This window comes from Pygocentrus nattereri, chromosome 17 (genome assembly GCF_015220715.1).
Source record: "Pygocentrus nattereri isolate fPygNat1 chromosome 17, fPygNat1.pri, whole genome shotgun sequence".
Taxonomy (NCBI): Eukaryota; Metazoa; Chordata; class Actinopteri; order Characiformes; family Serrasalmidae; genus Pygocentrus; species Pygocentrus nattereri.
This window is the reverse complement of record NC_051227.1, coordinates 3,129,673-3,273,851: the sequence shown is the minus strand read 5'-3', so window position 1 is coordinate 3,273,851 and position 144,179 is coordinate 3,129,673. Positions and strand designations below refer to the sequence as shown.

At 41.5% G+C, this 144,179-nt stretch overlaps 5 protein-coding genes across 8 annotated transcripts in view; 4 read left to right on the top strand and 1 right to left on the bottom strand.

The window, feature by feature from the left end:
- LOC108411480 (NADPH oxidase 4) overlaps nucleotides 1-4,801 on the top strand; it is a 23,584-nt gene extending 18,783 nt beyond the window's left edge. For both annotated transcript variants that reach the window (XM_037546438.1, XM_017683060.2), the window contains exons 13-18: nucleotides 217-295; nucleotides 1,485-1,604; nucleotides 2,571-2,679; nucleotides 3,296-3,364; nucleotides 3,629-3,729; nucleotides 4,070-4,801. In XM_037546438.1, coding sequence (XP_037402335.1) covers nucleotides 217-295; nucleotides 1,485-1,604; nucleotides 2,571-2,679; nucleotides 3,296-3,364; nucleotides 3,629-3,729; nucleotides 4,070-4,190 — 599 coding nt within the window. In that variant the 3' untranslated portion in view covers nucleotides 4,191-4,801. The remainder of the gene's footprint in view (nucleotides 1-216; nucleotides 296-1,484; nucleotides 1,605-2,570; nucleotides 2,680-3,295; nucleotides 3,365-3,628; nucleotides 3,730-4,069) is intronic.
- Nucleotides 4,802-7,017: 2,216 nt separating this feature from the next.
- tyr (tyrosinase) lies at nucleotides 7,018-20,652 on the bottom strand. The gene is made up of 5 exons (XM_017683061.2): nucleotides 19,782-20,652; nucleotides 13,885-14,101; nucleotides 13,064-13,211; nucleotides 7,826-8,007; nucleotides 7,018-7,656 (listed from the first exon to the last, which is right to left on the bottom strand). The coding sequence occupies exons 1-5, from the start codon at nucleotides 20,613-20,615 to the stop codon at nucleotides 7,418-7,420; spliced, it is 1,620 nt and encodes a 539-aa protein (XP_017538550.1). The 5' UTR covers nucleotides 20,616-20,652; the 3' UTR covers nucleotides 7,018-7,417.
- Nucleotides 20,653-35,034: 14,382 nt separating this feature from the next.
- Nucleotides 35,035-118,800, top strand: grm5b (glutamate receptor, metabotropic 5b). 3 transcript variants are annotated; one of them, XM_017683056.2, is made up of 10 exons: nucleotides 35,035-35,149; nucleotides 51,544-51,714; nucleotides 52,820-53,526; nucleotides 64,620-64,869; nucleotides 92,523-92,758; nucleotides 106,661-106,907; nucleotides 107,573-107,741; nucleotides 108,785-108,911; nucleotides 109,080-110,022; nucleotides 114,885-118,800. In XM_017683056.2, exons 3-10 carry the CDS (start codon nucleotides 52,851-52,853, stop codon nucleotides 115,876-115,878), a joined length of 3,642 nt encoding a protein of 1,213 aa, XP_017538545.1. In that variant the 5' UTR covers nucleotides 35,035-35,149; nucleotides 51,544-51,714; nucleotides 52,820-52,850; the 3' UTR covers nucleotides 115,879-118,800. The 3 variants fall into 3 exon arrangements, with proteins under 3 accessions (XP_017538545.1, XP_017538546.1, XP_017538543.1); XM_017683057.2 differs by lacking the exon at nucleotides 35,035-35,149 and adding an exon at nucleotides 35,509-35,527; XM_017683054.2 differs by lacking the exon at nucleotides 35,035-35,149 and adding an exon at nucleotides 37,914-38,048.
- A 2,536-nt stretch (nucleotides 118,801-121,336) lies between these two features.
- On the top strand, nucleotides 121,337-126,398 carry ctsc (cathepsin C). The gene is made up of 7 exons (XM_017683059.2): nucleotides 121,337-121,645; nucleotides 122,572-122,717; nucleotides 123,240-123,403; nucleotides 123,485-123,637; nucleotides 123,728-123,846; nucleotides 124,655-124,786; nucleotides 124,953-126,398. Exons 1-7 carry the CDS (start codon nucleotides 121,486-121,488, stop codon nucleotides 125,450-125,452), a joined length of 1,374 nt encoding a protein of 457 aa, XP_017538548.1. The 5' UTR covers nucleotides 121,337-121,485; the 3' UTR covers nucleotides 125,453-126,398.
- Nucleotides 126,399-127,925: 1,527 nt separating this feature from the next.
- On the top strand, nucleotides 127,926-135,406 carry rab38a (RAB38a, member RAS oncogene family). The gene is made up of 3 exons (XM_017683053.2): nucleotides 127,926-128,508; nucleotides 134,282-134,562; nucleotides 135,186-135,406. The coding sequence occupies exons 1-3, from the start codon at nucleotides 128,286-128,288 to the stop codon at nucleotides 135,336-135,338; spliced, it is 657 nt and encodes a 218-aa protein (XP_017538542.1). The 5' UTR covers nucleotides 127,926-128,285; the 3' UTR covers nucleotides 135,339-135,406.
- Nucleotides 135,407-144,179: the final 8,773 nt, after the last annotated feature.

Below are 144,179 nucleotides of genomic sequence, written 5' to 3'. Positions count from 1 at the left end.
TGTGCACTGTGTGTGTTTTTATGTTGCAGTTTTCCTTTTTCTTACTTTTTATCTTTTCTCTAGTATGCAGATCCTAAAATGTGACATTTTGGTTAGGGTTGTGGTCTTTTGATTGTCTCAATAAAAGTGTTTTCAAATTCTCTCTCTCTCTCTCTCTCTCTCTCTCTCTCTCTCTCTCTCTCTCTCTCTCTCATTCTCTCTCTCTCTCTCTCCTAGAGTGTTTTTCCCATCTGCTGTTTCCTGAGTTGGAACATTCAGAGATTCTTCCCATGATGCATCAGCGTAGATACCCCAAGTATGTCCCTCTGTGTGTGTGTGGTTGACATTATGGTTTGTGACAGTGTGGATTTACAGAGAGGTGAAAGGTCATGACGTGATGACCTCTACTACCCCCTGAGATCAGAATATGAGAACTGTGTGTGTGTGTGATTGCATGTATGTGTGTGAGTATGTGTGCGTGTATGTGTGTGTGTGTGTGTGTGTGTGTGTGTGTGTGTGTGTGTGAGCGCGTGTGTGTGTGAGTATGTGTGCGTGTATGTGTATGTGTGTGGGAGTGTGTGGGCATGTGTGTGTGTGTGTGTGTGTGGAGTGTGTGTGTGTGTCTGTGTGTATCAGTGTGTGTGTGCATGTGTGAGTGTGTGTGTGTGTGTGTGTGTATGCGTGTGTGTGTGTGTGTCAGTGTGTGTGTGGAGTGTGTGTGTGTGTGTTCTTCCTATTCTTTTGTTGTTTTTTTAAGTTTTTTTTTTCGTTAGAGCATCCTGAGAGGAGATTAAAATGATGTCACATCCTGTTAGAGGAGATTGTTAAGATGATGTCACTGTGGAGTCCTGTGGTGTCTGTTCCTCTGCTGGTTGGCTGTAGTGTGATTTGTTTGCTGAGTGCTGATACTGGAAGTAATATAACACATTAATAATGTAACATAATATAATAATACACACTATATGAGTGTATGTGTGTGTTGGGGGGCTGAATCAGCTGGTATCCCCACCCAGCAGCCATAGGGTAAAGCAGATTCTGAGCTACAGCGGTGAAATTCCTCAATAAAACACAGAGTGATGGGCTGCTTTGGGAATTCTCCGGCTTTGTCTTGGTGTTTGTTAATTGGGCAGTTACTGTGTATTGCTAGTTGTTAGGCTGTTGGCAAGTGGTTGCTATGGCATCTTGGGAGGTTGCTAAGTAGTTGATATGGTGTTCCAGGTGGTTGCTAGGGTGTTGCTAGGCAGTTGCTATGTTATCTTAGGCGGTTACTAAAGGACTGCTAATAAGAGATTTATAAAAAATGATTCCGTTTCATGATGGTGAGCATTCTGCCATTCATTACTATGGGAAAAAATATTTAACATTGGTTGGCTGATTGGCTGTTAACTGCTGTCTTCTGATTGGCTGTTATCTGCTGTGTGCTGCTTGGTTGTATAATTCTGTGTTCTGAGTGGCTGTTATATGCTGTGTGCTGATTAGTCCTGTCTCGTGTTGTCCCGCCCCAGACTGTATGTGGACGGTCCGTTCGGAACTCCGTCAGAGGAAGTGTTTAATTACGAAGTCAGTGTGTGTGTGGCCGGAGGAATTGGAGTTACACCTTTCGCCAGCATCCTGCACGCTCTGCTGTGAGTATTACAACACACCTGATTATTTACCTGTACATGCAAGGTGCTAAATACAGGGGGTATTTATTAAGCTCTCAAACTCCTCTCAAAATCAAAATTCTGGGGTGTCCCTGAGGAGATGAGTAAGATTTCAGTTACTGTGAGGAAGAGCACCTTACCAAACTAGAACAGAGCATTCCCAGAAGAACAGCTGATAAAACAAACATTTTACTGTCATTGAAGCATCCACGCCACTATGGTGAGTGAGTTAGCAGCCAGACAACACGGAACCCCCATTACCAGGGGGAATTTCATACACTGTATACAGGTATATATTTACCTGTTTCTTTATAGCGTTAGTTTACCTCTGTGGGTTTGCTTGTATTTTTTATCTTTTAGTTTGCCTCTGTGCATGTAACTGTGTTTCTTTACATGTGCTACTTTGCCTGTGCTAGTTTAATTCTGTGAATTTACCTGTGCTAGATTCCTTCTGTTTCTTTACCTGTGTGTGCTTGCCTTTGTTAGATTCCTTCTGTTTCTTTACCTGTGTTAGATTCCTTGTGTTTCTTTACCTGTGTTTGCCTGTGTTATATCACCTGTTTCTTTACCTGTGTGTTTACCTGTGTTAGATCACCTCTTTTTCTTTACCTGTGTGTGTTTGCCTTTGTTATATTCCTTCTGTTTCTTTGCCTGTGTATGTCTGTCTGTGTTAGATTGCCTGTTTCTTTGTCTGTGTGTTTACCTGTGTTAGATTTCTCCTGTTTCTTTACCCATATGTGTTTACCTGTGTTACACCACCAGTGTGTGTTTACCTCTGTTTCTTTACCTGTATGTTTTTGCCTGGGTTAGATCATCTGTTTCTTTACCTGTCTGTTTGTCTGTGTTAGATCAGCTGTTTCTTTACCTGTGTGTTTGCCTGTGTTAGATTACCTGTTTCATAACCTGTGCATTTTGCCTGTGACAGTTCTCTGTGTGTGTCTCCTGTAGCGATGGCTGCAGTCAGTATAAGCTGCGGAGGCTGTATTTTGTGTGGGTGTGCAGAGACCTACAGTGTTTTTACTGGTTTGCTGAACTGCTGTGTGGCCTCCATCACAAGGTAACACACACACAGATATACAACACTTAAAGTGTTAGTGATTAAATATGCTGCTATTTTACATTCTTCATACAAACTTAATTTCTTTTTGAAGTTTTAATAATCTGAGTGAAAAGCAGAATTTTTGAAACTGTATTATGAATATTTTAGTTTTACTCCTCACTGTGTACGTTGTGAGTGTAGAGCAGAGAGATGAGTGCACTTTCTCAATGTTGGACATACTACATTGCCCCTGGGTGTGAGTGTGTGAGTGACTGTCTGTCTGTGTCTGTCTGTCTGCCCTGTGATGGACTGACGATCTGTCCGGGGTGTATCCTGCCTTCCGCCCAATGACCGCTGGGATAGGCTCCAGCACTCCCCCATGACCCTGACGGAGAAGCGGCTTAGAAAATGTGTGTGTGTGTGTGTGTGTGTGTGTGTGTGTGTGTGTGTGTGTGTGTGTGTGTGTGAATGTGTCTGCGTTGGCCGACAGTGCCCTCTGCTGATTGGCTTAATAATGCAGCTGTACATATACAGCACACAGTGAATTATTTCTACTATATCTCTCCTTCTCTCTATCCCTCTCTGAGTTTCTCTCTCTCTCTCTCTCTCTCTCTCTCTCTCTCTCTCTTTGTAGCTGTGGGAGGAAAATCGTCCCGATTACCTGAATATTCGTCTCTTCCTAACCAACACACAGCAACTACAGGTAAACACACACACACAAGCAACCAAAACACAACACACACACACACACACACACGCACACACACACACACACACACACACACACACTGCTTGGGGTATAAAAAACTTTTTTCTTTAAATTCTGCCTGAACTGCCAGTGAAGTGAACACACAGCTGAATTTGATTAAATTGATCAGTATAATTAAATCGATCAGTTTGATTAAAGCCAAATTTGATGTCCTGAAAATCTGATTTTCCCATAAAGGAACTCTCTTTTTCTCTGCAGGGCCTGACAGAGGAAAAGTACCGCCCCCTCAGCTCTCGCCTCGTGATTGGTCGACCCAGGTGGAATCTCCTTTTTCAGGAGATAGGAAGATCCAATCAGCAGTGAGTGCTCGGAATGATCTACCAACTGAGGGAGTTCAGCTGTTGCCAGATTGGGCTCGATCCCCCAGATTAGCGTTTTATGCTATTTACTGTTGTTCAGATTGATGGAGAGTCATTGTAAATGTCTAACCTATTTGAAAATGGTTCTATAACAGCACCAAAAAGAATCTGCTGTCAAGCTTGAACCCTATCATATGATCCATATTCAAACATGCTTTGAACAGAACCATAGAGCCATTTAAGGACGCACATGGTTCTATATAGAATCACTGTCTTTATTAAAGAACCCTTAAAGAACCATCTTTTCCAAACGCTGATGGCGTTTGTGTTTGTTTTGCAGTAAGAAGGTGGGCGTGTTCTGCTGCGGTCCGAAAGGCATTTCCAGAGAGTTACACAAACTCTGCAACTCGTTCTCCACATCAGGAACCGTGTTTGAGTACAACAAAGAGTCGTTTAGCTGAGACGGACAAACTGACAGCAAATAAAACCAGCTTCACCTCCATCAGCAGGAAGAGAAAGGAGAGAAAGAAAGAAAGAAGAAAGAAAACAAACACAGAAAGAAAGACAACAAACTTTTACAGAATGTGACTGATCCAAAGAACAAAAACAGAAAGAATGGACAGAAGAATGAAAGAATGGACAGATGGATGGACAGTGAGTTTGTTTGTATTGACATAGTTGCAAGGTGATCTAGAGGATTACGGTGGATCACCAGACACTTATTTAAGGACGTGATTTATTTAAGAACTCAGTCATTTTTACTTTTTCTTTTGTCATCTCATCAGTACAATACGATACGAGATGCTCTGCTGTTTACACCATCATCTCTCAAACAGTTTACACCAAAGTGGACGCTCTGAACTTCAGGTGGAAATACAAATTAACACTGATGGACAGTTGGACAGATATGGACATAAGATAGTTTTGAATCTGAAATCTTAAATTGGACAGAACCGCTGAATACCGACTGGGAGATTCCTACTGCACTGATTTCACATTTATCTCATAGAAGCTGAAGATTTGAGCCTTATTTATCAGAACAATCCAATAAAAAGTTGGAGTTATGATTTGATAGCTGTGTGTCTGTGCATGAGAACAGGATATGACAGTGCTCAAGATAAAGTTACACAAGTCTCTGCCATATTTATGAGGTGTGAAAAACAGGTGGGCATGGAGTGTCTGAACCCCCTAAATTTCTCAAAATTTCAATCAAAAAATCTAAATCCTAGGGGTCCCTGAATATCAGAGGGGTTCCAGACACTGCATACATCCAAGACATACCAAACACCAGAAGATCCCAACTAGTAGCAAATTAAAGCTGAACTTCTTCATGAAAAATCTTTCAATTTCAGAAAACGTCCTACATTTAGTGCAGCCATGACTAAATTCATGTAATATTTCAACATGGGCTTGGCTGGCTCATGTCAGAGTTCTTCTTAAAATGAATATTGGAGGAGGTGAACCATCATGTTATATTTTAGAAATTTTATTATTATAAATGAAATTTTTGAATGTATTATTAAGTGTCCTGTAGGTCTCTACATACATTACAGGAGCAGGACATCAGTGAGTATATATAGAGTATCTCACAAAATTCAGTGCACCCCTCACATTTCTGCAAATATTTTATTATATCTTTTCATGGGACAACACTATAGAAATGAAACTTGGATATAACTTAAAGTAGTCAGTGCGCAGCTTGTATAGCAGTGCAGGTTTACTGTCCTCTGAAAAGAACTCAACACACAGCCATTATCTATTGTCCATTGTCACAGTCTAAATAGCTGGTAACACAAGTGAGTACACCTTACAGTGAACATGTCCAAATTATGCCAAATTGTGATAAATGAAGATAAACTTGTGTCCAGCATGTGTGGCGGTGCCCTGGTGAGGAGTACCAAGATAATTGTCTTGCCTACGGTCAAGCATCATGGTCTGGAGCTGCATGAGTGCTGCCAGCACTGGGGAGCTGTGGTTCATTGAGGGAATCATACATTCCAGCATGTATTGTGACATTCTGAAGCAGAGCACTCACTACAGTAAAAAATAACACTCAGGTACTCTCTTACAAATAAAATTATCTCCCTACAGTTCTCTTATTTAGAGCTTTGCCATAGCTACAGTTACATTCACCCCAGTTTCATATTTTCACTATTTCTGTTTTGCAACCCCTTTTCCAAAAAATTTGGGATGATGTGCAGAATGTAAATAAAAATAGAATGCAATGATATGCAAATCATGTAAACCATATTTAAAGGAAAATACTAAAAATACAACATGTCAAATGTTGAAACTGAGAAATTTTGTTTTTTGAAAAATATGTGCACATTTTGACTTTGATGCCAACAACACATTCCAAAAATGTTTGGACGGTGGCATATTTATCGCTGTTCTATCTACTTCTCCTCAGTCCATTTTAAATGAGCTCAGGCCCAGAGAAGACCTTGATCCTGTTTCTGTACAGTTTCTTCTTTGCATTTTAGAGCTTTAACTTGCATTTGTGGATGCAGCGACAAACTTGTTGCCAATTTCCACAGGTGTTTTTTAGCACTGTTACTTTACCAGCCTTTTGTTGCCCTCATCCCAAGCATCGAATTCAAAATGGGCATAACAATAAAATTTCTCAGTTTCAACATTTGATATGTTGTCTTTGTACTATGTTCAATCAAATACAGGTTTTAAATGATTTGCACACCATTGCATTTTGTTTATATTTACATTCTGCACAGCATCCCACAGTATTTATATTTCTCATTCTGTATGTTTAGCAAAGTGAGCACAGCAGTGGTAATTTTATTATATGGTGGATGGTTATCCTCTGGGTTCCACAAGCTCACCCACGCACCAAATTCTCTGTTTCTTTATCTGTTTCTGTATCTTTGTGATGATCAAGCATAGAAATCCAGTTCAAACATTTCCATCATATCACAAGATCATACGAGACTCACATCCGGAGTTATGAGCCTATGAAGAGGGGTGGAGATACACGTCATCTGCCTCTCACCATGTGGAACTGGTGGATTTGTGTGTTCGCCTACATTCTGTGTGAAACTGACCAATGGACACTATGGAAGTCACTAAGGATTGACCATCACACTGGAAACCCTTCATTCTTTGCTCAGTCCACATCAGAGACTCGTGTGAAATGGTATGCAACTGCTGAAGCTGCTGCAGTGCTTTCGGAAAGTAGTGATGAAGATAACTGAGCATTTTGATGTGAAACATATGATCATGTTTTATGAATAGCTTTTAAAAGAGAGTTAAAGAAGACATGAACAAATCCAGAGAGAATGACCTCAGAGGGCCAAACAACCATGTTCTGTTTTGGAATAATCTGTTTTCTGATGCTTTTTAATGTGTTTATCTTCTGTTTAAATAAAGACTTACATATACACACATATACATTTAATCAAGATATATTAATATGATTTAATTCATTTTATAAACGTCCATTTAACTCCAGAACAGAATAAATGAGATTGATGTACAGTACAGCGATCAATGCAATGAAAGCACCAGTCTTTTGCTCTTGTTGGCTGCATGGAGTTTGGGGGATTCAGGTGGGTGGGCTCTCTGCTCTTTTTTGGCCTACAGGAGGTGTTGTAACCTCTTCTGGACAGGCTGGTGGAGAGCAGCTTGGCGTCCTGCAGCTCTGACTGACCTCCCTGATATACACCTGTGTGTGTGTTCACAGTGTAGTCTGGTATGACGCTGTAGCCTCCTCGTCACTGCTGTGCAGTAGTGGCTGTCTCTCTCCATAGGGTGATCGTTTCTGGTTCTTCGCTCCTCTGTAGCAGGTGAAGATGATGAGGGTGGTGATGATGGCTGCGAGGACAGCCCCCAGCACGCCGGCCCCCACCAACCATGGCCAGATCTGCTGCACATGCTGCAGGTATGGAGTCAGAAACTCCTGCATGAACCGCTGACCTGCAGAGGAAAACGTGAGAGAGTGTAGACTCCACAAAAACTCCAGAATGACTGCACAGCAGATACAGCAGACCAAGAAGCACTTTATTAGCATCATAAGGCAACAGATTATTAATTATTCTACTTAAGCTCAGGTGTGTGTGTGTGTGTGTGTGTGCGTGTTACTCACTGGGGTCCAGTAGGTAGGCGTATTCATATCCCAAAACTTTTGTTCCCAGGAAGTAGTCGCCATTCCTGTAGAGGGGAATGAAAGGCACCATGTAGTATCCGTCGTTGTGTCCAATGGGAGCTTTGCTTTCTGGATAGAGAGTGCGGGGGGGTTGATGCTTCCTCAGCCAGCGCTCAAATATACTACATACATACACAAACATACACAGTGTAAGTATTTTATGTTGATTCTTATTCCTGTGTTGGTATAATGGTGTGCTTAATGGTTTCTCATTAACATTCACAGTTTGTGTTGTGACCTATATGTTGCACTCTGTGATTATGATAATAATAATTACAAGGAAAAAAAACTTTCACTGCTGGCCCAGTTTTTCAAAGGTTCACTGAGAACCAGTAAAGACACTTTACCCCACAATAGTAGTTTTAGCAGGCTGCAAACTGGTACATTTTACACTGCAATAGTGAAAAATAGTGAAAACTGGACTGCAAATTGAGACACGTTACACTGCAGTAGTTTCACTGGGCTGCAAACCGGGACAATTTATGTTGCAGTAGTAGAGTTTGACTGGCTGCAAACCAGGACAACTTACACTGCACTAGTAATTTGACTGGACTGCAAACTGGGACAATTTACACTGCAGTGTTAAAGTTTGACTGTGCTGCAAACCGGGACAATTTACACTGCAGTAGTATAGTTTGACAAGGCTGCAAAATGGGACACTTTACACTGCAGTTGTAGAGTTTGATCAGGTTGCAAACCAGGACAATTTACACTGCAGTAGAAGAGTTTGACCAGGGTGCAAACCGGTACACTTTACACTGCAATAATAGAGTTTCACTGGACTGCAAATTGAGACGTTACACTGCAGTAGTAGAGGTTGACTGGGCTGCAAACCAGGACACTTTACACTGCAGGAGTAGAGTCTGGCCAGGTTGCAAACTAGGACACTTTATACTGCAGTAATAGAGGTTGACCGGGCTTCAAACTGGGACACTTCACACTGCAGTCATAGAATTTGGCCAGGTTGTGTTATGCTACCTGATGCAGACTGATGGTAAGTGGAAAAGAAGCAGACTACACATCTTGTAGGTTGACTCGGAGCTTTACGGAAGCGTGTCCGGACCTCCATACAAGTGAACATCCTCCTTCCCTTCTCTAACCTCCAGGGGGCAGTAACAACTATACTATCGGTTACTTCCTAACACAACATCCCCCTTTTTAAGTTCTGAAATTAACATGTCTCTTTGTATTGTAAAGTTGTCTATATGAACTGTCCATTAGCAAATTTTAACTACTGTAACTGTTCAAAAGAATACTTCCCATGAGTAGTACAATCATGCTGTTTCTAATAAAATCATCCCTGTCTGTGTTTACGGGTAACTCAGGCTTCTCAGTAACAATAACACATAGAAGTTGTTTAACACTATAACATGAACACTTTAACATGAATTGACAATCACATCACATTTCTTCTTCTTTTTTTTTTTAAGAAGGTGGGGTAGACTGCCCAATCCTTCAGCTGAGTGAGGGGTGTATTCTGCCCCTTGTGCCACTCAGACAGCCAAGGAGTACCTGCTAACTAGTAACAAAGTCCTTCAGGTACTCTGGCACTGTTCTCTCTCTTGCTGGGTATCTTCTTGGCTCAGGACAGCTAGGCCGCCCAGTGATAGGTCCCTCGGACCTGGGAACTGCATCCGGGCCAGGTGGGGTCTCAGTTGAGTTTCCTGATGCATCTGGAGCCACAGGTGTATTTGTGAGATGGTATCAATTTTGACGGAGCACCCCACTAGGGGTTTCAATCAGGTAAGATCTTGGTGCGTTAGCTGGTTTCAACACTGTTCCTCTCTCTTTTGTGTCTGACTCCCAGACATGATCTCCTGCGTGGATGTGAGGCAGAGGGTAAGTATTGTGCCGTCTGTTGTAGCTCAGTTGTTGTTTTCTTCTGTTTTCTTTCTCTTCCCGTCTCAGTCGCCCCAGGTCAGTCCACTCTGGTTGAAGTGAGGATGGGATGGTAGGGAGTGTTGTTCGGATGCGTCTTCCCATGAGTAGTTCAGCTGGGCTGTGCCCATTGGAGAGGGGGGTCGCACGATAGGCCATAAGGGCCAAGTATGGGTCTGGCTCTTTCTGTAGCAGTCTTTTGACTGTTCTGACTGCGCGCTCAGCTTCTCCGTTGCTTTGGGGAAACCTTGGGCTTGATGTTATATGTTCAAATGTCCATTCTTTTGCAAACTGGCTGAAAAGATCAGAGGAAAATTGCGGTCCGTTGTCACTCCTTACAGTAGAAGGGATCCCATGATGGGAGAAAATTGATATGAGGTGGTTAATGATTGCTGCTGATGTTGTATTGGACAGTTTAGCCACTTCCACATAACGGGAAAAGTAGTCAACCACAAAGAGGTACTGATGGTTATTCCACTCGAACAAATCTGTTCCTAGGACCTCCCATGGTCTCTCTGGGAAGTCAGAGGGAATCAGTGGCTCTTTGTGGTGGCTTCTCTCTCGTGCACAGGTGTCACACGACTCCACAAAGTTCTTGAGCTGAGTGCTTAGTCCTGGCCACCAGACTGCTTGTTTAGCTCTCTCGCGACACTTCACGATGCCGAGATGGCCCACATGCAGTTTCTCCAGTATCTCATGTTGCAGTGTTTTGGGTATGACCAGTCTTTTATTTCTGAGTTGCAGGCCTTTTTCCACAGTTAACTCTCCAGCGAAGGGTGCTGCTGGCATCTCCCATCCAGTGCAAACTTGTCAGGCCAAACTTGGTGACAATATTTCTTTACCTGTCTCAGTATTTCGTCTCTGTCTTGATGTTCTTTTATTTCCTGCAGCCTTTTCTCTGTGGCAGGCAAGCTATCCATCACCATGCTGACGTACAAGTTCAACTCTGTCTTTGGTGTCTTTCGTATCTTTCTGAGGTGCTCTCGACAGGACGTCTGCCGTGGCCATGTTTTTCCTAGGTACATGAGAGATTGTGTATCTGTATCGCATCTGCCTCATGCGTAGTCTTTGTATTCTTGGAGGTAGTTTGTTTAAGTCTTTTGACCCTAACAGGGGAACAAGTGGTTTGTGATCGGTTTCAATATGGAAGTCTATGCCTACCAGGAAGTCGGAGAAGCGTTCGCATGCCCATGTTGTAGCTAGTGCCTCCTTTTCGATCTGGGCATATCTTCTTTCTGTGTCGCTTATGGTGCTTGAAGCGTACGCCACTGGTTTTAGTGTGTCATCCTCCTGCTGCTGTAGTAGGACTGCTCCCAGTGCATAGGAGGATGAATCTGCAGACCCACAGGCGTTCATCATGGCATTCCTGTGTCTCTCCATACACAAGAACATCATCCATCTGTATACCACACCCTCCAAGGCTTCAAGTATGTGGGACATCCTGCGCTGATAGTGTTCTGGTGCAGATGAAATGCGAAAACACAGACGGTTATAACAGTACCGCCCGAATGGTGTAAGGAATGTGGTCAGCAGCCTGGAGCCTTCGGGGAGGGGGATCTTCTTTGAAAAGTCCTTGGCTCCCTCTAACTGACCTAAGGTGTGTTCTACCGAGGGTAGCGTGTGTTTTTCTCTCTGCACGGACTGGTTCAGCTTCGTCAGGTCTGCACATATGCGGACCTCATTGTTCGCCTTCGGGACTGGAACCATACCTGCACACCAGTCAGTAGGTTTTTCGACTCTGGAAATGATGCCTAGGTCTTCCATGCGCTTCAACTCTTTTTTGACTTTAGACATGAGTGGTAGTGGTATGCGTCTTGGTGTTGAGAGGGTGTATGGCTTTGCGTCCGGTTTGAGCTCAATTTTGTATTCCCCCTCCATTCTTCCTAGACTGCTGAACAACTGTGGGAACTGTTCAGTAACAGTTTTTGGGCAGAAAGTGGCATCAATTCTGGCTACAAGTTGCAGTGCGGCCAAATAATCCTGACTTGAATTGTGCAATTGTTCTGGCGGCCCTCTGTAACGGTGGAAAGGTTTTGTGTGCGGTATACTCTGCTTCTGGAATGACTGTGATATCTGCTCCCGTGTCTATTTTCAGCTGTGTGCTATGATCATTGATCTTTACTTCCGTAATCCATTCATTTTCAGAGTTATCTGAGTTGACTAAGCCCAAATATGCTGTGTCCTCTTCGTAAGTTGCATCGTCAGGCACTCTATTTCACTCACCGCCCTGCTCTTGCACACCCTTGCGAAGTGCCCTCTTTTGTGACAATTGTTGCAATTTTCTTCACGGGCTGGGCATTGTTGTTTGCCATGGGCAGGTACTCTGCCGCATCGGTAGCACGCATTATTCTCCATTGCAAGCAGTTGCTTTGGAGGAATGTTTTTGTTTTTAAACTGCATGCGCGGTCTGTCCTGGTTTTTCAGGTATGATTTCTGGTAGAACTGGACACTGTCTATGTTTGCACCATTTTCAGCTTTGAAGTTCGATTTCATGAGCTCCTACTGTTTTTTGACCTGTTCGCTTTGCTGAGCACGCGTCATTGCTCTTTCTTGGTGTCTTTGGTTGAACTTTGCACGTTCGAATATCACAGTCCTTCTCACTACGAAGTGTCGTTCAAGATTAATTAATTACCACATCATAACCTTCCTGCTCTTCCTCTGTTAAAGCCAGGGACGTTATGACGTCCTCGATGTCCTTTCCCATAGTGTAAATCAAGGTATTTACCTGGTTCTCCTCCGGCTGTTCATCGAGCCGTGATGCTATCCTGTATCTTTCGAACCTTTTCTTCCACTTTGGCCATTCCTCTGGCTTCATGACATTTTTTTTTGTTTAGAGTCGCCCGAATTGTCACTGTCCATCTCTAACACACTTCTGACACCATGTTATGCTACCTGATGCAGACTGATGGTAAGTGGAACAGAAGCAGACTACACATTAAGTAGGTTGACTCGGAGCTTAACTGAAGCGTGTCCGGACCTCCATACAAGTGAACATCCTCCTTCCCTTCTCTAAACTCCAGGGGGCAGTAACAACTATCCTATCGGTTACTTCCTAACACAACAGGTTGCAAACTAGGACACTTTACACTGCAGTAGTAGAGATTGACCAGGTTGCAAACCAGGACAATTTACACTGCAGTAGTAGAGTTTGACCAGGTTGCAAACCAGGACAATTTACAATTTGTATATGTTTTGTTTGCTGCTGATTTGTAGTTTCATTTCAATTATAACATACCATTAGGTTTGAGAGAGTATCCACAAAAAGCAAACTTTTATAATTATTTATTTTATTTTTATTACCTGTCTATGAAAGCATGGTGCAGGAGGAATATGGGGTCGTTAGCTGATCCCTGTACTGAAGACATGGAGCCATTCATAAACACATGCAGGGCGTTGTGCATTGTGCTCTGACCTGGCACTGCCATCCCTGTCTCTGGGCTCGCAAAACCTACACACACACACACACACACACACACACACACACAAACACTTATTAGTACTGGTGACAATTATGGAATCACTTTTAATATTTTTCTTATATACACTAATATATAATAGTAACTCACACAACTCAAATTCTCTCAAAACTGATAGATGTTTGATTTAAAACAATGAATGGATAATATACTGCATTTATTTATTCACAGGACTTTTTATCAAGTCATGTGCCTCTAGATTGCCACGATTAAAATATACAGCATTTTAATTTGATTTAAGCATATGAAGAATATGAATATGTCTTCATGCAGTCACTTTAGAGTGACACTCAAGTGACTCTCCATAATTTTGGACACATTTACAACATCTTATTTGTAACAGCTTCCCACGTATTATTTGTCCACACTTGTGAAATTGTGCATGACTATCATAGGGGAATTATTTCATACATTTATCTGCATTTTTGTATTGTTGAAAACATTGACATTGAAACATTCTGTTCAAAAAGTTAACATTGCTAAAATAATTGAAAACAATCATTTAGCGCACTGCAAATTATGTTCTAGTAATTGAAGTCTTTTTTGTCACTTTTATCCACATTAGCATACTTGGCCAAGCTATTCTTTTTGTTGTTTTTATTCTTATGTTAAGTAATTGATTAATTTGTTGTTGCTGTTTCTTACCCTCCAGTGTGTTCCTGAAGCTCATGTTAGCGCGCCGGTCCAATGACCCAGTCTCATAATCGGTCAGACCCAGAACAAACTCCACGTCAGCAGAGGTTGGCAGGCGACGGACCCGGTTTGGGTCATGGTTGCCTGGGTTACGGAGCAGCGGACCCTCACCTGCTCCATCACACACAGTCTCCCGAGCATTGTAGATCTCAGGCAGAGTACAGATCACCTGTTGGGGTGGCGATGTGTTAATATGTATGCGCACCGTCACAGAGGAAGAGCGAACAGTAAGATCTGAGATCTGTTCGTTGCTGATGGGCGACGCCCCACCAATTGCTGATTGAGTTCAGGCTGATTATTTTATAAAAACAAATCCAGTTTCCACTTTTTCCCTTAAACTGCATGGACTGCTGACCTACAGGCACAACGGACAGTCCAACTGTGGCACAGCCTTCGCTGTGTGAAAATGATTAAACATTTCTTACTTTCTTGCTAAACAAAGATTTCCTATTCTTCACAGATGTTGGCACAGCGTTTCCAGAACTCTGAGTCTGTTTTGAAAAGGTGTGCTGAGACATGGAGACATTAATACAGTGTACGTATTTTATTCAGTTAGTTAAGAGTTGTATTTCTGTCAGTCTGAGAAAGAGAAGAGCAGCTGCTTGTGAGCTTTAGTCAAGTCAGGCTAGGCACTTTGAAAGTTTTATAATTTGTTTATTTTTTTGAAGGACTAATACATTTTCCCTACCCTGGTCTGAGTGTGTGAGTGTTAATCAGTCATGCGTTATCCAGGATATTAAAAGCTTACACTCTGAATAAAACAGTCTCACGCTGAGCGACTGAGCGTAACTGGCATCAGTTTCCTTTCAGAACTCCAGAACCGCTCCCACTCACACTCCTGAAAACGTGAGACCTTCAACTAATAAGCAATTACTGCCAAATACGATTAAACTCACCTGTACCTCAAACTCACTGAGAGAATGAATCAGTCAGAGTAAAACAGAGGGAAACATTCCTAATGCAAATAAATGTTCTGTAAACAATAACACAAAACTGCTAAATTTTAAATTGTGTAAAATGATAAAATGGTAAAAAGTGATAGCAAGAAAGAAACAGAATTAATACATAAAATAGCGATTGGTAATAAATATAAGTAAAAAAGTAAAATACACAGAAAGAGAAAATGAAAACGTGTCTATAATTAGGATTAATGCAAAATATTGCTTACATTTTGCACTCTTTCATTTACAGTATTTATCTAAATTTGAAAAAAAAAGGAACCTGGTTGCCTTCAAATTTTGAGTTAACTGAACTTGACTTTGTAAGGTAACAGGATGTTAAACCAAGATTATTGTTCTGTTGACTTGAAAAGTTCAGTGAACTCAAATATTTAAGGTGACTTACTTACTTTTTAGGTTACAGCAATCTTTTTTACAGAAGTGAAAATAATTGGTACTACATGATGTACAACAATAAAAATCCATTAAATTCTACTTCTCCCTAACACTGAACATCCATCCATCCATTTTCCAAGCCGCTTCTCCGTCAGGGTCGCGGGGGGGTGCTGGAGCCTATCCCAGCAGTCTTCGGGCAGAAGGCAGGATACACCCTGGACAGGTCGCCAGTACATCACAGGGCAGACAGACAGAGACAGTCACTCACACCTAGGGGCAATGTAATATGTCCAATTGGCCTGACTGCATGTCTTTGGACTGTGGGAGGAAACCGGAGAACCCAGAGGAAACCCACGCAGACACGGGGAGAACATGCAAACTCCACACAGAGAGGACCCTGGTCGCCCGGCCGGGGAATCGAACCCAGGCCCTCCTTGCTGTGAGGCGACAGCGCTACCCACCACGCCACCGTGCCACCCAACACTGAACATTAAATACCTCATTTTAACCATAACTCTAAATTCAACCTATTGTCCAGGGTATATTCTGGTTTGAACATCTGAATTTACATGACCAAATCATAAGGCAAATTATTCAGTGACTGCATGAAATAAATGCACATTTCTATTTTATTTATTTATTTATTTTTGGAAAAGCTCCCATCAAATTAACAGAGAATGTGTTTTATGATCACACATATTACTCTATGCTTACAATTTACTGCTGAAAGCCAAAAAAATCTCAGACGCTTTGTATTATTTTATAAAAGTAATTTTTACAGAGCAGATCACTGTTTACATGCCATCTGTTTATAGTTTATAGCCCAGATTTGGGGAAAAACAGGTCGACTTTCAGTAGAAAAAAAAAATGAGTTCAGCTTCTTTTCTTACAAGGATTTAAAATGACATCACCCATCGATTTGACTGGAAAGAAGACAGAGTTATAGCCTTATATGACACCCACCTTTTGAATGTAGCTTATGAAATATGAAAGTTATTAATAATATGACTAAGTGCATTTTGGAACCAGCGGTGGTCTCAAGGAGTTGAAAAGGTTAATATTTCAATAAATTATATTATATATTTTTTTTTACATGAAAAATATATCAAAGTCTACTTAACTTTTAAACTAAAAAGAGGTAGTTCAACTTGAAATTTGAGAGCAACTTTCTTCACTGAGTTGTCCGGGTAATAGAACAAGGGTAAATACCTCGTTCCTTGAGTTAACCGGGAAAAAAGTTATGAAGTTCCCTTTAAGTCCCTGTAAGTGAACCCAGTAAAACTCAATAAATATATGACTCTCATACTCTATTTATCTATTTTTTAATGTTTTTTTAGGGGGATGGGGTGGAAAAGAACAAAAATCTATGTTTTATAAAATTATGAAAAGTTTTTTGAAACACTGGACAATAAAGAGAAGAACAATAATGAGCTGGTGTACAGCTCACACTAACTTTAAATAGAATAATAATTTTGTGATTTACATGTACTGAATTGTACTGAGCGGTGAATTCTGGTTGGGTTTGGGTTGGGGGGGTCATGGTTCTGGACATTTGTACTGTGGTTTTGGTCTTAGTTTCTGAATCTTTACTACTGTACACACATTTAAAAAATTCAGCTGAACCTTTTCTGTTAAATAAGTATTAAGCCAGCATAGTTCCTCAAACCCCCCACTGTGAGAATACGGTACATTTGGGTCCAGTAAAGTACAAACAATGTACTACACCACACTGACTGTCCCAAGAGAAAGATAACACACTTAGACTGTTTCATCATTTTAAAATAAAAGGTCCTGGGTCAGGACGAGGTGCATGGAACAAACTTAACCGATATCATTTCAGTGGAACAGGGAAAAAGTTCCCTAACAGAAGACTCTAGAGGCGTTCTCTTCAGGGTTCCTCCCCAGTGAGGGTTCAGAACTATTTTTCAGAGACTGGAGCTGTAAATATTTACTGAAATCAAGCCAAACTTTTCTCCAGCCCCTTTGCCAGATATTCTGTTAACAGTGTGAACTATTGTAGATATGAGGAACCACCAGAAGAGACCAGAACCTCTTTGTTGCTCTGGTTCTTTCCTCTGTACAGAGTCACATTTCTGATCAGGCACCCGTGGGACGAGAGCAAGGCTGAAATGTGTTTCAAGTTCGCAGTTAAGCTTCTTTAGCTAATTCCCCGAGGCTCCTCATGCGTGCATGCGCGTGTACGTGACCAGTGATCTGTAGGCCACTAGGCCGCGTGATGAACCTGAATGGTGACCTCAGTCACATGCGAGTATGTGAGAGCTGGCCTGAGGCCCCTCCTCACAATCCGCACTCTGTAACTGCCTGGATCTGGCAACCCAAGGGTTGCATCACAAGGGGAGCTTCTGCCTGGGGCTTTACAATATGGAGAGTGGAGGAATGTGTGATGTCAGAGCAGCTGAGGGGAAGGAGGGGTGGGAAAGTGGCTCCTGTGGGGGTCCATTGTGGGGGTGGGGTGGTATATTAGGTTGCCAGTCCCTGTTATACATTGGTTAGGTATATACACTTACTGGCTACTTACTTACTACACTTACTTAAGTGGATATACACTTAATGTACACCTTGCTAGTAAAAGGTTGGACCCCCTTTTGCCTTCAGAACTGCCTTACTTCTTCGTGGCAGACTTTCAACAAGGTGTTGGAAACATTCCTCAAAGATTTTGGTTGGTTATTTGAGTTCCTGTTGCCTTTCTATCATCTCCAACCAGTCTGCCCATTCTCCTCTGTCCTCTCACATCAACAAGGCATTTTCGTCCACACAACTGCCGCTCACTGAATATTTCCTCTTTTTCGCACCGTTCTCTGTAAACCCTAGAGATGGTTGCGCATGAAAATCCCAGTAGATCAGCAGTTTCTGAAATACTCAGACCAGCCCGTCTGGCACCAACAACCATGCCACGCTCAAAGTCACTTAAATCCCCTTTCTTCCCCATTTTAATGCTCGGTCTGCACTTCAGCAAGTTGTCTTGACCACCTCTACATGCCTAAATGCATTGAGTTGTGGCTGTGTGATTGGCTGATTAGCTATTTGTGTTAACAAGCAACTGAACCTAATAAAGTGGGGGGTGAGTGTATGTAGTCGATAAGCCAACACATGTTTGGTGTCTGAAATTTGCTTCTTTAGCTTTAGCCCTGGAGCTACAAGGCTAATGTACCTAACAGGCAATGGAAGCCTGTGCCCCACCAATTAGCATGGTGCTAACTGCATGTCTAAATCATAATGCGCTTGCCTCAAATGTGTTAATGAAGTTGGCTTTGTATTTGCCAGCTCCTTATTCAAATCTGAGGTTCCAGAAAGTAACAACTGCACCATTTAAGGTGGAATGGAAATAAGAAGCCAGTGAATATGAAGCCAGCTTCACCTTCATGTCTCAAACTGAGTTATTAAGCAATTTTTAATAGACTTAATTATGCGGTTTATATTTCTAAACATGAAGCAAAAGTCAGGCCTCAGTTGGAAAAAAACAAATAAATAAAACAACAATTAAGATCGGGTTCCATCCTCAAAAGATGATGCTTTGGAGAATTTTAGTGTGTGGTATCACCTGTAGAGCAGTCAGGATTAATTGATTAAACCTGAATTAGTAGTGACTTGTCAGTTTCCATGATAATATTGCATATATTAAATTTCTCTGCTGATCTCTCCTACAGTAAGAAACTTGACATAGATGATGTAGATGCTCACCTTGTACTTAATTTCTACTGCAGATTGCAAAGATATGCAATAATGGGTTAAAATCAATATAATGTTCACCCCCCCCCCCCCACCAAAACTAACACTCAGTCTAACCTAAACCTTTTAGCCAAAACCGAAATCTAATTCTAACCCTAAAACTAACAGCATTACTTTGTAACAGCACCGATTGTTTTTATGGGATAATCCAAATAAAACATGATGTTAATGTGCTGATTAAAAACCCAGACAGGACCAGTTAATTATATTAATTCATAATTAGGTCCACACAGGCAGATTTTGGTGGACACTACAGTTGGCAATCTTTGTGAACAGAATCTCCTGTAGTGGTGATATTTCAAGCTGCAATCAAAAGCCATTTCCATTTTGCTCCCATAAAAATGAAAAAGCCTTTACTTTTTTCTAGCTGTGGTTGAAAAAGGCTGTCCTGGTGAAGGCAGGCAAGGGATCTGCTTTCCTTCAGAGTTTAGTTGCTACATCTACCATGCTCACCTAACCTTAATGCATGAACCTCTGAAGAGTTGGAGCAGGTGTAGTAGATCATGGTTGGAACAAAATTCTGCAATTCTCTAAGATCTGCAGCATCAGGCCTGGAGACCACCATTCTGCAAGGTTCAGACATGGAGGGTTCCAGAACCTCTGCACTGAAGACTTTTTCATGTTTACAAGAGTTCATTAGAAATTTAGTTCTGTTCATTTTGAACCCCTTTCCTACACCTTCTTTGGACACTATGGCCCCCTCTGGTAGCTACTGTGTAGTTTGAAGGTTTTTTTTTTAGGTTTAATGTTTTTTTTTATCTTTACCTTCCATGAAGAGAAGACAGAGGCTGGGCTGATGAGGTTTGGGTCTAGCGGGCTTTGTGCCCCCATCAGCTCATCTGTACACACCTGGCAGTCTGTGGCATCGCGCCAGTCCCAGTAAGGGATTGTGAAGTTGAAATCTCCGGTCAGCTTGCGTATCTCATGCTCCCAAAAGAGCAGGAAGACTCGGTGCCAGGGCAGGAAGGCGGCTGCTTCATGGGCAAAATCGACGTCCTGCCAAATGTTTCCTGGCCCACCTAGCAGCGTGTCCCTGGACACATAGTAGTGCATCCACACGAAGAGGTCATAAACGCTGACATTTGAGAACATGGGAGTAACGGTACCATTAGCGCCGTCCATTTGGGCTCTTGTTGCTGTTGCAATTACGTAATCTGAGCTGATGGTGTTCTTTGCCAAATTCAGGTAAGAAATGAACCGCTGCCTTTCTGTAACTGATAAGCTGAAGATGTTCCTGCGCACCGATTCCCGCCTTTCAGCGCAGGTCGGACCGAAGTAGCCAAACTTACACTCACTGCAGTCATAGCCCATGAAGTTCCCAGCACACTGGCAGGTCCAATTGTAAAACGCCAGCGGCCAGCGCTCCCGGTCGTCCATTCCAGAGTGAGGGTACTGAGGACCATCCGGAAGGTCAGAAACCGTGACTTGTTGGCAGAAGCCACGGCCGGAGCGGGCACCACAGGCGGAGCCATCACCCGGCCACTGTGGGCAGCAGAGCCGAGATGTCAGAGCCTCTGGAGTGGTGCAGGGACGCGGGAACTGCTGGACGGAGAGATGGACGGAGAGGAGGAGAAGGAGGGAGTGAGGGAGAGAGAGCATGGCTTTAGATGAGTGGGACGCTAAGAGGGAATGAGGTAGCGGTAGAGGTTCCTTAGAACTGACTCTATACAACACAGCCCCCCCCCCCCCCCCCCCCCCGCCCCAATGCACCCTGCCTCCCTCGTCCCTCCTCTCTCACTCCACCTCTACACACACACACACACACACACACATACACACACACACACACACTCATATACTGCTCAAACATCCGGGATCATATCTCAGATTAACAATTACTGTTTCATTCAATAATAACTGATACAGTCACTGAAAGAAGACCTCAGTTTTAAGTAGTATTTTAACTTTGTAGAGGACAGTGAGCAGTTTCATAAATGAGACATCAGCATACTACTAGTGATTTATAGGCTAACACTTCTATCCCTCTATCTCAACAAAAATTGGGACACCCGACCCCTAGATGTGAACGCCCAAAACATAGGGCTAAGGGCTCTAGGTAGGGTCGAGGGGTGAAATGGGATTGGGCCTTGGTGTTTTCATGATTCCAATCACCATCATGTTTTAAATATGTATACTCATCTCAGTATTTATTTAGATATAGCATTTAAAATCAGTACTCAACCCTGGATCCCACCATTGTTAAGCATTTGAAGATTTAAATGTCAAGCATTTGTTATTTAAATGTTACATAACATACTGTAATTATATATTTATAACATCAATATCATATCAAAATGTCAAATTATCTGCAACAAGATTAGAGTTCGACTTTTCACTTAATCTGGACTAATAATTTCCATCACTCTGGACACGCCTAACACTTTCTCATTGTTTATTTACAGCTTCATACTGATTATATAAAGTCTGTGGAGTTTTTGAAGACAGATATTTTATTAAAATGATTATGTACAAATATCTGGTTTGTTATAATTGAAAATGAAGATGTAACTTTTGAGCAGCTTTTCTTAACAACATTTTTATTTGTACAGTATTTGTAAACTTTAGAAGAGGATAAACTTTTGAAACATTTAACAGCAATTTTTGGAACAGAAATAACTTTTTACGAGAAATGAAAATTAAACATTTAAATAAACATTTATTCTCTCTTCAATAATACCTCTAAACTGTTATTTACTAGTGCTCTCTCTCTCCCTCTCTCTTTCTCTCACACACACACACACACACACACACACTCAGTGTCACATGTTTTGGGATAAAGCCCTGAACTCCAGACTCCGCCTGTGTAACCCCCTCTTGCCCCTCCCCTGTGCTCCCCAAGGGCCCAGTCTGTGGAATGTGTGTGCGTGTGTGTGTGTGTGTGAGTGAGTGTGTGTGTGATGTGTCTAGGAATTTGACAAAATCAACCACATTACTCTCTCACACACACACACACACACACACACACACACACACACACACACATTCCTAAATCATATACACAATTTGGAAAAACAAGAGATGAGGAAGGTTCTATATCAGATTGAGGGGGGTTCTGGATAGAAATGTAGCAGGAGAAGTTCTAGGTCAGAGATGACATAGTTCTGGATCAGACTGAGGATTTTCTGGATCAGAATGAAGATGTTCTGGAACATTATCAGGGATGAGGATGTTCTGGATCACAATAAGGATGGCCTGGAACAGTATGAGGGATAAAGGAGGTTGTGGATCAGAATGAGGGATGAGGAAGTTATGGATCAGTATGAGGGATGAAGGAAGATCTGGATCAGTATGAGAGATGAGGTTTAATCTTGATTATTATGAGGGATGAGGTGGTTGTGGATCACTATGAGGGATGACAATATTCTGGATCAGTATGAGGGATGAGGAGGTTCTGGATTAGTATGAGAAATGAGAGTTTTTTTGGATCAGTATAAAGGAGGTTTGGAATCAGTTTGATGAATGAGGATGCTCTGGATCAGTATTAGGGATGAGGGAAGTTTTGGATCAGAATAAGGAAAAAGGATGTTTTGGATCAGTATGAGGAATGAGGAGGTTCTGGATCAGTATGATGGATGAGGATTATCTGGGTCACTGTGATGGATCAGTATGAGGCATATGGATGTTCTGGATCAGTATGAGGAATAAGAATTTTCTGGATTAGTATGAGGAATGAGGAGGTTCTGGATCAGTATGATGAATGAGGAGGTTCTGGATCAGTATGATGGATGAGAAGGTCTGGATCAGTACGAGGAAAAAGGCTTTTCTGGATTATTATGAAGGATAAGGACATTCTGGATCTGTACGAGGAATAAGGATGTTCTGGATCAGTATGAGGAATAAGGAGGTTCTGGATCAGTATGATGGATGAGGATGTCCTGGATCAGTATGAGGAACGAGGAGTTTCTGGATCAGTACAAGGAATAAGAATTTTCTGGATCAGTATGAGACATGAGGATGTTCCGGATCAGTATGATGGATGATGATGTTCTGGGCCAGTATGATGGATGAGGAGGTCTGGATCAGTATGAGGATCATTATGAGGGATAAGGATATTCTGATCGACTGTTTCACTGTGAAATGTGAAAAAGGAACCAGCGTTTATTTATTTCACCACTAAAACACAATTTAAATAGCTGTCTACTCAATCCTCCTCTCACTCAATGTACATATAACGCATAAAAGACATTGTTATTACAGCTACTAACCTATATTCAGTATAATGTATATGAATCATATGTAACTTTATTATTATTGTATGTGGATACTTTATATGTAGCATAAAATATTATAAATTAAACACATTATAAATATATGTAGGTGCTTATATATATATATAGAACATATGACTCCATTCTCTCTGTGTGTGTATCATGCGCTCTCTCTCTCTCTCTCGCCATCATGAGTGTGTCACATGTTTCCTGCAGCAGCACGAGCTCCAGCTTATCCTCCGACCCAGTGACGAGAACCGTGAACACAGAGAGCTCAGAGAACCCACATCACAGGATTACCATAACACATTCTCTCTCTCTCTCATACTCCCCCTCTCCCTCGCCTTTTTCTTTCACTCTCCCCCATTCTATTCTTATACTCTCCCTCTCTTTCTCTCCCTTGCCTTATTCTTATACTCTCCCATACTCTATTCTCTCTCTCTCTCTCGCTCACTCTCCCACTGTAATAATAATGATAATAATAATAATGGATGTGTACAGTCATACTTTGTTTCAGTTTCAGTTGCAAATAAAATATTAAGAAATAACAAAAACAAAATGTAACATTCTCACTAGCGTGTATAAATGTGGCTGTCAGGACTGTAAAGACAGTGGTGGTCTCCAGCTCTGGTTCTGTGTAGTTGTGTGTAGTGAGTATAGTTCCAGCCACACTGCTGCACCTGCTCCAGACCATTAACTTCCTTAGAAGCTCCTGATTGGCTGGATCAAATATACCAGTGTGAGGTCAGCAAGTTAGATGCAGGCTGTATCTAAACTGAGCAGATCTCCAGGAGGAGGACGGTCACATTAATCACTGCACATGCGACAGTCAGAGGAACAAACGGCTTCAACAAGGCTGATTTTGTGTGAAGTTTGCACAGAGGATAATGCATAATGCATTTTACAACATTAAAGAACGGTTAAAAAGAGAAGATTCAACCTGTTAAGATTGGAACACTGGACCACTGGAACAGTGTATAACTGTATCACTGGATCCATCAAACTGGAACACTGTGACACGGGAACACTGGAACATCGGATCTCTGGAACACTGGATCACTGAGAAACTGAAACACTGGATCACTGGAACTGGAAGAAGAGTAAAATAAAGCCTGGAAACTCTGTGTCAACATTACTGCTGCAGGGAACTTCTACAACAGTTATACAGAATGTGGGGATTGCATAACCATTTTATTATTATTATTATTATTATTATTATTATTGTGGCAAGGTGTATGTTCATGAGCAGGTTTCAGTAGAAGGAATGATATCCCTATGAGCTGCCACTAGAGAGCAGTGTGGGCAGAACTGTGACTATTTATTTATTTATTTATTTATTTACTGTAAAGTCATTCTAAACTGTACTCAGATGAATAATGTTCACATTATCACTCAAATCTGATGTGGTTTCTGTGTGAGAAATTAGTGTTTGGTTACAAAACGGATTAAACTCCACCTTCAGTGTGTTTCCTGATACGTGGTGTTCAGAGTAAACATCACATGCTGTCTAATAAAAAATGTAAATAATATAATTAGCTCCACCCTCAATAGAGAAATTAACTGTAGTTTAACAAAGTGTGTCATACAGTAGCTGGTATTGTTTGGAAATAAACAGACAATTGAACATACAGCACTTTGGAATGAACCTCTTCATTGAAGATCTTTTAGAACATTTGATAGGTTCTGTTGGTTCTCAGAGTCACTTTGTGCGGCTCTGAAATAGATTTTTATTTCATCAATGTCGAAAGGAAAACAAGTATCTCTAAGCCGTTAACTTCACAAGAGAAGGCAAAATGTTCTTTACTGTCAATATAGTTATTGTATTAGCGAGAGAGAGATACTGAGAGAAAGAGAAAGAGAGATACTGAGAGAGAGAGAGAAATAGAGAAAGAGAAAGAGAGATAGTGAGAGAGAGATGCTGAGAGAGAGAGACAGAGAGAGATAGAGAGGAAGTGAGAGAGCGAGAGAGAGAGATACTGAGAGAGAGAAAGAGAGATACTGAGAGAGAGAAAGAGAGATACTGAGGGAGAGAGACAGAGAGAGATAGAGAGGAAGTGAGAGAGAAAGGGAGAGATACAGAGAGAGAGAGAGAGAGAGAGAGAGAGAGAGATGCTGAGAGAGAGAGACAGAGAGAGATAGAGAGGAAGTGAGAGAGCGAGAGAGAGATACTGAGAGAGAAAGAGAGATACTGAGAGAGAGAAAGAGATACTGAGGGAGAGAGACAGAGAGAGATAGAGAGAAAGTGAGAGAGAAAGGGAGAGATACAGAGAGAGAGAGAGAGAGAGGAAGTGAGAGAGCAAGAAAGAGATACTGATATACTGAGAGAGAGAGAGAGAGAGAGAGAGAGAGAGAGAGAGAGAAAGAGAGAGAGATAGAGAGGAAGTGAGAGAGCGAGAGATAGATAGAGAAAGAGAGAGAGAGAGAGTGTCCTCATGTCAAAAGTCTCTGGTGTCCTATTTGTCCTCTTTGAGCAGGAGCTACGTATCACACACAGACAAATATACAGCTCCACTGTTTCCATGGCAACCTGTTAGGCAGCATTATTCTGAAATGCCAATTGAATAATTGATTTACTTTAGAGGGTGTGTGGGTGGGGTGGAGGGGGGATAATCTGTCTCTCTTTCTATGAAATGCTTTATTTAACTGAGTTTGAGTGGCTTTGATCTGTTTCCCCACAACTACCATCCAATTAGAGCAGAGAGAGAACGACAAGATTACATGTAAATAAAAACATTCCAATGAATTCTGTGAAATACTGTAAATAACGAGTAAATAACCGACTCTAAATGTAGGCATTGTGATATAAACTGAGTCTGTTCTACAATTTCTCATTAGGCTGAATGAATAACCGAATCTAAATGTAGGTACTGTGATATAAACTGAGTCTGTTCTACAGTTTCTCATTAGGTTGAATGAATAACCGACTCTAAATGTAGGTATTGTGATATAAACTGAGTCGTGCTCTGATTGTGATGTAATCGAGTCATGGTCTAGTTGTGATGTAAATTAAGTCGTGTTCTGACTGTGATGTAAACAAGTCGTGTTCTGATTGTGATGTAAACGAGTCGTGTTCTGATTGTGATGTAAATGAGTCATGTTCTGGTTGTGATGTACACTGAGCTGTGTTCTGATTGTGATGTAATCGAGTCATGGTCTGGTTGTGATGTAATCAAGTGATGTTCTGACTGTGATGTAAATTGAGTCGTGTTCTGACTGTGATGTAAACGAGTCGTGTTCTGGTTGTGATGTACACTGAGCTGTGTTCTGATTGTGATGCAATCGAGTCATGGTCTGGTTGTGATGTAATCAAGTGATGTTCTGGTTGTGATGTAAATTGAGTCATGTTCTGACTGTGATGTAAACGAGTCGTGTTCTGGTTGTGATGTACACTGAGCTGTGTTCTGATTGTGATGTAATCGACTCATGGTCTGGTTGTGATGTAATCAAGTGATGTTCTGGTTGTGATGTAAATTGAGTCGTGTTCTGACTGTGATGTAAAGGAGTCGTGTTCTGATTCTGATGTAAACGAGTCGTGTTCTGGTTGTGATGTACACTGAGCTGTGTTCTGATTGTGATGTAATCGAGTCATGATCTGGTTGTGATGTAATCAAGTGATGCTCTGGTTGTGATGTAAATTGAGTCGTGTTCTGATTGCGATGTAAACCAGTTATATTCTGATTGTGATGTGATCGAGTCATAATCTGGTTGTGATGTACACTGAGTCGTGTGAGTGGTTTACTGTTATCCTCAGCTTTATTTCCACAGCCGCTCCTCATTACACATCTTCTCATTAAAAAAGTGATTTAATTAGTGAAATCAGGCGAGTTACTGGATCAAACCCATAAAAACACTGCAGGCTTTAATGAACATAGCTGTTTTAATGATGTGCCTAAAATCTAAACAAAACAATGAATCCATACAAATTTACACGAGACTGAAGCCTGAGTGAAGACTATACAAACATTGTGTGTATCAAAATTATTTCTGACTCATGTTTCATGAAAAACATTGTAGAAGCTGTGCTGAATGTGCCTATGGTGTTTTACAGTGATGTGTATTTGATTAAAGTGTCTGTACTGCGTTAGTGTCTTAGTGTCTGTGATGTCTTGTTATGATCTGTATTTGATTAAAGTGTCTTTACTGCATTAATGTCTTAGTGTCTGTGATGTTTTGTTATGATCTGTATTTGATTAAAGTGTCTGTAATGCGTTAGTGTCTGTGAGTGTCGGTGATGATTTTTTATGATCTGTATTGGTTTATTAATGTTCATGACATCAAAACAAACAGAGCCGATTCAGATGTGCAGACACGATCCTGTTCATTGAACAGGAATTGAACAGTCACTAATTTGATCAATTGTTTTTCATTATATAAATGTGATTTATCTAATTATGTAATTGCATTTACATGATAATATAATATAAACTGACTGTATAGTGAAAAACTGTAATAACTGTAGCAGGACACGACTGTGTGTATGTTTGTGTGTACCTCATCTCTGACCTAGAACTTTCTCCTGCTACTGTGTTTGTATCTCTCATTGTTCCAAACTGTGTATGTGGTTTAGGAATGTGTGCGTGTGTGTGTATTTCCGCAGACAGTGACTCACTGGCCTCAGTGTCTGAGCCCACGCACACTTCCAGCATGTGTGTGTGTGTGTGTGTGTTTGTGTGTACGTGTAGATGTGCAAGTCTTTTTTTTGGCTGTGTGTGTCTGGAAGTACATATATGTGTGTTTTGTAGTGTGTGTGTGTGTGTGTGTGTGTGTGTATGTATTCATGACATACAGATACAGTTCTATGGTTCCGGGTAACGGTCCCCTTCATTTATTTAATGACCATTCAAAGCAGCCTTTAAGTACAATTTATGAATATTCTACATTTTTCAGGAGATTTTTATTGTGAGGTGTCTGGATGGATCAGAGTATTGGTTTAAAGGTTTAAAGGAACAAACCAGATGCAGAATCTCAAAACAGGCTAAGGTCAAACACACGCAAACGGGTGTCAGGGCTGATGTGTGACAGAAGGATAGCTGCAAGAGTGAAAGGGAAGGTTTTTGGGAGTGACAAGGATGGAATTTTTTTTTTTGATCAGGTTCCACTGCTTGCCAGCCTTCTAGACCAGTTTGACCACCATTGAGCTTCTCACTGTACAAACTTTAACACTGTACAAACTTCACCTGCATGAACTGACCCTCCTGCTGCTGCTGCTGCATAAACTCAATTTATTATTAAATTTATTAAGAATCTCAAAACAGGCTAAGGTCAAACACACGCAAACAGGTATATGATGCTAAGAAATAGACAATGTCAAAAGGCAAGTAGGGCGTCTGAACACAAATGATTCCAAAGGGGTCAGACAAAAGACGTAAATAAGCACAAACCAGGAAATGGACACGGACATAAGGCTCGGTAATGAACATCAGGCTTATACAATACTTCACTAAGAGCCCAACTAAAAGCCTGGGCTTCATACTAACTCTAACAACCTGGTCTCATGGGATATACATACCTCTGTGCACTTTTTTGCAGAGCCACAAATACATGCCCTTGAGTACGTTTTGCTGCACTTTTGAGAAACAAATGTCCACTGGGGGCGCCAAAGAGAAGCTTACACTTACATTGCGATTATTTTGCCTTTGAAAATGATTTTGAAAAATCAGTCATCAGCGCTATTTTGAATGAGAGGGAGGCAGGTGGAAAGGTGAAGATGCAAGGAGTAGAGGTCGTAAAGGTGGATGACTTCAAATATCTTTGGTCAGAGCAATGGACAGTGTAGAAAAGAGATGAGGGTGCAGGCAGGATGGAGTGGGTGGAGACGGTTGTCAGGGCTGATGTGTGACAGAAGGATAGCAGCAAGAGTGAAAGGGAAGGTTTACAAGACAGTAGTGCGTCCTGCTATGATGTATGGTTTGGAGACTGTGGCTCTGTCTAAAAGACAGGAGGCTGAGCTGGAGGTGGCGGAGATGAAGATTTTCGTTGGGAGTGACAAGGATGGACAAGATTAGAAATGAGCAAATCATAGGGACAGTGAAGGTGGAGCAGTTTGGAGATTAAGCCAGAGAGGCCAGGTTGAGATGGTTTGGACATGTGTTGAGGAGGAATAGTGGATATATTGGTCAAAGAATGTTGGAGATGGAGCTGCCAGGTAGAAGGAGAAGAGGTAGACCTCAGAGAAGGTTTATGGATGTAGTGAAGGTGGACATGGAGATGGTTGGTGTAAAAGTAGACGAGGCAATGGATAGGGCAAGATGGAGGCAGATGATCCGCTGTGGCGAGCCCTAAAGGGAGCAGCCGAAAGAAGAAGAAGTCATCAGCGCTATTTTAATGATAAAATGTAGAATAATTTCAGAATGCCTGTGATGTCTGCTTGGGCACGAGTGGGCAAAGCAGGTAGCTAATGCCACCTCTAATACAGCTTCAGGTACGTATAGCTATAGCTGGGGCTATTCTCCTATAACATTAGTTTGTTGGATAAAGCAGGTTGTGTACATGCTGGCTACCAAGCAGAGGTTCCCATAACCATTTGGCTGAAGATAGAGGGGGATGGGGGTACTGTCTACTGATTTAGGGGCGATTTATCAAACTAGCCTCTTGTAATTAAGTGTCCTGCAGTACGTATACCCGAGATGTCAGCTGATCTGATCTTCCCATCTTGTGTGTTTAAGGCTGGTGCTTCTTTTTTTTTAATTTTTTGATCAGGTTCCACTGCTTGCCAGCCTTCTAGACCAGTTTGACCACCATTGAGTTCTCACTGTACAAACTTCAACACTGTACAAACTTCACCTGCATGAACTGACCCTCCTGCTGCTGCCTAAACTCAATCTATTATTAAATGTATTATTAACCATTGCTCTGCCTGTTTTCCCTGTTTTTGTAGTATAATGTTTTATACTAATGCTGTTTGCTATCTGGTGTTGACCAGAAGAGGATGTGCTCCCCTTTTGTGGAGTTGTTCCTTGCCACTGTCACCATTGGCGATGCTCATGGGGGCTTGGAGCCAGATTTTTCTGTAAAGCTGCTTTGTAACAACTCCTGTCGCAATGTAAATAAACTTTGACTTGACTTGACTTGTTTATTCGGGCTGTCAGAACTGGCCAAAAGTGATTTTTGATTATTCTTTCTAAAATCCGATTTAACCCATTCAAATCTATTTTTGTGTATTATGTCCAAAAAAGGGCAAACCAGCATAACAAGAGTGCTGCATCAGATTCAGTTTCCCCTCAAATTCATGAATCACGTCCCCAGAAGCCGCATGCGCTGAGCAGAAATCAGCACCAAACAACACTGCAGCTACGAAAAGGTGAAATCCGCACTTTAACCCTAGTTACATTGAGGCCTAAGACTTTTCACTCAACTCGCTTTCCATTGTTTCAGTGCTGCACACTGAAATTTTCAGGGGAACATGAATTTGAGGAGGAACAGAATCATATATTTCGAGATGTGCCCTCAGGCTGAGAGCGCTGGAACGCTGGGCTAACAGCAGCCGACAAAGCTCGCATACAGGTTCTGCTGTTTTGCTGCCTGTTCTCTCTGTGGCCGAGTCGGGTTGTGAACTCTCTGCCATCGTCACCACACGGTTGTTGTTGAATTATTCGCTCGTTTCAGCTGCATCTACATTTCATTCTAAATTCTGAGCGCTGTTGTGTGACTCCTGTCCATTCAGTGCGGTCAGTGCAGTGGCCCAGGTCTGCGGCAGAACCTTTTCGTTTATCTTGAAATGATGAGGGTAGCCTCTTAAACTCCTCAGGACCATCGGTGGTTCCAAAACACACTTCGTCTTATTCTTCATAACGTTCATATTTCATAAGCTCCATTCAGAAGCTGGGCATTGTATGAGGCTGTAGCTCTTCTCTCCAGTCTAATAGATGGTGATGTCATTTTAAACACTTATAATAAAAGAAGCTGAACTCAGTTTGGTTTTCTACTGAAAGTCGACCCGTTTTTCCCCAAATCTGGGCTATAAACTATAAACAGATGGTGTCTCTTCAATGATCTGCTCTGGAAACATTACTTTTATAAAATAACACAAAGAGCGTCAGAGATTTTTGGCTTTCAGCAGTAAATTGTAAGCATATTGCGAAATGTGTGATCATAAAACACACGTTCTGTTCATTTGAGGGGAGCTTTTACAAAATAAATAAACAAATAAAATAAAAATTTGCATTTATTTCACACAGTTACTGAATAATTTGGTCACATAAATTCAGATGGACACAACAAAACATACCCTGGAGCATAAGAGGTTAAATTAAACTTGAAAGTCCTCACTTCAGTCACATTGGCTTCATTTCTGATCCGTTGGGATGTAAAGTGGAAAACTTTGAAAAAAAATTGTTGTTAATGCTTATTTTGACAGGAAATCAATGAAATCAAGGGTGGTCTCTGACTTTTTCACAGCGCTGTAGGTAACACATAACACATCTGGGAGATATTATTATTACACTTAGATACTGATGTATGTATATCACACGTGGGACATACGTCCTGACATTGTATCAGAACAAGGCTGTGTGTGACTGTCGGTATTTTACAGCTCAGTTACACGCTCCACTCTGACAGCTCGTCATTACGTCTCTTAAGCGGATACCGAGAGTTGCTGCCATGGCAACCGACCCCAAAACCCATCGTATGCTCCACGAGGCGCTTGAGTCCTCTTAATCATCTCACAGACACACATATGGTCATAAAAGGCCTTTTAGCCTGATCACCAGAAGAGAGCTCTTAGACACTTAACGCAGCATGAGTGGAGAAAAAAAGGAAACAGTGAGTGGGCGGCTTCTCTGACCAGTCGCTCAGGCCAGTCTCAGAGCGCAAGAGACAATCCATCAATAAAACATCGATTCAGTCTGGGAGCAGAATAAAGGCTCCAATACTGACCTGAACTAATCAAGACTGTGATGCTTCAGTCACTCCCTTCAACATCCTTATTTCTCACTTTTCCAGTGCTCCTCAGGTTCTCCTTCAGAAGACACATTTGTAATCAGTTCAGTAGAGGAAAAAACCCCCAGGAAGCCCGCTTGCACTTTTATTGTAAAAATTAGAGAGTTTACAGAGAGTGCTTTATTAGGAACACTATACTAATGCTGGCCAAAAACAGCCTCAGTTCTGCATGTTGGAAACATTCCTTTGAGATTCTGGTCCATGTTGTCATGATGGCGTCATGCGGTTCCTGCAGATTTTTCAGTGCTGCGAACCTCCTGTTGTACCTCATCCCAAAAGTGTTCTACTGGATTCAGACCTGGTGGCTGGGAAGGCCACTGAAGAACACTGACCTCATTGTCATATTCAAGATTCAAGCTACTTCACTGTGATTGCACAATTAATGCTAACAGTGCGTTAACAAAAACAAGATTAAATCATAAATAAATAAATAATAAAACATTGCAGGAAGGACCATATAAATTAAAATGATAAAACGGTAAAATTCTATATTTTCATTATAAATGTTATGAAGTAAAACAGAAAGGGTAAATATTTGCATGCGTGTGTGTATTAGTGCGAGTTTGTATGTGTGTGTCTGTGTGAGTTTGTGTGTGTGTGTGTATTAGTGTGAGTTTGTGTGTGTGTGTCTGTGTGTGTATTAGTGTGAGTTTGAGTGTGTGTGTGTTTGTGTATTTGTGTGAGTTTGTGTGTGTGTGTGTGTTAGTGTGAGTTTGTGTGTGTGCATTAGTGTGAGTTTGTATGTGTGTGTCTGTGTGAGTTTGAGTGTGTGTGTGTATTAGTGTGAGTTTGCGTGTGTGTGTTTGTGTGTGTGCATTAGTGTGAGTTTGTGTGTGTGTGTCTGTGTGTGTATTAGTGTGAGTTTGAGTGTGTGTGTGTTTGTGTATTTGTGTGAGTTTGTGTGTGTGTTAGTGTGAGTTTGTGTATGTGTGTGTATTAGTGTGAGTTTGTGTGTGTGTGTGCATTAGTGTGAGTTTGTGTGTGTGTGTGTGTATTAGTGTGAGTTTGTGTATGTGTGTGTATTAGTGTGAGTTTGCATGTGTGTGTGTGTATTAGTGTGTGTCTGTGTGTATGTGTATTAGTGTGAGTTTGTATGTGTGTGTATTACTGAGTTTTTGTGTCTGTGTTTTAGTGTGAGTTTATGTGTGTGTGTTAGTGTGGGTTTGTGTGTGTATTAGTGTGCATTTGTGTGTTTTGTGTGTGCATAAGTGTGAGTTTGTGTGTGTTAATGTGAGTTTGTGTTTTGTATGTGTGTATTATTGTGATTTTGTATGTGTGTGTATGAGTGTGAGTTTGCATGTGTGTGTGTGTGCATTAGTGTGTTAGTGTGCGTGTTTGTGTGTGTATTAGTGTTTGTTAGTGTGTGTGTGTATGAGTGTGAGTTTGCATGTGTGTGTGTGTGTGCATTAGTGTGAGTTAGTGTGCATGTTTGTGTGTGTATTAGTGTGTGTGTGTATTAGTGTGAGTTTGTGTGTGTATTATTGTGAGTTTGCATGTGTGTTTTTGTGTATGTATGAGTGTGAGTTTGCGTGTGTGTATTAGTGTGAGTTTGTGTGTGTGTGTATTAGTGTGAGTTTGTGTGTCTGTGTGTATTAGTGTGAGTTTGTGTGTGTATTAGTGTGAGTTTGTGTGTGTATTAGTGTGAGTTTGTGTGTCTATGTGTGTGTATTAGTGTGAGTTTGTGTGCGTGTTTGTGTGTGTATTAGTGTGAGTTTGTATGTGTTTTTGTGTGTATTAGTGTGAGTTTGTGTGTGTGTGTACTAGTGTGAGTTTGTGTATATGTATGTGTATTAGTGTGAGTTTGTGTGTGTGAGTTTGTGTGAGTTTGTCTTTGTGTGTCTGTGTGAGTTTGCGTGTTAGTGTGAGTTTGAGTGTGTGTGTATTAGTGTGAGTTTGCATGTGTGTGTGAGTTTGTGTGTGTGTCTGTGTGTGTATTAGTGTGAGTTTGAGTGTGTGTGTGTATTAGTGTGAGTTTGTGTGTGTGTATTAGTGTGAGTTTGTGTGTGTATTAGTGTGAGTTTGTGTGTGTGTCTGTGTGAGTTTGCGTGTGTTAGTGTGAGTTTGAGTGTGTATTAGTGTGAGTTTGCGTGTGTGTGTGTTTGTGTGTGTGTATTAGTGTGAGTTTGTGTGTGTGTCTGTGTGTGTATTAGTGTGAGTTTGAGTGTGTGTATTAGTGTGAGTCTGTGTATGTGTGTTTATTAGTGTGAGTTTGTGTGTGTGTGCATTAGTGAGTTTGTGTGTCTCTGTGTGTATCAGTGTGAGTTTGCATGTGTGTGTGTGTATTAGTGTTAGTTTGTGTATTAGTGTGAGTTTGTGTGTGTGTGTGTGTATTAGTGTGAGTTTGTGTATGTGTATTAGTGTGAGTTTGCATGTGTGTGTGTATTAGTGTTAGTTTGTGTATTAGTGTGAGTTTGTGTGTGTGTGTGTATTAGTGTGTGTGTGTGTGTGTGTGTATTAGTGTGAGTTTGTGTATGTGTGTCTGTATTAGTGTGAGTTTGCGTGTGTGTTTGTGTGTGATGCTGAAAGCCTGGCTGTATTTTGTTTATAATGGTTTTTAATCCAGTGATTGTTAATCCGAACCCTCTGAATCTCTAAACCACTAAAACTCTCTCTGTCACACACGAACACATATACACACACTTAGGGGTTCTGTGGGGTTTACACAACCTCATATGACTCTTGCATGTCTTATCTACATCTGTATATGTAATAATAATTAGAATTATATGTATTACAGAAACATCTACATATAATAATATTTTGTATTTTATTATAAATGTGTATATTTATAAACACACTGATACTGAACTTCAAGATTGGGGATATGACGTCACAGCAGAAGGAGCAAATGGAGAGAGAGACAGAGAGAGAGCGTGTGGAGAGAGTGGTACAGCAGGATTCAGGTTCCTGCGGTTGCCATGGTGAAGAGCGGACTGCTGGCTATGGTGGCGGTGCCTGTGGAGCCTCGTTAGCGGAGCGTGTGAGGTAGGAGCTCCCACTCTCTCAGATTAATGCGGATTATGATGATGGATTTGATGCAGAATCTGGCAGACAGACCTTAACCTCAGCCTGCGCTGCCCCCTCACACCGTGCTGGACCCCTTAGCGCTGGACCCGTTTACTGATCAAAGTTCACAGAGCACCTGCAGGGATGAGCTCCTCTACAGCCGTGTTTCTTGTTCTTCCCTAAACGCTGTGGATGTTATTATCTGTACAGGGATAAATGGTCGATATAGAGTTCAGGTCATGGGTCCGGTTCGGTTTCAGTGCCGTGAACAGCGCTTGTTTCTTTTAGGTCCATTTGATGAGCAGGAAGTGACAGAGTCTCAGCACTGTGGACAGATCCCACTCATTCCTCTACAGCGTAAGTGACACTGAGACAAAGTCAGGTTCTGGTGGTCTGAGGTCCAGGGGAGTTTGATGAGTTGAGGGTGAGAATTGAGGCAGAAACTGTTCCGAGGTTCTAGGTGGTCTGACCTGTTCAGGTTGTAAGAGAAGCTCTTTTCTCTCAGCGCGTGCATTTTAGTCAATCCTCTTTCCTCCCCACATGCGTGTGTTATTTTTGGAATTAATGTGTGAGGAAAATTCGGACCCCCGCAGCAGACGGGAAGAGGACAGGAGCTAAAGCAATCGTTTTGAGAGTCACTGCTCGCTGTGAGTGTGATGGGAAAGCAGCGGTGGATTCAGATACGCTTTCATATTTATTTGAGTGCCAGATTGAAACGTTACATCTCAGAGCTTCATTTAAATCTGCTTATGGATCAAAAAGAGATAAATGGACGGATGGCCACCCATGCATGGATGGGAGAATGAATGAATGGATGCAGAGATAGATAAAAGCACAAATGGATGGATTGATGGAACAATGAATGGATCAGTTAAGGAGTGGATGTATAGAGAGATGGATGGCTGGATGGACATGAATGGATGGGTGGGGGATGAATGTATGGATGGGTGCTTGGGTGGGTGATTTGAAGAGGAATGGAAAGATGAATGAAGATACTGGATAGATAGAAGAATGATTCGATGGATGAATGGGTGGATGGAGAGATGAGTGTGTGGATGGAAGCTTGGATGGGGAATTGAGAGCAGGAAGAGTGGATGCACGGAGAGATGGATGGCTGGATAGACAGAAGAATTGATGTAGGCATAGATGAAGGCATAAATGGATGGATGGACGAAAGAATGAATGGATCAGTTGAGGGATGGATGTATGGATGTATGGCTGGATGACAGAGGAAGATGAGCGGTTGGAGGCTGGGATGGGTGAAGAGTGATAGAGGAGTTGATTTTGGAGAGATGGGTGGTGCAATGGACAGAGGAATGCATATAGGAAAAGATTAAGGAATAAATTGATAAATGGAGGAATGGGCAGAGGGCTGTATGGAAGAATGAATGGATAGAAAGATGGAGAGATGGAGAATTGATGATGGGATGGATACTGGAGGTTTGGATAGAGGAATGAACTGATAGATGGAGAGATGGGTGGATTTGACAATGGAGAAATGAATTGGTGTCAGGTGGACAGAGGAAGGGGCATAACAGCCCCCCCCCCCCCCCCCCCCCCCGAATGTTGCTTAACCCCCTAAATGCATGTATATTATTAGTTGAGATCATAAACAGTGTTTTGTGTTTATTCTTAATGATTAATTTGAGACTCCAATTTCAAAACATACTGTAATAGAAGGGAGAGACCTGGGGAGGCACTACTGCTCTAATCATCACTGCCAAAGATTTACTAACATAACAATGGCTGAACATGATCTGAACACGACCACGTTGAACGTGATCTAAACAGAATCATGCTGAACATGATCTGAACACGACCACACTGAACAAGATCTGAACATGATCATGCTGAACATGATCTGAACAGGATCACGCCGAACACAATCACGCTGTACACAATCACGCTGAACACAATCACGCTGAACACAATCACACTGAAAATGATCTGAACACGATCACGCTGAACATGATCTGAACACAATCACGCTGAACATGATCTGAACACAATCACACTGAACATGATCTGAATACAATCATGCTGAACATGATCACTCTGAACATGATCTGAACATGATCATGCTGAACATGATCTGAACAGGATCACGCCGAACATGATCACGCTGAACATGATCTGAACAGAATCATGCTGAACATGATCTGAACATGATCACGCTGAACATGATCTGAACACAGTAATGCTGAACAAATAACAAAGAGAGGAAGGGAGGAATGGATGAACATATACATGAAGAGAGGGAGGGAGGAATGGAGGAATGTATAGATGATGGATGGGACAATGGAAGAATGAATGAATGCTAGGTGAATGCGTAGAGGAATTACTTGGTGGATGAATGAATGGATGGAGCAATGGATCTCGATGGACAGAGGAAATAATTGACGGATGTATGGACGGAGGAATGGATGGATAAACAAATGGAGGATTGGAGAGATGAACAGAGCAATGGATGGAGGGGTTAAAGGATGGACGAACAGAGGATTGGAGAGGGGATGAATGGAGGAATAGATGGAAGGACTAATGGATGAAATGCTGGGGATATGGATGTGTAGATATCCCTCCTTCCTCCAGCAGAGGGCAGCTTTCCTTTAGATCACTATTTAACACAAACTCATAGTCTCTCTCTCTCTCTCTCTCTCTCTGGGTCTCGTCTTGAACGTCGCTCTCTCCGCGCGTGCAGGTGCGCGACAGGAGGGGAGGGGGTGTGAGCGCGAGTGTGCGGGTGTGTGAGCGCGCATCGCCACAGTCTGCTCGCGCGCGCGTGTGAGAGAGACAGTGACAGAAAACGAGCAGCTTCAGCGCGAGCAGATTCCCGAATCACACGGGAGAAGAGAAAGATGATGATGATGATCGCGTATAGGTAAGAGATTTCCGGAGGGCGCGCGTTTTTTGGTGCATGTAGGTGACTCCTCAGTCCACACGCGCTCGGACTGTGATGGTTGTAACACAACGCACTGGCTCTGTGTGTGTGTGTGTGTGTGTGTGTGTGCGTGTGCGTGTGTCTGAAGAGCAGAACTTGTCCTTTTGGACACCGCAGTGTGGTGAGGATGAAAACAGTGGCGCGTGCAGAGATCAGCTCCGTAACGATCCTGAATCTGATCCTAAACGATCATGACGTCGGAAGGTTTTCAGCACCACGAGCTTCTTAACATGCAGCTCTGTAACCTCCACACACCCAGAACGATCCCAGCACCAGACCTTCAGCAGTGCTGAGGCACAGAGAGCATCTTCAGCACCTTGAACAGCGCCAAGAACGTCAGCTCTGTTGGCCATTCGAAAACGTTCATGAACCACGATTAACGTCTTCAGATGTATTAGCGAATCGGGACATTCATAAACAACAGTCAGTGTTTTCAGTGCTGTGAAGAGCATCTGTTAACGTTTTCAGCATCATGAACAGCTTTCATTAACGTTTTCAGCGTTGTGAACAGCATCTGTTAACGTTTTCAGCATCGTGAACAGCTTTCATTAACGTTTTCAGCATCGTGAACAGCATCTGTTAACATTTTCAGCATCGTGAACACCTTAACGTTTTCAGTGCTGTGAACAGCATCTGTTAACGTTTTCAGCATCGTGAAGAGCATCTGTTAATGTTTTCAGCGTTGTGAACAGCTTTAACTTTTTCAGCATGCTGAACAGCTTTCATTAACGTTTTCAGTGCTGTGAACAGCTTTAATTAACGTTTTCAGCATCGTGAACAGCTTTAATTAACGTTTTTAGCATGGTGAACAGCTTTCATTATCATTTTCAGTGCTGTGAATAGCATCTGTTAACGTTTTCAGCATCGTGAACAGCTTTAATTAACGTTTTCAGCATGGTGAACAGCTTTAATTAACATTTTCAGCATCGTGAACAGCTTTAATTAACATTTTCAGCATCGTGAACAGCTTTAATTAACGTTTTCAGCATGGTGAACAGCTTTCATTATCATTTTCAGTGCTGTGAATAGCATCTGTTAACGTTTTCAGCATCGTGAACAGCATCTGTTAACGTTTCCAGCATCGTGAACAGCTTTCATTTACGTTTTCAGCATCGTGAACAGCATCTGTTAACGTTTTCAGCATTGTGAACAGCTTTCATTAATGTTTTCAGCATTGTGAACAGCATCTGTTAACATTTTCAGCATCGTTAACAGCCTTCATTAAAGTTTTCAGCATTGTGAACAGCATCTGTTAATGTTTTCAGCATCGTGAACAGCTTTCATTAACGTTTTTCAGCATCGTGAACAGCATCTGTTAATGTTTTTCAGCATCGTGAACAGCTTTCATTAACGTTTTCAGCATCGTGAACAGCTTTCATGAACATTTTCAGCATCTGTTAACGTTTTTCAGCATCGTGAACAGCTTTCATTAATGTTTTCAGCATCGTGAACATCTGTTAACGTTTTCAGCATCGTAAACAGCTTTCATTAAAGTTTTCAGCATTGTGAACAGCATCTGTTCACGATTTTCAGCATCGTGAACAGCTTTCGTTAAAGTTTTCAGCATTGTGAACAGTATCTGTTAACGTTTTTCAGCATCGTGAACAGCCTTCATTAAAGTCTTCAGCATTGTGAGCAGCATCTGTTCACGATTTTCAGCATCGTGAACAGCTTTAATTAACATTTTCAACATCGTGAACAGCATCTGTTAACATTTTCAACATCATGAACACTATCTGTTAACGTTTTCAGCATCGTGAACAGCTTTAATGAATGTTTTCAGCATCGTGAACAGCATCTGTTAACTTTTTTAAGCATCGTGAACAACATCCGTTCATGTTTTTCAGCATCGTGAACAGGTTTCATTAACGTTTTCAGCATTGTGAACAACATCCGTTAATGTTTTTCAGCATCGTGAACAGCTTTAATGAACGTTTTCAGCATCGTGAACAGCATCTGTTAACGTTTTCAGCATCGTGAACAGCATCTGTTAATGTTTTTCAGCATCGTGAACAACATCCGTTAATGGTTTTCAGCATCATCAACAGCTTTAATGAACGTTTTCAGCATCGTGAACAGCATCTGTTAACGTTTTCAGCATCGTGAACAGCATCTGTTAACATTTTCAGCATCGTGAACAGCTTTCATTAACGTTTTCAGCATCGTGAACAGCTTTCATTAACGTTTTCAGCATCGTGAACAGCTTTCATTAACGTTTTCAGCATCGTGAACATCTGTTAACTTTTCAGCATCGTGAACAGCATCTGTTAATGTTTTCAATATCATGAACAGCCTTCATTAATGTTGTTCAGCACTGTGAACAGCATCTGTTAATGTTTTCAGCATCGTGAACAGCTTTCATTAACGTTTTTCAGCATCGTGAACAGCATCTGTTAATGTTTTTCAGATTTTTTCAGATTTTCAGCATAGTGAACAGCGTTCATTAACGTTTTCAGCATCGTGAGCAGCATCTGTTAACGTTTTCAGCATCATGAAAAGCATCTGTTAACATTTTCAGCATCGTGAACAGCTTTAATGAACGTTTTCAGCATCGTGAACAGCATCTGTTAACGTTTTCAGTATTGTAAACAGCATCTTTTAACGTTTTTCAGCATCGTGAATAACATCCGTTAATGTTTTTCAGCATCATGAACAGCTTTCATGAACGTTTTCAGCATTGTGAACAGCCTTCATTAACGTTTTCAGCATTGTGAACATCTGTTGAAGTTTTCAGCATTGTGAACAGCATCTGTTAACGTTTCCAGCATCGTGAACAGCATCTGTTAACGTTTTCAGCATCGTGAACAGCTTTCATTAACGTTTTCAGCATCGTGAACAGCATCTGTTAATGTTTTTCAGCATCGTGAACAGCTTTCATTAACGTTTTCAGCATCGTGAACAGCATCTGTTAATGTTTTTCAGCATCGTGAACAGCTTTCATTAACGTTTTTCAGCATCGTGAACAGCATCTGTTAATGTTTTTCAGCATCGTGAACAGCTTTCATGAACGTTTTCAGCATCTGTTAACGTTTTTCAGCATCGTGAACAGCCTTCATTAACGTTTTCAGCATCGTGAACAGCCTTCATTAACGTTTTCAGCATTGTGAACATCTGTTAAAGTTTTCAGCATTGTGAACAGCATCTGTTCATGATTTTCAGCATAGTGAACAGCGTTCATTAACGTTTTCAGCATCGTGAGCAGCATCTGTTAACGTTTTCAGCATCATGAATAGCATCTGTTAACATTTTCAGCATCGTGAACAGCTTTAATGAACGTTTTCAGCATCGTGAACAGCATCTGTTAACGTTTTCAGTATTGTAAACAGCATCTGTTAACGTTTTTCAGCATCGTGAATAACATCCGTTAATGTTTTTCAGCATCATGAACAGCTTTCATGAACATTTTTCAGCATCGTGAACAGCTTTCATTAGTCTTCAGCATCGTGAACAGCTTTCATTAACGTTTTCAGCATTGTGAACAGCATCTGTTAACGTTTTCAGCATCGTTAACAGCTTTCATGAACATTTTTCATCATCGTGAACAGCTTTCATTAGTCTTCAGCATCGTGAACAGCTTTCATTAACGTTTTCAGCATTGGGAACAGCATCTGTTAACGTTTTCAGCATCGTGAACAGCTTTAATTAACGTTTTCAGCATCGTGAACAGCATCTGTTAACATTTTCAGCATCATGAACAGCTTTCATGAACGTTTTTCAGCATCGTGAACCGCATCTGTTAACGTTTTCAGCATCGTTAACAGCCTTCATTAAAGTTTTCAGCATTGTGAACAGCATCTGTTAACAGTTCTCAGCATCGTGAACAGCTTTAATTAACGTTTTCAGCATTGTGAACAGCATTAATTAATGTTTTCAGCATTGTGAACAGCATCTGTTAACGTTTTTCAGCATCGTGAATAACATCCGTTAATGTTTTTCAGCATCATGAACAGCTTTCATGAACATTTTTCAGCATCGTGAACAGCTTTCATTAGTCTTCAGCATCGTGAACAGCTTTCATTAGTCTTCAGCATCGTGAACAGCTTTCATTAGTCTTCAGCATCGTGAACAGCTTTCATTAACGTTTTCAGCATTGGGAACAGCATCTGTTAACGTTTTCAGCATCGTGAACAGCTTTAATTAACGTTTTCAGCATCGTGAACAGCATCTGTTAACATTTTCAGCATCATGAACAGCTTTCATGAACGTTTTTCAGCATCGTGAACCGCATCTGTTAACGTTTTCAGCATCGTTAACAGCCTTCATTAAAGTTTTCAGCATTGTGAACAGCATCTGTTAACAGTTCTCAGCATCGTGAACAGCTTTAATTAACGTTTTCAGCATTGTGAACAGCATTAATTAATGTTTTCAGCATTGTGAACAGCATCTGTTAACGTTTTTCAGCATCGTGAATAACATCCGTTAATGTTTTTCAGCATCATGAACAGCTTTCATGAACATTTTTCAGCATCGTGAACAGCTTTCATTAGTCTTCAGCATCGTGAACAGCTTTCATTAAAGACTTCAGCATCGTGAACAGCATCGTGAACAGCATCTCTTAACGTTTTCAGCATCGTTAACAGCCTTCATTAACGTTTTCAGCATTGTGAACAGCATCTGTTAACAGTTCTCAGCATCGTGAACAGCTTTAATTAACGTTTTCAGCATCGTGAACAGCATCTGTTAGCATTTTCAGCATCGTGAACAGCTTTCATTAACATTTTTCAGCATCTTGAACAGCATCTGTCAACGTTTTTCAGCATCATGAAAAAACATCCGTTAACGTTTCCAGCATCGTGAACAGCTTTCATTTACGTTTTCAGCATCGTGAACAGCATCTGTTAACGTTTTCAACATCGTGAACAGCTTTCATTAAAGTCTTCAGCATCGTGAACAGCATCTGTTAACGTTTTCAGCATCGTTAACAGCCTTCATTAAAAGTTTTCAGCATTGTGAACAGCATCTGTTAACAGTTCTCAGCATCGTGAACAGCTTTAATTAATGTTTTCAGCATCGTGAACAGCATCTGTTAACGTTTTTCAGCATCATGAACAGCTTTCATGAACATTTTTCAGCATCGTGAACAGCTTTCATTAGTCTTCAGCATCGTGAACAGCTTTCATTAAAGACTTCAGCATCGTGAACAGCATCTGTTAACGTTTTCAGCATCGTTAAAAGCCTTCATTAACATTTTCAGCATTGTGAACAGCATCTGTTAACAGTTCTCAGCATCGTGAACAGCTTCAATTAACATTTTCAGCATCGTGAACAGCATCTGTTAACATTTTCAGCATCGTGAACAGCTTTAATTAACGTTTTTCAGCATCGTGAACAGTATCTGTTAACGTTTTTCAGCATCGTGAACAGTTTTCATTAAAGTCTTCAGCATTGTGAACAGCATCTGTTCACGGTTTTCAGCATCGTGAACAGCTTTCTTTAAAGTTTTCTGCATTGTGAACAGCATCTGCTAATGTTTTCAGCATTGTGAACAGCTTTCATTAACGTTTTCATTATTTAGAACAGCATCTGTTAACATTTTAAGCGTTGTGAACAGCTTTCATTGTTTTCAATATTGAGATCAGAACCTGTTAATGGTTTCAGCATTGAGAACAGTATGTCAATGTTTTCAGCACCTTGAACAGTATCTGTTAACATATTCAGCATCGTGAACAGCTCTCATTAACATTTTCAGATTGATGAGTAGTGTTGATGTTTTTAGGATGATGAAGGGTGTTTACTGGTGTTGTGAGGAAGATGAAGAGTGTTGATGTTTGTATGTATGATGAGGAGTGTTTGTTAATGTTTTGAGTATGATGAGGAGTGTTTGTTGGTGTTGTGAGTATGAAGAGAAGTGTTGGTGTTTTGAGGATGATGAGGAGTGTTTGTTGGTGTTGTGAGTATGATGAGGAGTGTTGATGTTTTGAGGGCGATGAGTGTTTGTTGGTGTATGGATGATGATGAGTGTTGGTGTATGGATGATGGTAATGAGTATTGGTGTTTTGAAGGGGGATGAGTGTTGGTGTATGGATGATGATGATGACAAAGTGTGTTGGTGTTTTGAGGATGATGAATTTATGTTTTTTTGAGGATGATGAGCGTGTGTTGTTTTGACTATGATGGGGATTGTTGGTATTTTGAGGATGATGATGTGTGTGTTGGTGCTTTGATGATGATGAGTGTTCTTTTATTGGTGATTAGGGGTGTTTATTGATGTTTTGAGGATGATGGGTATTTATTGATTATTTGAGCATGACGAATGTTTGTTGGTGTTTTGAGTAAGATGAGGAATGTGTTGATGTTTTGAGGATGATTAGCAGTGTTTGTTGGTGTTTGGTGGATGTTGAGCAGTGTTTTTTGATGTTTAGTTAACAGCTCTGTTTAAGGTTTCCCATAGCAGCAATGAAGCTGTTGGAATGCTGACCTATGGCAAAGTTGTTTTTTCTGCTGTCTCTTGTTTCCCATTAACAGGGCGGTGCTGTTGAGGTGCTGCTGCTCTCATAGGATCAGATTGCCAGTCATGATCTCTGATTTTTGATCTCTGTTTGGTGGTTTCTAATATTTTTGCAGGGTAATTTTGTTTCACAGAGGATGCTCTGTATTCTTTCTGATTTCTATTCTGCTCTCGTCTCACCTTTATTACAGAAAGACAACACACACACACACACACACACACACACTTACTTCCTCTAATGGAAAGAATATAAAACACTTTAACGAGCGGCGTGTCCAATCTGTGGTTTGGCGTCTTTGTGGCGAATTGCTGTTCAGCTAAAAGAGGAGAATTTATACAGCCTGATCAATACAGTCCTCCAGCACTAACCACATACATCAGTCTCACTAAGAGAGAGAGGGACAGAGAGACACAGCGAGAGAGAGAGAGAGAGAGAGAGAGAGAGAGAGAGAGAGAGATGTGGGATAAATGGAAGGTGAGTGAGAAATTTGGTCGTAGTCAGAAATATTCAATTATTAAAAATACATAGTTTACATACTAAAGCAATATAGATGATAAAAACAACACATCTTTTATTCCAGTGGGTCACAGATTTAAACCAGCTTATGTGTGTCTACGATCAGGAGTGCTGACGTAATCCACCTCTCTCAGTTTTTCTTTGATAACATACAGGCCAGTAAACCTGGAAGACATAGTGGAGCCAGGGACAGGTAGAAGTACCAAGACTTTGTCTCCGTCAGTGAACTCAAGGACTACGTTTTTTTATCATATGAACGCTTCATTTTTGTCTGTGATTTGCAAAGCATATCTTTGGCCAGGGTACAAGCCTGGTGTCAGCGCTCACGAAAGGAACTGACATTATCTAAAACATTCATGTGTACGTTGGATAGGTCAACTTCAAAAGACTCCTTAAGTACCTTCATTGGCCCACGTACTGAATGACCAAAAACCAATTCGGCTTTACTAAACTGCAAAGACTCCTGCTTAGCTTGTTGGGCAGCAAATAAAACTAACGGCACCCCCTCATCCCAGTCCTTCTCGCTGTCGAAACAATACTTCCGCAACATTGACTTTAAGGACTGATGAAATCGCTCTAATGCTCCCTGTGACTCAGGATGGTAAGGGCTGGACATTTCATGTTTAACTTTCAATAACTGCATAACCTGAGCAAAAAGTTTAGAAGTGAAGTTGGATCCTTGATCTGTTTGTATTACTCTTGGGAGGCCAAAGGTAGTGAAGAATTTAATTAGAGCCTTTACAACGGTCTGAGCTGTGATTCTGCGCAACGGTACTGCCTCTGGAAACCGTGTGGCAGCACACATGATAGTCAACAGGAACTGGTTACCATTTTTTGTTTTAGGTAGAGGGCCAACACAATCAATTAAAACTCTTTCAAATGGTTCACTCATCACAGGGATAGGGTGCATGGGAGCAGGAGGAATGATTTGGTTTGGTTTGCCCACCATCTGACAGGTTTTGCACGACCGACAGTAACTAACTACATCCTTGCACAAAGCAGGCCAAAAGAAATGTTTTAAGACACCTGAGTACGTCTTGGTGATTCCTAAATGTCCTGACCCTAATACTAAAGTCCGATACTAAAGTCCAAAACACAGAAGGAACGACAATCTGGTGAACTGCGTCTTGTACAGCTGCTTGAGGGGCCCATTTGCGCATTAAAATGTCATTGTCTAAAAAGAAAGCTACCTGCTTTTTCTCAATGTCGTCACGTTCACACAGAAAGAAAGCATTTAGCCAAACTGCCATCAAGTTTTTGAGCTGAAATGAGTTCTTTTTGAGTAACACCGGTTGGGGATGAAGGTGACATCTCTACTACATCTTTTGTAGTAGTGGCTGGTGGGGGAGAAACGAACGGTTCATCCCGTGCTAAAAAAGAGTCAGAAAGGTCGACTACATCCGCCGTGCGTTTGGGCCCTTGTAACTGCACAGGCGGGGAACACATCTGAAAACCTTTCCCTCAGCTCATCTCTGAAAGTACGAGTACTGGGCTTGCTGGAAACCACTAAAGGTGGAACAACCCTTTCGCCAGCTAGATCATTACCGAGAATAATGCCTAACCCCAATTCGTACAGTACCGGTTACTAGGGCAGAACGTAAGTGAACATCATGTAGGGGCACTTGAACGTAACTCATTTCTAAACCCTGGCAAAGAGCATATGAACCAGTAAAGGTTTCAGTGGACAATGGCAAAACATCTTCACGAATGAACGACTGCGCAGCCCCAGTGTCACGTAGTATGACAATGGGCTGGCCACATTCATCCGTGTGAGACTCGGACACGGTACCAGTAAAGATAAATGGCCGGTAACATTCATCAGGGGATACGGCCTCTTCTGGAGAAACTGCCTTCACAAACCCCACCCCTTTTGGCTGTTGTCTTTTCTCCTGGCGCTCCTGTTCATGTTTTAGGGCATAACACTCGCTAGCTATGTGTCCTGGTTTGTGGCAGTAATAACACTCCACCGAGGCCAAGTTACGGTTTGGTGATCGGGTTTTGCGAGGCTGGCTGGTCTTAAGACTTGTGTCATTTGTATTCTATGAGCTCGGCTTCAAAACTAAACTACTTTTGTGCATTAAAACAAATTCATCAGCGAGTACTGCAGCCTGAGAGAGAGTGGTTACTTTGCATTCATTTAAATACACTGCAAGGCGATCGGGCAGGCAGTTTTTAAAATCCTCGAGCAGCATAAGTTCTCTTAACAACTCCTGGTCTGTCACTTTGTTAGCCATAACCCATTTATCAAACAAAACACACTTCTCCCATGTAAATTCGACATATGACTGAAAAGGTGCTTTTCTAAAACCTCTAAATTTCTGACAGTAAGCTTCAGGTACAAGTTCATAGGCACGTAGGATGGCTGCTTTTACTACGTCATAATTCATGCTGTCAGTTACAGAGAGAGAAGAACATATCTCTTGTGCTTTTCCCACGAGCTTGCATTGGAGAAGCAGTGTCCAATAATCTTTAGGCCACTTCAATGATATAGCGATACGCTCAAAGATACTGAAATAAGTATCGACTTCAGCTTCTCTGAAAGGAGGCACGAGAGCTATGTGTTTTGCGATGGCAAATACAGGGTGCGATTCCTCCACACTCTCAGGCCTAGTAGGACGAAGAGGGGAAGGCTCTGGGTCAGAAAAAGGCACAGGAGGCGAATCCGGCTCGGTATGGGGTTGTGGGGTAAACTCCTTCACCCTCAATTCTAATTCCCGCAGCCGAATCTCCTTTTCCATGTCCAGCTCCATTTGTCAAATTGACAGCTCTCCTCTCGTTCCAGCTCCCACCTAGTTACAGGCTCTCTAATACGGGCTTCGTCCCGAAACTCGGATGACCCTGCAGAGAGCGGGTCAAACGGTAACGATGCAAGATGTTTAGGAGACACTACCACGGCCGCCCCATCCGCCGAAACAGAGTTGTTTTATTTCTCTTTTCACTCTCTTCACTATGTCTGGGTACCAAAATATTAAAATGTGTAGCTATCTGTAGCAAATCATCCTTTATACAGTTATCCCATTTCTCTAGAGAGGGAGCACTCAAAAACGAAGCTAAATCAAACCGCTGAGCCATAACAGATATATGGACACTGCGTTCCAATGGCGAAGCCTGCAAACCAGTCCGCAATACACACGCTCACATCAGACCATAACCAAAACACAGGGAGGTAAGGGAGCTGGCCTTGTGACCGGAAGGTTGCCAGTTCGATCCCCAGGGCCGACAGTCCATGACTGAGATGTCCTTGAGCAAGACACCTAACCCCCAACTGCTCCCCGGGGCCGTGGATAGGGCTGCCCACTGCTCCAGGCAAGTGTGCTCACTGCCCCCTAGTGTGTGTGTGGGTTCACTAGTGTGTATGTACTTATTTACTATTCAGTTCTTTATCATTTTATGACTTTACGATAATATGGACGTTAGGGTGGTTTCACTGGGGTAAACAGGCAGCAGGTGGAGGCTTGAGCACGGGGGTATTATGGCTGGCTGGGTGGGTACAGGGTGGGATTAGACAACTACTGGTTGTTTCATAGAAGCAAACAGGCAAAAAATGAGCTGCAGAAAAAAACATGTTAATGATCACATGCAGCAAAACACATGGAGCTCCAGAGCATCCAGTTAATAACTTCCCCACTAAATTTTTCCCACCACTGATGTTTTACTTCTGAACCTCTGATGAATTTTCAGCTGAGCTTCAGACGTCTTACAGAGTGGTACGCTAATGATAAGCTGACACAGATAACAATATTGCTTATTCTTAAGTGTGTTCTTGAGAAAGATCCTAAGAGAAAGTCTCCATCACATTCATGAGGTGTTCTTAAATTACAGAGCTGTCCTCACCTTTGTGGTCTTGAGTGTGTGTAGATTCTGTTCTTGTCTAAGAACACACCACACATAAGAGAATGCTGGTGAATCAGAACCTTTGTTAAACCGCTTAAGTGGGTTTAAGAAGGAAATTGCTCTTAAGAACGGTTTTAGAATGAGGGTCAGTGTGAGTAGCCGCTTTTCTGTCATAATGTGATGGTCATTGTTTGGAACAACATGCAAGTTCACATGGCTTTATCAGCCTAAAAATACACAAAATGTTTACTAATATTGCAGTATTGAAGTGTTTATTTGTGAAGCTGGGCGTGGGGAGGTGTGTTGGGTGTGGTTGAAGGTTCTGCTGTGTCATGAGGTTTGCAAGGACGTGTTCTATACCAGCAGAGCGGATTACAGCAAGCGCAGGAGGGAGTTGACTAGGACCACAGGAACAGTCCAAAGTAGTAAGAGTGGACATGGCGTGTGGTTGAAGCGGACAGATGGGCATGGCATGTGGTTGATATGAATAAGTGGACATGACATGTGGTTGAAGAGGAAGGGTGGGCATGGTGTGTTGTTTAATGCAGATGGGTGGGCACGGAGTTTGGTTGAAGCAGACGGGTGGGCATGACATGTGGCTGAATTAGACGAGTGGACATAGCATGTGGTTGAAGTGGATGGATGGGCATGGCGTGTGGTTGAAGTGTCTGGATGGGCATGGTGTGTTGTTTAATGCAGATGGGTGGGCATGGCGTGTGGTTGAAGAGGATGTGTGGGCAAGGCATGTGGTTGAAGCAGCTGAGTGGGCATGGCATGTGGTTGAAGTGCATGGGTGGGCATGGTGTGGTTGAAGCGGGTGGGTGGGCATGGTGTGTGGTTGAAGCGGGTGGGTGGGGAAGAATTATGGGTACAGATGGCTGTGATTTTTGATTTTACAAACTCTACCTGAGAAAGTGTCTCACTCGTGAAGAAGACAAAGGTTAAAATGAATAACAGGAGTTTACGAAACCAAAAGCTACAGTGGAAATGGGAGTGAACCACCACCTGGAAGACCTTCTAGACCACATTATTATGCAGAAATTTTAAATGATGGGTAGCAGCTGTACTCCTAGACCTGAATGGTCAGAATCACAGTTTAGGTGTCACTGAATAACCGGCTATAGGAAGTAACGGTTCACAGATTTTTCTGCTTCTGGTGATGAAATAGCGGTTCTAGATAGCAGCTCTTTGTTCCCCTGTCTGTTTCTCACTCCTGTTGAACATGTAAAGCTGTGAAGGCGGAGCTGCACTTCACTGAGCTCTGTGTTCTCACCTCGGTGACAGAGACCTAGCTGGTCTCACACTGAGCTCTCTGGAGATCAGACACTGCTCCTCCTTCTCTTCAGTTCAGTCCCACTTTCAATCAATCAATCAATCAATCAATCAATCAGTCAGTCAGTCAGTCAGTCAGTCAGTCAGTCAGTCAGTCAATCAACATTATACACACTGAGGTCTCAGAGGAGCCGACTGGAGATCAGACACTGCCCCCCCTTCTCTTCAGTTCAGTCCCTTTTAATCAATCAATCAATCTGTCTGTCAATCAATCAATCAATCAATCACCAATCAATTAATCCTCTATATTATATATGCTGTGGCTTAAAGACACAGGAGCTCTACCACAAATATAACGCTATGAATATGAATATGAGCAAAATATGTAATGTTTCATTTGAAAAGGTAATAAGATACATCATTTATTACCTGCAGAAACAGTGCAATTACAGTAATGTTGTCTTAACTTGCTACTTCCAGCCATGGTAATTATGTGTAATGTGTAATTACACAGTTATAATATGCTGTAGCTATAAAGACACACATGCAGTTATGTTAGTTGCACTGCTGTAACAGCAAATGGAGTTAGTGTTGTTGCCTGTTATTAATGTGTAACTACACAGTTATTAGGGCCAATTTTCTCAGTGAAATTCAGGACGAGGCTGTTAGTGCTGATATGAATTAGTTCCAATATTGTAGACCGCTCTCAGAGCAGCTCACAGGAAGACGATGGAGAGACGGCGCTGTTCACTGAATAGAACATCAGCCCTCAAGCAGACGTTGAACAGCTCTTAATACGTTTGAGAGCTCTTTTTCTCCTCAGTCGGGTTTACAGTCACATGTACTCTCACTGTGTAGCGCTGCTGGTTTTATGGAGCTGCTGTGATGGAAGACGGATTTCAATGAAATCTGATGATAAAGATTTAATCATTTATGTCAGAAGACATTAAAACTATTTTTGCAGTTACTGAATTACATAAAGACCAAGGAACAAATCCAAACTACCTTCTGTTCATCATACCATAAATCAAATGATTTCAGTCGGGGTTTCAGAACAAGCGAGGGGGTAATTAGGAGTCTGTTGAGCAGCTGATGCACCATCCAGACTCCACCCACCATGCGGTTTTGGCTCAAAAGATGCTGTTTTCCTTCAAAACACTGTTTCTGTTTGACACTCATAGCAGTTTTATAGTGGAACTGTACATGTGGTCTAACGTGGTGGCCAGAGGAGGTTCTCCTTTTGAGTTGGTTCCTCTCAGTGGTTCTTTATAAATGGTACGTTGAATTTGAATTGAATAAATTTTTAATTGAATTGTATGAGAATTTTTCACTTCTGGTCTGTGTGTGTGTGTGTGTTGTTCAAGATTATGAAGGTCATCACACAACTACCCTCCCTAGCCAGAGGTTGCCTTAGCAACAACCCCATGTCCCGGTCCTGGTTGTCACAGAGACTCCAGCAAGTGCAGGAGCTGCAGGATTTTGGCTTTATTGGTGACCTCACTTGCACGTTCCCACGGCAACTACTTCCCTAAAAGGTATGTGAGCAGCACAGAGTGACCACTATTATTATCACTGTCATTATCACCATTACCATCATCATCATCACCATCATTATAATTAACACCATCACCATTATCATTATAATTAATACCATCACCATCATCGCAACAATCACTGTAATCATTGCCATTACATCACCATTATCACCATGACTATCACCATCATAACAATCAACACCATCACCATTATCACCATCATCAGTATCACCAGCATCAAAGTCACCATCGTTATCATCACATGAACATCATCATCATCACCATTGCCATCATCACCGTAAACTTCACCATCATTATTATAATCAACACCATCACTATTATTTAATAATTAACATCACCATCGTCATCACCATCACTGTAATCATTGCCATTACAGCACCATTATCATAAAAATCAACACCATCATAATCAGCATCACCATTTCCATCACCATTATTACCATGACTGTTACCATCGTATCAATCAACACCATCACCACCACTAACATTATCACCATGATGATCTAACATTATCACCATGATGACTATCACCAATAGGAAAATCATCATCGTTATCATCACATGAACACCATCATCACTAACATCACCATCATCACCGCCTTCACCATTATGACCATATAAGTTTGAGATAAATTACTTTACTGTAACACTGTCACATGTAACTGCACTGTTTTCTGACCAGCCTTAATATCACTTATATTCACTGTAACTTTTCCTAAACTCTGAATGTTCATTAAATCAACTGTTCTGTTCTCTTCCAATAAGCCACAATATCTAATCAATTCAGGGATTTTTTTAGCTTATCATAGCTCTAAATATCTGTTAAACCAAATGTGTGACTGGTTGAGTTTCACCAGATTTAATTTTTTAGATGAAGACGACCGTTAGACCAAAGTGTGACCAACTTTTAAAATACAAATTTGTGCAAAAGTCTTTTCATTAAATATCTATTAAAATCAGTGTAACTTTTCATGGGTCCCAACTTCAGCACTGTTAATGACTTCATGAGTTAGTTTGACAGTTTGTGAATTTGCAGGTGAACTTTTGGGGCCTTCAAAATAAAGCCTAACTCTTCTTTTCGCCAGATTTGTGCAAAGTCATCTTTTTCTTCTTGCGATGGCCGCCCTGCTGCCCCTGACCTTCGTCCTGCTGCTGGTTCCACTGACCCGTGCTGCCCAGTCCAGTGAGCGGCGGGTTGTTGCCTACATCCCTGGTGACATAATCATTGGTGCATTGTTCTCTGTGCACCACCAGCCTCAGGCCGACAAAGTCCATGAGCGGAAGTGTGGCGCCATACGAGAGCAATACGGAATCCAGCGGGTGGAAGCGATGATGCTAACGCTAGACCGAATTAACGGTGACCCCAACATTCTGCCCAACATCACGCTGGGCTGCGAGATACGGGACTCCTGTTGGCACTCCGCCGTGGCCCTAGAGCAAAGCATCGAATTCATACGAGACTCTCTGGTCACCGCAGACGACGGAGATGAACCTGGGGGCGGAGCAACAGCCAGGTGTGCCGATCCTGGGGCCACGCCCATGAAAGGGAAGAAACCAATCGTGGGCCTGATTGGTCCTGGGTCAAGCTCAGTGGCCATTCAGGTTCAGAATCTTCTGCAGCTTTTCAACATCCCACAAATTGCATATTCAGCCACTAGCATGGACCTTAGTGACAAATCTCTGTATAAATATTTCATGAGGGTTGTGCCCTCGGACGCCCAGCAGGCCAGGGCAATGGTGGACATCGTCAAGAGGTACAACTGGACTTACGTTTCGGCAATACACACAGAGGGTGAGTGAAGACAAAAAAAATGCAAATTAATATAAAAAAATACTCTGGCCACTTTATTAGAAACTCCTACTTTACTTGTGCCACTTTACAACCTTCACCCACCTTATAGATCCACTATATAGATGCACAGTTACAGCCTGTCTGTTACTGCAGGGGACCACAACCCAAACATATGTGGCCATGAGCAGCTCTGTGGCCAAAAACTGAGTAAGTGGTCAGTCAGTGGAAGTAGAAGGTGGGTGTTTCTAATAAAGTGGCCAGGTAGTGGAAGTAGAAGGTGGTGTTTCTGATAAAGTGGTCAGTTACTGGAAATAAAAGGTAGTTGTGTGTGTGTGTGTGTGTGTGTGTGTGAGAGAGAGAGAGAGAGAGAGAGAAAAACAGAGAGAGTGAGAGTAAATGAGTGAGAGAGAGAGTGAGTGTGTGAGAGAGTGTGAGATAGTGAATGAGTGAGAAGGTGAGTGAGAGAGAGAGAGAGGATGTGTGAGAGACAGTGAATGAGTGAGAGAGTGAGAGAGTGAATGAGTGAGAGGGATAGAGAGTGTGAAAGTCTCTGAGGAGGAGTAGTAGAGCTGTGAGAACAGAGCAGTGGGGAATAGAAACAGGGTCGCATTTACTCATCTAATGCCTTGCCCTCGTTCCCTCATTCCCTCGTTCCCTCGTTCTCTCTGCTGGAGCTCTCCGAGGTCATTTCGCTGAGTGATGTTTCGGTCACACGTATCCAGAGAAACCAGCCCAGTAGAGATAATAATATCTCTTCAATGAAAAAACTGATTGTTTTCAGAAATCTCCACACTTCACCACTGAACACAGCTCTGACATCTCTGTTTACATTTGAAATGAAAAGCATCTATAAACAGTTTAAAATATCCTGATACATGAGTGATTGCAAGTTACTTGTGAGTAAGTTAATGAGTAGGTTAATGAATGATTGAGTCAATGAGTTGAAAGATGTTGATGAGTGTCTCACTTACTCATTCACATACTCATTAAATTATAGTGATATACAGTGTCTCACAAAAGTGAGTACAGCCCTCACATTTCTGCAAATATTTTATTATGTTTTCATGGGATGACACTTTAGAAATGAAACTTGGATATAACTTAGTCAGTGTGCAGCTTGTATAGCAGTGCAGATTTACTGTCCTCTGAAAAGAACTCAACACACAGCCAACCATGTTGGAATTCATGTTTCCCACAATGAACCGCAGCCTGCCGGCAGCACTCATGCAGCTCCAGTCCATGATGCTACCACCACCATGCTTGATTGTAGGCAAGAGACAGCTGTCATGGTACTCCTCACCAGGGCACCACCACACATGCTGGACACCATCTGAGCCAAACAAGTTTTTATAGTCTCATCAGACCACAGGACATGGTTCCAGTAATCCATTTTCTTGGACTGCTTGTCTTCAGTAAACTGTTACTGGGCTTTCTTGTGTGTCAGCTTCAGAAGAGGCTTCCTTCTGGGATGCCATGCAGACCAAGTTGATGCATTGTGTGGTGTATGGTCTGAGCACTGACGAACTGACCTCCGACTTCTTCAACCTCTGTATCAGTGCTGGCAGAGTTCTTTGCCATAAGGTGCCATGTTGAATATCCAGTGGCCAGTAAGAGAGAATTGTACACAAAACACCAAATTTAACAGCCCTGCTCCCCATTCACACCTGGAACCTTGTTACTCTAACGAATCACATGACACCAGGGAGGGACGATGACACAATTGGGCACAATTTGGACATGTTCACTGTGAAGTGGACTCACTTGTGTTGCCAGCTATTTAGACATTAATGGCTGTGTATTGAGTTCTTTTTAGAGGACAGTAAATCTGCACTGCTATACAAGCTGCACACAGACTACTTTAAGTTATATCCAAGTTTCATTTCTATAGTGTCATCCCATGAAAAGATATTTGCAGAAATGTGAGGGGTGTATTCACTTTTGTGAGATACTGTATATTAATTTCTTTGTCATTCCATATGTTGTGTGTGTGTATACTGATATGCATCAGTCTTGCAGTGACTCTTTCAGTAAACAGTGTCACAGAGCTGCTGCCACTGTTGTGCACTCCTGACAACTACCTGGAGCACTGCTTACAGTATGGCTCATATTCACAGTCAGCAAGCGGAGATTAATAAGCTAACTTTACAGTAACGTGCTGCACTGAGCTAAAGACTGAATGATGATGTTAAAGTTAGATCACTGTTAAAGTTAGGTATTATAAACAGAGCACAAGAGCAGAAAAGTGTGCAGTGGTTCCAGTCTCTGTAGTTCTGGTTGCTGCAGTTCTGGTCACTGCAGTTACAGTTGCTGCAGTTACAGTCACTGCAGTTATGGTCACTGCAGTTACAGTTGCTGCAGTTATGGTTGCCGCAGTTACTGATGCTGCAGTTACAGTCACAGTTGTTACAGTCACTGTAGTTATTGTCCCTGCAGTTACTAAGGTTGCACTGCATTTACGGTTGCCAGTTATGATCACTGCAATTCCCACATGGTTGCCACAGTTACTGATTTTGTAGTTATGGTTGCTGCACCCACGGTCACCACAGTTACTTTCGTTATAGTTATGGCTGCAACAGTTACTGACGTTGCAGTTACAGTTACCAGGTCACTGTAGTTACGATCACTGCAATTATAATTGTTGCAGTTACGGTCACTGTACTTATGGTCTCTGAGTTACTGATGTTGCAGGTATCTCTGCAATTACAGTTGCTGTAGTTACTATCATTGCGGTTACTAACTGCAGTTACTGTGATTGCAGTTGCCATAGTTACGACTGGCATAATGACAGTCACTGTAGTCATCATCGCTGTAGTTATGGTTGCTGTGCTCTGAGGGTCCCTTTAATAGCTGCAATAAATGTTCTGAATACAGCAGATCCTTCATATTAATAATGCTTCATTTATCTCTCTCTCTCTCACACTGTCTCTCTGCTCTCTCTCTCTAGTCAGTGTAATTGGGTTTATTTGCATGATAGTTGTTCATGCATGTTTTATTATTGTTATTATAATACAGTTATAAACAGTCAGACAGTACAGCAGCACTCTCAATGCAGTAGTAATACAGCAGTAATACAGCATGCAGGACCACACAGCAGCACATCATGTCCCAATAATATCTGTTCATCAGAACCTGAGCGCTGATTAATGATGGGGGGATGGGGGATGAGGGCTGGTATATTCAATGCTCCAGCAGCAGATGTTCTACAGTCTGTACCGCTCAGAGGAGACAGTGCTCTAACACTGAGTCTTACAGGCATAAAGGAGCTTCTCTTAACACAGCTTTGCAGAAACAGCAGCAGACAGAAAGATAGCAGGAGATCCAGCATCATAACAGTCACAGCAGCAGAACAGAGGAGCTCAGTGAGTCTGTCTCAGATCAATCAGCTTCATTATCTTCCAATCTGAGACTTAACTGAGATCTCTAATTAACCAAGAGGAGCTGACTGACCTCTTTATCTCAGGAGGACAGTCTGATAAAGTGACCACTGAATGGTTTTGATAAAGTGGCCAATCAGTGGAAGCAGAAGGTGTGTATTTCTCATAAAGTGGCCAGTTAGTGGAAGCAGAAGGTGTGTGTTAATTAACAAAGAGGCCAATTAGTAGAAGTAGAAGGTGGATGTTTCTAATAAATTGGCCACTCAGTGGAAGCTAAAGGTATGCGTTTCTGAAAAAGTGGCCAGTCAATGGAAGTAAAAGGTAGGTGTTTCTAATAAAGTGGCCACTCAGTGGAAATAGAACGTGTGTGCTTGTAATGAGGTGAGGAATAAAAGGTAAATAAAGGTAATTAACTCTGTTTGGAGTAGGCGTAGATTAGGACAGGATGGACGCTCATGACCTACAAGCTCACCTGGAAGCTCTCGGTTACACAGTGCTGAGCTGAAGACTGAACACCGGCCTTTATAAACACCGGCATTTGTTTCTGAGCCTGAAGTGAGATATGACAATCTGTGGAATAATTAATAATGACAGGCAGAAGTGTTCTCCATGGCAACCTCTCCTCTTCATCGTGCATGCGAACAGGTGTGTGCACCTTTTATCTTTTTTCTCTGCTCTCTCCATTCTCTCCTTTCTCTGTTTTTCTGCATGACTCTCTCTTGCTGCTCTCCGTCTTCCTCTCTCTGTGTTGATTTGAATAGTAAACTCCAGGCTGCGTGGGCTGAGAGAGAGAGAGAGAGAGAGAGAGAGAGAGAGAGAGAGAGAGAGAGAGAGAGAGAGAGAGAGAGAGAGAGAGAGAGAGAGAGAGAGAGAGAGAGAGAGAGAGAGAGAGAGAGAGAGAGAGAGAGAGAGAGTATATGAATAAAAGATGGAATTATTTGATGTGAGCAGCAGATGGATTTTGTCAGTTCTCACACACAGTGACAGTGATGAGCCTGGCAACAGAAATCATTCAGACTTTAACAAACACAGCCTTAAGGAGGAATACAGCAAAGCCTTAACGAGGAACACAGCAAAGCCTAAATGAGGAACACCACAACACCACAGAGCCTTAACGAGGAATACAGTAAAACCTAAATGAGGAACACAACACAGCCTTAATGAGGAATACAGCAAAGCCTAAATGAGGAACACAACACAGCCTTAATGAGGAATACAGCAAAGCCTAAATGAGGAACACAACACAGCCTTAATGAGGTATAAAGGACATCTTTTAATGAGGAACACAGCAAAGCCTTAACAAGGAACACAGTCCAGTCTTAATGAGGAACATAGCAGTCTTAATGAGGAACACAGCACACTCTTAATGGGGAGCACAGCACAGTTTTAATGAACAACACAGTACAGTCTTAATGAGGAACACAGAACAGTCATAATGAGGAACACAGTATAGTCTAAATGAGGAACATAACAGTCTTAATGAGGAATACAGCACAGTCTTAATGAAGAACACAGTACAGTCTTGATTCCTCAGCACACTCTTAATGAGGAACACAACACAGCCTTAATGAGGAACACAGTACAGTCTTAATGAGGAACACAGCACAGCCTTAATGAGGAACACAGCACAGCCTTAAAAAGAGCGCAGTGCAGCCTAAATGAGGAACACAGCACAGATTTAATGAGGAACACAGCACAGTCTTAATGAGGAACACAGCACAATCTTAATGAGGAACACATCACAGTCCTAATGAGGAACACAGCACTAAAGATGGTCAGAGTGAGATACTGGACATGTTCTTCAGGGAGAATATGGAAGGGAACATAGCTCTGGTGTCGTACAGCTCCCCTGTGTCATTTTCTCAGCAGGTACTAATGACCTGCGGGGAGAACGCAGCTGATTCACTGTGCTTATTTGCTTAGTGTCTCTGATCTGTGCTTCATTTCTCTGCGGTGCAGCTGTCAGTCAGATGAGGGGAAGAGTGACGGTAATGACTGTCAGGCAATCGATTGAAATATAATGACTCGAACAGCTCACTGTAAAAAAAAAAAAAAATATGTAAAGAGAAATTGTACACCAAATATTAAAGACCAATAACCAATATTAATAACCGTATAAAACAGTGCTGTCTGCTGTCAGACGTCTGTCCCTAATTGGTCAGACGCCTGTCCCTGATTGGTCAGAAGCCTGTTTATTGGTCAGAACGCTGTAGATTGGTCAGAAGACTGTTTTTTGGTCAGAAGAGCTGTCCTTATTTGATCAGAAGGCTGTTGATTGGTCAGAGGACTGTTGATGGTTAGAAGGCTGTACCTAATTGGTCAGAAAGTTGTAGATTGGTCAGATGGTTGTCCCTGATTAATCAGAAGACAATAAACATTGGTCAGAACCATGACTCTATTTGGTCAGAAGGCTGTCACTGATTGATCAGAAGCCTATCCCTGATAGGTCAGAAGGCTGTCTCTATTTGGTCGGAAAGCTGCTGATTGATCAGAAGGCTGTTGATTGTTCAGGGGACTGTTGATTGGTTAGAAGGCTGGCCCTAATTGGTCAGAAAGCTGTCCCTGATTGGTCAGAAGGCTGTTTATTGGTCAGAACACTGTAGATTGGTCAGATGGTTGTCCCCGATTGGTTAGAAGTCTGTCCCTGATTGGTCAGAAGACTGTGCCTAATTAATCAGAAGGCTGTCACTGATTGATCAGAATGGTGTCTCTGATTGGTCAGAAAACTGTTGATTGGTCAGAAGCTGATTTGTCACAGCGCTGTCCCTAATTGATCCAAAGATTGTTGATTGGTTGGAAGGTTGTTCCTGATTGGTCAAAAGCTCTGTCTTGATTGGTCTTGTTTATGATGAATGTAACCAGCTCCCATGGTGATGTATCCCTGTAAAAGTGATCCACCATCACAGGTGTGGCAGGTCTGTATATTCCAGTGTCCAGTTCCTCATTGGTCAGCTGTGTTTACAGTAAGGAGGTCCTGAGATGAGCGTGAAAAATGTGCTGAATCCTGACTGCTGAGATGCTCCAGATGGATTAGACTGAGGAAGTTAATGGAGGTGATGAGAATGTGCGAATCTGATAATACTTAATGACGTTTATATTTAGAGTAGCTGGAGTTTAATATCTTCTGACCCAAAGCTACTTGAGCTCTTACCGCTGCGTCTCCTTCCTCAGCCGTGCGTTTAGAATATATTCATTCGTTTAATAAAGTCTTTAAAACAGACGAACAGATTAATAAGCTTCACTGAGACTGGAGGTTAAACTCAGTCACTGGAATCTTTAAATACAATGAAAAGATTTTCATTATTACATTTTCTCTTATCAACTCAGGACGAGCTCCTCGTGTGTTTTATTAAACATTTTTATTAGCAGCAGCAAATAATTATTGAACTAATTCATTAATCACAGTTTCTCTCTGAAACTCTGAGATTGTGTTGTTGATGTTTATTGTTGTGAGGTCGGACAGGCTTTACAAAGCGCTGGTGGTCTGTGTGGGATTTTAGAGGAGGATGGCACAATGAGGGGCAGAGCACATTAGTGGGGGGGAGGGGGGTGTCTTCACCTATTTATGTTACATATGTAGGACAAAGCTGAATATCTCTAATGCACTTTGGTGGTGTGAAATGAGTGGCTACATAAACAATCCTGGAGTGGCTGCAGAACTATAAAATGAGAGAGAAAGAGAGGGAGAGAAAGGGAGAGAGAGAGAGAGAGAGATAGATAAAGAGAGAGAGAAATAGAGAGTGTGTGGGGAGAGAGAGAGAGAGAGAGAGAGAGAGAGAGAGAGAGAGAGAGAGAGAGAGAGTGTGAGGGAGAGAGAGAGAAATAGAGTGTGAGGGGGACAGAGAGAGAGAAAGAGAGAGAAATAGAGAGTGTGAGGGGAGAGAGAGAGACAGAGAGAGAGAGAGAGCGCGCGAGAGAGAGAAAGAGACAGTGTGAGGGGGAGAGATAGAGAGAGAGAAATACAGAGGTGTAGAGGAAGTGTTTGAAGGCTGTAGAGACTGAGAGAATCTTCACTGTCTCATTCTGACACACTGCTGTGTGTGAATTGAATATTCTGGAGTCGTTTCCATGCCGACTTTCTACAGACTGGAACTCTGGGTAACAGAACGACAGAGTCTTCAGGAACTTTACAGAGAGAGAGAGGGAGAGAGAAAGAGAAAGAAAGACAGAAGAAAGCAAGTCTGGGGGTGATGTAATATTGATGCAATACTGCAACCAGTGGGCCTAATTCTCTCTCTCTCTCTCTCCTCTCACTCTCTCTTCTATGGTGCAATTGGAATAATGTAAATAAAGGACTTTAATGATAATCCTACTTGAAAAGAATTCCGTTAAAAACGATACAAAGACAAGATTTTAACGTTTAATGTTTCAGCCTTTTTACTTTATTTTGTATATTTACAGTTATTGCTCTGAAGCAGTCACTGGGGTACATGTGATTGGCTGTCAGTCAACCATTGTACATTAAACATTTACGTAAGTAGAGACTCAGCACAGTCTGTTATACAAACACCACTCTCACAGATCCTTTTCTCTCACTGTTAAAGAGAACACTACTAACAACTACGTAAAGGGTGCCTTTACTTTTGGTAGAAAGATTGAACACACAGGGGTTACTTTAACAAATTTAGGTCATAATAAAATATCTTCTCTGCTCACAGACACAGAAGAGAAATGTACAGTCTGTGCATCTGTTTCAGTGAGAAAAAAAACTCATATCAGTTATTGAGTTATCCAGATATCCAGTTATGGAGTTATCCAGATATTCAGTTATGGAGTTATCCAGATATCCAGTTATTGAATTACCCGGATATCCACTTATCCAGATATCCACTTATCCTGTTATTGAGTTATCCAGATATCCAGTTATATTGAGTTATCCAGATATCCAGTTATATTTAGTTATCCAGATATCCATTTACTGAGTTATCCAGATATCCAGTTACTGAGTTATCCTGATATATAGTTATGGAGCTATCCAGATATTCAGTTATGGAGATATCCAAATATCCAGTTATGGAGATATCCAAATATCCAGTTATGGAGTTATCCAGATATCCAGTTATGGAGTTATCCAGATATCCAGTTATTGAATTATCCGGATATCCACTTATCCAGTTATTGAGTTATCCAGATATCCAGTTATATTGAGTTATCCAGATATCCATTTATTGAGTTATCCAGATATCCAGTTATTGAGTTAACCAGATATCAGGTTACTGGGTTATCCAAATATCCAGTTATGGAGATATCCAGATATCCAGTTATGGAGCCACCCAGATATCCAGTTTTGGAGCTACCAAGATATCCAGTTATGGAGCTACCCAGATATCCAGTTACTGAGTTATCCAAATACCCAGTTATGGAGATTTCCAGATATCCAGTTACTAAGTTATCCAGATATTCAGTCATGGAGTTTATTGAATATCTAGATATTTGTAAAAAACAAACCACTTCACAGTGATGTTTAAATTATCTTTACACACCTTACACACACACAGACACACACACACACTCCCTCTGTGTGTGAGATCTGATGTTCTCACTGTGAGACTAATTACAGGACTTTACCCATCTCCATGACAACCAGCACCACAGTGTGTCTCTCTCTCTCTCTCTCTCTCTCACACACACACACTCACACACACACACACATAGATATAAGCCTTCATTATTGATCATTTTTGCTCTGATTATCTAATGTCTGTTAAAATAATAATTGAGATATTCAGCTCAATATGAGCTGTGATAATCAGAGGGTTCTAGATTAGCACAGATGTGTACACTGAGTAACCTGACCAAGTAGTAGTTTATGAGATGCTGAATCATTTTCTAAAGAATCATTGATTAATCAAATCGTACTGATATTTGACAGTTTATGAGATGCTGAATCATTTCCTGAGGAATCGTTCATGAATCAAATCATGCTGATGTTTGATAGTTTGAGATGCTGAATCGTTTCCTAAAGAATCATTGATGAATCAAATCATGCTGATGTTTGATAGTTTATGAGATGCTCAATAATTTCCTAAAGAATCATTCATGAATCAAATCATGCTGATGTTTGATAGTTTATGAGATGCTGAATCATTTCCTAAAGAATCTTTGTTGAATTCAACTGTTCAGCTGAGAGATTCACAGCACTGTTCTCGGCTTGTTCTGATCTCACTGAGCAACTGTTTGATCATCCAGTCAGTGACATCAAAGCCTGTAGAACATCCAACACTCTAACAGCTGTGTGTGTGTGTGTGTGTGTATGTGTATGTTTGTGTTTGCGCACGTGTGTGTGTGTTAAATGGAAATGAATGACCTGCTTTCACCTCCACTCACTCCTCAGAGTTATTATACTCTGATGTTGATTCACTCAGATCAAAATAATCTGTAACACTGTTACTGTACATTACTGTTAATCTTCATTCAGTACACATCACTTCATCTCCAGCATTCATTCATGAGTTCAGCATCAGCAACGACTTAAACATCCTGAATCAATTTGAAGTTTGTGGTTTCCATGGAGACAGACGGGCAGACTACATTGCTTTGGTAACAGCCGTTAAAGCGGTTGACCTGAATTAAAGGGTATTTTCTTAAAAATATGGTTCTTTATAGGTTCTTTAGTAAAGACAATGCTTCTGTGAGGCCTCAAAGAACCATCTGCTTGCTTAAAGGGTTCTGCAGATTGATGGGGAACATGGTATAGTTACAATGTCAAGCCTATCACAAGAGTGGAACCTTTTTGGGTGCTATATAGAACCTTTTTCAAATGGTTTTATTATAGAACCATATACAATTGCATATGCATATTCTCCATCAATATAAAAAATCAATTTTAAGAGTGTAGCAGGTTAAGAATGTGTTACTTACAGATTCAGAGAGAATCCAGAGCCTTTCCATTTCATCCTATCATGAGACTCACATCCGGAGTTATGAGCCTATGAAGATGGCTGAGATACATATCATCTGCCTCTGCTTCAGCTGGAACTGGTGGATTTGTGTGTCCATCTATATTCTGTGTGAAACTAACCAGTGGACACTCAGGAAATCACTAAGGACTGACCATCACGCCGGAAACCCTTCATTCTTCATTAAGTCTATATCGGAGTCACATGTAAAATGGTGTGCAAAGAGTTTACAGCTGCTGAAGTTGCATAATAGTGATGTGTAATGGATGTTCTATTTGAAAAATAAAATGGGCCAAAAATGGAGCCCTGGAGCACAACACAGATAAGAACAGCAACAGAGGACATCCTACATGTAATAGATATTCTATTTGATAAATAAAATGGGCCGAGAATGGAGCCCTGGAGCACACCAGGGATATGATCAGCAACAGAGGACATCCTATGTGTAATAGATATTCTATTTGATAAATAAAATGGGCCGAGAATGGAGCCCTGGAGCACACCACAGCATCAGCATAAGAGGACATCTAACAGAAGACGCCTAATAGATATTCTATAGGTTTAATAATATAAAGTACAATTTATGAAGGTAGCACTTGATAGTAGAGTGGTGCAATTTTTTGTGGGGGTTGAAGAATTTACTTTGCATTACTCTCTGTTTAAAGATAACAGAAGTATGAAGTGCTGCTCTTATACTCATATATTCATCTGTGCTGCACATCATAACACCTCAATAAAAAGATAAGCAACAAATTTAATAGAGTAATCACTCTTTTTCTCACTCTCTCTCTCTTTCTCACTCTCTTTCTCGGTCTCCTAGGTAACTATGGCGAGAGTGGGATGGCAGCATTTAAAGAGATGGCAGCTAAAGAGGGCATCTGCATCGCTCATTCTGATAAGATCTGGAGTAATGCTGGAGAGCAGAACTTTGACCGTTTGCTGATGAAGCTGAGGAGCCACCTGCCCAAAGCACGCGTGGTGGCCTGCTTCTGCGAGGGGATGACTGTCCGAGGAATACTGATGGCCATGAGGAGGCAGAACCTGGTTGGAGAGTTCTTGCTGGTTGGCAGGTGAGGAATGGCCAAAGGAGTGAACAAAAGTTTTACTGTCTGAATTTTATATGATCCTATTTTTTAATATAGTTCACATTTTGTAATAATATACATCAAATCTATGAAATAACACACAAGTATTTGTACATGTATTATATATCTTCTTTTTTTTTAGATTCTTAAAAACAAATGTCAAGCATGTAAGCATAACACTGTAGATCACTATAACATTTTAAAATACATTTAAAGGTGAATTTCATATTTCCTCCATAATTCAGAGGGTGAGATGTAATCAGAGTGATTCAGGGTGGTTTGGTATGAAATGGTTCAGATGTTCTTACAGTGGTGGTGATAGGAACCAGGCATTACCATGACTACAACACAAATATATTTTTACATTTGTTGACATTTTGTTTACTACCCAAAAGCACCAGTGAACTTACATGGATCTTCTGAGTTTATGTGGAATGTTGATGATGGCAAACAGTGGAAAATCTGAAATAATAAGTTTTCTTTGGGGACTATTTTGCCTCATAGTGCCCTACATGTATCACTCCACCATGCATGGAGTTCTGAAAACTATCAAAGTAGCGTCTCAGTCACCAGGCAAGTGAATTCAGAACCATTTACTGTAGTAACTTTCTGTGAGGAGCTTTTAGAGGTGGACCTCTGGTTCCGATCACCACTACCTTGAACAGTTCTTCACAAACAAAGTTTCACTAGAATGGAAGTTTCACACCAAACCACTCTGAACCTCTCTGATCACATCTTAACTGCTAAATTATTATCACAGAAATGTGAGATTATGATGAACTAAGATTGTCAGTGGAGCCTTAAGATTCTGGAGAGCAGAAATCCAGTCAGATAGATCTGACCTCACAGATACAGTGTGATCAAACATTCAAACAGCTGCTGCCCTGCTGATGTGCTTTGAACTCCCACCTCAGTATCTGATCAAGACCACATCCACCCCTGCACTGACACATAATCAGAGTGTCAATGTCCTCACATCCAGCTGAGCACTGACACACTGTGTCTTTATACACAGATGAGCACACTTTGGAGATCATCATCATAATCAACATTGTCTTCATCATCACCATCATCTTCTTCACCATCCTCTTTACTATCATCGCTTTCTTCATTATCATCTCTATTATCATCACTATCATCGCCAATATCATCATAATCAACACCGTCATCACCATTTGAATGAGGTAGGCCTACTTTCTCATGATCAGTGTGTCCTGCTTTCTCTGCTCTATATGCTGCACACACACACACACATTGAACTCAGACACACTATTATTACTGTGAGTCATTTCTACAGTAACAGCAACTTTAATAATAATTGTAGTTGGTTCAGTTCAGCTCAGTTTGGCTTAGGTTGGATTGGCTACGTTGGGGGTTATATGTGTGTGTGTGTTGTAGCTTAACTCCCCCAAATCACCAGCTCCTGTAAATTACCCCTCATCTGCTTTACTCCTGCGTCACTGACTCTCTCTCTCTCTCTCTCTCTCTCTCTCTCTCACACGCACACACGCACACACACACACACACACACACACACACACACAGTAAGGGACTGGGTGTTTACTCAGTGTGTGTCTCCATATTGTCTTCATCTTTATGAGTCAGTTTTTACTTTTTTAAACAAGATCAAAAACTCAGCTGAATATAATACAGTGCAGTTCATCTGAACTGATCTGGATTCAATTAATCTGAACTGAAATAAAATTAAATTAAATTTGCTGGATTGAAACCAGCTGACTTAAACTGTTCATGAGTTCTAAATACCCTGAAGGTCTAGATATCCTGAAGGTCAACATTACCTGGATCAGGTGTGTTAGATTAGGGGCGGGGCTGAATGCCTACAGTGTTGTCTTAGCAAGCTAGCAGTGGTAAGATCACTGGAGCTGGTCAACCTTAGCTGAGCGACTTCTTCTTCTTCTTCTTTCGGCTGCTCCCTTTAGGGGTCGCCACAGTGGATCATCTGCCTCCATCTTGCCCTATCCACTGCCTCCTCTACTTTTACACCAACCATCTCCATGTCAACCTTCACTACATCCATAAACCTTCTCTGAGGTCTACCTCTTCTCCTTCTACCCGGCAGCTCCATCTCCAACCTTAGCTGAGCGACTGTTTGGTGTAAACTGTGGCAGTCCGATTTTTCTCTGAACGTTCGAGTGAATCCAGAATGTCATACCTAACACTGCCTCTTTACCATGGCTTTCAGAGAGAGATCTCTCTTTAGGAAACCGGGCTAGACTTGCTCAGGTTACCATGGAGACCAAGACGACCACAATCCTAGAGAAATGTGAAAGTGTGAGATTGTGTCTCTTCACCTCCTCCTCCTCCTCCCCCTCCTGCTTTCTGTGATTCTCTCTTTAGCACTTTAGTGTCTGCAGGTGCTAAATGCTTTACACTCTCAGAGAGATAGAGAGAGAGATAGATACAGAGAGAGATAGAGAGAGACAGAAATACAGGGAGAGAGAGACAAAGAGAGAGAGAAATACAGAGAGAGCGAGAGAGATACAGAGAGAGAGAAGGAGACAGATAAAAAGAGAGACAGAGAGATAGAGACAGAGACAGAGAGACAGACAGAGAGAGAGAGAGAGAGAGAGAGAGAGAGAGAGAGAGAGAGAGAGAGAAAGGCAGAGGTAGAGAAAGAAAGAGAGAGAGGAGTGTTTGTAGTATAAGCTGTTTGTGTTATTTGAGTTGTTTTTAATGATTTTTAGGTCAAGCTGGTTGGTAATGAAATAAGTTTAGTTTAATGTGCAGAAACATTTCATTCATAATTAAAACAGAGGAGCATGGTTAATGTGTGTGTGTGTGTGTGTGTGTGTGTGTGTGTGTGTGTGAAAGAGTCACTTAGAGTGATATTCCCTCAGCCTCTGCAAGAGATTCAGCACATAAACCTCAATACTGAAGTACTAAAACACTGAAACATATAGATCATCACCGTGAACAAAACACAAGCCATCATTTCCATAAACAATCGGAAAGGCTGACTCATCAGACCAGAATACATTTCCACTGAGCTTCAGTGCATTTCAGGTGAGCTCGAGCCCACAGAAGTCGGCAGCGTTTCTGTGATTTCCACTGTGTAGAGTACCTGCTTTTGTGGTACATGCAGTTAGTGCACTGCTGTCAGGTATCACAGAAACTCAGCTGTGGTTTTCACACATAGATTTCTCCAGATTCTCTAAATCTGTTGCTGATATTTTCTCACTGTAAAACCTGAAATACAGCCAAAATGTTTAGTTGCTCATTCTTCTTAGGTCATTCACAAGCACATTTCTTGTGGCCAACCTCACTGTCACATTCACAGCCTTTCCTGGATGCCCCTTTTATATCAGAGTGTTATTGCAGCATCTGTTTTTGAATATATCACAAGGTTCTGGTCTAAGGGTTCTTTCACACCTACCATGTTTGGTCTGGACCTTCGGTCCAAACCAAAACAGCAGGTGTGAAAGGTGCCTTGGTCTGGACCAAAGGACCAAAATTTGACTTCACCAAAAGAGGTGGTTTCGATCTAGATCAAACCAAGTCATGATTCATGTTCATTCGCAGTGTGAAAATACTGTTTTGGATACATAACGATTGTCCAACTACCCAGACTCTCACAGATAAAAAAGTTCAAAGAGTATTTATTAACAGTGAACAGATGAACAAAAGGAGTGTCAAAACCAAACCAGGTGAGAACAGAGAAGAGCAAACATGGGCACTAATCAAACATGGGCAATAATCGAAAAGAGAAGGTCAAATAAAAATGAAAGTCAAAACCAGATCAATAGCCAGTCTGAGAACAATATCAAACAGGAGAATCCAAAGACAAGTGGAGAAACGAGAGAAGGGTCATACATACAGGAAGGTCAGAAGATCAGTTCAATAATCAGGCGAACTGGACCCAGAGAATTGTGGGAATGGAAGTGTGTGGAGTCACTAGAGGCAGGGGGGAAACTAGTAAAGTAGTTTGGATTTTCAGACCTATTACAGGAAGAAGAAGAAAATCAAACAGGAGAGAAGTAAAAATGAGCCGTGGAAGGGAAACAAACTGAAAGGCTGCCTGCCAAACTGACCACACGCCAATGTCAGACGGTCTTCTACAAACCAATCAGTGTCTGATACAGGGAGATGCAGCCCTAACAGGTGATGATGCCAGGATGAAGGTGTGTCATGCTGAGTTCTTTAGTGTTCTCACTAAACTGCAGTGAGGAACAGTGAGTGTGTCATGTAAACTGTATACTCTAATTCTGATAAGAGGCTGGATTTGAGCTGAGTAATGGGTTTTTTTAGTCTGATTTCTCAGATCAGATTAAGGTATATAAATCTGATTAGTAAATCTGATAAAGAGGCTGGATTAGAGCTCAGCAATGGGGTCTTTCAGTCTGATTTCTCAGATCAGATTAATGTCTATAAATCTCATTAAGAAGTCTGATAAAAGGCTGGATTTGAGTTCAGTAATGGAGATTTTCAGCCTGATTTGTCAGATCAGATTAAACTCTATCTGTAAAGTATATCTGATTAATGCATTTGGTAAAGAGGCTGGATCTGAGCTCAGTAATGTTTTTTTTTTTTCCAGTCTGATTTCTCAGAGCAGATTAAGGTATATAAATCTGATTAATAAATTTGATAAAGAGGCTGGATTTGAGTCAGTAATAGGTTTTCTCAGTGCTGTAAACTCTCACTCTGATTTCTTTCATTTCTCTCTGAGCATGTGTGAAACGTCGAGCAGCGTTTAACACCCGCCCAACCAACACAGCACTTTTGGAGCAAATACACGCTTTACCAAATGAAGGATTAAATACTATTCATCTTATAGATGATGTTTGTTCATGTTTCCAGAAAAACTGACTCGATGTTTAAAAAAAGCTGCTCATGAAGTTTGGGTTTTATGTTTATATCGCATCTTCTTCTGTGAGTTTGCTGGCAGGTTGTAAAGCAGAAATCTGAATATTGTCTGCTCCATGTAGACCTGGAGTTTCCCCATTATCTGATTACTCAAGAGCATGTCAAAGCGTGGATCAGATCACTGACAAAAATCTGACTTTTTGCAGTTATCGGATTATTAAGAGCATGTGAACACACTCAATGTGGAAACGGCCTTAAAAGTCTCAAATTCTTGAATGTGTTGGAGGCAACAATTTCAGAATGAACCAGTGATTACAAAACACAGTGAAGTTGATCAGATAAAACATGAAGTATCTCATCTTTTTTACTTCTCTCATGTAAATACAGGTCAATGTAGATTTACAGATCTGTCTGCTTTCTGTTCTTATTTGAATATCACATACTACCCAACTTTACTGGAACTAAGAGTTTTTAGATAAATGTTTTTGTCTCTCTCTCTCTCTCTCTCTCTCTCTCTCTCTCTCTCTCTCACACACACACACACACACACACACACACAAAACACACAATACTGCAAGTGTAGCTCTCACTGTTGAACTCACTGAATCGTTTCTTTCATCACTCACAGGTAGTTCAATATTGCTGCAGGGCTTTTACTGCAGCCTTCGCAAGCTTTCATTTAGATTTTTGGTGATTCTATCTATGTGTGTGTGTTGGTTTATTGACTGAAGGCGGAGAATGAACCTCAGGATCACAGTGCTGCTTTAAGTTTGGCCCATGTGGAGAAGCTCACGCCCACTGGACTAAATACTGCTGATACTCTACATCTCACAACCCAGATCTGCACTGTACACACCAAACCTACACATCAGCAGATCCTAAATCAAAACCCAGAGCAATACACCAGCAGATCCCAAATCCAGACCAATACACCAACAGATCTCAATCTCAAACCTATAATCCAGCAGATCTCAAACCCAGATCAATACACCAGCATATCCCAAACTCAAATCTACACTCGAGCAGATCCCAAACTCAGACCTTTACTCCAGGAGATCCCAAACCCCGACCAGTACACCAGCCCAGCAGATCCCAACCCGAGACTAGTAAGCCAAGCAGATCCAAAACCAAGACCAGTACTCCAGCAGATGCCAAACCCAGACCAATACAGCAGCAGGTCCCAAACCCAGACCAATACACCAGCAGATCCCAAACCCCGACCAGTACACTGGACCAGCAGATCCAAAATCGAGACTAAACTGAAACCTATGTATCAGCAGATCTGTTTTATGGAATTCTGCTGATGGGCTGATGATCCATAAATTGTAACAATCTGTTCAGTATGTTCCTTTATGAAGGGAAACCCCAATAAAAAATAAACAAACTCTTAACAGATCTGTCTTACTGAATCTACTGATGTCGGTTGTAGTGGTGTTTCTTCTGCATCATTAGACACTGGCACATTGGGTGTGTTTTAAATACAGTATTCACAGTATCTTTGTGTGTGTGTGTGTGTGTGTGTGTGTGTGTGTGTGTGTGTGTGTCCTGTAGAACTGCTCTATATATTAGTTGTACTGCTCTCAGTCATGTGCTGTGCTTTTAGTGCTGTAATATTTCTGTTTCTGCTGTAGCTTATCAGTTTTGTCGCAGGCTTGATGTTCTATTGTTATATTGATGTAGTACATAGATTTTAGTGTTGTATGATGTAGTTTTGCTGTATTTCAGCCATGGTTGTTGTAATGTATCTGTAGTGTTTACTGTAGTGTTGTAGTGTTATTATGATGTTACTGTATATCTGCTGTGTTGCTGGAGGCGACGGGGCAGTTTTGCTGTATCATTGTAGGTTTATTGTGTTATTGTTGTGTTATTATAGACTTACTGCAGTTTTGCTGTATCATTGTAGGTTTATTGCGTTATTCTTGTTGTTTTATTATAGACTCAGTGCAGTTTTCATGTAACGTTATATGTTTATTGTGGTATTGTTGTGTTATTACAGACTCACTGCAGTTTTGTTCTGTCATTGTAGGTTTATTGTGTTGTGTTATTATAGACTCACTGCAGTTTTGCTGTATCATTGTAGGTTTATTGTTATTATTGTGTTATTATCGACTCACTGCAGTTTTGCTGTGACATTAAGGTCTATTGTGTTATTATAGACTCAATGCAGTTTTCGTGTAACGTTATATGTTTGTGTTATTGTTGTGTTGTTATTATAGACTCACTGCAGTTTTGTTGCATCATTGTAGGTTTGTGTTATTGTTGTGTTATTATAGACTCACTGCAGTATTGCTGTATCATTGTAGGTTTATTGTGTTATTGTTGTTGTGATATTATAGACTCACTGCAGTTTTGCTAGAATGAAAATTCCACAGCGGTGGAGATCCACTGTAACATTCTCTTCTTCTTCTGATTCATCTGAGAGAGGGGGGGAGAGATAGAGAGATGGAATGCCAAGCCAGTACCCTTCCTCTGTTACCGTGGCAACTGGAGTGTACCCCCTCCCATCAGCATCACAGCGAAAGTGTGTAGAAAAACAGGGGTATCCTATGTATGTGTGTGTGTATGCATGTGTGTTAGTGTGTATGAGTGAGTATGTGTGTGTGTGTGTGTTTGTGTGTATGAGTGTGTGTCTGTGTATGTCTGTGTGTGTGTGTATATAGGTTTGTATGTGTCAGTGTGTGTGAGTGTGTGTATGTGTTTGTGTCTGTGAGTGAGTGTGTGTGTGTATGTATGAGTGAGTGTTTGTGTGTGTGTGTGTGTTTGTGTTTGTGTGTTTATATCTGCATGCAAGTTTGTGTGTGTGTGTTTTTGTGCGTGTGTGTATGTGTGTGTGTTTATGTGTGTGAGTGTGTGTTTTTGTGTGTGTTTTTGTGTGTGTGTGTGTATGCGCACATGGTCTATTTAAAATCACTTCAGGATGAAAATGACTGTTGTCAGCATGAGGAACGAGAGGAGATGGCAGCATCACTGGAGTAATTACCATCTGCCCTCTGAGTGTGTGCATGTGTGTGTGTGTGTGTGTGTGTGTGTGTGTGTGTGTGTATGTTTTTGTGTGTGTGTGTGTGTGTGTGTGTGTGTGTGTGTGCGCGTAATGAGAGAGATCAGTGGAGGGACAGTAAACTGCTGTAAGTGTATGCTGTCAGTGGCTATGGAGCTATTAACAGAACACATAGCCACAGCATGAGGTGGGACCATATAGAGGAGACCTTCAGGAGTAAGACAGATAGTACTGACACAGTACTGATATTGTACTGATATAGTACTGAAAGAATACTGACACAGTAATGATATAGTACTGACAAAATACAGACACAGTATTGAAAGAATACTGACATAGTACTGATATAGTACTGATGAGATACTACTATAGCACTGAAAGGATACTAAAACAGTACTTATATAGTACTGACAAGATGCTGATATAGTATCGAAAGAATACTGGCATAGTACTGTGACATGATATTGACATATCACTTCCAGTTGCTCTGTGGTCAAAAACTGACCTTTGAAGAAGAGCTAGAGGATCAAACTATCAACATCAACAGATGAGTCTCTGTCCTTCACTATCCACCAGCAACACCAGCTGAACATAGGTTTGATTGTAGCCTAGTTTGATGGTACACTGCCAAGGTCATTCAAGTTTACTCAAGGTACTCACAAAAAAGAACATAGTATGAGCGTAGTTATGACTTAAAATCTACAAATACCCTGTAGTCGGTGAAGGCGCTGCAATAAAAATCCGTTAAAATAGTGAGAAAATGAAATATGCCTTTCTGCCAGCAAATTCTAATAGCTGTTGTGTTAGCCACAGCTTAGCTAGCATTATTGACTGGTTGTTGCTAAAGTTGCTAAATATATTGTGCACAAGAGCCCAGTTTGAACAAATACATGCATATAAGAAATGGACGCTTTGAGAGGACTCTTTACTGTAAAACACAGTCTCTTTCTGAATTATAATACGACAGGGCACTCCTTACAGGAAATAAACGCAGCATGAAAAGAGAGAAACGTGAGCAGCTTTACTGAGTGTGGGTGTTTCTAATAAAGTGGCCAGTTAGTGGAAGCAAAAGGTGTGTGTTTCTGATAAAGTGGCCAGTTAGTGGAAGTGGAAGGTGGGTGTTTCTAATGAAGTGGTCAGTTAGTGGAAGTGGAAGGTGGGTGTTTCTGGTAAAATGGCCAGTTAGTGGAAGTGGAAGGTGTGTGTTTCTGACAAAGTAGCCAGTCAGTGGAATGCTAACTTTGATTTTAATGCTGTACTAATTGTGATTGTATGTCTTTATGACTTTGACTGAGTTGTCAGTGTTTATTTACTCCAGTTTACAAATGACAAGGCAATGTGTTAAAGTATGTGAGTGGGGCTGTATGTGTGAATATGAAGTGGTGTGGGTAGCTGAGTCTCTGTGAGCCCACAGCTGTCTGTCTGACTGTCTGTCTGGAGTAAATTGTTTCCGGGCTGACGAATGTATTTGTGTTTATTTGTGTTCTGATTGATGGTCCCCTGTCGTGAAGCCCACTGCTTCATTACACACACACAGGCACAATGATGCAAGTGTGTGTGCGTGCGTGCACGTGTGTGTGTGTGTGTGTGTGTGTGTGTGTGTGTGTACGTGCATGCTTTATTTAAGTCTCTTAGAACTTAAGACTAGAATTCACACATTGCTGGATAAAGTTTGGGGAGTCGTTTAAAAAAAAATTTCAATATAAAAAAATTATGACCCTCCTACCGAATATCTTCATGCATCACCGCACTTTATTCATCTGCAACCAAACAACAACAACCAGCCATTAAAAGAGCATCAGCAACCAAATGTAGCAAGTTTATTTATGAGTAATAAGCCCACAGTAAAGAACTATAACAAATAACAGACCTCAACAGCAACAACAGCTGATCAGACACGGTTTCTGACAGTTACTAACGGTCACTGTTATGTGTTACACAAACAACTGTGGAACAAAATCTCCAAAAGGTCAATTTACAGGAGAAAGTGAAATGATCTTAACTTTTAATGGAAGTATATGGAGAAATATTTTTTTTCCAAACAATTTTGGGCCGTTTTGTTGGTCGGCTCATCATGGAATTTTACACAACATAAAGGACAATTGCAGTAGAAATGGAGATACAAGGTTTTAGCTTGACAGCAACCATGTATAAAACGTAGATCTAGTGTGAGTGTGGAGCTGTTAGCTTGTAGCTCGTTTGTAGACTTTTTCAGTTTTGACATCCTGACCTCTTTTTGTGCAGCTTCTCTTTTATATTCATAGCTTAAATATTCATACTGTAGTTTACAAAACTGCAGCGTTCACCAATATTAAAACAGATGCAGCTTTCACACAAGTAGTGGTGCTTTATTGTCCAGCTGTTGTCGTACATTAACAGGTGGCTTTGAGCTTCAGCTACGTCTCATTTTCTCAGCACTCAGCTGTCCACTCTCAGCTCATTTGAGTGAAAGGAGCCCCACCTTCACAATAAGAAACCTTATCAGAATAGCCCACTAATAAATGCTGAAGAACTAATAATCGAAACAATAAAAAATCCTTGAACATGATACAATATTAAATTAACATATTGTTTATATTGTTTTTTAATCTAAATTTTAACAACTAAAAGGTAGTTGGTTCTAATAAAGTGGCCAGTTAGTGGAAGTATAAGGTGGGCGTTTGTAATACAGTGGCCAGTTAGTGGAAGTAAAAGGTGGGCGTTTGTAATACAGTGGCCAGTTAGTGGAAGTAAAAGGTGGGCGTTTGTAATAAAGTGGCCAGTTAGTGGAAGTAAAAGGTGGGCGTTTGTAATAAAGTGGCCAGTTAGTGGAAGTAAAAGGTGGGCATTTGTAATAAAGTGGCCAGTTAGTGGAAGTAAAAGGTGGGCGTTTGTAATAAAGTGGCCAGTTAGTGGAAGTAAAAGGTGGGCGTTTGTAGTAAAGTGGCCAGTTAGTGGAAGTAAAAGGTGGGCGTTTGTAATAAAGTGTCCAGTTAGTGGAAGTAGAAAGGAAGTGTTTAGTAGATGTAAATGGTGAGTGATTCTCATAGTACATTTTGTAAGGTTTAACACCCATGGCTGCAATTTTGCAACAATTCCTAAAAAATAAAAATTGGACACAGTACTGCTGCGCTTTTGTGGCAAAACCCAAAAGATCTGCCATCCTGAAAGCTTGTCCAACATCACAATGGTAGATACAAAAGAGCACATGGAGAAAAAGGCAAAGCACCTTTGGGATGTTGTTTGATTCTGTTGTGCATATGTTGTTCTTTATGGACTAAAACAAAGTTTTAAACAGAGACAAACTGAAGCCAGCTGTCCAGCAGCCCTCTGACTGACACAGACCACCCCGTACTGACTGACTGACAGTGATTGACAGTGATAGACTGTGATTGACGGTGATCACCTCTTGCTAAACTCCATCAAGGGCCTGAAGCTACTGATTGGACACTGATGGACACGAAGCCTGGAGCGAAGTTTCCATAAACATCTCAGTCTGACGGATCTGCTGCTGGACATCTGACCACCTGGAGAGATTCAGTTCTAATAAAGAAAGAAACACAGGGCAAAATTAAGTGTAGAACAGACTCAGTTTATGTCACAATACCTACATTTAGAGTCGGTTACTCATTCAGCCTAATGAGAAACTGTAGAACAGACTCAGTTTATATCACAATACCTACATTTAGAGCCGGTTATTCATTCAGGCTAATGAGAAACTGTAGAACAGACTCGGTTTATATCACAATACCTACATTTAGAGTCAGTTATTCATTCAGTCTAATGAGAAACTGTAGAACAGACTCAGTTTATATCACAATACCTACATTTAGAGTCGGTTATTCATTCAGCCTAATGAGAAACTGTAGAACAGACTCGGTTTATATCACAATACCTACATTTAGAGTCGGTTATTCATTCAGCCTAAAGAGGAACTGTAGAACAGACTCGGTTTATATCACAATACCTACATTTAGAGTCGGTTATTCATTCAGTCTAATGAGAAACTGTAGAACAGACTCAGTTTATATCACAATACCTACATTTAGAGTCGGTTATTCATTCAGTCTAATGAGAAACTGTAGAACAGACTCAGTTTATATCACAATACCTACATTTAGAGTAAGTTAGAGTCTCTTTTGTGTACTTGAGCTAATCTTAACATGATGGCTAATTCTCTGCATAGTGGTTTAGCTAGAGCAACAAAGTCCAGCTCAGTAATGTATCCTTTTAAATCGGAAGTTCATTGTAATTTGTCAGCTCTAAATAAACATTGCAGAGGACTTAAATAATTAAATGATTGCAAATGAATAGTATTTTAGCGAGAGACAGAGATGTAGTGTGTCAGAGTGTGTTAAGAGTGTGTGTGGTGTGTGGGAAGGCTGTGTAATAGTTTAGGGAATGTGTTGGGTTATTTTGGGGGGGTTTATTTAGGGGCCGCAGGTGTGAGAGAAAACAGAGTGATTTGATTTTAGAAACTGAGAGATGGTGATCTTTTCTCTCTCAGCAGACAACGGCAGGTCCATTTACTGTCACACCTGACCCCCCAGAGACAGAGCTGCACTTCCTGACGGAACGCATGAAAAACACTGAGATCCGCAAAGTTCTTTACAAAAATGAACAAACATCCCACATTTAACAGCCTTTCTAACACAGAGAGACAGCCATATCTGTTACGGGAGCAAAGAGAGAGAGCAGCGCTCTCGCAGCTCAGTAAACCCTGACCTGCCACTGTGAGAGAGACAGAGAGTGACCATGTCTCATACACATACACACACACGGATATACACACACACACGGATACACACGTTTGTTTTTTTTTTTTATATGTATTAATTATTGTTTTATTTTTATGTCATCCGGTCTTTTTTAAATAACAGCTCTATAACAGCAATTATGCAATGTTTAACATTTTAAGATGATTTTTTAATTCCTAGAATCTAATATGTTCATAACATAAATCGAATGATTTTCTGTTTAAAAATCTCTGGCAAGCTTTGGCAATACAAATGTAGCATATTGGTCATGCCAATAAAGCACATTGAATTGAATGGAGATAGAGAGAGAGAAAGAGAGAGAGATACGGAGAGGGACAGACAGTGAGAGAGAGAGAAACAGATACAGCGAGAGACAGAGAGAGAGAGAGAGAGAGAGACAGAGAGAGAGAGAGAGAGAGAGAGAGAGAGAGAGAGACAGAGAGAGAGAGAGAGAGAGAGAGAGAGAGAGAGACAGTGAGAGAGAGATACAGAGAGGGAGAGAGAGAGACCCCACTATCCACACTTCACCATCTGTCTCTCTCTCTTTCTCTCTGTATCCGTTTCTTTATCATTCTCTCTCTCACTGTCCCTCTCTCTCCCTCTCTGTGTCACAGTTCAGCTCACACACACTCTCACTTTGTCTCTCTCTCTCTCTGAGAAAGTTAGACTCTGAGGAGAGTTGCTGTCAGACTAGTCAAACAGTGATAGATCTATCGCCATGGCGATCAGTCTCCTCTCTCTTCGTCTCCAAGGAAACAGACACTTTTAGACGGAGACGATGAGAGAAAGTGTCTAGCCGCCCACAATACCAGAGAAGGAGAGAGAGAGAGAGAGGGAGAGAGAGAGAGAGAGAGAGAGAGAGGTAGTTAGGTTGTGGAGTATTTACACTGTGGTAAAGTTGCATTGTGGGTAGTTAGTGTGGGATGGTTACCATGAGGTAGTTATGGTGTGAAGCAGTTGTTAAGGTGGTTGTGTGGTGTGGAATAGTTACAATGTAAGGTAATTATAGTATGGAGTAGTTATGATATATAGTAGTTATTGTGAGGTAGTTATTGTGGGCTAGTTAGAATCAGGAGTTAAAGTGGGCTAGTTAGAATCAGGAGTTAAAGTGGGCTAGTTAGTGTGGGTAGTTATCGTGGGGTAGTTAGAGTTGGGTAGTTAGTGTGGGGTGGTTAGAGTGGGGTGGTTAGAGTGGGGTAGTTCGTGTGGGGTGTTGAGAATGAGGTAGTTAGAGTGAGAAATTTAGAGATGGGTAGTTAATGTGGGGTATTTAGAGTGGGGCAGTTATTGTGGGATGGTTACCATGAGGTAGTTATGATGTGAAGCAGTTGTTATGGTGGTTGTGTGGTGTAGAATAGTTACAATGTAAGGTAATTATAGTATGGAGTAGTTATGATATATAGTAGTTATTGTGAGGTAGTTATTGTGGGGTAGTTAGAGTCGGGAGTTAAAGTCAGCTAGTTAGTGTTGGTAGTTAGTGTGAGGTAATTAGAGTGGGGTTGTTAGAGTGTGGTAGTTATCATGGGGTAGTAATTGTGGGGTGGTTAGCATGGGGTAGACTTTGTGAGGTGGTCAGAAAGGGGTAGTTAGAGTAAGGTAGTTAGTGTGGGAAAGTTTGAAATGGGTAGTTATCGTGCGGTAGTTAGCGTGGGGCATTTATTGTGGGGGCAGCTGTGCTTATTTTCACCAGTGGAGGATAAGGCCTGGTGGACATAGGGAGCTGAGTCAGGGTGTTTTGGATACAACGAGCAAAAAGGCACCTTTACCACAGAGATCTACCGCAGACTCTGACAGTGCTGCACAGAGCAGGGAGTCTGGACTATGACTGGCTGAATTCAGTCCTTATCGATCACTTCTCCTTGGGGTCTCCTTCTCCAGAGATGTCTGAAGTTTGACAGAGTGGACACTGAAGGTACCATTACAGCACAACCCACTGATACAGACCAGACTATGGTCCTCAGTGAGTGTGGAAGCCTCTTGAAGAAAGGTGCGCAAAGCTGGACGTTAAAGGGTGGAAGTCAGCCGGAGAACTCACCAGGTTGAGACCAGACCATCATGTGGGGTGGTCACCAGATTGCTAGAAGAGGTCAAATCAGCCTGAGAGCTGATGGGCAGAGGAGGAATACAGAGACAGCAAATAAAAGGACTTTTTGCTCTGGCCACATTGGTGTTTCAGGTGGATCTAGAGGAGGAGAGTCCAACCAAGAATATTGTTTGATATTCTGGAACTGGGAGTTTTAAACAGTCAAGGATGGCTCTGAAGTACACCTGTGTCAAAGCAGCAGACCAGACCGATCTGAGTGGTCAGAGAGTGGTGAGGTGGTAATAGCTATAGTGGCCCACATGAATCCACCCATGGTGGGTCAGTATAGATTTTCTGGTCAGGATGAATTGACTGAGCCTCTGTTTTTTGTTGTAACAGGTTTAGGGGTTTGTTTTGGTTTTAAAAGCCTGCTTAGATGCATTTATTGAGGACTTGTTTGATAATTTTATTGGCTGGGGTGAAGTTGAGGTACAGGACGTTCATCTATATGAAAAAATGTCTTTTTAATTATAATGCAGGGGCAATGAACCTGGCTGTAAGGGAGAGGAGGGAGAATCAGGCGCCGGCTGGGTGGATCTTGGGCTAATGGTAAAATGGCTGATGGCAGATAGAGTGGAATATGAATATTACAGGCTGGTAGATCATGTAGAGGAGTGTATTCCTGTGTGTGTGTGTGTGTGTGTGTGTGTGTGTGTGTGTGTGTGTGGAGGTGGTCAGGGTTTACTGTGCCGTGTTAACGATTCTGTGATTTTGAATGAGTCATTTTGTTGTAATTTTTAAAATTAGAACAGATTTGGTTTCATAAATGTAGAACTATATTGATGACATGAATAAAAATCTCTGTTCTGTCTCTCTCTGGATCACTATCTCACTGTGTGTATATCTCTCTCTGTATCTCTATCTCACTGTGTATAAATATATATCTGTTCTGTCTCTGCATCTCTATCTCACTGTGTATATATATCTCTGTATCTCTATCTCACTGTGTATATATCTCTCTGTTCTCTCTCTCTCTGTACCTCTATCTCACTGTGCATATATCTATCTCTGTTCTCTCTCTCTGTATCTCTATCTCACTGTGTATATATCTCTCTCTGTTCTGTCTCTGTATCTCTATCTCACTGTGTATATATCTCTCTGTATCTCTCTCACTGTGTATATCTCTCTGTATCTCCATCTCACTGTGTAGAGATACAGAGAGATATATATCTCACTGTGTATATATCTCTCTGTTCTCTCTCTCTGTATCTCTATCTGACTGTATATATCTCTCTGTTCTCTCTCTCTGTATCTCTATCTCACTGTGTATACATCTCTCTCGCTCTGTATCTCTATCTCACTGTTTTATACATCTCTCTCTGTATCTCTGTCTCACTGTGTATACATCTCTCACTCTGTTCTCTCTGTATCTGTATCTCACTGTGTATACATCTCTCTCTCTCTGTATCTCTCTCACTGTGTATATATCTCTCTCTGTATCTCTATCTCACTGTGTATATATCTCTCTGTTCTCTCTCTGTATCTCTCTCACTGTGTATACATCTCTCTGTATCTCTCTCACTGTGTATACATCTCTCTCCCTGTTCTCTCTATCTGTATCTCTATCTGACTGTGTATATATCTCTCTTTTCTCTCTCTCTGTATCTCTATCTCACTGTATATATATATCTCTGTATCTCTATCTCACTGTGTATATATCTCTGTATCTCTATCTCACTGTGTATATATCTCTCTGTTCTCTCTCTGTATCTCTCTCACTGTGCATACATCTCTCTCTGTTCTCTCTCTGTATCTCTATCTCACTGTGTATACATCTCTCTCTGTATCTCTCTCACTGTGTATACATCTCTCTCTGTATCTCTCTCACTGTGTATACATCTCTCTCCCTGTTCTCTCTATCTGTATCTCTATCTCACTGTGTATATATCTCTGTATCTCTCTCACTGTGTATATCTCTCTCTCTGTATCTCTATCTCACTGTATATATATATATATCTGTTCTGTCTCTGCATCTCTCACTGTGTATATATCTCTGTATCTCTATCTCACTGTGTATATATCTCTCTCTGTATCTCTATCTCACTGTGTATATCTCTCTCTCTGTTCTCTCACTCTGTATCTCTATCTCACTGTGTATATATCTCTCTCTGTTCTCTCTCTGTATCTCTATCTCACTGTGTATACATCTCTCTCTGTATCTCTATCTCACTGTGTATAAATCTCTCTCTCTGTTCTCTCTCTCACTGTGTATACATCTCTCTCTTTGTTATCTCTCTGTATCTCTATCTCACAGTGTATAAATCTCTCTCTCTGTTGTCTCTCTGTATCTCTATCTCACTGTGTATACATCTCTCTCTGTAGCTCTATCTCACTGTGTATACATCTCTCTCTGTTCTGTCTCTGCATCTCTATCTCACTGTGTATATATCTCTGTATCTCTATCTCACTGTGTATATCTCTCTGTTCTCTCTCTCTGTATCTCTATCTCACTGTGTATATCTCTCTGTTCTCTCTCTCTGTATCTCTATCTCAGTGTATATCTCTCTGTTCTCTCTCTGTTTCTCTATCTCACTGTGTATATCTCTCTGTATCTCTATCTCACTGTGTATACATCTCTCTCTGTATCTCTATCTCACTGTGTATGTCTCTCTGTTCTCTCTCTCTCTGTATCTCTCTCACTGTGTATACATCTCTCTCCCTGTTCTCTCTCTGTATCTCTATCTCACTGTGTATATCTCTCTGTTCTCTCTCTCTGTATCTCTATCTCACTGTGTATATCTCTCTGTTCTCTCTCTCTGTATCTCTATCTCACTGTGTATACATCTCTCTCCCTGTTCTCTCTCTGTATCTCTATCTCACTGTGTATACATATCTCTGTTCTCTCTCTCTCTGTATCTCTATCTCACTGTGTATATCTCTGTTCTCTCTCTCTCTGTATCTCTATCTCACTGTGTATATCTCTCTGTTCTCTCTCTCTGTATCTCTATCTCACTGTGTATATCTCTCCGTTCTCTCTCTCTGTATCTCTATCTCACCATTTATATATCTCTCTCTGCTGTCTCTGTATCTCTATCTAACTGTGTATACATCTCTCTCTGTTCTCTCTCTCTGTATCTCTATCTCACTGTGTATGTCTCTCTGTTCTCTCTCTCTCTATATCTCTCTCACTGTGTATACATCTCTCTCCCTGTTCTCTCTCTGTATCTCTATCTCACTGTGTATACATATCTCTGTTCTCTCTCTCTGTATCTCTATCTCACTGTGTATATCTCTCTGTTCTCTCTCTCTGTATCTCTATCTCACTGTGTATATCTCTCTGTTCTCTCGCTCTCTGTATCTCTCTCACTGTGTATCAAAGGTGTCAGAAGTATTCACATTCATTACTCAGGTAGAAGTATAGATACTAGGGTTTAAAAATACTTCTGTAGAAGTTGGAGTATCAACTCAAGCTTTTTACTCAAGTAAAAGTGTAAAAGTACTGCTTTCAAAACTACTTAAAGTATAAAAGTAAAAGTAATGTAAGGAAAAAGAAAAAAAAAAAAAAAAAGCCATTAAGGACAAAAGCTTAGGTCGCACCACAGGGGTCTATAGTGCACTAGCCCACCTCCCCAAAAACCCCATTCTTCTAAAAGCCATAACAACTATAATGTTATATTAAAATGTTAATGTTGAAAAATGGGCACATATGCCCATTGAAAATGAATGTACTTTAGTACAATGCAAATATTAAAGAACCATATACAGTATGTATACTACTGATCATTAACATGTGTTCATGGAGCGGAACATATGATGACTAGTTGCCTATAAGTATTGCAATGATGCAGTCAAACTTTAAAGGCATGTTATCAATAACCTTTATTGGAATGTAAATGTACATCCAAGCTTCGTTGCAGGAATCTGTGAGGGCAACTGATAACAAAACTAAGACAAGAAAATTGGTGTACCCAGGGCAGGTTTAGTAAAAATTACACTTATATGGTTGTCTATATACAGTAGACGTTAGTGCTGTCAAGATGAACGATTAATCTTAGTGATTAATTAAAAAAAAAAAAAAAAAAAAAAAAAAAAAAAAAAAAAAATATATATATATATATATATATATATATATATATATATATATATATATATATATATATATATGTATATATATATATATATATATATATATATATAAACCTGCCTTCCGCCCAAAGACTGCTGGGATAGACTCCAGCTCCCCCCCGCGACCCTGACGGAGAAGCGGCTTAGAAAATGGATGGATATAAACCTCAATCCTGATTGATGCCTTCCTCATATGTATTATGCTCAATTCTATAGCTAATGGCAACAAGGTCCAACTTTCAACATCAGCATCTACATCAGTCAAGCACAGAATGTGCAACAAAAAGTTACCAATAGGCTTTGTTCAGCCGCAAAAGCAGCTGGTTCTCAAAGTTCTTTGAGCCAGTGTGTGCTCTTTTTGGCCTGAAGATCAGCCCTGCAACAGTAAACAGTCTTTCACAGGCTGCTGAAGCAGGGAGTGCCGTATTAAGCTTAAGTGATAACTGGCACACAGCTGGGAAGGACTTCAGTACCTCTGCTGTGTCTCTTGGGCACCCCAGGTACGCATCCGACTGCTGGGTCGTTTCAAGAGGGCTGGTCTTCTTCAAGGAGGAAAAGAAGTCCTCTTCCTCAGATGATTGGGAGCCCTCACTGATGTGATTCTCGGCCTGACAGTCCAAGCGGCTTCTGATATAGTCAAGGCCTGTGGAATAAAAACAATCAGTACAACTTACATTATATGACAATATAATTATGTATGTAATTATGTATTGGATAGTGGGGTGTGTGAGATTAAATGACATTTCAAACTCATTTCACTGTCTCCATAGAAATTATACATATTAAGGGGAAGTCGAGAAGTGAGACACTTACCAAGTTTGAGGATATTCTCATCACTTGTCCAGCAGGTCTTAAATTTGGGAACTAAAATGGCTGCGGCTATCAGCTCTGGATCTGTAAGCATCTCTCCGAAGCGTTTTTCTAGGCCTGAAAGAAGTGCAGCAATCAAAGGCTCACAGAACTTGGAGGCAATGTTAAGTTGCTGGAGCTTGGTCCTTAGTAGAGTTATGGTGGAGACCAACCATCCCATCTGCACACTGGTTTCACCTTGAAGAACATCAAGTGCCTTTGCAACTGGGCTCATTGTCTTTGCATATTCTGCAAGAAATGCAAGTTCCACTGGAGTAAACCTGTACAAAGAAGAAGACAAACAACATGGAATACTTAGCCTACATGACATAGCATCTTCAACTGGAGGAACTCATAATTAAAAAGGAAAAATATTGTCATCTGAGACATTTAGAAATGTAGTTGTGTTTCTACAAATCACATCCATAGTAAATATGGGGACTGCATACGTGTTCTACAGCATTCAAAGTATAAAACTGTGACTTCATCTATCGTTAATCACTTCATTAACTGAAAGGCAAAAAGAACAAAAAAAAAACAAAAAAAAAAAACTCTTACTTGGGTGTATCTAGTTCACTGCAGACAGCTGCAAGGGCTCCTTCGCCTTGTTCTCTTGTTATTCTCACTATTCTTTCTACGGCTGAGAAGAGTGAATTCCACCTTGTAGCAACAGGCCTTAAGAATTGGAGTTTGCAGTGGTCTTCAATTACTTCAGATGCAGTGGTTGATCTTGAACTTTTGTTCCACAGGCTAGAGCATTTGGCAAATGTGGACCTTGACACACGCTTGTACAATGGGTTGACCTCTGCTTTCAAAGCATCAACTGTGGACACTAAATTGAGAAGGTGGCAGGCGCAGCGATGGTGCTTAGGTAGCTGGTATTCCAAGTAGTCATCCTCATCCAACAGGGCTCCGGCATCAACAAATTCAACACCCTCAACGCTTTCCTCTTCATCGTCATCGTCATTTTGGCCACCATCATCCTCTTCTCCATCACTCTCTCCTACAAGTTCAGGATTGTTGTTCTCATCAGTCTGCCCATAAATTCTGAAGGCTTTCAGGAAGTTTGATCCATTGTCAGTTGTAGTGCGAACGATCTTCTCTCTGATATTGAATTCTGTGTGAATATCATTAAGGGCACCAGCCAGGGCAGAAAAGGTATGTGACCCTTTAAGTTGCTTGCATGCCAAGGCAGCAAGATCTCTGCAAGGTCTGGGGGTTAAACCAGTGTGCAGTGACACCAATGAAACTGCGACGGTGTGCCGTCCAGCAGTCTGTTGTTGTTGCTATGAACTCAATTTCACTAAGGGCAGCTTTCAGTTTTCTTCTCATTTCAATAGAGGACTTTGTGACTTTGTTTACAACAGTATTGCGTGTCATGACATTTGTATTTGGCCGAAGATGTTGCACAAGATCAATGAAGCCCTGTTGCTGGACAACGTGTGGCGGGTGCAAGCCTTGGACAATGAACTTGAGGACAACTTTATCCACACTTGCCTGGGACACTCTGAGTCTCCCACAGCTTGGTTTGTTTGGAGGGTGGGGCCAAAGAACCTTCAGTGGATGACTTCCTTTTAAGGGATGCTGAAGTAAGTTGCGTGTATCTCTCTAGACGAGTGGGGTGTTTCTTCTGCGGAGAAAACGAATGCACAGACACAGATTGAGATCCGTATTTTTTATCTCAAACTACAAGCTCAGACTATCTAGGACTTCCTCTGTATTAAATGTCATGCTTGAAGATCATGAATGAAGATCAGACTACCAAGTTAGGGAGCAGTTTCACTGGTCTATGCAATTATGTTGAGCAGACCATAATATTGCCACTAAAAGCTGTTTTAGGACTACAAGCAACTGCTGGCATGGCTGAAAAGTAGCATTATTGATTACATAGTCCAAATTTAATTCATTTTAAACTGCATTTGACTGATAGTTGGTAGTTGGGCCTATTACCTGTTTACAAGAAGCCATGGGGCCTGCCCCGAACAGGCGCACGCGCTCTCATACACAGACAGGATCATGCCTATCCTTAGTACATGCTTTATCAACCAGCTGTAGACTATAGCTTTGCACAATTAACTTACAAATATTGCAAATAGCAATAATATAAGCTCAGATAACATTTGGCTGAAGTCGAATTTCAAATCTCACAAAGAGCCCAACAAACGAACTTGCAATGTTGAATTATAGCCTACTGCTAACAAGCAACTATAGCATGTGTTGGCATGAATCTAGCTATAGCAAAAATAGCAAACTTACCATTAGTACGTCACTAGGTTACTACAATATTTTGTCAATAATCGACTGATAAACTTTCAACTTACCTCAATATGCTTTTTCAAATTAGACGGCGAGTTTTTGAAAGCCATTAGCTCGTGGTACTTGGGTGCGCAGAGCTTGCAGCGCATTCGAAAGGAGTTGTTTTTGCATCCAACCATTTCGAAAAATTCTTCCAGGTACGGCCAGGGATGTACGAGGGTTGGTTGGTCTTCCTGGCTACCAACCTCCTCGCTGGTGCTTAGTTGGGACACTTCGCTCGAATTCTCTTGAGTCTCTGCCACGGACATCTTTATACTAAGCTACGTATGTCTGTTACGTCCTCGCTGGAGTGTGACGTGACCTGTGCAGGTGCGATGGATCACGTACAAACCAATAGGATGTCGGAATATTATATGTTTATACTTCTCATCCAACCACAATCAAATTCACTCTATCCGGATGGGGCGATTAGTCAGGACAGAGTTTTTTTAAACGATGACACGCTGGAATGAAAACAAGTCCAAATGAAATGGCAGTAACGAGGCTATTTTTAAAATGTAAGGAGTAGAAAGTACAGATAATGGAGTGAAAATGTAAGGAGTAGAAGTAAAAAGTCATCTAAAAAATAATTACTCCAGTAAAGTAAAAATAACCAAAATTTCTACTTAAGTAAGGTAACGAAGTATTTGTACTTCGTTACTTGACACCTCTGCTGTGTATACATCTCTCTCCCTGTTCTCTCTCTGTATCTCTATCTCACTGTGTATACATATCTCTGTTCTCTCTCTCTCTGTATCTCTATCTCACTGTGTATATCTCTGTTCTCTCTCTCTCTCTGTATCTCTATCTCACTGTGTATATCTCTGTTCTCTCTCTCTCTCTGTATCTCTATCTCACTGTGTATATCTCTGTTCTCTCTCTCTCTCTGTATCTCTATCTCACTGTGTATATCTCTGTTCTCTCTCTCTCTCTGTATCTCTATCTCACTGTGTATATCTCTGTTCTCTCTCTCTCTCTGTATCTCTATCTCACTGTGTATATCTCTGTTCTCTCTCTCTCTGTATCTCTATCTCACTGTGTATATCTCTGTTCTCTCTCTCTCTCTGTATCTCTATCTCACTGTGTATATCTCTCCGTTCTCTCTCTCTGTATCTCTATCTCACTGTGTATATATCTCTCTCTGTATCTCTATCTCACTGTGTATATATCTCTCTCTGTTCTGTCTCTGTATCTCTATCTCACTGTGTATATCTCTCTGTATCTCTCTCACTGTGTATACATCTCTCTCCCTGTTCTCTCTCTGTATCTCTATCTCACTGTGTATACATATCTCTGTTCTCTCTCTCTCTGTATCTCTATCTCACTGTGTATATCTCTCTGTTCTCTCTCTCTGTATCTCTGTCTCACTGTGTATGTCTCTCTGTTCTCTCTCTCTCTGAATCTCTCTCACTGTGTATACATCTCTCTCCCTGTTCTCTCTCTGTATCTCTATCTCACTGTATATCTCTCTGTATCTCTATCTTACTGTGTATATATATATATATATATATATATATGGTCTCTCTCTCTATATATCTATCCTACTTTGTATACATCTCTCTCTCACTGTGTATATATCTCTCTCTGTTCTGTCTCTGTATCTCTCTCACTGTGTATACATATCTCTGTTCTCTCTCTCTGTATCTCTATCTCACTGTGTATACATATCTCTGTTCTCTCTCTCTCTCTGTATCTCTATCTCACTGTGTATATCTCTCTGTTCTCTCTCTCTCTCTGTATCTCTATCTCACTGTGTATATCTCTCTGTTCTCTCTCTCTCTCTGTATCTCTATCTCACTGTGTATATCTCTCTGTTCTCTCTCTCTCTCTCTGTATCTCTATCTCACTGTGTATATCTCTCTGTTCTCTCTCTCTCTCTGTATCTCTATCTCACTGTGTATATCTCTCTGTTCTCTATCTCACCATTTATATATCTCTCTCTGCTCTGTCTCTCTGTCTAACTGTGTATACATCTCTCTCTCTGTTCTCTCTCTGTATCTCTATCTCACTGTCTGTATATCTCTCTCTGTTCTGTCTCTGTATCTATATCTCACTGTGTATATATATATATATATATATCTCTCTATCTCTCACTATATCTCACTAATCAATCTTTCTCTCTGTGTCTCTTACTCTCTCTGTTCTGTCTTCTTCTGTTTATCTCTGTTCTCTCTCACTCTATGTATCTCTCTCTTTCCTCTCTCTCTCTCTCATTCCCTCTCTCTCTCTCTATGTCTCTCTATCAGTGTTGTGCTGTGGAATCTTCAGTGAGTACCTTCATTAGTGCTGTAGTCATGGATACAGCTCTGGCGAATCACAGTGCAGCCTGATCTGAGATCACACATACAGAGAGTGAGAGAGTGAGAGTGAGAGTGAGAGAGAGAGAGAGAGAGAGAGAGAGAGCGTGAGAGAGAGACACTGAGAAACACGGAGACAGCAGTGAAGATGATGATGATGATGATGATGATGTGCCCTCAGTGTGTGGCTAAGTGTCATTATCTCTCAGTAGTGCCCTCAATGAAGTGTGCTCAGGAGTGAGGGAGGGGTCAATCTGCTGGAACACAGCCAGAGCTACTTCCAGTTGTAATGCTTAGAATTCTAACTCTTTTATAACTTTTTATATTATTTTACAGATTGAGAGAAAACATAGAGAAAGATGGGGGGGGGCGACTGAGAAAGAGACAGAGAGAGTGAGAGAGAGAGAAAGAAAGAGAGAGAGAGAGAGAGAGAGAGAGAGACAGAACAGAGAGATACAGTCCTGAGTTATTATTTTGCTCAACATTGTTTTATCATGAATAAGTTACATTATTATTTCTGTTAATCTTTTATAAATCTTATTTAAACTCTGTATGATCAGCTTTGAGTTTGAGAATTGTGTTTTTGTAGTTTAATAGATGTTTAATAAATGTTCTCATAGCTTAATATAGATCACAGTGACATAACTGCTCATGACGACAAAGAGCGTAACCATGGCAACACATCAATTCAATTAATCAATTAATCAATTACACAGGTTATCAGCCTCCAACACCGCATTTCATCATTTAATCAATTAATTACACATTTTATCAGCCTCCAGCACCGCATTACATAATTTAATCAATTAATCAATTACACACGTTATCAGCCTCCAGAATTGCATTACATCATTTAATCAATTAAATACACGTTTTCAGCCTCCAACACCACATTACATCACTTAATTAATCAATTACACACGTTATCAGCCTCCAGCACCGCATTACATCACTTAATCAATTCATCAATTACACACGTCATCAGCCTCCAACACCGCATTACATCACTTAATCAATTAATTACACACGTTATCAGCCTCCAGCACCGCATTATGTAATTTAATCAAGTAATCAATTACACACGTTATCAGCATCCAGCACTGCATTACATCACTTAATCAATTAAATTACACACGTTATCAGCCTCCAGCACCGCATTACATCATTTAATCAATTAATTACACATGTTATCAGCCTCCAGCACTGCATTACATCATTTAATCAATGAATCAATTACACACGTTATCAGCCTCTGGCATCGCATTACATAATTTAATCAATTAATCAATCACACACATTATCAGCCTCCAGCACTGCATTACATCATTTAATCAATTAATTACACACGTTATCAGCCTCCAGCACCACATTACATTATTCAATCAATTAATAAATTACATGTTATCAGCGTCCAGCACCGCATTACATCATTTAATCAATTAATCAATTACACACATTATCAGCCTCCAGCACCGCATTACATCATTTAATCAATTACACATGTTATCAGCCTCTGGCATCGCATTACATCATTAATCAATTAATTACACGTCAGCCTCCAGCACCGCATTACATCACTTAATCAATTACACATGTTATCAGCCTCCAGCACCGCATTACATCACTTAATTAATCAATTACACGTTATCAGCCTCCAGCACCGCATTACATCACTTAATCAATTACACACGTTATCAGCCTCCAGCACCGCATTACATCACTTAATTAATCAATTAATCAATTACACACGTTATCAGCCTCCAGAATTGCATTACATCATTTAATCAATTAAATACACGTTTTCAGCCTCCAACACCATATTACATCACTTAATTAATCAATTACACACGTTATCAGCCTCCAGCACCGCATTACATCACTTAATCAATTCATCAATTACACACGTCATCAGCCTCCAACACCGCATTACATCACTTAATCAATTAATTACACACGTTATCAGCCTCCAGCACCGCATTACGTAATTTAATCAAGTAATCAATTACACACGTTATCAGCATCCAGCACTGCATTACATCACTTAATCAATTAAATTACACACGTTATCAGCCTCCAGCACCGCATTACATCATTTAATCAATTAATTACACATGTTATCAGCCTCTGGCATCGCATTACATCATTAATCAATTAATTACACGTCAGCCTCCAGCACCGCATTACATCACTTAATCAATTACACACGTTATCAGCCTCCAGCACCGCATTACATCACTTAATTAATCAATTACACATGTTATCAGCCTCCAGAATTGCATTACATCATTTAATCAATTAAATACACGTTTTCAGCCTCCAACACCATATTACATCACTTAATTAATCAATTACACACGTTATCAGCCTCCAGCACCGCATTACATCACTTAATCAATTAATTACACACGTTATCAGCCTCCAGCACCGCATTACATCACTTAATTAATCAATTATACATGTTATCAGCCTCCAACACCGCATTACATCATTTAATCAATTACACACCTTATCAGCCTCCAGCACCACATTACATAATTTAATCAATTAATCAATTACACACGTTATCAGCCTCCAGCACCACATTACACACCCTCACACACACACACACACATACACACACACACACACTAATCTCCACCAAAGAGTCGAAAGTGTGTGTGTGTGGGTGAGCTTGACCTTGAATCTCTCCGTGATGGAATCCCTCCACAAACACACACGCAAACACACTCTGCCATGTTCCAGTGTTTCCTGTTGCTTTTCACTGTAACAGTTTTCACTGTAAACCTGATCAACATCTGTTAATTTTCACTGTAAATATGTGATTAGAGTCATTTTCACTGTACACAGTCGAAATCAGTCAGTTTAGACTATAATAATGTGATTGGAACCAGTTTAAACTGCAAATATGTATTTGTAATCAGCCACTTTTCATTGTAAATGTGGTCAAAATCAGTTTTCAATGTAAAAATGATCTAAATCAATCAGTTGTCACTGTAAACATCTGATTTGAATCAGTCAGGTTTCACTGTATACATAATCGAAATCAGTCAGCTTTCACTGTAAAAATGTGATCTGAATCCATCAGTTTCACTTTAAACATGTAATGTGATTCAGTTTTCATTGTAAATGTATGATTGGAATCGGTTAATTCCCACTGTAAACAGCTAAGTGTAATCATCTCTGACATAAACATAATGATTACTCGCTGATTCCGCCGTGATTCCACGTGTTGGAAATCATCTGATTTTCCGTGTAAACGTGTGATAAGAGACCAGCTGATGCTCCTTCCATTTGGCTGAGAGGTCAGATGAGGTTTGTGATGTAAAAAGTGAAGCCATTTAAAAGGAAAATCATGACCGAAACAAAAAAAAAATGTGCTTAAGTTTTTAAAAGGAATGTTTTCCTTGTCCTGTAAAGTTCTTAGTTTAACAAAATTATGCTCAGCTCACCCCTAATCCTTTTCTCCGCCCCTCTCTCCTCTCTTTCAATCTCAGCGACGGGTGGGCGGACCGCTACGATGTGACGGATGGGTACGTCCGTGAGGCGGCAGGCGGGATCACCATAAAGCTCCAGTCTGCGGATGTGAAGTGGTTCGACGATTACTACCTGAAACTGCGTCCTGATAATAACCTGCGGAACCCGTGGTTCCCTGAGTTCTGGCAGCATCGGTTCCACTGCAGACTGAAGGGTCACCCTCAGGAGAACCCCAAATACAACCGCACCTGTGGCAGTGAGTACGCACACACTCATTGTCCATCCTCACACTCACAGTGTCCACTCACTCAACCCGCCTCCAGACTGGTTACTGTTTTAAAGTGTTGGATTAGAGAGAAAAAAACATATTTAAAGTGCAGAGACGTTGTTTTCTTGTTCCTGAATGAATGAAAAATGTTCCTGCAAAGTGCAACCCCTTTTCCAAAAAAGTTGGAATCATTTAAAGCCTATATTTAATTGGAAATAGCACAAAGACAACATATCAAATGTTGAAACTGAGAAATGTTATTGTTTTTAGTAAAATTTATGCCCATTTCGTATTTGATGCCAACAACACATTTCAAAAAGTACCAAGACGCAATGAAAGGATGTTAAAAAAAAAAAAACACACATCTAATGGCAACAGTTCAGGAACATGACTGGGTCTGAAAGAGCAGCCTGAGTCTTTCAGAAGTAAAGACGTTGAGGGGTTCACCACTCTGTGAAAGACTGCCTGATCAAATAGTGCAACAATTCAAGAAGAACTTTTCTCAATGTAAAATAGCAAAGGACTGTTGCTTTTCATCATCTAAAGTACATAATAACAGTAAACGATTCAGAGAAATCTCTGTTTGCAAGGGACAAAGCCAAAAACCAGTATTTGCTGGCCGTGATCTTTGGGGCCCTCAGATAGCATGCCGTTAAAAATAGATACTGTTCTGTTTTTCTGCATGAGCTCAGAAAAACACTGTCTGTGAAAACAGTTCATTGCAGCATCCAAAAATGCAATTTAAAACTCTAAAATGCAAAGAAGAAACCAAATATAAACAGGATCCAGAAACGCTGCCACCTTCTCTGGGCCTGAGCTCATTTAAAATGGACTGAGGGGAAGTGGAAAAGTGTCCTGTGGTCTGATGAATCAAAATTTCAAATTCTTCTTGGAAATCATGGACACTGTGTCCTTCGGACTAAAAGCCACTCAGCTTGTTATCAATGCACAGTTCAAAAGCCAGTATTCATAAAGTTATAGGGGGCATTAGTGCACATGGCATGGTTGACGTGCACATCTGTGAAGCCACCATTTATACTAAATGATATATACATGTTTTGGCAACATATGCTGCCATCCAGATGACATCTTTTTCAGGGAAGGCCTTGATTATTTCAGCAGGACAATGTCAAAACACATTTTCACATATTACAGCAGCATTGCTCCGTATTAAATGAGTCTAAACTGACCTGTCTGCAGTCCAGGCCTGTCACCACTAACAACATTTGGCGCTGATCTGAACTGATGAGCCGCAGAAATCCTAAATCCAATAAGAACGGGAAAACATTTCACTTTCAAAACCACAGCAGTGTCTCCTCAGTGTTATTAAAAGAAGAGGTGATGAAGCACAGTGGTAAACATGAATACCTTCATATGTGTAAAAGCAAGATGAACTCTGACGCTACACTGAGGCTTATTTGTTTGGACCGCAGCCATGGCAACAGAGCTCTGATTTTAATGCATTCATATGGTGATTTTGAGCAGTGCTTTGAAATGTGCAGTTGGTCAGTTTTGAACACGTTAATATACGCATGTTTGTTTTCTAAACTCGACATGTTTTTACCTGTCTGTGAAAATCAACCTTTATTTCCTCTCTAAACACTTTCCATCACCTCCTTAATCCACATCACTCTCACACTGGGACGAGAGCGGGACTGTTAGACTGGCAGAGTGAGAGAGCTTCCCATTGTGTATTGAGTTATTTTGTTGTGAGTTTATTTGCATATTCATGCCACAGAGTGTTGCTGTTAATCACACTCCAGGTTAATTTTTACACCATAAAACAAACTGATCACTGTATCAATAATCTCATACACAAATATGAACAACACACAGCTGAGCTCTTTATGCTCTGCCCACCAACATGTTCCTGCTTTGTTTTGTCTCTGAGCAACATTGAGCTGGGAACTGATCTAAACTCCACCTTAACTCTGAGCTTGAGCACACACTAATAAAATAAACACTAAAAACATTCAGTCTGAAAATATTTTCATTTACCCAGAAACTCTACATTTAGGGTCACAATTAACTGATAAATATATGATCATAAATTATATAAAACTTATCATTAATATGTAAGTTAAACATGAGGAACCAGCCTTGCAACGGAAAGATCATAGGTTTGATCCCCTGAGCCGACAGTACATGACTGAGGTGCCCTTGAGCAAGACACCCAACCCCCAATTGCTCTCTGCTCTGGGCTAGTGTGCTCACTGCCCCCTAGTGTGTGTCTTCACTAGTGTTTATGTGGTGTTTCACTGCATGGATGGGTTAAACTGCAGAGGTGAAATTTCCCCGTTGTGGGGCTAATAAGGGTCTTTTAATGTTAATCTCACAGATTAAATACTTTGTTAATAATATGTAATTACACTGTTAACTGAGTCTGATTTACTCATTAACTCTGCACTCACTGTTTGTTGCTCTGATGTGTGTTTACTCATAAAAAAGACCAAACAAGTCCCGTTAATTATCTGTTAATTATTCTACTGATTTATAGTTATTAGGTAGATGCTACTTTGTGTATCAATGATCATTTTACTACTAATTATAATAAAAACTCATAATTCATACTTGGCCCGTCACTGATATCTTAATTTCTCTCTGTTTGTTTTCGGTAGTGTGACACTGTTAGTGTGTCTATTACGACACACTACGAATTCTGACTCTCTACATGTGTCTCTGAATAAAAGGCGCGACAGGAATCTCCACTCACTGAAGATCAGACGATACTTTAAATGTTTATCACAGCTCTGATCTGTCAAATATCATATTACACTGTTTTATCTCACATATAGGTTCAGCTTTGGGTTCCTCCACTGAGAACTGAACTCGTACTGAAATTAGTTTAGTAGTGATGAAGATCAGAGACATAAAGTGATACTTTCAGTGGCGCAACACGACAAACTCAGATAACAGTTTACAGTAATCAATGGATAATAAACTTATCATCAGCCCAAACTCATTACTGTAACCCAACCTCATTATAGTAACCCAACTCCTCACTGTAACCTAAACTCATTACAGTAACCCAGACTCATCACTGTAACCCACAATCGACCCAAACTCATTACTGTAACCCAAACTCATTATAGTAACCCACAATCAGCCCAAACCCATACTCATTACTGTAACCCATACTCATTACTGTAACCCAAACACATTACTGTAACCCACAAACAACAAAAACCCATTAACGTAACTTACTCATTACTGTAACCCAAACCCATTACTGTTACCCAGAGTCGACCCAAACTCATTACTGTAACCCAAACTCATTACTAGGGGTGCACGATATGGACTAGAATTGCGATGTGCAATAACATTGTTGGATATCCCGATATCGATGTGAAACACGATAAATTAAGATTAAAATACAGAAATGTAGTGTCTCTCTGAACAGCAGCATGTTAATTTGTTTTGTTTTTCACTGTGTAATGAATCCAGAATAATTCCAAATATTTTGCAGGTTAATTCAACAACAGATGAAATCTAAAATTAGATAACACGTGTACAAGTAATAATAGTGCAAACATTTTGTGCGGTGCAAGGCTGTGTTCTCTCAACATTTAATAATAATAAATAATAATAAAACAAATGAATAAATACATAAGTAAATAATAGAAAAATAAGGTTCAAAAATAAATGAAATAAAATACAAACAAAAGCTCTCTTTTCTGGTAATAGCACAAACTTATTATAGCTAGAGCTCAGCATCACAGAAGCAACATAGCCAACATAAAAGCACAAAAACTTGCAGTTTTTTCTAAAAGTTAGGTATACTCTGTAAAATGCTGTTTGTCTGTACAACCTAAAAAAAGACATTAAAAGTATTTATTTAAAGTTGATTAAACATAGTTAAATCTTGTTACCACATTAAGTAATTTTTTAGGTTGAACGGACAAACCATTGTTTACAGTGTAGAACTCTACAGTCAGAAAATATTTAACAATTAAAGCGAAAAACATGCCAACAGACGGCAAATAAGCTCAGCGATCCATTTTCATTTTTTCTACTAATTCTCCTGACTTCTACCTAGTCTTTTTATTTTACATTTAGTCACGCATTCAACTTTTCAGTTCAAAGTCCTGGTTAATGAAGTGAACTGTCAAGCTCACGTAGGGCTCCGTTGTTCTGCTGGACCACAGATCTGTTGTACACGCAAAGAATCCAACTTGCTTCAGTTCGGAGTCTACACTTCTAACGCATTGAGCATACATCTCTGGTACGGCAACATGGGAGAAATGCCTTCGTGACGGAATCTTGTACCGTTTATCCACCTTGTTTAGTAAGTGCACAAAGCCTTCTTTGCTAACCGTTTTAAATGGCACCATATCTTTAGCCAAGTAGTATGTGATGGCATCGGTTATTTCTTTGTGACGCCGTGAGCCCAGGTCATATGGAGTTATGTTTTCGAACATTCGAGCGATGGATTTTTGTTTTACACCTGGAGCTGCATCGTGACAAGAGGTAGATCTAACCGTGCTTTCAGAATTTTTTGCTGAACACTCCTCCTACAGTTGTTTGTGGTTGTGTTTTAAGTGATGGTAAAGGTTTGTCATGTTCCCCGTGACTGTAGCCACAACGGCTCGACATTCTTTGCACAAAACCTTGGATTAAGCATGGTCATCTCGACTAAAACCAAAGTATTCCCAGACTACACACATGCCTCCCCTTTTTGGAACCAATTCATCCTTACGTACGTCTTCGCTTCTCGAAGATTTTCCGGCACGTGGCCTGGCTGTGCTCATTTTTTTTCCGGACTAAGAAATTGCGTGTCTGATGAGCGTGTTCACCTCGCTCTGCCTCTTGCCTACTTACGTCACGTGATCATAGTCTTCTCATATCCTCATATCACGATAACGATAAAAATACGATTAATCGTGCAGCCCTACTCATTACTGTAACCCAAACTCATTACTGTATCCCAGAGTCAACCCAAACTCATTACTGTAACCCAAACTCATTATAGTAATTCACAATCTGCCCAAACACATTGCAGTAACCCAACTCATCACTGTAACCTAAACTCATTAGAGTAACCCAGACTCATTGCTGTAACCCACAATCGACCCAAACTCATTACTGTATCCCAGAGTCAACCCAAACTCATTATAGTAACCTACAATCAGCCCATACCTATACTCATTACTGTAACCCACAAACAACAAAAACCCATTACCGTAAGTTACTCATTACTGTAACCCAAACCCATTACTGTGACCCAAACTCATTACTGTATCCCAGAGTCAACCCAAACTCATTACTGTAACCCAAACTCATTATAGTAACCTACAATCAGCCCAAACCCATACTCATTACTGTAACCCAAACACATTACTGTAACCCACAAACAACAAAAACCCATTACCGTAACTTACTCATTACTGTAACCCAAACCCATTACTGTAACCCAAACTCATTACTGTATCCCAGAGTCAACCCAAACCCATTACTGTTACCCAGAATTGACCCGAACTCATTACTGTAAGACACAATCGACCGAAACTCATTACAATAACACAAACTCATTACAGTAACCCAAACTCATTACTGTAACACAAATGGATTGCTGTAACGCAAACTCATTACTGTAACCCACAATCAGCCTAAACCAAACTCAGTAAACAGACTCAGTCTATTTGTAGCGCCCCTATCTCTTTATAAGGAATATTCTCCAAAGTTACCCATAACTAATAAGGATGGGGCACGGGGTTCGATACGTACGTGTTACCTCTGACTCTAAACTCTAACTGGACTGCAGCGTGAATAAAAACACAGGCATTTACAGGAAATTAAAATTCCCAAATTTGCCTATTTTATTGACCGCTCCTTTAGGAGCTCTGTATAATCTACTCTCTCAGTTCTTTTCTCCTCCTCAGAATACACAATGTAGTGATCCCTTTACAGTCACACAATAAATACGCAAACAAACAATTACATTTACAACCAAAAACCCATAAACAAACATAAGGTGATGAAACTTCTCACTTGACCAACGCAGTATCGCGGAAGAAATATAAACACGCGCGCTCGTTTTAGCGACGTTGTGAGTACTTATATATAGGCAGGCACGTTAACGCTTAGTCTGTAACCCCCGTTGCAGGCCTGTTACGGTGCTACAGTGTGTTGAGGCCTTGAAACAATAAAACACTGGCCGCTTCACTCCAGATGGAGCCAAAAAAAAGTAAACTAAAGAGCAGCGCTACAATACCTGAACTCCTGGGTGGTGTCTCACTCCTGGCTCATTACTACCCTGCGTCGAGGCTCTACCCGCTCGCCCGAAGTCACGTCACCCGCAACAACGCGACGATCCACTCACATTCTCGCTCTCTCTGTCTCTCTCGACGCCATCGAGGCTTCCCACAACGGTGCTTGGAACGAAGAGCTTTCGGTCACAGTCTCACTCATTTCTCGGCAGCGGTACAGCAACAGTTCCACGTTCGCCATGAACAATGAATCCGTGTTCTGGACTAGTTTGGCTAAGCCTGCCAAACTGAAACATGAGCTAGCTGCGTGCTAGGCTAGCACACTAAGAGCAAGGTTACAGTCGAAAATACACTGAACTCCACAGCCCAACCAGCTGTCTAACTGACACCTTCTAAAACTGCTTTCTAAAACTTTACTTCAAATGCCTTGAAGTCCCAAATTACTCTTTCTGTTACCGCAAACTCAACCAACTCTCTTCTCTCGACTAAGGAGCCAATCACGAAACACCATGTTCTAAAACCCACGATTTAAGCCAATAAAAAGAAAAGATGGGGTATACAGACAGACGAACTGAAGAATAGGTTGCACCAAGCACATGTTAGACCTGTACATTCCAACCGACCCTTGAATGTATTCTTTTTCAAAAAGTGAACATTAACATTGAAAATAAAAACATTTTAATACAATGGTCAAGAACAAACCAAGATTATTTATTTATTAACTGTTTTTCTTTCAAGGGGCTACATATTTATTAACTGAATGCAGTTCAGACAACCTGCAGCCTCTCTCTCGCTCTCTTTGTATTTCTCTCTCTGTATCTTTCTCTCTCACTCCGTCTCTCTCTCTGTATCTATCCCTATTTCTATTTATCTTTCTTCTTCTCTGTGTATCTCTCTGTCTCTCTCTCTGTGTAGCCCTCTCAGTCTCTCTCTCTCTCTCACTCGCTCTTTGTGTCTCTCTCCATCTCTCTCTCTCTAGCTCTCTTTCTCTCTCTCTCTCTAGCCAAGCCTGAGTCCTGATTATGCTATTTTATTTTCTTTCTTCTCTGTAAATGACAGAAAGAGTCTGTCATTCTGTCATTCTCTCTCTCTCTCTCTCTCTCTCTCTCTCTCTCTCTCTCTCTCTCTCTCTCTGTATATGATATTATTTTCTCTTTCTTCCTCTCTGATTCTCCTCCATTCACTCAATGCTCACATGGTTCATGCGTCGCTTCAAAGCTGAGAGACTTCAAATAACTTCATTTCAATAAGAAAGAGAACAGAATAAAAACGAGACACAATTTCCATCTGTGACCGCCAAGTCGTTGTACTTCCTTTTTGACAAAATACAGAGAGAGAGAGAGAGAGAGAGAGAGAGAGAGAGATAGAGAGACTTATTTTGGGAGTTTGCTGTATTTCTTTTATCCATTAGAGGTAACAAGAGCTTTTAGATTCAGTGGCAGTTTAGGTGAAGAGAGAAAATCAGGCATTTGAAATGATGACAATACGCTCTCTTAGGTTAAAGACACCTCTTTTCATACCTTTTTAGGACACAAGGTCGCACACACGTCCATAAATAAATAAATGAGTCGCTGCTGAAAACAAAACCTTGTACCACCATTTTTGCTGTTTTTCAGTTTTTGACTTAATTTGAAAGTATCTGTTTAACTTCATTTATCCATCCATCCATCCATTTTGGATTGGGCGCTGGAGCCTATCCCAGCGGTCATCGGGTGGAAGGCAGGATACGCCCTGGACAGGTCCATCGCAGGACAGACAGACAGACACAGACAGTCACTCACACACTCACACCCAGGGGTAATTTAGCATGACTGACTGTGGGATGAAACAGGAGACCGGGAGGAAATCCATGCAGACACGGGGAGAACATGCAAAATCCACACAGAGAGGACCCCGGTCACCCAGCCAGGGAATTGAACCCAGGCATTTAACTTCATTTAATTTTATTTCATTTCAAAATGACTACAATTGAGAAAACCTCTCCATGGATCACCATCTTATCGTGGTGCAGGGGTTTGCGTGCTTGAATAATCCTAGGAGCTATGTTGTCTGGAGCAAAAGCTCCTGGTAGGGTCTCCCATGGCAAACTGGTCCTAGGTGACAGGTCAGACAAAGTGTGATCCATAATAACCCCTATGAAAAGACAAGAACAGGACTTGTGTACTCTGCCCGGAACAGGGTTACCGGGGCCCCACCCTGGAGCCAGGCCTGGGGGAGGGGCACGCCAGCGAGCGTCTGGTGGCCGGGCATTTACTCATGGTGCCCGGCCGGGCCCAGCCCGAAGGAGTTACATGAGTCCCCCCTCCCATCGACCCACCACCAATGGGAGAGGCAGTAGTAGGGGTTCGGTGCTTTGTGGATCGGGCAGTGTCCGAAGGCGTGGGCCTTGGCGTTCTGATCCTCGGTTGCTGAAACTGGCTTTTGGAACTTGGAACGTTACCTCACTGGCGGGGAAGGAACCTGAGTTGGTGCGCGAGGTTGAGAGATACCGGCTAGATATAGTCGGGCTCACCTCAACACACAGCTTGGGCTCTGGGTCCAATCTCCTTGAGAGGGGCTGGACTTTATTCTTTTCTCGAGTTGCCCATGGTGAGAGATGCCAAGGTGTGGGCGCCTGTATAATGGGGTTTTCTCTGGTGGACGAGAGAGTAGCTTCCCTACGCCTTCAGGTTGGGGAACGGGTCCTGACTGCTGTCTGTGCTTGTGCACCGAACAGCAGTTCAGAGTACCCAGCCTTCTTAGAGTCCTTGGGAAGGGTGCTTGAAAGTGCTCCTCCTGGAGACTCTATTGTCCTACTGGGGGACTTTAATGCTCACATGGGCAATGACAGTGACACCTGGAGGGGTGTGATTGGGAGGAATGGCCTCTCTGATCTGAACCCGAGTGGTGTTCAGTTTTTGGACTTCTGTGCAAACCACAGTTTGTCCATAACGAACACCATGTTTGAACACAAGGATGTCCATAAGTGCACATGGCACCAGGACACCCTAGGCCGCAATTCAATGATTGACTTTGTAGTCGTGTCATCGGACTTGCGGCCGTGTGTATTGGACACTCGGGTAAAGAGAGGAGCTGAGCTGTCAACTGATCACCACCTGGTGGTGAGTTGGATCAGGTGGTGGGGGAAGATGCCGGTCAGACCAGGCAAACCCAAACGTATAGTGAGGGTTTGCTGGGAACGTCTGGCAGAAGAACCTGTCAGATTGATCTTCAACTCACACCTCCGTCAGAACTTTGACCAGATATCGGGGGAGGTGGGGGCATTGACTCAGAATGGGCCATGTTCCGTTCCTCCATCGTTGAAGCGGGTGACTGTAGCTGTGGCCGTAAGGTAGTTGGTGCCTGTCGGGGCGGTAATCCTCGAACCCGGTGGTGGACACCCCAGGTGAGAGATGCCGTCAAGCTGAAGAAGGAGTCCTACCGGGCATGGTTGGCCTGTGGGACACCAGAGGCAGCTGGCAGGGATCGACAGGGCAAGCGATCTGCAGCTTCAGTTGTCGCCAAGGAAAAAACCCGTGTATGGGAGGAGTTTGGTGAGGCCTTGGAAAGTGACTTTAAGTCGGCTCCGAAAAGATTCTGGCAAACCATCAGGCGACTCAGAAGGGGAAAGCAGTGTGCCACTAGCACTGTATATAGTGGAGATGGTGTGCTGCTGACTTCGACTGAAGACGTCATTGGGCGGTGGAAGGAATACTTTGAGGACCTTCTCAATCCAACCGACACGTTCTCCAGTGAGGAGGCAGAGTCTGGGGACATGGGAATAGGCTTGTCCATTACTGAGGCTGAAGTCACTAAGGTAGTTAAGAAGCTCCTTGGTGGCAAGGCTCCAGGGGTGGATGAGATCCGCCCTGAGTTCCTCAAGGCTCTGGATGTTGTGGGGCTGTCTTGGCTGACACGCCTTTTCAACTTTGCATGGACATCTGGGGCGGTGCCACTGGATTGGCAGACTGGGGTGGTGGTGCCTCTTTTTAAATTAGGGGACCAGAGGGTGTGTTCCAACTACAGGGATATCACACTCCTCAGCCTCCCTGGTAAGGTCTATGCAGCGGTACTGGAGAAGAGAGTCCGGCTCATAGTCGAACCTCGGATCCAGGAGGAGCAGTACGGGTTCCGCCCTGGTCGTGGAACACTGGACCAACTCTTCACCCTCTCCAGGATTCTGCAGGGTTCATGGGAGTTTGCCCAACCAGTCCACATGTGCTTTGTGGATCTGGAGAAGGCATTCGACTGTGTTCCCCAGGGTATTCTGTGGGACGTGCTTTGTGAGTACCAGGGTACATGGCTCTTTGCTACGAGCCATTCAGGCCCTGTACAAACAAAGCTGGAGTTTGGTTCGCATAGCCGGCAATAAGTCAGACTCATTCCCAGTGAGAGTTGGACTTCATCAGGGCTGCCCTTTGTCACCGATTCTATTCATAATTTTTATGGATAGAATTTCTAGGCGCAGTCAGGGGTGGTGTGGTCAAATGGGGGACAAATGATGTGGTCCTATTGGGGACATCAGGCCGCGAACTTCAGCTTTTGCTGGATCAGTTTGCAGCTGAGTGTGAAGCGGCCGGGATGAGAATCAGTACCTCTAAATCCGAGACCATGGTTCTCAGGCGGAAAAGGGTGGAGAGCCCTCTCTGGGTCGGGGATAGGTTCTTGCCTCAAGTGGAGGAGTTCAAGTATCTCAGGGTCTTGTTCATGAGTGATGGTACAAGGGAGCGGGAGATTGACAGGCGGACTGGTGCTGGGTCAGCAGTGATGCAGGCTCTTTACTGGTCTGTTGTGGTAAAGAAAGAGCTGAGCCATAAGGCAAGGCTCTCGATTTACTGGTCAATCTACGTTCCCACCCTCACCTATGGTCATGAGCTTTGGGTAATGACCAAAAGAATAAGATCGCGAATACAATCGGCCGAAATGAGTTTCCCTTCGCAGGGTGCCTGGACTCTCCCTTAGAGATAGGGTGAGAAGTTTGGTCATCCGGGAGGGACTCGGAGTAGAGCCGCTGCTTCTTCACGTCGAGAGGAGTCAGCTGAGGTGGTTCGGGCATCTGGTTAGGATGCCTCCTGGACGCCTCCCTCGGGAGGTGTCACAGGCAAGTCCACCTGGGAGGAGACCCCGGGGAAGACCCAGGACATGCTGGTGTGACTATATCACCCAGCTGGCCTGGGAGCGCCTCGGAATCCCCCTTGGAGAGCTAGTGGAAGTGGCTGGGGAAAGGGAGGTCTGGGCCTCATTGCTTAGGATGCTGCCCCCGCGACCCGAACCCTGGAGAAGCAGAAGATAATGGATGGATGGATGGATGCAATTGAGAAAAGTCTGGTTCCATTGACTCACATTAAAAGTAAAGTATATTTTTTCCGTCTCTTTGTGTGTTTTGGACACGCAAGGTTTTGTTCCAATACATTCTGCTGAACTGGTTCAGAGTCAGAACTGAAATGTATTTGGGACTTTTAACTGGTTTTTGGACTAAAGTCCTTTAGCTCTGAGTGACCCTATAATTATGTTTACTTTGTTAAAGTTAATGATTAAACTTTCCATTACGTCACTGCCAAAACAATAACACTTCTCAAATTTCAAACATAAAACTATCATATTTTTCATTAAAATTACAAACCCTATTTTCAGAAATGTTGGAGCCTTTTTTATGCAATAAAGACAAATCTGTGATTTGTTCATTCCTGAACCCGAACTAATCAAATTACAACTAAATGCCTTTTAATAATTTGACCATTAATTATATTTTGTAAAAATAATCAAATTTGAATTTGATGCCTGCAACAGACTCTAAAGAAGTTTGGAAAGGAGCGAAATACACATGAAATGTAGAATCTTATAGAATCTTCAAGTTACACCATTTCAAAACATTGCACAATCAGCAGATGAATTGGTAACGTGTGAGGGGATCGTGGCTGGCTATGAAAGGAGCATCAACCAAAGGCAAAGACTTCACAAGCAAAGATGGGCCTTGGCTCAGCCCTTTGTGCCAAACTTTGTGAGGGAATCATCAAACAGCTCAAAAAGAACATACAGCCACATGGGCTCAAGAGTTCTTAGAGCTATGCAGAAACGCTGCCGACTTCTCTGGGCCTAAGCTCATCTCAGATGGTCCAAAACACAGGAAATGTGTGCTGTTGTGAGATGAGTCCAAATTTCAGCTTGTTTTTGGGATAAACAGATGTCAATTTTTTTGTGCCAAGAGATCGTCCAGACTTCCCAGCAAAAGGTACAAAAGTCAACATCTGTCATGAATCAGGGGGCATGGGTGACCGGGTTATGTGTCAAGTCACCATTGATGCGGAGGTATTTATTGCGACTTTAGAGAGTCACATACCGCCATAAAGATGATGTCTTCTACCCTGGAAGTCCATGGTTATTTCAGCAATACGATGCCAGGCCTCGTTCTTTACAGACACTGTGTGTGCTTCACTGACATGCATGCAGTCCAGATCTGTCACAGACAGAAAATGCCTGGCACATCATGAGGAGGAGAATCAGATAACAACGACCCTGGACTGCTGAGCAGCTGAAGTCTTGTATCAGGCTAGAATGGGTAAAAGTTCCTCTTGCAGCAGTGCAACAATATAATATCCTCCGTTGCCAAATGGTCAAGAAATGTAATTAAAGAAAAGCTGATGTAATACTGAGGTAAACCTGCCTCAGTCCCGACATACACGTGTTTCAGTAGTGACTGTTCTTAATGTTCCAAACTGACTTTCAATGGGATCTAACAGTTCACCATGTGGCCATGAGGAACGGGGAGGTGGTCTCACTTCCTGCTCTAAAATGCAGGGGTGTGGCTAAAATAAGGCCCCACCCACAAACGAAAACTCTATTTCAGTCGTGATGAGCATTTCTTGAATGTCTTTTATTTAAAAGTGAAACTTGTGATAAATTAAATCTTTCGACTTCACATTAAAGAAATTTTAAAATGTAGAAAAGTATTATTTTTTCAAGCTTACATTTCTTTCTCTCTGTCTCTCTCTGTCTGTCTATTTCTCTGTCTGTCTCTCTCTCTGACTGTCTGCCTTTGTCTGTCTGTCTCACTCTCTCTCTGTGTGTCTCTCTTTCTGTCTGTGTGTCTCTCTCTCTCTGTCTGTCTCTTTCTCTCTCTCTCTGGTGCTCTCTCTCTCTCTCTCTCTGTCTCTGTCTACCTCTCTCTGTCGGTCTGTCTCTGTCGGTCTGTCTCTATCTCTGTCTGTCTGTCTCACTCTCTCTCTGTCTGTCTTTCACTCTCTCTGTCTATCTCGCTCTCTGTCTGTCTGTCTCTCTGTCTGTCTCACTCTGTCTCTCTCTGTCTATGTGTATCTCTGTCTCTGTCTGTCTGTCTGTCTCTCTCTCTCTCTGGGTCCCTGTTTGTCTATCTGTCTGTCTGTCTCACTCTCTCTCTGTCTGTATTTCACTCTCTCTTTGTCTGTCTCGCTCTCTGTCTGTCTGTTTGTCTCTCTCTCTGTCTGTCTCTCTGTCTGTCTATCTCTCTCTCTGTGTCTGTCTCTCTGTCTGTCTGTATCTCTATCTTTCTATCTGTCTCTGTTTGTCTGTCTCTCTCTCTCTCTCTCTGGCTCCCTGTTTGTCTGTCTGTCTCTCTGTCCATTTCACTCTCTGTCTCCCTCTCCCTGTCTATCTCTCTGTCTGTCTGTATCTCTATCTTTCTGTCTGTCTGTCTGTCTGTCTGTCTGTCTGTTTCTCTGTGCTGCAGAGCGGGACTCCCTCCGTCAGCAGTATGCTCAGGACACTAAGATGGGCTTTGTGATCAATGCGATATACAGTATGGCGTTTGGGCTTCATAAGATGCAGAGAATTCTGTGTCGTGGTGCCGTTGGTCTGTGTGATGCTATGCGGCCGATCGACGGAGCCAAACTGCTTGATTTCCTCATGAAGACCAACTTCACTGGCGTCTCCGGAGAAAACATCCAGTTCGACGAAAACGGAGACTCTCCAGGAAGGTTCGCTTACTGATCAATACAGTAAACACTCCATAAATCCATCAACGAATAATGAGTGAATCAATCAACAAAGATCAATCGTGTTACAAACAACATCATAACACTATCCCACAGTCAGCCTGAACTCATGTTCAGCTTACTGACCAATCAATAACTCACCCACAGTTATTTAATCATCATTCATTCTCTCCATCAATTTATCAATCACTTAATTAGTCAATTACACATTCATCCAATCAATCATTCAGACATTCCAGTAACTGATCTAGGAGCAGATCACTGTTAGTTAATGTATTATTTAGTGCTTTTAATTAGATAATATTTCATTTACTGTTTATTCATCCATCTGTCCAGCTGTATTTTTCATCTATTCATTGCTTTAATACCAGTAACAGATTATCTAGAAATGGATGTGATGTTTATCATAAGTAAATTAAGGTGGTGTCATTTGTTTACGTGATTATTAATTTTAGAACGGTCACAGTGAAGTCACGCTTATGAAGGTATAAGTTTAATGTATGTGGGCACATTATTGAGTGTGGGCTTGCTTAACTATGTAAGAATGCCAAGAAGGAAGCATAAAGCTGGATTATTAATGATTATTAATGATTAGTTTTGCTGTGTGATTATTAAACTGTAGTATTGATGTGTTTGTGTGTGTTCAGCTATGTGATCATGAACTTTAAGAAGATGGGGAAGGATTATTACGACTACACCAACGTGGGCAGCTGGGATAACAGCGGTCTACAGATTGATGATGATGAAATCTGGTCCAGCAAAGAGGCCATCATCAAATCGGTCTGCAGTGACCCCTGTGATAAAGGCCAGATAAAGGTCAGAGTCTGTCACCACAGCAAGATTTACAGCCAAGAATAATTACAGCTCTCATTAACTATCGTTAACTACAACAATCAGAACCCCCCCCTCAGTAACTATACCTCTTAATATCTATAGCCCTCAGTAACTACACCCTTTAGTAACCACACCCCTCAATATCTATACGTCTTAATATCTACAACCCTCAGTATCTACACCCCTCAGTAACTACACCCTTTAGTAACCACACCCCTCAATGTCTATACCTCTTAATATGTACAACCCTCAGTATCTACACCCCTCAATATCTACACCTCTTAATATCTACAATCCTCAGTATCTACACCCCTCAGTAACTACACCCTTTAATAACCACACTCCTCAATATCTACACCTCTTAATATCTACAATGCGCAATATCTACAGCCTCAATATCTACACCTCTTAATATCTGCAATCCTCAGTATCTACACCCCTCAATATATATACCTCTTAATATCTACAACCCTCAGTATCTACAGCCCTCAACATCTACACCTCTTAATATCTACAGCCCTCAATATCTACACCTCTTAATACCTACAACCCTCAGTATCTACACCCCTCAATAATTACACTCATCAGTAACTACACCCCTCAATAACTACATGCCTCAGTCTTTAACTCAAATTTTTGCTCCTTTACACACATACAGTCAAGCATTTGTTGCTGTAGTACTGAGAATTTCCCTGTTGTGGGACTAATAATGGATTATCATCTTATCTTATCTTAAAGATAAGAGGCTAAGTGAAGACTAATCTATCACACTTAAACTCATCATATTCACCGAATAAATAAAGTGAATATTTTTAATATGTTTTCTCTTCAGGAACTTCACATCTGACTGTTTTTTCTCTTCTGAGATCATTGAATAAGATGTGTTCTCTCTCTCCCCCTCTCTCTATTCTTTCTCTCTGTCTCTCTCTCGCTCTCTCTTTCTCTCTGTGTCCTCTCTATATTCTTTCTCTCTCACTCTCTGTCTTTCTCTCACTCTCTCTCTCTCTCTCTCTCTCTCTCTGCAGGTAATCCGTAAGGGTGAGGTCAGCTGCTGCTGGACCTGCACTCCCTGTAAGGAGAATGAGTTTGTGTTTGATGAATACACCTGCAGGGCGTGCGAGCTCGGCTCCTGGCCTACATACGACCTCACAGGTGAGTCGTCATCAAACACGCAAGCAAACTAACTACTAACTACTCAGTCTCACAAACAGATAAACGATGCAATAAAGAAAGATTTCTGTCTTTTTGAAGACAGGTCTGTTAGCTCAGCTTATTGTTTATCGTTTAATTCCAGCATGTCTTCACTGTTGCTTCTCTCAGGTTGTGACCCAATCCCAGTGCAGTATCTGCGGTGGGGTGACCCTGAGCCCATAGCGGCCGTGGTCTTCTCCTGTCTGGGTCTGATGTCCACCTTCTTCGTCACCGCCGTGTTCGTTGTCTACCGCGACACTCCTGTGGTGAAGTCATCCAGCCGTGAGCTATGCTACATCATTTTAGCTGGAATCTGCCTGGGCTACCTGTGCACCTTCTGCCTCATCGCCAAACCTCACGTGGTCCACTGCTACCTACAGCGCTTGGGTGTCGGCCTTTCACCTGCCATGAGCTACTCAGCCCTGGTCACCAAAACCAATCGGATCGCTCGCATTCTGGCTGGCAGCAAGAAAAAAATCTGCACCAAGAAGCCGAGATTCATGAGCGCCTGCGCCCAGTTAGCGATCTCCTTCATTCTCATTCTTCTGCAGCTCAGCATCATCGTGGCACTCTTCGTCCTGGAGCCGCCGGACGTTATTTTTGACTATCCGTCCATCCGAGAGGTCAACCTGATCTGCAACACCACCAATCTAGGTGTGGTGGCACCGCTGGGTTACAACGGTTTGCTAATAATGAGCTGCACTTTCTACGCCTTCAAAACGCGGAACGTTCCTGCGAACTTTAACGAGGCGAAATACATCGCCTTCACCATGTACACCACCTGCATCATCTGGCTGGCCTTCGTGCCCATCTACTTCGGCTCCAACTACAAGATCGTGACCATGTGCTTCTCGGTGAGTCTGAGCGCCACGGTGGCTCTGGGCTGCATGTTTGTGCCGAAGGTTTACATCATCCTCGCCAAACCAGAGCGAAACGTCCGGAGCGCCTTCACCACCTCCACGGTGGTCCGCATGCACGTGGGGGACGGAGGGAAGGCGTCATCGGCCGCCAGCCGCTCCAGCAGCCTCGTCAACCTGTGGAAGAGGAGGGGGTCATCAGGGGAGACGCTCAGGTAAGGAGGGGGGGCACAGCAGTGAATCATAGACAATATTTTTTATTCCTTTTGTTTACATTCATACTTACAGTGAGATTTTCATATTAGCACATATTCAAATCCTGTTATGATGATGAAGACGGTTCAAAATTGAGGCACCAGTTAATGCCTCTTTATTCCTCCAGTGTGCACGACTGTTTGGAATCACTTCTCTGTTACAGATAAAGTATTGAAAATATAATATTATATAAATATATAATTTATTGTTATGATGCTTGTACTGAACAGCTTCACACGAATTAGGAAGTGTTGCATAAAAACATTGACATTAAAATGAAGCTTGAATAAAATGAACAAAAACATAAGTTCTCATAAATTAATATCTCTGATTATTTTGTAATAAAATGAATAAAACAAAATAAATGAGTAAAATTAGCCTCCAGAATGAAATTATAATACAATTAATATCTAGGAGTTAAAAAAAAATAAATCCTTGATTAATGGTATGAATGACTTGATTAATAATTGATTAAACATGGCCTGTAAACATAAAGATCTGTGCAAATGTAGCACTGTATGAATGCTGTGCTCGGTTCTTTCAGCGGGTTTATGGGCGTCTGAGGAGCTGAGCCACTAGGGGGCGGCGTGAACGAGTCTGAGAACATCTCTGACAGCTGCCCTATGAAAAAATGTTTGTTTCTACGTTACAGCCAATCAGAATCCGGACGCTTTCCACATCCACTTCACTTCATCCTCCAATCACTGCTCAGGAGCCGTCACCTCGGTCCAGCTTTCAGGGGTTCCTCAGTTGAGCTAACGTTCCTGTGAGGGCGCTCAGAACTAGAACCTCCAGATACTCAGAGGATGGTTCTGAGAAGTGAAGTGAGACCTGATAGTTCAGCAGAGCAGAAGATGCCCAATTCTTACATAATCTAAACTGTTACTCGATTTAAAGGAAAGTGTCTGGACTGACCTGAGAACTTTAAACACGTCATCAGAGCTACGTTCTGAAAAAGGATGGCTCTTCAGGGGTTCTTTAGTAAAGGGAATGGTTGGATTTGGAACCATGAGTTGTATAAAGAGACTTAATTGGTTCTCTGCATGGTCAACTGATCTTCAGACTGATGGAGAATGTGTTGTATATGGTTCAATTTAAATCTTATGTTCAAAAAAGGGTTCTGCTATTGCAACAATCTTGACATCGTAACAATAGAAGAACCCTTTTTGGTCCTATATAGAACCATTTTTGACACATTCTCCATCAATCTTGAGGACCATTTTGCTTTCAAGCATCTTTATGCAACTCTTGGTTCTGAATACAATCATTATCTTAACTAAAGAACCCTTGGAGTCTTTCTTAAGAGTGTAGATTTAAAGATGAATGAAATAAATTTCCTGTTGTAGCCTTTAGTTTATGAAGACTGATTGTTTGGGTTCTTGAGTTTCCTGCTGTTCTTGTCCATCTTTATTTTGTGCATCTGATTTAAGCTGTCATTCTGATTGGCCGGTGAGCGCTCTGCCGGGGAAGAGTGGATGCTGGTGTTGTGTTAATGTTAATCTGAGCTCTGTTAATGTGCGTAATCTTGTTATTGTTTTGATTAGGAGGTGAATGATGCGCTCTATGCTGCAGTCACTCTGCTGCTGCCCATTTTAAACTACAAAATCCCATAAAACGTTCATTGACCACCAAATATACACAGCCATGTAGGAGCCCACCAGACACTTGTGTCAAGAGACCAACTCAATGATCCATTCCTGCAAAATCAGCAAGTAAAATAAAAGATGATTTAACAGCGGAAACCAAAAACATTCTGGACATTTACATTGAGACATTCAGGAGCTTTTTATTGGTCCATTCATCATGAAATCTTAACACAACGTAAATGTTGCGCTCAAATTGTTTATGCATCAGCAACGTTTTCTGTGTAACAACTAAAAAAAAAAAAAGAATTCACGTCTTTTTACAGTTGACATAAAACTGTTCTTTTTCTTTCACTATCTGCTCACAATATCACTGAACTACTGCCCTCTGCTGGTTAAACTGTTAAGTCAGTCTGAGTCAGACAATGTTTTGAAACTGTAAATGATAAACTGACAATGAAACAATCATTTTACTGTTAACAGAGACAGAGACATACAGAGAGAGAGAGAAAGAGATACAGAGAGAAAGAGACAGCGAGAGAGAGAGAGATACAGAGAGTGAGACAGCGAGAGAGAGAGAGATACAGAGAGAGAGAGACAGCGAGAGAGAGAGATGCAGATAGAGAGAGAGAGAGAGAGAGAGAGATGCAGAGAGAGAGTGAGAGAGAGAGATGCAGAGAGAGAGACAGCGAGAGAAAGAGAGAGAGATGCAGAGAGAGCAAAGTACAGCAAAGTAGAAAGAGAGAGAGAGAGGAAGATTAAGAGATATACACAGAGAAAGACAACATGAGAGAATGATGGAGAGATATAGACAGAGAGGTAGAGAGAGGCAGGTCAGTGATTGAGCTGTGTGAAACAGAGAAGTGGTAGAATAGAGAGGCAAGATCGGAGTCAGTTGAGTCTCATTAATAGAAAAGTGTCTGAAGCTGCTTTTTTGCCCTCCATCTCTCTCTCTCTCTCTCACACACACACACACTCACTCTCCCTCTCTCTCTCTCTCTCTCTCTCTCTCTCTCTCTATTTCTGTTATTCTTTATTTCTCTCTTTCTAATTATTACCTGGCTGAGACTGGGCTAAATATTACCTGTGCTAGGCTTTACCTGGGCTAGTTATTACTTGTGCTAGACATTACCTGGGCTAATTATTACTTGTACTAGACTTCACCTGGGCTAATTATTACCCATGCTAGACATTACCTGGGCTAATTATTACTTGTGTTAGACTTTACCTGGGCTAATTATTACCCGTGCTAGACATTAACTGGGCTAATTATTCCTTGTACTAGAATTTACCTGGGCTAATTATTACTCGTGCTTGACTTCACCCGGGCTTTCTCTCTGTGCTAGACATTAACATTAAGAGGAGAGTGCAGCAGAACTGTGATGACCAGGAATTAACTGATTCTGAACTGCTACTGAACTGACCAGTGCTAAGACTCACAGTGGCCCTCTAGTGGTCAGACTAAAACACTGCATATATGGAACAAGAGTGACCACAGACACATTAACATTACCTGAGCTTAACTTTGCCTGAGTTAATATTACCTGAGCTTAACTTTACCCGAGTTAATATGACCCAGTTTAATATTTACCTGGTTTGTACTCGTCACAGAGCAGAGAATGTGCGCCTGTGAGACAATGAATGTGTGCGTGTGTGTGAGGGGGGGGAAGGGGGGGTTAATGAACAGCTTTAAGTGCTCAATATTATTCAATCAGAGCTACATGATGATAAAATCAGCATCTTAATTAAGAGATAAACCGCAACTAACAAGTCTAATTAACCCCAACAGAGAGAGAGAGAGAGAACAGAGAGAGTTACAGAGAGAGAGAGAAAGAGAGAGAGAGGGGCAGAGCAGATAGTCTTTTGATTGCTGTTGCAATCATCAGTAATTGAGTGGACTGAACGATAATGACCTCGTAAACTGTGCCGAATGAAATCAGAGGATTCAGAGCGACACTCAGATTAAAACAGGGCCTCGTCACTGCAGGTCAGTCTGTTAATGGATAAATGGAAAAAGGCTGAATGGATGAATGAATGGGGCCTTTAAAGGTGATGACTGTGATGATTAACTCTCGGTTTGTGGCTGATGATCCAAAATCATCCTGTAATTTTATATGAAGTATTTCTGACTGAAACGAGGGCAGAAGTCATCTGGACAGTAAACATTCAGTCCGTTTCACATTTGATATATTTGTGAAGGAAAATACTATAAAGACAATAAATCAAATGTTGAAAATAAGAACATTTTATGGTTTTTGATAAATAAATGCTCATTTTGAATTTGATGCCAGCAATACAGTCGAAAAAGGCGGGACAGGAGTCTGTTTCCCGTTGTGTTTTATCACCTCTTCTTTTAAAAACACATCTGTAAGCGATTGGGAACTGAGGAGACGCTGCTGAAGTTTTGAAAGTGAACTGTTTTCCTGTTCTCAAATGATACAGGATTACAGCTGATCATCAGGTCGGGGTCTCATTTATCATATATTTCATTTCATACTGCACTTAAAGTTTTCAGTGGGTGACAGTTTTGGACTGGAGACAGGTCACTTTAGCACCCTTTTAATGCGGAGCAATGCTGCTGTAATACATGCAGAACATGGTTTGTCATTGTTTTCCTGAAATAATCAAGGCTTGAAAAAGACATAGTCTGGATGGCAGCATATGTTGCCAAAACATGTATATATCATTCAGCATTAACGATGCCTTCATAGATGTGCACGTCACCCATGCCATGTGCATTAATGCCCCCCTATGCCATTTTGAATACTGGCTTTTAAACTGTGCACAGATAACAAGCTGTGTGGTCTTTAACCCGGAGGACAGTGTCCAAATGAGTGATTCGTTGTCACAGGACACTTTTCAACTTCACCTCAGTCCATTTTAAATGAGCTCAGGCCCAGAGAAGGTGGCAGCATTTCTGGATCCTGTTTATATTTGGTTTCATCTTTGTGTTTTAGAGTTTAGCTTGCATTGACAAACTGTGTTAGTATTGTGTATTTAGTCTTGTTCTATGGAAAAATATCCTTTTTGTCTCTTTTTAACATCAAAACAAACAGAAAATTGCATCTGAAGTGAGATGCAAACCTGTTAAGACAGAGAGATAATCAGATGGAAATGTAATATAATGTAATATTATAAGTTCACAATTGAAGGTAAACAGTAAAACATCCTAGTTTGCTTAGCTTTGTTTGGCTTTATTGTCTTTTGATAAAGCTGGTGCTTTTATCTTTTTTTCTTAGCTCCAATGGAAAGTCAGTGACATGGGCTCAGACGGAGCGCAATTCCAAAGGCAGCCACCTTTGGCAGCGACTTTCCTTCCACATCAAAAAACGTGAGAACAACCAGACGGCTGTGATCAAGCCTTTCTCGAAGACGTCGGAGGGGCGTGACTGTGGAGGAACTGAAGTCCCTCCAGACAGCACTAACAACAAGATGCTGTACGAGGTCACTGAGCCGGAGGAGCGCTACCCGATCACGTATCGTCCTCAAACACCATCCCCGATCAGCACCGTGAGCCAGAGAGCAGTGGGCGGAGCTTTGGGGAGGAGCTCGGGTGCTGAAGACCAGGTGATTAGCGGAGTGTCATCTTACCTGAGCCAGTCTTCTCGGAGCAACAGCGTGTCCTGTGGCGGAGTCGGCGGCACCAGTGCATCACAGGGATCACTGATGGAGCAGATTAGCTGTGTGGTTAACCGCTTCACCGCTAACATTAGCGAACTAAACAGCATGATGCTGTCCAGCTCACCACCAGGGGGCACCATGGGGCTGAACACGAGCATATCTGCTAGCATGTCAGCTAGCATGTCCACTCACGCCCACTCCTCTAACTGTCCGCCTCCCTACTTCCTGCCCCGAGAGGTGTCCATGCCGACCACGATGACAACCTACGCCGAGATCCAACCTTTACCACCAGTGGAGTCCAATGGGGGTCGGACGCCTTGCCCGCTGCCCAGCTCCTCCTCCAGGGGTCCAGGCACCAGGAGTTCTCCCGTGTCCAGCGTCAAAGAGTTCATGGTGGGCACGGCATCAGCTCTCGAGTCCACGGTTACGAAGGCCGAGCTGGAGGAGCTGCTGCCGCTAACGCCTCCGTCGCCCTTCAGGGACTCTGTGGCTTCTGAGAGCAGCTCCCCCAACTCCACCGCTGGCTCAGAGGCAGGTCTGGGACCACCCCCGTCCCCCAGATACGAGTGCCTGGTACTGCGGCACTACAGCCAGAGCTCCTCTTCCTTATGAGGACTGGGGAGACGTAGGAGGAGGCGACATTCGGGGAAAAGAGGCAGGAGGAATGTATGAATAAATGACAAATAACAGCTTCCTAGAAAACGTAATAAGACAAATCTAGTCTTTAGTGTGCGTGTTTACATGTTATTGACGCCGGAGACAGACGTCCAGTACAGCAACAAGACGTCCACCGAAGCTTGTCCTGAGCGTTTTACGAACGGCCTGCAGGGTCGCACAACAACGTAATACCTTTTTGTTTTGTTGTTTGTTTGTTTGGTTTGTTTTGGTAGTGGCCTTAAACAAACATGGCTTGCGTCTAATTAGAGATGTCTTTCCGACAGTTTCAAAACAACACATTTGTGTGTTTGTGTGTGGGACAAATGGGGACCTGGCCACCAGTGGGGACCTTCAGCGTCCTTCAGCCGTGGAGCTTAGAAAGGAAAGTGACTCCAAGAGAGTATTAGTGATGCCGGGCAATGCGCTCGGGACCGAAGACCTGCTCCGCCAGACTGGGAACAAAGTGCTTTGTTTTATTTACTGCAAAACCCTGTAAATATACATCAGTGACATTTTGTCATATGAATCTCTTTCATTTTCCTTTTTTAATTCGCTCTTTCTCTTTTTCTTCTCCCTCTTCTTCCACCTTGCTTTCCAACTTTGGGAATTATCTTCCCATTTGATTCAGAACTATGAATGTATGTCTTTCGTGAATTTCGAATAACGTGGGACCAAAATTCTCCGTCTCTGCTCTTGAGGTGTAAGTTTGATTTTTTTGAGTTTGTTTTCCTTTTTTGCAGAATCGGTACTGGCCTATGTGAACACAATACTAGTGAATGAAATACTAGTGAATCTATTTAAGTATTACGAGTTAAAACGGTGGTTCAAATCGAGACTGATCCGTTTAGCTAATGATAATCAGTACCGAGTAATAATTCATTACTTATTATTTAGATTTCAATCTTCAAATACTGTTTAATAACGACATCTTCATTCATAAAGGGCTTTTAACTAATTTAGCACAGTTAGCGCCCCTTTTTAACCCAATCAGACACACTCTGAATAGCGAACAAGATCCGGGATCGTCCACCATCGTTCATGACAACGGTGTACAGATTAAGGGCATGCTAACGGACGTAAACATCGGTCATCGCCTTACATCACCTAACACAAACACACAAACATCTCCACCAACAAGTTTTACAAACAAGTGAAAAAAAGACAAACGAGACTTTTTCACTGAAAGGTAAAGATGTCTTTTCTACAGAAAACTCCACCCACATGTACTGAACGTGTCCTAATGAATGTGAGATTATATATGTATCCGATATAAAGTATTAATATGATAGAGTTCATAGTGCCAAAGTGGCTCGCCGGGGGAATATGTGTTTATTTACTGTTTTTATGGTGATGGATACTGTATTATTTTATAAAATAAAAGTCAATAAATGTTCCAGTTTTTCAGATGTAAAGCAATACTACCATAATCGCGCTCACAGCAGCTAGAAATGCGATGATGTTCCTGAGATGTATGAGTTTTTGTCACCCGCTGATTTTATTGATTATGACAGTTTCCCGTTTTTGTTACGGATTTGAATGATTTTAACAGATTCCTTTCTAAAATGTAATCAGCATCAATGCAGATGCAAAGAATGAACGTTATGGTGAAAGAGTCAATCAGATAAATATTAAATATTAATTATATTAACTACTCATTTTATACACTCAGTGTTTTATAAAGTAACCTGGCCCACAATTGAACTTCTTCTAATAGTAAATTTACAGTAATAACAATAATAATAATAACAATAATCCACTTTTTATGTTCTGTTCTGTTTTATTAGAAGTTTAATGAACTGAATAGTTCAGTCAGGTTCATTACTTTGAGTTAAAACGCTTCATTTGCATAATGTTTACAAGGGTCAAACATTCATTTGTACCCATCTGAGGATGAAAGCTGGACCTGCTGAGTCTCGTATTGGAGACGTTTTGCCTTCTACACGTTTCTACACAGTTTTTGGTTCAACAGCATTTATCACAAAAGACTGAATGGTTGAATGTGTTACTCTAATGATATAAAGCTAATTTTAATAATTACTTAATTACTAATTAAGTGCTTCACTATGAATAATATTGATGATTAATTGATTGGAAACTTTCCCCCCCAAGACCAAGTCTGACTCTCAGCGTCATCAGTAACACTTATCTATAAGAACATGTTGGTAAAGTGAGGCTGCGTAAACATGCATGTGTTGATGTTTACATTTCGCTGCTTAGACAGTAGCAGAGCAAATATGTTGATTTTGTTTATGATGGTGACGGTTACGAGAAAGAAAGCGTTAGAATGCAATATCTGACCATGAGGTCAGCTTCCCTTCAATCAGCGATTATTCCCAGAGTAACCTGACTCTGGATGCTGAGGTCAGTAAAGCAGTCGGGTCACTGGTCTGGACACCTTACATTCCGGATCTGAACAGAAAGGCCCATCATTATTATTATTATTATTATTATTATTATTATTATTCTCTGCTGAGAAGTCAATTCAGTTCTGGTATAAACTGTGACTGAAGAGCCCATAAAGACTCTGTCCAACCTGTGCCAACTCAAACTGTGTGAACTGAGCTGAAGTGCTTTCTTTCTTTTGCTGTTTTCTGATTGATTTTTTTTGTCACTGGTTTGTTTTGCTGCGTATTTTGGGCTCTGTTCCTGTAGAGATCTGTAGAATGTAATATGATATCGTTATGACGTATTTCTGAAGGTGATTTTTGTTGATATAGTTCCATGCAGCTTCGTGAGAGACATTTGTGAGAAAAGTGCTTTCCGCTATTTAGAATCAAATCTTCTTTCTTTCCTTTATTTTCTGGACATCTGAAGACCGTTGTGTTGCTGTATGACATCTTTTCATTCATTATTAAAAATCTGGAATACATCCATGAATCTCTGGTGGGTCAGTGTGGAAAAAGATGCTTTTAGTCACAATTTGTTTGTTGTGATATTAATGCACACAAAACTCTCAGGCTGGACTGACGGAGACTCTCCGGTATTAACCGATGGTGCTCTCAGATAAAAAAGTCATGCTGTAATTTTATCTAAATTATTTCTGACTCAAAGTTCAGTGAAAGAAGTGGAGAAATTGTGTGGAAAGTGCAGATTTTACAGGTTCAACCAACACCACAATAATGTCTCTGTAAGTATAAAGAGTGACTGTTCAGTCTGTGAATATCAGACAATGCTGAGTTTCTTTTAGCTCACCTATGGGATTTCTAACAATATGTTAGCACCAGGGCAATTCTAGCCGCTGTTATAACTGTTAATTCTCTATATGAATGACAGAGAAGGCTGGGATATAATGGGATATAAATACTGGGAGCAAGTTTTCACAATATAGACATAAACTTTACATTTAGAAAATACCCAATTCAAAATAAATAAGTAAGTATGGGTACCATCTGTAAAAGAGCCGTCATTGCTTGTTTGTTCACTGTTTTAAATTCGCCGGCCAGCATGTAAAACTCAACACCTCAAAAACACTTCTTAAATACTTCTTAAGTAAAATATGAAAACTGAAAATCACACAGCTGCTCACTTTATGACCTTCTGACTGCAGATTTTTTTTTTGGCCTTGGTACTGAAAGTGTAGTGGAATCATGGGAGCAAGAGCAGGATCATGAGAGCAGCAGTGGAATCATAGGAGCAGCAGTGGGATTACGGCAGCAGCAGTGGGATCATGGGAGCAGCAGTGAGCTTGTGGGAGCAGCAGTGGGATCATGGAAGCAAGAGTGGGATCATGGGAGCAGTAGTGGGATCATGGGAACAGCAGTTGGATCACGGAAGGAGCAGTGGAATCGTGGGAGCAGCAGTGGGATCATGGGAGCAGCAGTGGGATCGTGGGAGCAGTAGTGGGATCAGGGGAACAGCAGTTGGATCATGGAAAGAGCAGTGGGATCATAGGAGCAGTAGTGGGATTGTGGAAGCAGTAGTCGTAGGAGCAGCAGTGGGATCGTGGGAGCAAGAGTGGGATCACAGGAGCAGCAATGGTATCATAGGAGCAGTAGTTGGATCATGGGAACAAGAACGGGATCATGGGTGCAGCAGTGGGATCATGCAAGCAAGAGTGGGATCGTGGGAGCAGCCATGGGATCATGGGAGCATCAGTGGGATCATGGACTGATGCAGATGATGAGAGCCAAAATGACACTGAGAATTTTGTATTAATTTAAATTTATTTTTTTTCATGAAAATATTACTAAAAGAATTACACTGACGAAACTGCGAACCAGTAACAGCAACAAAAAGCATGGAATAAATTCCAGCAAAGTGATGATCATGTACTTTATCAGTATGTATTCTAAATATACTCTGAATGTCCTCTGAATGTGTTGCTTTTTAATCTATTATAATGGAACATGTTACTAAACACATTTCAGAGTTTTACTAAACTTTTCTTTTTCTGCCAGGCGACAGGTGAGGGGCAGCAGTGAGGTGGCTAGCTAACATCTGGATAATCTGTAAAGTGATGACAGATGGCGTGGTCTATATCAGCAGGTTCTGACAGCATGTAAAAACTCCTGTATGAAGAATCTCATGCAGCGTTTATTAGTTATTAGTTATCTATCTGCTGAAAGAGAGGCGGGTTCACACGACACCTTTTTACACGCATTTTGGGCAAGATGACATGTTTGATTGACAAGTGGTTAAACATGAGACAGAGAGTTGAAAGAGTATGAAAGAGAGATGAATCATAAACCGATCGGGTTCTCAGAGTGGGGCGGAGCCAAGCAGTGTGAAGTCCACCCGCCCATTTGCCACTACTCATCCGTTCTTGGACCACCCAGATCACTGTCCTATGTACAAGCTGTAACTAGTTTAAATCTCCTCAAACAGCTTGTAGTACACAGACTTTTATTTTAGGACTTTTAAACTAAGACAAATATTACAAACAACTGGCAGAGAGAAAATAATGACTAGGCCTGATATAAAATGCTGTTTTAGGTTAAAATGATTTCCTAATTTATAAAGTAAAGAAAAGAAGGTAAAATCAGTAAATTGAACTGCAAGTGGAAAATCAGTGATGCTAAGTGAAATTTTGTTGCCTGGAAAAACGCTGAGCAAAGCGCCAGTGGACCACCAGATTCGCCATCAGTGGACCGATGATGGCCCACTATCCTCTCACCGTGTTAAAAAGCCCGAATGATGGGAATTGATCAGCGAATCTGGAGTGATAGAAACTAAATTCTTTCTCACTCTGTAGTGAGCATTGATTCCCAGTGTTTTTGAGCGGTCTGAGGGGCTTTAATGCGAGTGACTGTGTTCTACTAACTTGATTAACTGATTCCAAATTGATTAAATGATCAAACTTGAGTCGCTGAACCACACCTGATGAATCGGTTTGGTTCTGAACTTTCAGGAGTTTGATGAGCAATCAGCATAAATCTAATCACATGACGTTCAGCCCTTCGATGTCACGTGACTCCTGTTCACATGATAAGGCGGAAAGTTCAGAGGGTCTCTTCAGTGGTTGCTCGTACAGGCTCGCGGGGAGTCTGAGAGTCTTTATCTTTTAAACAGTTTTATTTTTTTAACGGTATTATTTTTAAGAGGGTTTGTGGAGCCGGAGCGAGGATGCAGCGAGTACCTGTCCTAGCGCTCGCGCTCGCGCTGTGCAGCGGGGTCGCGCGCTCGGACACACCTGCCAATTGCACCTACGAGGAGCTGCTGGGGACGTGGAGCTTTCAGGTGTCCGACGTAGGGAAGGACAGAAACATCAACTGCTCGGCCCCAGGTGAGCTCAGAGCTGGGTAGGAGTGCTGCAGCTCAGCTGCTTTAAGCTAAGCATGATTCATTGTCCCGTTTTAGGCAGCGCGGGCGGTTAAAAGGCTTTTAAGATCTCTTTTTGTTTTAAGAACGTGTTTTGTTCATATTTGTGAGAATATGACGCACATAAAGTGCATGGGCTCGAGACTTTTGTTGCAATTGTCCGTTCCACCTTAAATGAGGCTCCCGTACCATTTAAGGTGGAACAGCATTCCGACCAGAAGCTGGTTCATAAGAAACCAACTCGAATTTATCGAGAAGTTATCGAAATCGATTCTGCATCTAATCGGTCGATTTATTCGACGTATATTTTGTGAAATGCTCCGTTCGGTACACTTTTAACTCCTTCGCTCTTCCTGCTTGTTCTTGTCTGCTGACCTCGCACTGTCATGGGAGTTGTAGTTTTCGCGGCGCCCGCTCAGCGCTGAAAGCTGGAAACTGTTCACGCTTGAAACTACAATTCAAAGAAACGAGTTGTAAAGGAGGAAAAGGGCACGAGATGAGTCAGGGGTTAATTTAATCGGTCTGAAGTACGACTTATTATAAAATGGATATTTATAATAGCTGTTATTATTGAAAATGACCCTGAATTTCAGTGATCTTAATCTGTGATGTTGGAGTGTGTGTGTGTGTGTGTGTGTGTGTGTGTGTGTGTGTGTGTGTGTGTGTAACGCTTGTTGGGTCACTTCCTGTGCAGTCAAAACCACTGAAGTGAAGAAATTCAACGGGTGAAAAGTCTTTTTTTTTTTTTTTTTTTTCCTAATAAAAGAAGCAGAAAAATTGTCCCCTTTGGTTTTAGTTATAAAATTGTTGAAAATCACAGAGGAGAAACGGCACACTGGCATGTTAACCTCAGACCTAGTAATGTGAACTACTTTCCGATGTGTCCTCCAGGTCCGGTAGTGAAGACAATCACGTTGACCTTACAGAAGCTCTCTGTTGCTGTGGACGACCTCGGCCACACTGGCTTCTTCACGCTCATCTACAACCAGGGCTTCGAGGTGGTGCTGAACGACTACAAGTGGTTCGGCTTCTTCAAGGTCAGTGTTGGCTTCCCGTTGTTTTTGTGGGTGTCTGGTGACTCTGACCTTTCAGCTCTCGCTCTCTGCTCCATCAGTCTGGTCTTAAAGGAGAACCTTAAAGCAGAACAGGGAAACTCCAGTAGCTTCTCATGCAAAGCGTCTGAAATGTGAGTCTTCTGTTAAACGTGCGAGAGTTTATCCAGCTCTGTGATCTGAGGGCGTCTGCTTTGCCTTGTTTGGTGTTCTGCTTTTCTCAGAAGTGACTGTCAGTTAAGATTAAAGTTGGGATTGGAGACTCGGTTGAGAAATATTGATCTTCCTGAAAAACTGTCAGATTCATCCACTTTCACACCACAACAGGAAAACCTACTGCTCATAAAACCACAGTGCAGCACTCGGAGAGCTCGTCTGGCTCCAGCACAGCGGTCACTGTTAGAAAAGCCTTGGCTGAGCTGTGCAGGTTGGGGAGGTTAAATGAGAATTACCCAATAGTTGAGAGTTTAATCATATATTTAATCATCCTAATGTTTTTATCTCCAGTACTCTCAGCAGGGTTCCGCAGTGACCAGTTACTGTGACCAGACGCTGCCTGGGTGGGTTCATGATGTTCTGGGGAATAATTGGGCATGTTTTACGGGGAAGAAGGTTCAGCCCCTTCCACCAAAATCTGTCCAAAGCCCTGCCAACACCTTCGCACACAACCCGTAAGAGTGGAGAATGCATTATTTATTATTTTTATTTATTTTATTATTGGTTGTTTAGTAGTAACTGTGTGTGTGGTGAAGGTTCCTGCAGATGTACAAGTATGATCTGGACTTTGTGGAGAGGATTAACTCTGTCCAGAAGTCATGGAGAGCTGCAGTGTACAGGGAGCATGAGACCTTCACCATCCAGCAGCTCATGCAGAGAGCAGGAGGGCGATCGTCACACATCCCACAGTAAGTATACGTGTGTATGTGTTGTGTTTGAATTTATTTATTTATTTATTTATTTATTTATTTATTTATTTATTTATTTTTGTCCTGCAGGCGTGTCCGACCTACCCCTGTTACCGCAGAGATGCTGAAGATGGCAGCAGGTTTGCCAGAGCAATGGGACTGGAGAGACGTCAACGGAGTCAGTTATGTCAGCCCAGTCCGCAACCAAGGTGTGTGTGTGTGCAAGAGGGCATGTGTGAGTGGTTTCATGAGGCATGACCTCTCTCCAGTATAAATAAAACTGACTGAAGCGGAGAACATCAACTAGAACACATGGCCATGGTTCTCAAAGCTGAGAGATACGAGAGAGCCAGTGATGTCCTGACTGTACCTTACATCTACACTTATGGCATTTGGCAGAGCGATTTGGTTTGATTATTTCACACATGTAGGGCAAGGTGGTGTTGAGTCTTGACCAAGGACTCTAATTGGTACAGTGTAGGGTGCTTGCCCAGGTGGGGGATTGAACCCCAGTCTACAGCGTCGAAGGCAGAGGTGTTAACCACTACACAATACCAACCAATCACTATACCATCACTACACACTTCCAACTCTACCTCACCCATCTCGCAACAGTTGTACTCTAATGAACTTAACTGGGGGATTAACGCTGTTGCCTGTTGCTCTTTTGGTTCTTCGGGTTCATCTGGCTGGATCTCAAGGCTGAGGATAAGAGTGAGAGAAGCAGCAGGGTGTAAAGAACCGTAGCCTTTATTTTTCTTTTGATTTCATAATCTTGGCCTCATGATGTCCCTTTATAGTGTTTGTATATTTAAGTACCCAAAGTTAATTTGTTTCATGTGAATATGAAGGATAATCTGAGCTCTTTGAAGCTTCAAGAAAGTTCTTCATTTTTGTGCAGTATGGGTCCTTTTTAAAGGAAAGTCAGATTCTGGCTGTTGTGCCTTCAGAGTGTTTAAGCTTATTTTTCTGTATTAATGCTTATGGACTAAATATTTTTTCTGCATGTCTCTGCAGCATCGTGTGGAAGCTGCTACTCATTTGCCTCGATGGGGATGCTGGAGGCCAGAATCAGAATCTTAACCAACAACTCTGACACTCCTGTGATCAGCCCTCAGCAGGTCGTCTCCTGCTCTCAGTATTCACAAGGTACTAGGTCATTATGCCGTGGAACCGCATCTCAGTGTGCTCACCTCACTGACTCTGTATAACTTGCTGTAATGCTGCGCTAGTCTCACTGATGTACATCTCAGGAAGGCTGTCTCACTGCAACACTGTATAGAACACTTCTGACGATCGCATTTTATTTCTTCAGGTTGTGACGGTGGTTTCCCGTACCTGATCGGTAAATATATCCAGGATTTTGGAATTGTGGAGGAGAAGTGTTTTCCGTACACGGCTAAAGATTCCCCATGCAAGGTCCCGGCTGAGTGCGTGCATTACTACGCTTCCGACTACCACTATGTGGGTGGGTTTTATGGGGGCTGCAGTGAGACAGCGATGATGCTGGAGCTGGTGAGGGATGGCCCCCTGGCAGTGGCTTTGGAGGTGTACTCTGACTTCATGAGCTATAAGGAGGGGATTTATCACCACACTGGCCTGCGCGACACTGTCAACCCCTTCGAGCTCACCAACCATGCTGTGCTGCTGGTGGGTTACGGCCGCTGCCACAAAACTGGAGAGAAGTACTGGATCGTCAAGAATAGCTGGGGGGCCTTGTGGGGCGAGAGTGGCTACTTCCGAATCCGTCGTGGGACGGACGAGTGCGCTATCGAGAGCATCGCCGTAGCTGCCATGCCAATCGCTCGGCTGTGAAGAGATTAGATTACATGCATCTGCCTGGATTCTCTTAAATTGTTATTGATTTTTCTAAATGATGCTGCAAGTGAGTTTAATCAATAATTCAGCGAAGAATCAGATTCCCATGTCAAATGTAGTCGATCAGCCGCGTCACGTTTGCAGGCTGATCGGCTGCATTTGGGTAACTGATATTTGCCTCATCTGTCGCTTTAAGTGTGTTCGTGCTACTTTGTGCCTGTGTTCAGTCTATTTTAAGCCATTTTAAGGGAAAAAATTGCCACTTTGCTCTGATGTTTAACATGATTTTTCTTCTAAAAGCCTCAAGTGACAAGATGAAGGCTTTGCACACAATATTCAGGTAACACATGCTGAGGGACACAAGTGGTCTTTTTTGTAGTTTAGTGAGTTTAGTCTCACCAGTCAGGTGTTTCCCTTTTGATCAACATCTTAATCATGTAGTGGTTTTTTTTTTTTGTTTTTTTTTTCTCCTCTTCTTTAACTTTTTTTGTGCTGCTGTGCAGCCTTTCATAAAGAGGTCAGGTCTGTTTTTTAAGGGATAATTAGTTCTTAGGGTTTTGGAAAGGGATTATTTTCCATTAGCATATGTGCTAGTGTCCACCAGGGGTCAGCCATGGCCTTCTCCCAGGACCCCAGAACTCCAGTTCACTAGGAAGGCCTTGTTTTCCCCCACTGCTGGCTGTAGCTTAAAAAAGGGATGTTCTGTAAAAGTCTGTAACACCAGATAAATCGCAGGTTTTAATCAGTTTGTTGGTTTTTCTCAGTCTTGTTTTTCTTCAGAATGTTTGCTAATCTTTCACTCCTTTCACGGAGACCTGGCTTCGTCTCGCTGCGATGGTCAAGTCTCAGCGTTCTGTTTGATGGAACACTTTAGGGACTGTCCACTTGGGCACATTTTGTAGTTTTATAAATTAATGTCCAATAAAAGCTGCTTTTAAAGTTTGTCTTTGTGCTTGTTTCACTCATTCTTTTACTGAAATGTATGGTAAGTTTCTATTCATGTTAGTGCTGGAGCTACAAGGTTAATGAAGCTAAGAAATACTGTCAGCTTATACCCCACCAATTAGCATAGAGCTAACCGCATGCTTCAGTGCTTGTGGAGCTGTTGAGCATCTAAGACTAGATGAGGTTTCTGAGCCTGAGATTCGCCATTATCTGTGAACATGGGCTTAAGTTTGATAGCATAGCTTAAACTCATTTCTGGGTGTTTTTGCTCTGATTTTTGTCTAATTCAGGGTCCATACTGGTCTCTAAAATGTACTAATCAATAAATGGTTCAGTTTGAGTGTTTCTGAATTAGAATTTGGCATGTTGGGTTTTGCCAAGATGGTGTGCTCAACGCTTGACTGAAAAGTGCTCAATCTGGCAATGCTGTGAACGAAACGTAAAAGCATGCGATCGGTTTGGTTAGGGCTTTTATTTTGAAAAATAAACGCGCAAAATATTGGATTATTAAAAAAAAAAATGCTCTAGCTAGTCTTGAGTCTTAATTGTGGTTTTTAAATTGTTTTACTTTTTAAAATATAAACTATAGTGTTTTAGCTTGTTTTAATAGTCACTGAGATTTAATAACAACTTTCAGAGAACGTCCATTTCCTGCAACGTCTTCCTGCTTTCTCAGGTGCTAGAGGCTGCTCCAGAGTCCAAAATGAATATGCAGCTTTTGAGCAAAACCATAGTTTATAAATGCTTAAACATTCTTGAACGTAAAAGAATGCAATAACCTACTGAGCACTGAACAGTATAAAACATTTTAACACTGCTGTCATATTTTTAAGAGCTTTTAAACTCGAGCTATAGGAGTTTAAAACGGCATCTCATGTATGTCCATGACGTCAGTGAGTTCGAACAGCCAATGAGCTGCTCCGCTCACCAATCAGTCTCTAGCAGTAAAGCCCGCCTCCTGCTGCCCAAAAACCGTTTGCTGTAGTAAAAAGGCAAAATAAAGGTATTTTAATTTTATTTTTTAGTGAAATACATCCTTCAACTTTCTAAAATTACAGAAACTGGGTAAGTGGCTATTTTAACTTTTCTTTTTTAGCCATTAGCTCCATTCACTCCCACTCATTGAGGACTCACTCACGGGCGCCCTTGGCTGATTAGCTGTCCTGTTTTTAATATAACGGGAGAAATAGGGAGTGGCCAGGTTCCTCATAAACCAGCTCTGGAGATATTCTTAAAGCTGTAATTTAGTAGTTGGTGTGTTAGAGACACTCATTAAACATCAGAAACTGATTTGCTTGTGTTTGCTCCCTAATGAAGCCACTCTGCTCTGATTTTTTTCAGCATTTTGAGGCCTCATGGGCCCTTGGGGTCAAATGTGGTCAGAAACATGTGACTTTTTGACCTCAGTCTCATGCCTCACTTGCTGGTCACAAGTTTTTAGCTCCTCCTTCCTCCTCCTCCTCTTCCTTCTCACCCTCTTTCTCTTTCCTCCTCCTCCTCCTCCCATCCTGAACGAGTAGGAGGGCATTCCAGACATATTCTCTCTCACTCCTTCATTCACTTCTGGACATACCGCGTGGCCTGAAGCACCACGACGGCATTCCACAGCGTCCACCAGCGTCCAGCAGCATCTATCAGCATTCACCAGACTCCATTAGCCATCAGTGTCCAGCAGTGCCAAACAGGGTCCACCAGCGTCTACTAGTGCCCGGCAGCATCGAGCAGAGTCCGCCAGAGTCCAACAAGAGCATCAGTCAGCTTCTATCAGTGTCCAGCAGTATCTAACTTTGTCCACCACCATCCACCAGTGTCTGTCAGTGTCCAGCAAAATTGCTCAGCATCTGTCAGCGGCATCCAGCGTTTGTCAGTGTCCAGCAGGTCCATCATGAACCAAAAACACCAACACCACCAGCAGCCACAGCAGAAAGAACACTTGTATAAAATCCTTGTTATTGGTGACCTTGGGGTGGGAAAGAGCAGCATCATCAAACGCTATGTCCACCACAACTTCTCCCCCAACTACAGAGCCACGATTGGAGTGGACTTTGCCCTAAAGGTGCTAAACCTGGAGCAGGAGACCATCCGACTCCAGCTGTGGGACATTGCAGGTAAAAACGCCCCTCAGAAACCAGCACTTATGACTGCAGACACTTAAAACTGTAAAATATACTGTAAATAGTACAGACATTACTGACCATCTCAGATACTTTAAACTGTAGAACAAACTATACAGTACAGACATTACTGACCATCTCAGATACTTTAAACTGTAGAACAAACTGTAAACAGTTTAGACATTACTGACCATCTCAGATACTTCAGACTGTAGAACATACTGTAAACAGTACAGACATTACTGACCATCTCAAATACTTTAAACTGTAGAACAAACTGTAAACAGTACAGACATTACTGACCATCTCAGATACTTCAGACTGTAGAACATACAGTACCGACATTACTGACCGTCTCAGATACTTCAGACTGTAGAACAAACTGTAAACAGTACAGACATTACTGACCATCTCAGATACTTCAGACTGTAGAACATACTGTAAACGGTACAGACATTACTGACCATCTCAGATACTTCAGACTGTAGAACATACTGTAAACAGTACAGACATTACTGACCATCTCAGATACTTCAGACTGTAGAACATACTGTAAACGGTACAGACATTACTGACCATCTCAGATACTTCAGACTGTAGAACATACAGTAAACAGTACAGACATTACTCACCGTCTCAGATACTTCAGACTTTAGAACATACTGTAAACAGTACAGACATTACTGACCATCTCAGATACTTCAGACTGTAGAACATACTGTAAACAGTACAGACATTACTGACCGTCTCAGATACTTTAGACTATAGAACAAACTGTAAAGATTTGAGACATTACTGACCATCTCAGATACTTTAGACTGTAGAACATCCCGTAAACAGTAAAGACATTACTTAGCTCCTGACTCTGCCACTGAGGGCTATAGCACATGACTAATGTTCACTTTTACTTAAAATAGTTTTAAGGAAGCTTTATTTAATTTGACCTGCTGGAAGTGGACAGATAATCAGTGCTTGTCTCAGGATTGTTCTGCTATGTGTTCTACTGTTCTAATGATACAGATTTATGCAATCAGACCACAAAATGGCCAGAGCTCATTCTCTTCAAATCTGGTGATCTGAACTGAAATGTAGTGCAGAGAAATGTAGGCTACATGTTTTTAATGAATATTTATCAGAGACTTTATAGCAGGATGGTGTAAATAACCTTTTCAGTGTTTGGTAGTGTTTGGCAATGAAGGGTAAGCTTAAGGACGTGGCTTCAATACCTGAATAACTACAACACTCAGCTACTTGTACATTAACAACAATCCTTGTCTCCCTGTTTTCTCAGTGGAATGTTCACTTACTTGGGTTCTAATTAAAATTGTCAGCTGCTTATGTACTGAATACTGTATTTTAATTAAAATAGTATTCTAGACATCTAGAACACTGGGGTAGTTGTTCTGAATCTAGAACACTGAGCTGCTTGTGTATATTGGAACACAACCTGTGTCTCCTCAAAGTCGCTGGACGTCTGGAATCCTCACATGAGAGTTCTTTGAGTCTCTCTGTCGCTTGCAGGCAGCCGAGCCTCGCACAGTCTGCCTTAGAGAGGTCATGTGTCTCTCGCTCATGTGAGAGAGATTTCCAGAGAGGAAAAGAGAGAGAGAGAGAGAGAGAGGGTTAATCTGTGTGAACATAAACAGATAAAAAATGAATGGAGATGCAATACGAGACACAAATCACACTGAATTAAAGAACCTGAATTATATTATATTATATTATTATTACTATAATATTATATTATAATGATTATAGTTAATCTGAATATTCTGCACACTTCCAATACCAATCTAGCTCCTCCTCCTCTGTGGCATGGTTTGTGTGTTCTCCTAATAATTTATGGTCCTACTCTCCAAATATACATGTTTTTTTTTTCAGAATATTACTCAGGAAAGACTTCAAACTCTCTATTTGAATTATCTAGAGATAGAAGAATAGTCTTTTAACAAACCACTTCTAAGCTTCTGACCAATCCAACAGCTTTCTGACCAGTCAGAGACTCTGACCAATCAGGGCAAAGCTTCTGAGCAATAGCACAACGTTTTGACCAGTCAGAGGCAGCTGTCTGACCAGTGAAAGATGGCCTTCAAATCAATCATGGAGAGTCTGTGGACCAATCGGAGACAACCTTCTGACCAGGGAGACTCTTCTGACCAATCAGCCACAGCCTTCTGACCAATCAAAGACAGCTTTCGGACCAATCAGGGACAGCCTCATGAGAATTCAGAGACTGTAGATGTGTGTTATTGTGAAAGACACTGCAGTAAATGTTCACTCTGTTTTCACTCTTTTTCCCCATGTATTCCAAAATATAAACAGTAATATTGTGTTATGTTTTTGTAATTGTTTTGTGCAGGTCCGACACCAGTGTAGACCATCTCAGGGTCACAGAATAACCTTATTACACACAGTGATCAATAATGTGACTGACACTATCATCCTCTATCGCAGATTTGTAGAGTAATATATGAATTTTATCCATCGATGTGGCTCTAACTGCATTTATTATACATTTGTATGGCTAATTGTGTTTGTGTTTTTCTTTTTCTGGCGGTTCCTCAATTCCTCATTTACTCATGAGTGAGATCTGAGATCAGAGTGAGGCTGATCTAAATTACAGCTTAGAGCTCAAAGAACAGAGGTTGGCTGAGGTCAAGGTACAGCTCTTTTTTACAAATGAACAGGAGCCTTGTGCTTCTCTTCTTTCTGGACATGTGCTGCATGAATAAGATTCTCAAACCTATTCAAGATCATGTGAATAAAAAGAGAGAGAAGAGCTTTTCTTCTTCATCGCTAAAGGGCACCAAGCAACATACAGCTTATTACTCGCCATTACAGTACAGACTATACAGACAGGATGCCCAAGGAGTCCTCATTCTCAGTAGGGTCAATGGTTCCTCAGATTCAATAGTGTCAGTGGTTCCTCAGACTCAATAGGGTGATTAGTTCAGTAGGTCAATAGTTCCTCTGGCTCAGTGGGGTCAGTAGTTCCTCAAACTCAATAAGGTCAATGGTTCCTGAGATTCAGTAGAGTCAATTGTTCCTCAAACTTAGTGCTGTCATTTGTTTCTGAGACTTAATAGGATCAATGGTTCCTCAGACTCAGAAAGGTCAGTGGTTCCTCTAATTAGAAGGGTCAGTGGTTCCTCAAACTCAATAGAGTCAATAGTTCCTCTGACTCAGTAGTTTCAATTGCTTGTCTAATTTAGAAGGGTCAGTGGTTCCTCAGAGTCAATAGGGTCCATGGCTCCTCTGACTCTGTAGGGTCAATAGTTCCTTGGATTCACCTGGATCAGTGATTCCTCAGACTAAGTAGGGTCAGTGAATCCTCTGAACCAGTAGGATCAACAGTTTAGTAGGTCAGTGGTTCCTCTGACTTAATAGTGTCAATGGGTCAACAAATTCACTTGGGACAATAATTCTTCAGACTCAGTTGGGTCAGTTGTTCCTCAGACTCAGTAGGGTCAGTGGTTCCTCAGGTTCACCTGGGTCACTGGATGCTCTGACTCAGTGGTGTCAGTGATTCCTCATACTCAGTAGATTTAATGGTCCATCAATGTTGGTTGTCATTGTTGGGTTCTACTTTGATCGAATAGTACAGATTAATTCAGGGAGACCTGTAGACAAACGTAAAGCACTGAAAAATGTATCAACAGACATTTTTGCATTATTGTGTAAATCACTTTAACATCATGTTTCAAGCATGTTTTTTCATGATGTACATTTTAGTCCCTCAACATTCACTCAACCCTTTAAGCTGAACACATTTGCCCCTTAGAAACATCTGGAATGTTCAGCAGGATCCAAATTTTCTTAAGAAACATGTCAAGGAAAAATATGAATTATTTACTTATATGGATGCTCCCAATCGTATGATTGCTGCCTTTGACATACAGGAAAAATGTACAATTCTGGACACTGGGACGTGAACTGAAACGCAGGATTGTCCTGGGAAAACCTGCACTTATGAGATTAGGGAAAAGCTACTTGAGACATTTTTTACATTTTTAAAGTTTTAATGAGGTGGCAGCTTCATTATTCTGTTATTAATATCATTAGACTATTAGTCTAATCACTGGGCAAGCCTCCATCTTCCAATCAACTGAATGAACTCTGGGCAGACACAGACGAGGACATTCCATCGAGAGAAGCTGCTGCATTACAGCTACAGTGGACGTGATTTTCATTATCAATGACAACTGAAGTTCTCATTCCAGTCCTCTGAGACAGTTCAGAGTTGAGCTATATTTACACTCTGAATGGGTAATCAAGGGCAAATGTTGTGGTTCTGGTGTGCTGGGAACTCCAGTAGAGCATCTGTGGATCTGATCACGGCTCCTGAGGCCAGAATTCAACCTCTACAGTTAAACTTCACAGTAACTAGTTGTCCTTTAAAGTGATAGTCTGGTCAAATATACACAGTTTGCCCCTCATGCTAGGCATCTTTGGAGTCTGAAGATTGCTTCATTTCTAGCACTGCAAGCTTCAGTCATCACATACTGGCCTCAGTCGTGTTAAGTTGGCGTCTAATTCACTGGCTTCTTATCAGAAATTTCTGTACCGCCTTAAATGGTGCACTTGTTACGGACGTTGCTGAACGAAAAATCGGTGTAAGTAGCAGGTGAACAGGAAGCCAACTTCAGCTTCTCGCCTCAGATCATGTGAAGTTGTTCAGTAATATTCATAGTTGTGTTCAACCTGCAGGTAAATCAGATTTGTCTCTCAGATCAGATCTTTTCAGTCGACTGTCCGCTCTGTTATTTGCGAGTGATCATTTGTTAACACTGTAATCTGTGATCAGTCACTCTGTTCAGAATTGACTCGTTTCTTTTTCTTTTCCGAGTTGAACAGCTACCCATCTTGTGTGTCTGATGCTGTTGCTTCTGCCTTGATCAGGTGCTGCTGTTCACCAGCCTTCTGGACCGGGTTAACCACCATGTCGTTTCTCACTGTACAGCACTGTGCAAACCTCATCTGCACAAACTGACTCAAACTATCTATTTAACCACTGCTCTCCACCTATTTTTCCCTGTTTCTGTATTTTATTATTTTTTTTATTATTATTAATATTTTATACTAATGCTATTTGCTAGCCAAGGTTTCTTGCTCTTGCTCTTAGAGAGTTTTTCTTGCCACTGTCATCATTGGCAACTCTCATGCGGGCTCGGATCCAACATTTCTGTAAAGCTGCTTTGTGACAACGCCTGTTTGAAAAAGTGCTAAATGAACTTTGACTTGACTTAACTGGATTTGTGTGTCATTCATTTGACATTCAGGATTTGACATTGTCGCTGTTTGAAATTCGATTTGAGCATCCAGACTGAGATGCATCTGTAAAAATCCGATTGGACTAGCATTTCAAACTGCCTCCAAATATGGTTTAGATCTGATTTGCGGTCCAGAATATCACATATTAATTTGGATCCAATCTGGATGTGATAAAAATCCGATTTGGGCTGCAGTCTGAACAAGGCGGGCAAGCTGGTTTTCTGACTGTATAACCATTATCTATAAAGGTGGACTAGATAGAACATTAAGGCTTGCTGGCTGTAACAGTCTAGCTATGCAATGTTCTTTTGAGGTGTGGAAACTGACATGGCTAGCACCATGTTTGGTTCTCTTTATCTGGATGATTTTGATAGTGGAAAATGTTTAAAAGAAAAAAACTTTTCTAAATTGGCCTCCATACATTTAGTAGAAAATGAAAGGCCTCCAGAGAGTCCAGAATACTGAGATGTTCTGACATTCCTGTTCCTCCCTGCAGGTCAGGAACGTTTCGGGAACATGACCCGCGTATATTACCGCGAGGCCATGGGCGCCTTCATCGTGTTTGACGTGACGCGTCCGTCCACCTTTGAGGCGGTGACGAAGTGGAAAGAGGACTTGGACGCTAAGCTCAGCCAGTCCAGCGGGAAACAGGTGGCCGCCGTGCTCCTTGCCAACAAGTGTGACCAGGGCAGGGATGTTCTCACCAACAACGCCATCAAGATGGAACAGTTCTGCCAGGAGAACGGGTTCCTCGGTTGGTTCGAAACATCTGCAAAGGTAAATCACAGCATTGTCTCCAAGGAATGTTGATCAGGCAGTGGAGAAAAGGTGTTCAAGACCATTAAAGGAGGGGACACAGGTTTCACTCTGCTGTATATCAAAGACCACAAAGACCCAACCAGCAGCAGATAAAGCAGAACATCTTAAAAAAACAATATTTTCAGTGTGAGAGTCATGACTCAATTCATGGGGTTGGTTGGCAGATGTTATGGGGATGGTTAGCATAATGATAAAAGGCTACTTTTTAAAGGAATTCAGCAGCAAATATTTAGAATTTTACTAGAACCTAAACTACAAATATTAACATTTCTTTCAATTAATTGTTAAAAATGATACATTATATCTAAATATTATATAGATATTAAAATTGTCAATATAAAAGACACGAAAGAAGCTGAAATAAAATCACACACACAAACCCTGTGTGACAGAAATGACAACCAGCAGGTAATCACACAGACACTTCCTGCTGACTCAAAGTCTCATGAATATGTAAATGTAACAACTCATGAATATTCAGTTAATAATTAATTGCACCCCTGCAGTGCATTACTGAGTGTGTAACTTTTGTTGTGTTCGAATATTCCTCTAATAATTTAACTCTCTCTCTCTCTCTTCAGGAGAACATTAATATAGATGAAGCTGCTAACTGTTTGGTGAAACACATCCTCGCTAATGAGAATGATCTGATTCACACTGAGATTCAGGACATCGTTTCACCCAAATTGGAATCAGGACGAGGGTCTTCATGCTCTGGCTGCTTCAGGTCCTAGAGACCCCCAAAAGACTGACAAATGCCCACCATTCACTTATTCACACAGTGGCTGTTTTCTGCATTACGCTCAAAGTTGGAAGTGGAACTGATCAGATTTTCTTTTTATTAATGTTAAAACTCTGTTAAAGGTTTAACTGTTTTAACTCAGAAGACTTTTCATCTTTAACTGTGATTAGATCACCTACAGTTCCGTAACCAGAGCTCAGTCTTTATAAACACACAGTGCTAATATTAGTTTACCCTGTTTTTAATTTACATATTCAGCATCACTGATGTAGATCTGAAGTGAAGAGAACATTAAGTTAAGTTAAAGTTAAGCGATTAGTTAACCCATCCGTGAAGTGAAACACCACATACACACTAGTGAACACACACACTAGGTGGAGCGGTGGGCAGCCCTATCCACGGCGCCCGGGGAGCAGTTGGGGGTTAGGTGTCTTGCTCAAGGACAAAACGTTGATACAAAATTCCCTTAAGCCGCCCCCTGTAGGCAGACAAGATTCATTTATGTTAACCTTCATGCTAGCTCACGTGGCTAACCAAGCTTATCTCTACATGCCTAGTATATGGCATTTATGGCATTAATCTAGCTAACCTAGCTCACTCAGCTAACGTAGCTCACTCGGCTAACATAGCTCATTGAGCTAACCTAGCTCACTCGGCTAACCTAGCTCACTCAGTTAGCCTAGGTCATTGAGCTAAACAAGCTCACTCAGCTAACCTAGCTCACTCAGCTAATCTATGGCATTTATGGCATTAATCAAGCTAACTTAGCTCACTCAGCTAGCCTAGGTCATTCAGCTAACCTAGCTCAGTCAGCTAACATAGCTCATTGAGCTAACCTATCTCACTCAGCGAACATAGTTCACTCGGCTAACATGGCTCATTGAGCTAACCTAGCTCAGTCAGCTAACATAGCTCATTGAGCTAACCTAGATCACTCGGCTAACATAGCTCATTGAGCTAACCTAGCTCATTCGGCTAACATAGCTCATTGAGCTAACCTAGATCACTCAGCTAACATAGCTCATTGAGCTTACCTAGCTCACTCAGCTAACCTAGTTCAGTCGGCTAACATAGCTCATTGAGCTAACCTAGTTCAGCCGGCTAACATAGCTCATTGAGCTAACCTAGTTCAGTCGGCTAACATAGCTCATTGAGCTAACCTAGTTCAGCCGGCTAACATAGCTCATTGAGCTAACCTAGCTCAGTCGGCTAACATAACTAATTGAGCTAAGCTAGCTCAGTCGGCTAACATAGCTCATTGAGCTAACCTATCTCACTCAGCGAACATAGCTCATTGAGCTAACCTAGCTCACTCAACTAACCTAGCTCAGTCGGCTAACATAGGTCATTGAGCTAACCTAGATCACTCGGCTAACATAGCTCATTGAGCTTACCTAGCTCAATCAGCTAACATAGCTCACTTGGCTAACATAGCTCATTGAGCTAACCTAGTTCACTCAGCTAACTTAGCTCACTTGGCTAACCTAGCTCAGTCGGCTAACATAGCTCATTGAGCTAACCTAGATCACTCGGCTAACATAGCTCATTGATCTTACTTAGCTCAGTCAGCTAACATAGCTCACTTGGCTAACATAGCTCTTTGAGGTAACCTAGCTCACTCGGCTAACATAGCTCATTGAGCTAACCTAGCTCACTCAGCTAACATAGCTCTTTGAGCTAACCTAGCTTAGTCGGCTAACATAGGTCATTGAGCTAACCTAGCTCACTCGGCTAACATAGCTCTTTGAGCTAACCTAGCTCAGTCGGCTAACATAGCTCTTTGAGCTAACCTAGCTCAGTCGGCTAACAAGCTCTTTGAGCTAACCTAGCTCTTTGAGCTAACCTAGCTCACTCGGCTAACATAGCTCATTTGGCTAACATAGCTCATTGAGCTAAGCTAGCTCACTCGGCTAACATAGCTCATTGAGCTAACCTAGCTCACTTGGCTAACATAGCTCATTGAGCTAACCTAGCTCACTCTGCTAACATGGCTCATTGAGCTAACCTAGCTCACTCTGGTAACATGGCTCATTGAGCTAACCTAGCTCAGTCGGCTAACATAGCTCATTGAGCTAACCTAGCTCACTCGGCTAACCTAGCTCAGTCGGCTAACATCGGTCATTGAGCTAACCTAGATCACTCGGCTAACATAGCTCATTGATCTTACCTAGCTCAATCAGCTAACATAGCTCACTTGGCTAACATAGCTCATTGAGCTAACCTAGCTCACTCTGCTAACATGGCTCATTGAGCTAACCTAGCTCACTCTGGTAACATGGCTCATTGAGCTAACCTCGCTCAGTCGGCTAACATAGCTCATTGAGCTAACCTAGCTCACTCGGCTAACCTAGCTCAGTCGGCTAACATCGGTCATTGAGCTAACCTAGATCACTCGGCTAACATAGCTCATTGATCTTAGCTAGCTCAATCAGCTAACATAGCTCACTCGGCTAACATAGCTCATTGAGCTAACCTAGTTCACTCAGCTAACTTAGCTCACTTGGCTAACCTAGCTCAGTCGGCTAACATAGCTCATTGAGCTAACCTAGATCACTCGGCTAACATAGCTCATTGAGCTTACCTAGCTCAGTCAGCTAACATAGCTCACTTGGCTAACATAGCTCTTTGAGGTAACCTAGCTCACTCGGCTAACATAGCTCATTGAGCTAACCTAGCTCACTCGGCTAACATAGCTCTTTGAGCTAACCTAGCTCAGTCGGCTAACATAGGTCATTGAGCTAACCTAGCTCACTCGGCTAACATAGCTCTTTGAGCTAACCTAGCTCAGTCGGCTAACATAGCTCATTGAGCTAACCTAGCTCACTCTGCTAACATGGCTCACTGAGCTAACCTAGCTGACCGGCTGATAGAGCTGTGTATGTAATTTGATTAAAAATGATCACAGTGTGAATGAACTGGAACCACCCACCCCCACCCCACCCACCCCAGCCCACCCACCCCAGCCTACCCACCCCAGCCTACCAACCCCAGCCTAAATTCACGCAGATTCAACTCATAGTTCTCTTTCTGTTTTCTGATTTATTGCCAGACTGTCACTTTAAGGGCTTTTTGCTGGTCACCTGACTGAGGTCTGTAGACTCTCAATGCTGGTATTAAAAAAATATTTATGTATTTTGATAAATCATGTTTTTAATGAAGAATGTTATTTATCCAAAACTCTGCTGTTCGTAGTGACGTCATCATCGTAATGTTGTGTTTTATTTATTACGGTATGTGTTGTGTGATATTTCTCTTTAAACAGTATATTGTATATGAAGCTATACAACTCTGTACATACTCCCGTGATTAAAGTGTTACTGTATATTAAGTATATTAGTAATACCGTTAAATATAGCGAGAAAATAAATACCATCTGTGACTGTGTGTGATTTACCTTTAACTCTCTGCTCAACATCGATGATCAAACATCGTCTCTCCATCTACATCATTTGAGCTCAGCTGTCTTTACACTGTGAGAAAGGGTCACGATAAACTGACCAATAGAAACGCTCCAAAGTAAGGTATAAAATCTCTACATTAACTCAGAAATTAAGAACTTTTTGTCTTCTTCTGTAAAGTTATAATTTTCTTTGGACAGTGATGATGAAAGCACGAAGTTCAAGATGTTCTAGGCATATTATGCTTCATGAAAATGTATTTCTATTTATTGTGTTTCTATTATATGTATATTCTATACATATATATCCCGCTTTATTAGGGGCACTGGGTCCCCCCTCACTCTCAGAGCAGTCACAGTTCTTTGTGGCGTGGATTCAACAAAGCGTTGAAATATTCCTTTACTGTAAAAATGAATGGATGTTCGAGGGTTCCTTTTGGGTTCCACAGCTTTCTCCACAAGGGGCCTCAAGGAAAATTTTTTTTTTGAACAGTGTGGTTCTCTGCTGAACGTAAGACAGCTGAGGCAAAATGTATGATGGAACCCATTAGAGATCATTAGACGTTCCTGCAAGACATTGTAGCCTTTAAGGGATCCTTCAATGACTCCATCAACTATACTCTCAGAAATAAAGGCACTAAACTAGACAGGGGCAGTGCCCCTTTTGTCACTGGGGTGGGACCCTCAAGGGTACACAGTACCTTTAGTCAGGCAACATAACTGTACCATATTTTCTGAGCTGTATTGACTCCACACACCCTGTCTTGTTTTATTGTTCTGTATTAAAACATTCGGTTATGAAAGGTACAATATGAGCTTTTTACCTGGAAAAACTTATTTAAGGGTTACAATCAGACCTTAAAAGCACAGTGGCACCTTTGAGGAAACATTTACATTATTTGTGCCATGATGACTGAGAAATGTACCTGCACAGAACCTTTATGTCTACAGTGTGGGGAGGTTTTTTGAGGCACCTAAAATAAATCGTTTAGTTCTCTGAGTACTAGATATTGTTGTATTGGATATCCTGAAATTACTGTAGGCTAGTAAGCATAACAAACTAAAAAACTCTGTTAGAACCCCTTACTTGAAGCAGTTGGGTACAAAAAAATCCGGGAAAAAAAGACCAAGTAAGACACAAATCCAATCCATGAAGCCAGAGAATTCACAATGAACAGAACAGAACCAAGAACAGTTAGAAAAAGACAATTAACACAGATGGTTGCAGGTCAGCTGAGAAAAATTAATAATGGGACGAGAGTGACCTCTGCAGGTACGAAGAGGAATGTTCTGGCATGAGGGTGATGATCAGCTGCACATTCATGCTGTGAATCTCCCGATTCACCACATCTCATTTCTCTCCAATCTATTTTCCTGCACATAGGGATCAGGGATGGGAACTGACCCTGTGAGGCCCCTAGACACAATAGTTTTTAGGGGCCCCAACAGTCCAACAGTAATGTGGAAAAAGAATGAGATGAAACAAAATGTCCCATTTATGTGCACTTTGATCACTATTAGGAATGCATTTCCTTTCTGAATATGAACAAATGTTGTCTTTTTCATGTGTGATATCCTGATATCTGTGCTTTTTGTAGGACGTTTGAGGATTTTTGTGTGAGATTTGAAACATTATCTTCATTTCTTTCCAAACTGAATCCTACAGAACATCATTAACCAGTTAACTGAGAAGAAGAAGTGATTGTCGAGCCTCTGTTGAAATATCCGAAGAAGGCCATGTTGATGAAGCCCACGTGGTGGTGTTAAGAGTTCCTCCCGGGAATTGAGTTAGTTAAGTTAAGCGATACTTTATTAATCTCACAAACGGGGAAATTCCACCTCCGCATTTAACCCAGCCATGAAGTGAAACACCACATACACAGTAGTGAATACACACACACTAGGGGGCTGTGAGCACACTTGCCTGGAGCGGTGGGCAGCCCTTTCCACAGCGCCCGGGGAGCAATTGGGGGTTAGGTGTCTTGCTCAAGGACACCTCAGTCATGTACTGTCAGCACAGGGGATTGAACCAGCAACCTTCCGGTCACAGGGCCAGTTCCCTAACTTCAAGCAATGGTGGTAGAAAGAGACTCTATGGGCTTTAGGGTTGGTGCGGTGCCAAAAATGGTAGAGTAGGGAGCAAATATCACGGAAACGGCCTGGGACGAATTGATGATATAACGAGAATGATCGTTTGGCTTCCAGCCCAGTTTTGGCGTACAGAGCGTTTTCCTGACCAGTGGCCATCACCAATCTGCCGTCACCAAAGCCTCAGGCTGTTTCCATATGTGCCAGTACATCATTCTCGTTATATCATCAGAGTCTCTTTCTACCACCATTGCCCCTACTCTTGAAGCACGGAGCACATTGTCAGTGTTTGGAGATGTATGACATATCAACATTTGGTGACTCAAGGCCCAAACATCCCAGAGATACAGGCCTTAGTAGTTTTGATGACTGACTTAGGAAAATAGACCAGTCGCCCAATCTGTTTCGGTGATGTCTGCCCCTAACTCCTTTCCGTTATATCACCTACTACATCATGCTACCATCAGGACTTACTACGTGTCCAGAGTGACTCTGTGGAGATTTTATCCATGATCCAGTTCAGAAAACCACAGATCGTACCTTCATTTAAAAGGCCACTTAAAATCCCCAGAGCGTGTTGTGTACACAAAATGACTAAGATAATAAGATCATATTACTGAAGGCTGAAGCTGTATTTCCTAAGCACAGCAATTTAAGTAAAAACAAAGCATTGCTAAAATCCTTTCATTTTTCAGCAATTTTTTTTGGCTTAAGGCTCGAACCAAAAAGATCAAGTCTGCAGATAGCAACTGTATTTGTAAATTTGTAAATATGGCTCATTTCACAGACCTCTGGTCATGTGACGATGCGCTGACCATGTGTAAAATAGGTGGTGCCCAATCATGAATATGGAATGCCATACTTTGCATTTTGCCAGGTGTTGTCACTCTCCCTTATTAAAATGCAGATGTATTCATACACAACTTTACTGATTAAACTGCTAAACTTCTCCTATTTAACTTTATAGAAGATAAATGCATTCAAATCGATATTGCAGTACTGGGCAGAAAAATTGCAATTAGATATTCTTCCCAAATCGTTTAGCCCTCGCTACGGCTACACATACTATGATTCACAATGATTTCAAGAAATTTTTCATAAAGACTATGTCATAAAACTGCTGCACATTATGCCTCATTATCAGACACCAAAGCCTTAAAGGAGTTACAATGACATAGACGAGTCATCAGAAAGCCAGTAACTTCCATATGATCAGCTAAGTCAGATATTAATACTACAATTACAGATGATAGCAGTAACAACAGTTATCATGATTTCAGATTCTTTTGCACTTTACATTTCAGTGGTATGTAGGCTAGATTGATTTAAAAGTCCGCAAGATGCATCAGGTTACAGGCTAAAACTAATTGTTTAATTTTCTTTTCTCACAGGTGAGGCAGTTAATTATAGCTTACAAGATCACTGAGACATCCCACAGTGTCCAAAGCCTGGAGTTATGGAACTCTTTTCCTTACGGATGCCTCCGTAGATGACTGTCATCGTTCTCAGAGTTGATCTTTAAACTGATATGTAGTGACGGTTAAGGTTGATGGAAGAGCACCGTGACATGTCATTCTCTGAGATATTTGATGTGAGCATTGTGTAAAGTTCCAGTCCTTAAAATACAAACCCCATTTCTAGAAAAGTTGGAACATTTCCAGTGTTTTTACTGACCACAACTTAGTTAAACTAAATTTAGAATTTGATGCCTGCAACACAGTCTAAAAAAAGCTGGGGCAGAGGCATCTTTACCACTCTGCTACATCACTTTCCCTTTATAACACTTTAATTGTCTGGGACATGAAGATACTAATTATTACAGTTTTGTAAGTGGGACACTGTAAGACACTTTGTGTCTATAAAGCCATGCTGTTGGAGCACATGAAGAATGAGGCCTCGCATTGTCTTGGTGAAATAACCATGGACTTTCAGGAAATTGTCTCGATGCATATGTCTCTTTAACATCCCAATAAATGCATCTGTAGTCCCTCGCACATATATGCCGGTCACCCATGTCATGGGCACAGATGCCCCCTACCATGACAGATGTTGCCGTTTGCACCTTTTACCAACAAAAGTTGGAATGGTCCCGCTCATCTTTGGAATGAAGAATTTGAAATGAATTTTTCCCCAAAACAAGCTGAAACGTGAACTTTTCTGATTACAGCACACATTTCCACTGTCTTTCAGACCATCTGAGATATGCTTGGGCCCCGAGAACTCACCAGTGTTGCTGTACAGAATTGATGCATGGCTTTCTCTTCCCAATAGAGTTTTAATGCTGCATTTCTTGATGTAGCTGTGAACTATTACGTCACAACGGTTTTCCAAGCTACCTCCCTTCTCGTGCAGTGCCGTCTGAGGACTTGAAGATTCAGCAGTGGTTTCCAGCCATTCCCTACATGGACTAAGATTTCTCCAGATTCCCCAAATCTTTTCAAAATATTATGTACAGTAAATCATGAGACACCTAAATGCTTTGCAGTCTTGTGGTCAGCAGTGTCCTTTTCGAACTGTTTGACAATTCTCTCATGAAAATCTTCTCTTTGCTTGACAAGACTGAGCCTTTGGTAGATATTCTTTTATTTCCAATCATGATACCTTCACCTGTTACCAATTCACCAGCTTATTGTGGAATGTTTCAAAATGGAGTAATTTGAATATTCTATAAACTTCGCTTGTTTTGCAGTGTCTCAGCTTTTTTTTTCAATTTTTTTTATGTTCACAATTAAGTTGGTCAAACAAAACATTAAAAACAATTTCCTTGTACTTTTGTCAGTTAAATAAAAGTTTAAGAACAAACTACATTGCTAAATAATGCTGGCCTTGGCATATTTGCTTCTTTCTCATTATGATCCTGCAGATCACTTAAAGTAAGTATGAGGTCAAAAGCTCTAGGATGTGTGTGTGTGTGTGTGAGTAAGGGCCAGCCAGCAACAGGAAGCAGGCTGAAACCACAATAGCTATTAACGTGTCCAGCAGAGCTTGACCCCACTGAAAGTTTGCTTGTGTCTTTCTGTGCCAATGAAATTAACTACCTAGCTACCTAGAAATTAGCTACCTTTTAAGGGACAGGCGTGCCCCAACTTATCATATATAACCCAGTTTTCTCTGCCTACAGCCGGAGCACCCTCTGATCTTGCATGCGAATGCTTGTATCGGCTTGCTCTCAATAAAGATACTCAAAGGCTCTAGCGTCTGAGTGAAGTGATTGTTTACCACAACACATATCTAAGCTATGTGCGTATGCGAAATGTGCTATTTTATTTTCATTTATACCTCTTAATACTACCATTCTTTGTACATGACAATAAAAAAGCTTTACGTTGTTAAATATTATTTTACTTT

Coding starts and splice junctions, on each gene's coding strand:
- tyr (XM_017683061.2), bottom strand. CDS start 20,615: ATGCTCTCTCTCCCTCACTCCCTCCTTCTCCTCCTCTCCGTCCATCTC. Junction 13,212..13,884: donor CTTCAGGAACACACTGGAGG/GTAAGAAACAGC, acceptor GTGTGTGTGTAG/GTTTTGCGAGCCCAGAGACA. Junction 7,657..7,825: donor CGCCTACCTACTGGACCCCA/GTGAGTAACACG, acceptor TTTCCTCTGCAG/GTCAGCGGTTCATGCAGGAG.
- grm5b (XM_017683056.2), top strand. CDS start 52,851: ATGGCCGCCCTGCTGCCCCTGACCTTCGTCCTGCTGCTGGTTCCACTG. Junction 107,742..108,784: donor GTGATAAAGGCCAGATAAAG/GTCAGAGTCTGT, acceptor CTCTCTCTGCAG/GTAATCCGTAAGGGTGAGGT. Junction 108,912..109,079: donor GCCTACATACGACCTCACAG/GTGAGTCGTCAT, acceptor TGCTTCTCTCAG/GTTGTGACCCAATCCCAGTG.
- ctsc (XM_017683059.2), top strand. CDS start 121,486: ATGCAGCGAGTACCTGTCCTAGCGCTCGCGCTCGCGCTGTGCAGCGGG. Junction 123,638..123,727: donor CGATCGTCACACATCCCACA/GTAAGTATACGT, acceptor TTTGTCCTGCAG/GCGTGTCCGACCTACCCCTG. Junction 123,847..124,654: donor CAGCCCAGTCCGCAACCAAG/GTGTGTGTGTGT, acceptor ATGTCTCTGCAG/CATCGTGTGGAAGCTGCTAC.
- rab38a (XM_017683053.2), top strand. CDS start 128,286: ATGAACCAAAAACACCAACACCACCAGCAGCCACAGCAGAAAGAACAC. Junction 128,509..134,281: donor CCAGCTGTGGGACATTGCAG/GTAAAAACGCCC, acceptor TCCTCCCTGCAG/GTCAGGAACGTTTCGGGAAC. Junction 134,563..135,185: donor GGTTCGAAACATCTGCAAAG/GTAAATCACAGC, acceptor CTCTCTCTTCAG/GAGAACATTAATATAGATGA.